We start from the raw sequence: 144,179 nt of genomic DNA, 5'->3' as shown, positions 1-144,179 counted from the left end.
AATCAGGTATCTCAGTCTCATCATCATCTTCCTCATTGTCTCCAACAACAGGAGTTACAGCTTGGGAACGAGGGTCTACATTATGCTCAGAACCTTCTTCATCTGGGCCTGGATCCGACTCACAAAGATTCTGGGCATCAGTGCAGATCATTTCCTCATCTGGATTCACAGAAGCTCTGGAGCAGACCTCTGATTCCCAGGCTATAATATGCGTAAACAGCTCTACAGACTCAACCATGTGTGTTAACCCATGCTCAGACGGGCAGCTGGAGACTTGGGAGCTGTGAGGAAGCAAGTGCAATTGAGATGACAACTCTGAGGACTGGAGTAGTTGTGATGTTGAAGTTGACATGGAGGAGAGCCCACTTGAACGAGCACTTGAAATCCGTTCAAGCACCTGCTGTTTTTGTGCCTCATCTGGAATTTTTGGCGATGCTTGCAGTGATGGTCGTAAGAAAGGGACCATATCAGATTGTCCACGAAAAGAAGTAGACCTCTTACTTTGGCTGGAAGATTGTCTTTCTTCTGCAGATGTTACTGTTCTTGACCACCTACCCCATGGACACAACCTTTTTTTCCCTTTCCAACACGCCTATTCTCCTTTCCACCAGCAGCAGGCCTTTTGCCACTCATTTTAGTGCTTAACTAATTGGCAACTCTGTATCTGTAGTTGTTGGCACAACAACCGATGGATGAAAACCGAGCAGAACTGAGTGGCCAAACTGTGGTACTAGGTTCAAAACTAATAACTGGATTAGATGCAGTGAAAATTGAGATACACATGCGGTGTAGCTAGTTTCACAGGCAGGCTACTCTGCTGACGTGCATACACTGCTCCTAGGACCTAAACTATCAACCGGATTAGATGGAGTGAAAATTGAGATACACAGGCGGTGTAGTTAGTTTCACAGGCAGGCTACTCTGCTGACATGCAGACACTGCTCCTAGGACCCAAACTATCAATTGGATTAGATGCAGTGAAAATTGAGATACACAAGCGGTATAGGTTGTTTCACAGGCAGGCTACTCTGCAGACGTGCAGACACTGCTCCTAGGCCCTAAACTATCAACTGGATTAGATGCAATGAAAATTGAGAAACACAGGCGGTATAGTTAGTTTCACAGGCAGGCTACTCTGCTGATGTGCAGACACTGCTCCTAGGCCATAAACTTTCAACTGGATTAGATGCAGTAAAAATTGAGATACACAGGCGATAGTTTGTTTCACATGCGGGCTACTCTGCTGACGTGCAGACACTGCTCCTAGGCCCTAAACTATCAACCGGATTAGATGCAGTGAAAATTGATATACACAGGTGGTGTAGTTAGTTTCACAGGCAGGCTACTCTGCTGACGTGCAGACACTGCTCCTAGGCCCTAAACTATCAACTGGATTAGATGCAGTGAAAATTGAGATACACAGGCGGTATAGTTTGTTTCACAGGCAGGCTACTCTGCTGACGTACATACACTGCTCCTAGGCCCTAAACTATCAACTGGATTAGATGCAGTGAAAATTTAGATACACAGGTGGTATAGTTAGTTTCACAGGCGGGCTACTCTGCTGATCTGCAGTGCAGACACTGCTCCTAGGCCCTAAACTATTAACTGGATTAGATGCAGTGAAAATAGAGATACACAGGCGGTGTAGTTAGTTTCACATGCGGGCTACTCTGCTGACGTGCAGACACTGCTCCTAGGCCCAAAACTATTAACTGGGTTAGATGCAGTAAAAATTGAGATACACAGGCGGTGTAGCTACAGTAGCTTCACAGGCGGGCTACTCAGATGACTATCAGACAATGCTACTAGCCCAAAAGGATTGGCTGAGCTAGATTACACCAAATGCTGTGACAAACACTTGCACAGCACTGGCACAGACCTGCCTGGCAAGCAGTGCTATGAACTGCTGTAACCTACCCTGAAAAGAGCTGACATTACAACTAGTCCTGACTCCTCCCGACTCCCTAAACCTATCTCTCTGAAAATTCGCTCCAAAAAACACTATTAGTCTGTATAGCGGCCACAGCAGCAGGGGTGCCATCTAACACTAAGCTGCAGCAGTGAGGAAATGGTGGCGACGGGGCAAATGGCTGGTTCTTATAGGGCAAGGACATGTGACATACACAGCCAATGACACATGCCCTTGCTTGTGTGCATCACATGCACATTGCTGTGTGTGTGTGTGTGTGCACTGCTGATAGGCTGAGAGACTTCACCGCCCCACTGTAAATGCGGGAAAGAAAAAAAAATGGAGATCGGCGTTATTTCATTACAGATCTATCACCCCCCCCACACTATACACTGAAACAGTCTATTAACAATGATAAACAGTTTTAATGTGCAAATCAAGCTAGGCTTTTGGTGAACGAACATTTATCGAACAGAAACTCGAACAGCCGAATTTTAAGCAAATTGTTCGGGTTCGTCGAACGACTCGAACACCGCCCAAAACAGCTTGAATTTGAAATTGGCGAACAGTTAGACTCGAACACCGCTCATCTCTAGTAACGAATACATCCGAGCAATGTGATACTCGAGTGATAACCGAGTATCACTGAGCACATTTGCTCATCCCTATTAACCATCAACCACTACACACACTCGATAAAACAAAATGTCCCGATGGTCCTTAATAACAAGCAATATCATCAGAAGTGGTTGATAAATGACCTTGGTCCTACCTGAAGGACTGTCACATCCTGGTGGCTCTCAAAAACAAAGCTAGCACTAGTTAACAGCCCAAATACAATGCTGCCAATGTATCATGCTGGATGAAAGTCATAGCTCTACAAATATATTATATGGAATAAATGGCGCTATAATAATAAATAATAATAATAATAATAATAGTTAATCTGCTCCTTCCTGATGGACATACACATTCTGGTGGCTTTCAAAAACAAACCTATCACACCCTGCTCTTTCCTGATAGACATACACATCCTGGTGGTTCTCAAAAACAATCTACCACAAAGAGGATAATAGCCCAATAGCCCATGCTGTCCATGGGTCATGCCATATGAAAGGTCATAATTCCACTAATATATCTTCCTTTCAGATATCATCAGAAGTGGTTGATGGTTGACCATTGTTCGTGTTTCCACCCGATGGACCCACAAATCCAAGCGATTTATAAAAAACAATTTAGCCCAAATACCATCAGAGGTGGCTGATGGGTGACCATCGTCCATTGTCCCTGATCCCATCTAAAGGAGCAGCACATCTTTGTGGTCCTTAAAAGAAGCTAAGGGTTAACACCCTATGCACAAAACCTTTAAATATATCATGAAATGTATACTATGGTTTGTTGCCAATAGAGTAATTTTTGTAAATAATAATAATAATGATTATAATGGATCTTTTTTGCGTTGAGTATCTCATTTCAGATAAGCGGAACTTTTTATGATTCTTTGACTAATTCAAAACTAATTCTCGGGAGAAATGATGCCAACTGGAAGTCCTCCAGTATCACAATATTAATTAACAGTAGATAAAAAGTAATCATATATTACATCAGTGTTGTTTTATAATGTTTAATTACAGGGCTTGATGAATAGGTTCCACACCTGTCCAGATAAGGTTCCATTTAGAATAATTTGATGCTTTTTGTATTTTTTTCTCTTCTGAAACAGACTAATGAGAAGAAATTCGGTTACATTAAGGACTTTTGTCTGAAGTCAGCTTTCCTCATTTACCTCCAGAGTAGACCGCAGGTGCAAAATTCTCAAAAAATAGTGGTATAAACGGCCCGGAGCTCTCCGTAGAAGGTGATTAAATGCTTCCTATGGAATGTTGGCTTGGCACTCAGGACGATGGACGTGATTGGATTTGCTCGCGCACCACTGTACAGCTGAAATGTTTTTGACCGAGCTCCTGACACAAACACCATTGTTCTCTACTCTTTAATTAACAAAGTTTGCTATTCTTTCCCCTAACACGAATATATCTAAAGCCACCCTCACAAATCATCCTTGGCTCACAGGTGGTCCGTCTCAGCCAGGTGTCTTGTAGTTTATTCAGAAAAGTTGACTTTTGTCAAAGGCAACAATAGTATTATGATTACATTTTATTTGAAGGGACTTTGTAGGATTAAAAATCCGTTTTTTGTTGTTGTTTGTTTTTCAGAAACAGCATCATCCTTGTTTATTGGCCGAGCTGGGAATTGCAGAGTCACATAATTTAGTTTATAAAAATATATATATATATATATATATATATATATATATATATATATATATATATATTGATAATACCTTTTTTTTCCCTTTCCATCCACCACTTCTCATCTAACACACTGCTTTGAATAGTGTGGAAGGGCAGACTCTAACAGGCGACGTTAGAAGCTAATGCTGCCAATGCCATTTAATTAACCTGTGCAGAGTGTTGGGAAAGAAAGAAGGAAAGAAAGAAAGAAAGAAAGAAAGAAAGAAAGAAAGATAGAAAGAAAGAAAGAAAGAAAGAAAGGAAGGAAGGAAGATTAATTTGTGCTCAAAAGTTTACATACCCTCGCAGAATTTTTGTTTTCTTGGCCTTTTTTCAGAGAATATGAATGATAACACAAAAACGTTTTCTTCACTCATGGTCAGTGGTTGGGTGAAGCCATTTATTGTCAAACTACTGTGTGTTCTCTTTTTAAATCATAAAGACAACCTAAAACATCCAAATGACCGTGATCAAAAGTTCACATACCCCATTTCTTCATACCGTATATTGCCTCCTCTAACATCACTGACAGCTTAAAGTCGTTTGTGGTAGTTGTGGATGAGGTTCTTTATTTTCTCAGATGGTAAAGCTGCCCACTCATCTTGGCAAAAAGCCTCCAGTTCCTGTAAATTCCTGGGCTGTCTAGCATGATCTGCGTGCTTGAGATCTCCCGAGTGGCTTTTCCCGTAGATCCTTTGACAATTCTTTTGCTTTCCATATGACTCATAATCCAGAAATGTCAGTGGTTGGATGAAAGATGCAAGAGTCTGTCTGGATCCCAGAAACTCAGCTTTTATGCACACACACTGATTATGTAATGCGTGCTGCAGGGCATTAGCACACAACCTCCACTCGGGAGGTGCGGGTGAAGGAAAAAAGGTACACTCACAGTGAAATCACAGAGCAACAGGCAGGATCCACTAGGTGGCAAAAGAGTAGTCAGGCAAAGCCAGGTCAGCAACAGAGAGGGAACAAAGTACCAGAGGTCACAGCAATACACGTGGTCAGAAACAAGCCAAAGAAGTCAGAGCCAATCGGGAGCAGACACAAGACAGGTCAGAGGACAAGCCAAATCAAATACCAAGGGGTCACAACACAGAGAGCGAGTACTACAACGGCAAAGTCACAGGGGAAGACAGGAATGGGACCTAGGTAAAAGCACAAATCAGGATATAACCGGGTCAGCTGCTCAATCCAGAGACAGGAACTATAACTGACACTGCTTGCAGGTAACAGCAGACTGAAATAGCCAGACAGATCCCAAAAGAGGCAGAGTAGATTAACCCCTGCATGACCATCCCGGGGATAGAATAATCAGAAACAAACCCCGGACTGGATCATGACAGATTACAAGCAAACAGGTCACGGGTGAGGACGTTACCTTGAGTAGACATTCAAACCCATTTGTGTCAACTTCTGTGCATGTTATCAGGCCAAAATCACCAGGGTATGTGACCTTTTAATTAGGGTTATTTGGATATTTCAAGTTGTCATTATGATTGAAAAAGAGAAAACACAGTAGTTTGACAATAAATGTCTTCACCCAACCACTAACCATGAGTGGAGAATAAGTTTTGGTGTTATCATTCATATTCTCTGGAAAAGCTCCAAGAAAACAAAAGTTCTGCAGGGGTATGTAAACTTTTGAGCACAGCTGTAGATAATAGATTTATGATAGATAGACGGATGGATAGATAGATAGATAGATAGATAGATAGATAGATAGATAGATAGATAGATGATAGATAGATAATAGAGAGTATAATATATAGATAGATAGATAATAGATAGATATAGATAGATAGATAGATAGATAGATAGATAGATAGATAGATAGATAGACAGATAGATAGATAGATAGATAATATAATATATAGATAGATAATAGATAGATAGATAATAGATAGATAGATAATATAATATATAGATAGATAATAGATAGATAGATAATATAATATATATATATAGATACATAGATAGATAGATAATAGATAGATAGATAATAGATAGGTAGATAATAGATAGATATATATAGAGAGACAGACAGACAGATAAATAGATAGATAGATAATATAATAGATAGATAGATAGATAGATAGATAGATAGATAGATAGATAATAGATAGATAGACACCCTGATCCTCTCTGTGACTTGTGCACAGATCGTTTCTAGGACCCCTTATTCTATTTCCTGCACTCTCTTTCAGAGTTTCCGACCTTCAAACAAAATGGAAAAAAAGGAAAACGGAAACCCCTGATTTTTAATCTGGGAGATGCCGGCATGTTTTATATGGGTTAGACATCCATAATTTACTATTATCAATCTGAACTCTTGTCTGAATGGAATTTTTACTCAACCTCCACGCTGCGGTTGAAGTGGAAGATTTAAAACTCTCAATAAACTTGCAGCAAACAGCAGACTTTATTATGACTTGTTTGTCCAAGAAGCCCATTTGAGCTCAGTATTTCACGCCATCCATTGCCCGAGCAGAGTTATTATTACCTTGTTCGGAAAGTGAAGTGCTTTTAACACTGATTTAATGCTTGTTGTTTCGTGACATCTTGTGCTCACAATCTCGCTTTTAGATTTGTGTCAATCGGTTCATATAAAGCTGTGTCCTTACATATGCATTTTATACATTCATGTCATGGGTTTGCAAAAATAAGCGTAACCCTGTTTAAGAGAAAAAAAATGAAGACAAATAGAAAAAAAAAATACATAAAGCAAAAAAATAATGAAAAAAAAAAGAAAAAGAAAATTGGGAGAAAAATAGCAGAAGATATTTTATAACAGGAAAATGAAATGCTCGCCATATTGCATTGTATGGCTGAGCAGTATGTTTGGGCCAGGGGGCAGGCAGTGAAGCTTAGCAGGTGATACAGTATAAAAGGAACGAAGATGATATAGTGCCGCGGATTGGGTGGAGAGTAAGTCAGGAAGCGCTAAATACAGATATATGGCAGACATTAAAACGAGGCATTCACAAAGTGCCCGGTGCATCAATGTGCATCGTATCATTCTGGAAAGAACAGACTGTTTGAGCTCCTGGTGCAATGAAGCTTTAATCCAAGGCAATCTATTTATCAGGTTTCTCAGATTCACACCTAAAGGCAACTTTTTTTTATTATTTTTTTTAAATTTTGCATTCCAAGAAAAAAAGAAAGAAAGAGAAGTTACTATTTTATGTGAAATTAAAGGGAAATGTTTATTTTTTGCAACAGATTTTTTGCTATTGTTCTGTGCATTTAATACTCTAGTATAATAAAGGATTGGCTTTCCATATCGATTCGATCCATAAAGAATCAAATTAACTACGATTTATTTCCAAAATGTCTGATTATGGCAAAACCAAAAAATGTTTTGGCTCCAGATCGATTGCTTTTTTTTTTTTTTTTTTATGGATTCTTTTGAGAGCTGGTTGGAACTAAAAATAAAATAAACAATAATAATGATAATAATACTATAAATAATGATGATAATAATTATGATAAAAATACTATAAACATTACAATTATAATAAAAATATGGGGGCTGCATTATACTAAATGGGGGCTGCATTTCACTATATAGGGGCTGCCTTTTTCCATATTGGGGCTGAATTATACTATATGGGGCCTGCATTATACTTTATGGGGCTGCATTATACTATATGGGGGCTGCATTTTTCCATATGGGGTCTGCATTATACTATATGGGGGCTGCATTATACCATATGGGGGCTGCATTATAATATTTTATGATTTTATGATTTACCTCTATGTCTATGCAGGGGATACAGAAAGGATATGTAATGACATTAGTATGGTTACAACATTAATTTTATGTAGATAAAAAATGATAAATATTTAGTAAAAATATATTTTCCTCTTTATACATTTATCACCTATTCACAGGACGAAACCATAGGGCCAGACCTCCAAAGTGATCCACAGAACAGGGGTCCTAAAGTCTACAATGTACATACAGCAATAATAAGAATTCTCCATCACTGTTGCATTCACTTCTATGGAACAGCCATCTGCCCCTCCATCCTAGAAAAGTGAATGAAGCACACAGGACCTATAACAGTAGTTGTAAACCTCAGAGATCCCAAGAACAGTGGCCGCAGATTCATATGTTAAAAAATTAACACCAATGCTCCATTCACACAAAGTTTTATTTGCTTCTATGGAACTGAAGGAACATCCATCTCCATTAAAGTGAATGAAGCATTGGTTGTGCATGCACACTACTAAAACCTTTGTCAGTGGTTGGACCCCATGGCAATTGGAATATTAGTGAGAATTCTCACTGTTTCACTTATTTTTCATGGAGCGCTCCATCAGTTTTATTGAAGTGAATGGAGCAGCGATCACACACGTGCACAGAACATGTACAAGTGGTTGGCTGCAAATCTGTGATCATGGGCTGCAAAGCCTCATTTGTAAATAGATTAATAGTGAGAATTCTCCAACACTTCTTCGTTCACTTCTATAGGACTTATAAAACTAGAACATCATCAAAAAGTTAATATATTTCAGTTCTTCAATACAAGTGAAACTCATATATTATATAGAGTCACTACAAACAGAGTGATCTATGTCAAGTGTTTATTTCCGTTAATGCTGATGATTATGGCTTACAGCCAATGAAAACCCAAATGTAATTATCTCAGTAATTTAGAATAATTAACAAAAAACACCTGCAAAGCCTTCCTAAGTGTTTAGAAATGTCCCTTAGTCTGTTTCAGTAGGCTCCACAATCATGGGGAAGACTCCTGACTTGACAGATGTCCAGAAGGCAGTCATTGATACACTCCACAAGGAGGGGAAGCCACAAAAGGTCATTGCTAAAGAAGCTGGCTGTTCACAGAGTGCTGTATCCAAGCATATTAATGGAAAGTTGAGTGGAAGGATGAAGTGTGGTAGAAAAAGGTGCACAAGCAACTGGGATAACTGCAACCTTGAAAGGATTGTTAAGAAAAGGCCATTCAAAAATTTGGGGGAGATTTACTAGAAGTGGACTGCTGCTGGAGTCATTGCTTCAAGAGCCACCACACACAGACGTTTCCAGAACATGGGCTACAAGTGTCGCATTCCTTGTGTCAAGCCACTCATGACCAATAGACAATGCCAGAAGCGTCTTATCTGGGCCAATGAGAAAAAGACCTGGACTGTTACTCAGTAGTCCAAGGTGTTGCTTTCAGATAAAAATAAATTTTGCATTTCATTTGGAAATCAAGGTCCCAGAGTCTGGAGGAAGAGTGGAGAGACCACAATCCAAGCTGCTTGTGGTCTAGTGTGAAGTTTCCACAATCAGTGATGGTTTGGGGAGCCATGTCATCTGCTGGTGTAGGTCCACTGTGTTTTATCTAGACCAAAGTCAGCGCAGCAGTCTACCAAGACATTTTAGAGCACTTCATGCTTCCCTCTGCCAACAAGCTTTTTGGAGAAGGAAATGTAATTCTTCAGCGGGACTTGGCACTCTCCACATTGCCAAAAGTACCAAGTACCGATATCTGGTTTACAAACAAGAGTATCACTGTGCTTGATTGGCCAGCTAACTTGTCTGACCTTAACCCCATAGAGAATCTATAGGGTATGGTAAAGATGAAGATGAGAGACACCAGATCCAACAATGCAGATGAGCTGAAGGTTGCTATCAAAGCAACCTGGGCTTCCATAACACCTCAGCAGTGCCACGGACTGTCTTCATGCCATGCTGCATTGATGCCGTAATTGATGCCAAAGGAACCCTGACCAAGTACTGAGTGCATTTGAGTCACCCGTCAGAGCAGTGGAGTACTTGGTAACGGGTCCGGTCGCAATTAAAAGGGTGGTCACGGTGGCAGTGACCCGGTCTGTTGCACTGGACGACCAAGTAAAGGGATCGTCTTTAAAGGGGTTGTGGAAATTATGAAAGTTTGTGACGCCACCTGTGGTTTTTGGTCAGAGGTGACCGACGCTGCTTAAAGGGGTCCTCGGGGCAATGGTGTTGCAGCAAAAATGGTGTCGCTTCCCACAGGTGAAGCGGTGTTCCCAGGGCTCCCGGTATGTTTGGCAGGGATGGTGAATGCCAGCAAATTAATGGAGGACACAGGGTTGCAGTCTTTACCTGGTTTACTGTTGTTTAGCCGCCTCAGTCCAGGGTACCGGCAACAGGTAAAGATGGAGTGCAGGCAGCCCGAAGACAGGTGGAAATCCCCTTGACAGGTCAGTTTGGGAGCATTCCAATATACGCTGGTCTGTAGTCCCTTGCTGTTTCTAGCTCTCTAACAAGGTCCTGTTTCTTCCCTGTCCAGGGACAGTACCTGCACAGTAGGCAACTTGAGCCGTCTCTTTGGGGTCTCTGTCCACGGTGACTCCGGACTCTGATTACTGCTGTACCTCAGGTATTATATGGGCAAGTCTCTTTTATTTTCCTGCCCTCCGATTCTGCCGTAGGACCTGTAGTTACTCACGACCTCGGGCTCCTGGTGCCCAGTTTCTGCACTCAGCTTTGAGAGGCCCAGTCGCAAGCCTCCTCTAGCTCCTAAGTCCTTCTGTGCTCCTTCACTGTCTGCTACCAACTGTCCACTGTCAACTCGTCTGCACCAGACTAACTGACTCCTCCTCCAGAACAGGATGTATATAGGAAAGTTCCCCTTAAACCGGGTTTAGAGCTTCTCCTTCTGGCCTGCAGTCAAAAAATGTTGCATGTAAGATTACCTGCCAAAGGGATCCCTCCTGTCTCCAGGTATGGCATTACCCTCCCCGAGAGGAAGGCAATACCACTGTGGTACCTGAACTCCTGGGGTGACACATTTACTGAACATACATTTCAGTAGGCCAACATTTCGGATTTTAAAATCATTTTTCAAGCTGGCGTTATAAAGTATTCTTATTTACTGAGACAATGATTTTTGGGTTTTCATTGGCTATAAGCCATAATCATCAACATTAACAGAAATTTTCACTTGAAATCGATCACTCTGTTTGTAATGACTCTATATAATATGAGTTTCACCTTTTGTATTGAAAAACTGAAATAAATTCACTTTTGGATGATATTCTAATTTTGTGAGAAGCACCTGCAGAAGTGAATGGTGCAGTACTGCTCACAGAACCTACCTCAGTAGTCGAAGTCTCAGCAATCAATGATAAGGGGGATCACAAAGGCCCCTATGTGAATGGAGCAATAATGAGAATTGTGGACCACTGCTCTGTTCTTTTTTATGGGACTAATGGAATAACTATCTCCGTCAGTTCTATTGAAGTGAATGGAGAGGCAAATGGGCATGCACTCTAGTGAACACAGAACCTATCCAAGTGGTCAGACCCCATTAATCCTGAGAAAGGGTGTTCCAAGGTCATGTGAATGGAGCAGTAGAGAGAATTTTGACCAATACTTCATTCTCTTCTTTGGGACTGATGGATGGGTGCTTTTCATCAGTCCCATAGAAGGAAATGGGATGGAGCTTATTATACAAAGGGAACTTCTTGGGACCTTTTTCTCAGAATTTCTGTACTTCCCACCAATTATATCCCCAGTGAGCATATCTTCATAAACATACAAGGTATACATATTGTAGGGATTCATGCTCTAAGGTAGGCATTAGGTAGCATTCACACAGACAATGTGGTTTGGTCCAAACAGATGCAGTTTTATTGCTTTCATAAAGCTCTAATGGATTCAAAACCAAAAACAGCCTCTTCTGTGCATAAAGGTATCACAGCAAATAAACAGTTCATTCAGCAAGAACATATACAGTACAGTGGGGAAAAAAGTATTTAGCCACCGACCAATTGTGCAAGCCTCTTAAAGAAGAAATTACAGGTCTGTGAGAGCCAAAAATCTTGCATGTTTTTAGGTGACCAAATACTTATTTTCCACCATAATTTGCAAAATAAATCTTGCCAAACCAGACAAGGTGATTTTCTGGATTTGTTTTCTCATTTTGACTCTCATAGTTGAGGTCTACCTATGATGTCAATTACAGGCCTCTCTCATCTTTTTAAGTGGGAGAACTTGCACAATTGGTCGCTGACTAAATACTTTTTTCCTGACTGTATGTCAGTGCGGGCTTACCGAACAGATTACAGTATCAAATATAGACAAACGAATGGCTCTCACCAGGGTAGTTTTTCAGACTTTATTGCAGCATCTTCTGTGGGAGAATGGGAACAGGGGTGCATGAATAACGACGATCGTTTCGCGCAAGTGTGCTTCAACGGGTGACCCGTTGAAGCGCTCTCGTACAAAAAGATTGTTGTCATTCACGCACCCCTGTTCCCATTCTCCTGCAGAAGATGCTGCAATAAAATCTAAAAAACTAACGTGGTGAGTGCCATTCTCTTGTCTATATTTGATATTGGAGGACTGCTGTGACTCTGGATGAGCACCCGAAGGCTTCAGGTCGTCTGCCGGCTGCGGCTCACATAGGGATATGGACGACAGCACTGCAGGTGTTTAAGTGGTGCGGACTCTTTTGGTTCTTTCATGAGAACAGACTACAGTCCTTTCTCCTGGAGCAAACTTCATACACAGAAGACGCACAATCCCATCAGTCTCGGTATCACCTTCAGCCCAAGCTCCAACAGCTTCCAGTGCCAAACAGAAGTGTTCATCTCCATACCCAGTTTACACTGAACAGTCTGCAGCTTCCACACAGTTCTCTGCAGCTTCAACACACAAACTTCTCAGCTTTTTTCCCAGCTGACCCATCCAGTCTCCATTCAGAGACAGACCCCAGCACATCTCTCTCCCAGCAATAGCTCACATTTTGGCTGGTCTCTCACCAGCAGCACACTCAACTCTATTCAGCATCCAGCAGACTGACACAAAGGTGAACCCATTTCCTGGTTCTTAGTCAAAGCAAGTCAGGTGCATCTAATCAAGACCTGCAGAGCTAGAACTTAAAATTGTCCTACTGGCTTTGCTACAAGATATAAAGGGCTATACATATATCTAGTAAGACAACCTTTTTAAGTTCATGGAGCTTTTTACACTAAGGTCTTCACCAGTATTTTTACAATATGCTCAGTATACAATAAATACCATATATTATATCATACTAGATTTTATTGGGGGGGGGGGGGGGGAGGCAAAAATTTACCCTGTGTTGAAAAAAAGCACGAAAAGCAAAAACATAACATAATAAATAAAATGAGTTCTTTACAGTATCGTCTTTCTCAACTTTCTGCCTTTTTTGCATTCCCCTTCCCCTCCCTCCTCGTTGTTACCATATAGGTGACTGATTATAGCCGTACAGTTTCATATATCTTTTCAGTTAGCCCCTGCTGAGCTTATTAAGTTGGTATATCAAGTCAGCATGTCCCTTAGTTATCGTACACAAACTGTAAGCGCGCGGCATAATTCCGTCTCTGTCCCTCTACCTGTCATTTCACTCCTCTTTACTGATGTTGAAAGAAATTCCTACTGTCAGTCATATAAGCAATTCACTTTGTTCCGAGGCAGTGACATCCTTGTTTTGTTTCCCCCCCTCCACCGCCACAGCCACCACAGAAGAGGCTCCTCGAATTAGCATTCTCGAAATTTAGACTACCTCATTAGACTGAATAAATTTAAAAGCTGATTTTTTTTTTTAAGACACGTCCTGACTTTCCATAGTCGTATTTTCGGCATGTTTGGGAGAAGTCGCTGAAAAGCTTGGCTCGCAGGTATCTATCTTATCTTTTTAAGGACCATGGGGTGTTTTAAGGCTTCAAAAAAAAAAGAAAAAGAAGAAAAAGATGAGGCTTTCCTAAAATAGTCTCTTAATTATGATGTTTCTGTCTCGCTCTATAGGCCTTTCTGGTTCTTCCACACAGGAGGAGAGGAGTCTGGGAATTGCGTCAAAAGGGGTTCAGTGACAGGAAGGTTTAATTGGGGATGAGCTGAGGAGAGATGTTGGTGCGAGTGGGGGGGTGAGGTAAGCAGTCACAATTTATTAGAAAATGCACATTGTGTACTGATAGACGGGGGGTTTATTAGGGATGATGGCTCACTTTCTGGCATTCATGTCCCCTGGGGTAAAGTAAGTTATTTACATGTAAATAATGGCACAATAATGATAGTGCCGCACCGAATAACCTGATTTGACCCGAAACAATACAAGACATTGTCTTTACTGACACCTCCTGACATTGTGTACATACCATATGAGGCATTTTATTTATACTGTAGTGCAGTGGTGTCCACGCTGTGCAGTGAGTAGGCAATGACCCAAGCAAGTTCAAAACGAAACGTGTTTAATGTCCAGAAAAAAAACCTTACACAGTGCACAGCACACTGTATCCTCCGGATCGCAGCCGGGAAAATAAAAAGACAGCCCGGGACCGGTTGCCGTGAGTGACCACACTGACATGTACGCAGGGGTGCCAGACCTTATGGCTCCCCTTGGCCCTCTGTTGCCTCACACAGGGAGTGCTCTGCAGACCAACTGCTCTGTCTGTCAAAAAGAGCAAAACTGTATACCGCATAGGAAATGTGGATTAGGTCCGCGCTGCCCCAGTAATGAAATTCCAGAGGAGTGATGAAGTTTAAGGCTAAGTGCACACGTTGCAGAATTGCCGCGGAAATTTCCACGGCAATTCTGCGCCTACTGCCGTGGGTATATCGCATGGGGAATTAGCATGCATATTCCCGCAGAAAACTAGCGTTTTGCAAGCATAATTAGCTTGCAGAATGCTAGCGTTTTCCAAGCGATCTGTAGCATCGCTTGGAAAACTGATTGACATGTTGGTCACACTTGTCAAACAGTGTTTGACAAGTGTGACCAACTTTTTACTATTGATGCAGCCTATGCCACATCAATAGTAAAACATAGAATGTTAAAAATAATTTAAAAAAATGTAAAAAAATAGTTATACTCACCTACCGCAAACAGCCGATCTCCTCAGCGGCTTCCGTTCCTATAGATGGTGTGGGTGCAGGACCTTCGATGACGTCGCGGTCACGTGACCGCGACGTCATCGCAGTCATGTGACCGCGACATCATCACAGGTCCTTCACACACCATCTACAGGAACGGAAGCAGCGCTGAGAGGCAGGAAGACTCCGGGGGCCATCGAAGGTGAGTACCATATATACTCGAGTATAAGCTGAGATTTTCAGCCCAAATTTGTGGGCTGAAAGTGCCCCTCTCGGCTTATACTCGAGTCAAGGTGGGTGGCAGGGTCGGCGGGTGAGGGGGAGAGGGCGCTGAGGCATACTTACCTAGTCCCAGCGATCCTGGCGCTCCCCCTGCCATCCCACGGTCTTTGGTGCTGCAGCTCTTCCCCTCTATCAGCGGTCACCGGCACCGCTCATTAGAGAAATGAATAAGCGGCTCCACCTCCCATAGGGGTGTAGCCGCCTATTCATTTCTCTAATCAGCGGTGCCGGTGACCGCTGATAGAGGAATAGGCTGCGGCACCGAAGACAGCCGGATGCCGGGACCAGGTGAGTATCGCATATTTACCTGTCCCCGTTCCAGCCGCCGGGCGCCGCTCCATCTTCCCGGCGCCGCTCTGTCTTCGCGTCCTCTTGCTCTGACTGTTCAGGTCAGAGGGAGCGATGACGCATATAGTGTGCTCGGCGCCCTCTGCCTGATCAGTTAGTGCGGAGAGACGCCGGGACCGGACGCCGAGAGCTGCAAGCAAGAGAGGTGAGTATGTGTTTTTTTTTTATTGCAGCAGCAGCAGCAATGGCACAGATATATGTGGAGCTCTATGGGGAAATATGAACGGTGCAGAGCACTATATGGGGCACAGGTATGGGACAATATGAATGGTGCAGAGCACTATATGGGGCACAGCTATGGGACAATATGAACGGTGCAGAGCACTATATGGCACTGATATATGTGGAGCTCTATGGGGAAATATGAACGGTGCAGAGCACTATATGGGGCACAGCTATGGGACAATATGAACGGTGCAGAGCACTATATGGCACTGATATATGTGGAGCTCTATGGGGAAATATGAACGGTGCAGAGCACTATATGGGGCACAGCTATGGGACAATATGAACGGTACAGAGCACTATATGGCACAGATATATGTGGAGCTCTATGGGGAAATATGAACGGTGCAGAGCACTATATGGGGCACAGCTATGGGGCAATAATGAACTGTGCAGAGCACTATATGGCACAGCTGTGGGGCAATATGAACGGTGCAGAGCACTATATGGCACAGCTATGGGGCAATAATGAACTGTGCAGAGCACTATATGGCACAGCTATGGGGCAATAATGAACGGTGCAGAGCACTATATGGCACAGCTATGGGGCAAGAATGATCTATTTTTATTTTTGAAATTCACCGGTAAATGCTGCATTTCCACCCTAGGCTTATACTCGAGTCAATAAGTTTTCCCAGTTTTTTGTGGCAAAATTAGGGGGGTCGGCTTATACTCGGGTCGGCTTATACTCGAGTATATACGGTATATGACGATTTTTTTATTTTAATTCTTTTTTTTTAACAATTATATGGTGCCCAGTCCGTGGAGTAGAGTCTCCTCTCCTCCACCCTGGGTACCAACCACACATGATCTGCTTACTTCCCGCTTGGTGGGCATAGCCCCTTGTGGGAAGTAAGCAGATCAATGCATTCCTAGGTGTGCGGAATCTGTTATGTTTGCTAATGACAGGTGTTATGAAGGCAATCCAGAAACACAGTGTGCTTAGCGATCAGAGCGCACACAGTGATCTGACAAATACCCAAAAATACAAGAACGAGCTCTGAGACGTGGAAACTCTGTAGACTGCACACCTGATCCTATCCTAAACACAACTAAAAGCGGCTGTGGATTGCGCCTAACAACTACCTAGGCAACTCGGCACAGCCTAAGAAACTAGCTAGCCTGAAGATAGAAAAATAGGCCTGACTTGCCCCAGAGAAATTCCCCAAAGGAAAAGGCAGCCCCCCACATATAATGACTCTGAGTAAGATGAAAAGACAAAACGTAGGGATGAAATAGATTCAGCAAAGTGGGGCCCGATATTCTAGGACAGAGCGAGGACAGTAAAGCGAATTTTGCAGTCTACAAAAAACCCTAAAGCAAAACCACGCAAAGGGGGGCAAAAAAAAACCCACCGTGCCGAACTAACGGCACGGCGGTACACCCTTTGCGTCTCAGAGCTTCCAGCAAAACAAAAGACAAGCTGGACAGAAAAAAAGCAACAAAAAAGCAAAAGGCACTTAGCTATACAGAGCAGCAGGTCACAGGAACAATCAGGAGAAGCTCAGATCCAACACTGAAACATTGACAAGGAGCAAGGATAGCAGCATCAGGCGGAGTTAAGTAATGAAGCAGTTAACGAGCTCACCAGAACACCTGAGGGAGGAAGCTCAGAAGCTGCAGTACCACTTGTGACCACAGGAGTGAATTCAGCCACAGAATTCACAACAGTACCCACCCCTTGAGGAGGGGTCACCGAACCCTCACCAGAGCCCCCAGGCCGACCAGGATGAGCCGCATGAAAGGCACGAACAAGATCGGAAGCATGAACATCAGAGGCAAAAACCCAGGAATTATCTTCCTGAGCATAACCCTTCCATTTAACCAGATACTGGAGTTTCCGTCTAGAAACACGAGAATCCAAAATCTTCTCCACAATATACTCCAATTCCCCCTCCACCAAAACCGGGGCAGGAGGCTCAACAGATGGAACCATAGGTGCCACGTATCTCCGCAACAACGACCTATGGAATACATTATGTATGGAAAAGGAGTCTGGGAGGGTCAAACGAAAAGACACAGGATTGAGAACCTCAGAAATCCTATACGGACCAATAAAACGAGGTTTAAATTTAGGAGAGGAAACCTTCATAGGAATATGACGAGAAGATAACCAAACCAGATCCCCAACACGAAGTCGGGGACCCACACGGCGTCTGCGATTAGCGAAAAGTTGAGCTTTCTCCTGGGACAAGATCAAATTGTCCACTACCTGAGTCCAGATCTGCTGCAACCTATCCACCACAGAATCCACACCAGGACAGTCCGAAGACTCAACCTGTCCTGAAGAGAAACGAGGATGGAACCCAGAATTGCAAAAAAATGGAGAAACCAAGGTAGCCGAGCTGGCCCGATTATTAAGGGTGAACTCAGCCAACGGCAAAAAGGACACCCAATCATCCTGGTCTGCAGAAACAAAACATCTCAGATATGTTTCCAAGGTCTGATTGGTTCGTTCGGTCTGGCCATTAGTCTGAGGATGGAAAGCCGAGGAAAAGGATAGGTCAATGCCCATCCTACCACAAAAGGCTCGCCAAAACCTTGAAACAAACTGGGAACCTCTGTCAGAAACAATATTCTCAGGAATGCCATGCAACCGAACCACATGCTGAAAGAACAAAGGTACCAAATCAGAGGAGGAAGGCAATTTAGCCAAGGGCACCAGATGGACCATTTTAGAAAAGCGATCACAGACCACCCAAATGACTGACATCTTTTGAGAAACGGGAAGGTCAGAAATGAAATCCATCGAAATATGTGTCCAAGGCCTCTTTGGGACCGGCAAGGGCAAAAGCAACCCACTGGCACGAGAACAGCAGGGCTTAGCCCTAGCACAAATCCCACAGGACTGCACAAAAGTACGTACATCCTGTGACAGAGATGGCCACCAGAAGGATCTAGCCACTAACTCTCTGGTACCAAAGATTCCAGGATGACCAGCCAACACCGAACAATGAAGTTCAGAGATAAGTTTATTAGTCCACCTATCAGGGACGAACAGTTTCTCTGCTGGACAACGATCAGGTTTATTCGCCTGAAATTTTTGCAGCACCCGCCGCAAATCAGGGGAGATGGCAGACACAATGACTCCTTCCTTGAGGATACCCGCTGGCTCAGATAAACCCGGAGAGTCGGGCACAAAACTCCTAGACAGAGCATCCGCCTTCACATTTTTAGAGCCCGGAAGGTACGAAATCACAAAGTCGAAGCGGGCAAAAAATAACGACCAACGGGCCTGTCTAGGATTCAAGCGCTTGGCAGACTCGAGATAAGTCAAGTTCTTATGATCAGTCAATACCACCACGCGATGCTTAGCTCCTTCAAGCCAATGACGCCACTCCTCGAATGCCCACTTCATGGCCAGCAACTCTCGATTGCCCACATCATAATTACGCTCAGCGGGCGAAAACTTCCTGGAAAAGAAAGCACATGGTTTCATCACTGAGCAATCAGAACCTCTCTGTGACAAAACCGCCCCAGCTCCAATCTCAGAAGCATCAACCTCGACCTGGAACGGAAGAGAAACATCTGGCTGACACAACACAGGGGCAGAACAAAAACGACGCTTCAACTCCTGAAAAGCTTCCACAGCAGCAGAAGACCAATTAACCAAATCAGCACCCTTCTTGGTCAAATCGGTCAATGGTTTGGCAATGCTAGAAAAATTACAGATGAAGCGACGATAAAAATTAGCAAAGCCCAGGAACTTTTGCAGACTTTTCAGAGATGTCGGCTGAATCCAATCCTGGATGGCTTGGACCTTAACTGGATCCATCTCGATAGTAGAAGGGGTAAAGATGAACCCTAAAAATGAAACTTTCTGCACACCGAAGAGACACTTTGATCCCTTCACAAACAAAGAGTTAGCACGCAGGACCTGAAAAACCATTCTGACCTGCTTCACATGAGACTCCCAATCATCTGAGAAGATCAAAATGTCATCCAAGTAAACAATCAGGAATTTATCCAGATACTCACGGAAGATGTCATGCATAAAAGACTGAAACACAGATGGAGCATTGGCAAGTCCGAACGGCATCACTAGATACTCAAAATGACCCTCGGGCGTATTGAATGCAGTTTTCCATTCATCTCCTTGCCTGATTCTCACCAGATTATACGCACCACGATGATCTATCTTAGTGAACCAACTAGCCCCCTTAATCCGAGCAAACAAGTCAGATAACAATGGCAAGGGATACTGAAATTTAACAGTGATCTTATTAAGAAGGCGGTAATCAATACACGGTCTCAGCGAACCATCCTTCTTGGCTACAAAGAAGAACCCTGCTCCCAGTGGTGATGACGATGGGCGAATATGTCCCTTCTCCAGGGATTCCTTCACATAACTGCGCATAGCGGCGTGTTCGGGCACGGATAAATTAAATAATCGACCTTTAGGGAATTTACTACCAGGAATCAAATTGATAGCACAATCACAATCCCTATGCGGAGGTAGAGCATCGGACTTGGGCTCTTCAAATACATCCTGATAATCAGACAAGAACTCTGGAACCTCAGAAGGGGTGGATGACGAAATCGACAAAAATGGAACATCACCATGTACCCCCTGACAACCCCAGCTGGATACCGACATGGAATTCCAATCCAATACTGGATTATGGGTTTGTAGCCATGGCAACCCCAACACGACCACATCATGCAGATTATGCAACACCAGAAAGCGAATAACTTCCTGATGTGCAGGAGCCATGCACATGGTCAGCTGGGCCCAGTATTGAGGTTTATTCTTGGCCAAAGGTGTAGCATCAATTCCTCTCAATGGAATAGGACACCGCAAAGGCTCCAAGAAAAACCCACAACGTTTAGCATAATCCAAATCCATCAGATTCAGGGCAGCGCCCGAATCCACAAACGCCATGACAGAAAACGACGACAAAGAGCATATCAAGGTAATGGACAAAAGGAATTTGGACTGTACAGTACCAATGACGGCAGACCTAGCGGACCGCTTAGTGCGCTTAGGACAATCAGAAATAGCATGAGTGGAATCACCACAGTAGAAACACAGACCATTCAGACGTCTGTATTCCTGCCGTTCAACTCTAGTCATAGTCCTATCGCACTGCATAGGCTCAGGTTTAACCTCAGGCAGTACCGCCAAATGGTGCACAGATTTACGCTCGCGCAAGCGTCGACCGATCTGAATGGCCAAAGACAAAGACTCATTCAAACCAGCAGGCATAGGAAATCCCACCATGACATCCTTAAGAGCCTCAGAGAGACCCTTTCTGAACAAAGCTGCCAGCGCAGATTCATTCCACTGAGTGAGTACTGACCATTTCCTAAATTTCTGACAATATACTTCTATATCATCCTGACCCTGGCACAAAGCCAGCAAATTTTTCTCAGCCTGATCCACTGAATTAGGCTCATCGTACAGCAATCCGAGCGCCAGGAAAAACGCATCGACACTACTCAATGCAGGGTCTCCTGGCGCAAGAGAAAATGCCCAGTCTTGAGGGTCGCCGCGCAAAAAAGAAATAATAATCAAAACCTGTTGAATAGGATTACCAGAAGAATGAGGTTTCAAGGCCAGAAATAGCTTACAATTATTTTTGAAACTTAGAAACTTAGTTCTATCTCCAAAAAACAAATCAGGAATAGGAATTCTTGGTTCTAACATAGATTTCTGATCAATAGTATCTTGAATTTTTTGTACATTTATAACGAGATTATCCATTGAAGAGCACAGACCCTGAATATCCATGTCCACACCTGTGTCCAGAATCACCCAAATGTCTAGGGGAAAAAAAAAAAAGTGAACACAGAGCAGAAAAAAAAAAAAAAATGATGTCAGAACTTTTTCTTTCCCTCTATTGAGAATCATTAGTTGGGCTCCTTGTACTGTTATGTTTGCTAATGACAGGTGTTATGAAGGCAATCCAGAAACACAGTGTGCTTAGCGATCAGAGCGCACACAGTGATCTGACAAATACCCAAAAATACAAGAACGAGCTCTGAGACGTGGAAACTCTGTAGACTGCACACCTGATCCTATCCTAAACACAACTAAAAGCGGCTGTGGATTGCGCCTAACAACTACCTAGGCAACTCGGCACAGCCTAAGAAACTAGCTAGCCTGAAGATAGAAAAATAGGCCTGACTTGCCCCAGAGAAATTCCCCAAAGGAAAAGGCAGCCCCCCACATATAATGACTCTGAGTAAGATGAAAAGACAAAACGTAGGGATGAAATAGATTCAGCAAAGTGGGGCCCGATATTCTAGGACAGAGCGAGGACAGTAAAGCGAACTTTGCAGTCTACAAAAAACCCTAAAGCAAAACCACGCAAAGGGGGGCAAAAAAAAACCCACCGTGCCGAACTAACGGCACGGCGGTACACCCTTTGCGTCTCAGAGCTTCCAGCAAAACAAAAGACAAGCTGGACAGAAAAAAAGCAACAAAAAAGCAAAAGGCACTTAGCTATACAGAGCAGCAGGTCACACGAACAATCAGGAGAAGCTCAGATCCAACACTGAAACATTGACAAGGAGCAAGGATAGCAGCATCAGGCGGAGTTAAGTAATGAAGCAGTTAACGAGCTCACCAGAACACCTGAGGGAGGAAGCTCAGAAGCTGCAGTACCACTTGTGACCACAGGAGTGAATTCAGCCACAGAATTCACAACAGGAATCTCCGCGATGCTGCAAATTTAATGAACATGCTGCGTTTTTTTCTGGAATTCGAATCCGCTCAGGAAAAAAATGCAGCATGTGCACAAAAAATGCAGATTGCATTCTATTAAATAGGATGCTTAATGTGAGCGTTTTTTTCGCGGTTTTATAGCGTTTTTATAGCGAAAAAACGTGAAAAAAACATGACAAATCTGTTATGTGTGCACACAGCCTAAAGGTGGTTTATTCAACGCATTTCAAGGTCATTAGGACCCCTTGAAACCTTGAAACGCATTGAAGAAACCACTGTTGAACTTCATCAGTCACTCCTCTGGAATTTCATTACTAAGGCAGCGCGGACGTAATCCACATTTCCTATGCAGTATACTGTATTATTTGGTCGTTGATCGACTCGTGGATCTGTAGCAGCCTATATCTACACACGCTCTGACTCTGTAATATCAGGTGAGCAGTTTTTAATTGGAAGCTCTCTGGCTTATTTGTGGGATAAGACCCTTTCTTGCGCTTTGTGTCTCCCTCTTTTTCAAATAAGAGCAAAACTGACACACCCAAAACCCTCTTGCAGGGTGTTTTTTTCTTTCCTCCAGACTCTATGGTCATGGGCTACTTATAAAATCTGGGCTAGAGGAAATGGACCGGCCCCACTACCTTCCTGCCGTCCGTTTCTAAAATAAAAGCCCATACCTGGTTTTCCTGAACAATTCCTTGGTCAAATAACTTGACCAAGTTCAGACTCACTTTTATTCTGCCTTGTGACTCACAGGCAAACCTGCTGTGAGCACAGGGCACTCCAGCAGATCTAATATGCTTCTGAGCACATCCTGGGGGACATATAGCAACCCTCACATATGACACCGGTCACTGCCACACAATACCTTCTGACATTGTGTAGATACGATACCCTGAGGAAGGTGTCTCTCCGAAACACGCGTTGGGGCGGAGGTTCGCTCCCTGGACATCCTGATTACTATAAGGTGAGTATGCTGATCTTATGTATTAACGTATCTATATGTGCCTCAGGTGTGATTGTCTCTGAGGGGTGAGTCTGGCGGATTGTACCTATTGTGATTAAGCAGTGCCCTTATTTACATTCCTGCCTCCACATACTTTGGTTTACTTATATCTATATATTGGAGAGGGTAAGGATTTTTACATGTGGATGCCCAGGGAAACGGGCCTCCTCTTTTCATTGCACAGTAATCCTTAGGATTATGTGTTTCTGATTTATTCCCTTTTCACCTATGTCTGTAATTTTAAATAATAAAGTTCTCATATCTTGGAATAATTTGGACCAAAGTATCATCTTTTTTCTTTGTGTGACTCCTGACATTGTGTAGATACTATGGGAGGCATTGCCTTTACAGACACCTAATAGCATTGTGTAGATACTATGCGAGGGATTGCCTTTACAGACACCTCCTGACATTGTGTAGATACCATATGAGGCATTTTATTTATATATACCTTCTGGCATTGTGTAGATACTATAGGAGACATGGCCTTTACCGATACCTCCTGACATTGTGTAGTGTGAGGAGGTGACCCCTGTTACAGCTAGGGGGTGCTGTTTGTGCTCTCAAGAATGCGCATGGAGGCATAGTGAGGCCATGAGGGAGTATTGCAGTCACAGGTGTACCTATGATTAGAATGGTGAAGCAGTGACTGATTAAAAGCCCTGTAGTATAGGGGAGGTGTGTACAGCGTTGGTCTGGGAAGCAGACAGAGCAGTTGTCTGCAGAGCACTCCCTGTGTGAGGTAACACAGGGGCAAGAGGAATGAAAAAGACTGACACCCTGCATCTCCGGCTGTCTTTTGTTTACTCGGCTGCGATCCGGAGTATACAGCATGTTGTGCACTGCGTGAGTAAAGAGACTTGGTCACGGCGTGTGGGACAAACTGGACAAAGGGAAGCCTGGCATGTTTAGGGACTGCAAACTAAAGCCATGTACTATGTACTCTAATAGGCTGTGTGAAGTAACACATTAAAGGAAGTTTTTGAACTTGCTTGGGTCAATGCTGTTTCACTGCGTACGGTGCTACCGCTTCATCACAGTAGATACTATGGGAGGCATTGCCTTTACAGATACCTCCTAGCATTGTGTAGATACTATGCGAGGCATTGCCTTTACAGACACCTCCTGGCATTGTGTAGATACTATGCAAGGCATGGCCTTTACAGACATCTCCTGGTATTGTGTAGATACTATGTGAGGCATGGCCTTTACAGACACCTCCTGGCATTGTATAGATACTATGCAAGGTATGGCATTTACAGACACCTCCTAGCATTGTGTAGATACCATTTGATACATTGCCTTTACAGACATCTCCTGACATTGTAAATGCAAAGTCTTGTATGGTATCTACAAAGACACTTCCTGGCAATTTGCAGATACCATACGAGACATTGCCTTTACAGACACCTCCTGACCTTGTGTTGATACTATGGGAGGCAAGGCCTTTAAAGACACCTCCTGGCATTGTATAGATACTATGCAATGCTTTACAGACACCTCCTGGCATTGTATAGATACCATATGAGACATTACCTTTACAGACATATCCTGACATTGTAAATGCAAAGTCTTGTAAGGTAGCTACACAGACACTTCCTGGCATTTTGTAGGTACCATACGAGACATTGCCTTTACCGACACTTCCTGACATTGTGTATATAACATACAATATATTACATTTACAGATACCACTTGAGATTCTACAGACACATATGAGACATTGCCTACCACTGCATGTAGATATCATACATGGCATTGTCTTTACAGACACCTCCTGGGATTGTGTAGACTAGACATCAATAAAGGCATGTCCTTTACCGACACGTCCTGACATTGTGTAGATACCACACATGATATTGCTTTTACAGACACCTCCTAGCACTGTGTAGTATAAATAAGGTTATTGCACATTTCTTAAACTTTATAAAGGTGCCTGTATATTCCAACGAATGAGTGTTCATCTGACAGATATTCCTTCTAAACTCCCAATACACATCACATACACATACACATGAGTATCTGGCTGCTGAGACTTCCTCCAATCTCAAGATTTGGATATTCACAGTTTCCTGTGTGCATGGATCAGTAATGAGCATGTGCAACCACCTATCCTATAGATGGTAAATGGAGCAGAGATTGCACATGCTCACTATTATTCTATTCACTTTGCACTCCCAAATGATGAAATCAGTGGTGGTCTCAGCAGCTCAGAGTGAGCACACATTTATCACTTATTTATAAGGCACATATTAGTTAAAGGGCAACCCCTTTAAAGAGGACCTGTGTTTGGCTATAAATATGTCATTTTTTACCTGAAGTAAATCCTGCTGTCCTTCTGAATCTGGCATAGGATTCTTTTTCTTCATTCCCCTCTTTATTCCTTATATGCCCCATTTAGACATTTGGGGAAGTGGGTGTGGTCTTCAACTAATCTCTGTAGGTGTCTTCTGAATGATCACATCCACTTGGCTAAAAATATATTTACTGGGAAGAGAAGGTCATATCTCAGGACGATGTGAATGCTCACCCTATAACATTATTTATCTTTAACTTAAACATATCCAAGATCTGTGTCGATTCACTTCTTAATTTAGCTTTTTTTAACATTTTCGTGATACTGAGTTCCAAATTCCCTACATAGACACTGAAAGATTACGTTTTGTTTGCATTGGGCCACCACTAGAGGGAGCTCCCTGAATACAGTTTATACATTGACCTTAATAATAACACAGTATGCAGTAAGCTCATAAGCTCCCTCTAGTGGTGGCTGCATATAGACAAAATTTCCTAACTAAACTCAGTCTATATAAGGGATTATGAAGGGTGTTTCTGGAAAATAAAGCCTCAAAAGTTACCAGGATATAATAGGAAATTAATCTGCCCAGAATATGGATGTTAACAGCTATTTTAAACTCATGGATATATACCTTTATTTGCTATTAAGATCGGGCTGGGCCATTAAAGGCTCTCATTTCCCAAAATCATATTATTAGTTTAGGACTGTGATTATTTTATACTTCACTTGCATATATTCATCTCTGCTACATTAAAGCCTCCCTCTACAAAACAGTTAAAGTGTTGAGGACGGTAAGCGCACATTGAGTCGGCGTTTCATCCCTTTGTGTACAAAACATCCACATTGTTGCCACGCTCCACATACGCGATTTGAGATTGAAGACAGTGTTAAAATCATTGTGTATCCGGCGGTGTGCAGACAAAGCTTAATGGAATGTGTGAGTATGAGCGCTAGGAATAAAAAAAATACTCTACATGTAAAGGCGGATATACACGCGAGAGGGAGAGAGGAAAAAAACACACGCATTGTTCTAAGGACGGCAGCAATGAATACGGCTGTAATTTTAATGTTTCTTGCTGAAAAAAAGGTCATCATTGGCGAGGTCGGGATTTTCTTAAGGTCATTTCACATTGAGATATCTGCCTGCTTTTGACATTTCATGCAGAAGAGGCACAACTATCCTGACACATGAAATGGGTTCTTTACAAACCCAATGGCTATTTCTATCAACATCTGTTATTTTTCCACAAAAGGGAAATATGCATTGATTGCAAACAAGGCTTCCGCGCTCTTAAATAGGAACACGGCGGAGATTTTTCATCCTTAGAGCCGAGCGATAGAAAAAAATAACTTGAATTGCGTCGTTAGGATGCACAGAAGAGCAGCAAACTAATACTGAGGGTCTGCATTCATATAGAGGAGGGGTAAAATATAGCGATGAACAAATTTGCCAAAATTTGAATTTGGCAGATTCGCTCTAATTTTGCCAGTAAATTGGATTTATTTGATGAGAATCGAATGTACATTATTATGATCTAAGGATTCTCCAGACGATGGAGCATAATTAACATAGGTAAAATATAAATGTGCAGTTTTGTTTTTTTTTAACGGCCTTCGACTTGATTTCAAGCGAGCCATGGCAACTTGATTAACAATTTGTAGGAAGATCAATTTTGTGCAAGCTTCGATAGGTCCCACCAGGGTCTTCTCCACCATTATCTTGATAGTATCAACCCATCAGGTTGCTGGTCTTCCTCTTCATATTGTTCCTTCAATTCTTCCGACTAAGATCTCCTTCTGCAGTGATTAGTCTCTTCCTACGACCATGATGTCCTTCTGCAGTGATTAGTCTCTTCCTACGACCATGATGTCCTTCTCCAGTGATTGCTTTCTTCATATGACCATGATGTCCTTCTCCAGTGATTGCTCTCTTCATATGACCATGATGTCCTTCCCCTGAGATTGCTCTTTTCTTATAATGTCTCCAAAGTAGGCAAGTTGTAGCTTGCTGATCCTTGCTTCCAGTGACATTTTTGGTTTGATTTGTTCCAAAGTTTATTTATTTGTTCTTCTTTCTATCCATGGTATTGATAACATCCTTCTCCATATTTCGAAGGTGTTTATTCTTCTTCTGTCTTGTTTATTGTCCAGGTTTGGTTTCCATCTGTTGCTACAGAAAAGGCCAATCTATAAATGAGCTGTGTCCTCATCGCCAGTGCAATGTTACTCGATTTGAAGACCTTGCCCAGATATTTAATTGTTGATTTGCCCATAGCAATTCTACTATTGATTTCTGATATCGATGCTGCATCTTGAGTGATGATTGATCCGAGTAGGTTGAAGTCCTTTACAACTTCCAGTTCATCGTTGACCATCTCAAAAGTCCATCTTAAATGTGTTCCAATCGTATCAGGCAGTAGTCAATATCTTTGTCTTCTTTGTGTTGCTTAACAGTCCTATGTTCATGTTGTCCATCTTGATAACACGTAATAAGTTCTTCATTCCATCTACGCTTGTTGCTATTAATGTTGTATCATCTGAACATACAGTACAGAACAAAAGTTGGACACACCTTCTCATTTAAAGATTTTTCTGTATTTTCATGACTATGAAAATTGTAAATTCACACTGAAGGCATCCAAGCTATGAATTAACATATGTGGAATTATATACTTAACAAAAAAGTGTGAAACAATTGAAATTATGTCTTATATTCTAGGTTCTTCAAAGTAGCCACCTTTTGCTTTGATGACTGCTTTGTACACTCTTGGCATTCTCTTGATGAGCTTCAAGTAGTAGTCAACAGGAACGGTCTTACAACAATCTTGAAGGAGTTCCCAGAGATGCTTAGCACTTGTTGGCCCTTTTGCCTTCACTCTGCGGTCCAGCTCACCCCAAACCATCTCGATTGGGTTCAGGTCTGGTGACTGTGGAGGTCAGGTCATCTGGCGTAGCACCCCAACACTTTCCTTCTTAGGTGTGCTGCTGCTGCTCGTCTCTCGGTAAAGGGAGATGCACCTTGGGACCCTGCACCTGGCACACACTCCTCCGCATGAACATAGTCCTCTGCCTAGCCTAGCCTAGCCGGGCACTCTGCACACTCACTGTCAGTCTGGAGCACTCGCTTAAACTCTGCTGCTGCTCGTTTCCATGCTGTCTGTCATCCTGCAGAGCGCACTGCACGCCTCTTCTGCTTGCGCTGCCGACGGGAGACTAACTGCTGCTTCGAACACTTTCAGCTCTGTTTCTGGCTTAAACACGCCCCCTCCTCCCAGGTCATGGGATCTATCCAGTCTCCTTTTCCTTTCCCTGGGCAACATGGGACGCAGCCTCGACAGTTCCGGACCCGTCTCGATGCAAGCCCCCGCAGCCCAGTCTTCCTCCTTACATTTACACAGTACACATGGAAAGTATTCATACCCCATTAAATTTTTCACTCTGTTTCATTACAGCCATTTGGTAAATTCAAAAAAGTTCATTTTTTTCTCATTAGTGTACACTCTGCACCCCATCTTGACTGAAAAAAAAACAGAAAGGTAGTTATTTTTGCAAATTTATTTTAAAAGAAAAACTGAAATATCACATGGTCATAAGTATTCAGACCCTTTGCTCAGTATTGAGTAGAAGCACCCTTTTGAGCTAGTACAGCCATGAGTCTACCTGGGAATGATGCAACAAGTTTTTCACACCTGGATTTGGGGATCATCTGCCATTCTTCCTTGCAGATCCTCTCCAGTTCCGTCAGGTTGGATGGTGAATGTTGGTGGACAGCCATTTTCCTGTCTCTCCAGAGATGCTCAACTGGGGTTAGGTCAGGGTTCTGGCTGGGCCAGTCAAGAATGGTCACAGAGTTGTTCTGAAGCCACTCCTTTGTTATTTTAGCTGTGTGCTTAGGGTCATTGTCTTGTTGGAAGGTGAACCTCCGGCAAAGTCTGAGGTCCAGAGCACTCTGGAAGAGGTTTTCATCCAGGATATCTCTATACTTTGCCGTGTTCATGTTTCCTTCAATGGCAACCAGTTGTCCTGTCCCTGCAGCTGAAAAACACCCCCACAGCATTATACTGCCACCACCAAGTTTCACTATTGGGATTGTTTTGGGCAGGTGATGAGCAGTGCCTGGTTTTCTCCACACATACCGCTTAGCATTATCACCAAAATTTCTATCTTTTTCTCATCAGACCAGAGAATCTTATTTCTCATAGTCTGGGAGTCCTTCATGTGTTTTTCAGCAACCTCTACACAGGCTTTCATATGTCCTGCACTGAGGAGAGGCTTCGGTCGGGCCACTCTGCCATAACGGCTTGACTGATGGAGGGCTGCAGTGATAGTTGACTTTGTGGAACTTTCTCCCATCTCCCTACTGCGTCTCTGGAGCTCAGCCACAGTGGTCTTGGGGTTCTTCTTTACCTCTCTCACCAAGGCTCTTCTCCCACGATTGCTCAGTTTGGCTGGACGGTCAGGTCAAGGAAGACTTCTGCTGGTCCCAAACGTCTTCCATTTAAGGATTATGGAGGTCACTGTGCTCTTAGGAACCTTGAGTACTGCAGAAATTCTGCTGTAACCTTGACCAGTTTGGTGCCTTGCCACAATTCTGTCTCTGAGCTCCTTGGCCAGTTCCTTTGAGCTCATGATTCTCATTTGGTCTGACATGCACTGTGAGCTGTGAGGTCTTATATAGACAGGTGTGTGCCTTTCTAAATCAAGTCCTATCAGTTTAATTAAACACAGCTTTACTCCGATGAAGGAGTAGAACCATCTAAAGGAGGATGACAAGGAAATGGACAGCATGTGACTATGTGAGTGTCTGAGCAAAGGGTCTGAATACTTATGACCATGTGACATTTCAGCTTTTCTTTTTTATTAAATTTGCATTCATGTGAAAAAATGAACTTTTTTTAATTTACCAAATGGCTGCAATGAAGCAAAGAGTGAAAAATTGAAAGGGGTCTGAATACTTTCCGTACCCACTGTATATTACCTCCACATGCAGTCATGTATCCCATTGTGCAGCCAGTTGTCTTTTTCAGTCCGGTCCCTGATGCCTTCATTACTCGGTCATCTTCCATGTATTACAGCATCTCCAGCCTCTTTAGTATCTTTTGACATCTCTCATCTTTGGTATATCCTGAGCTGACAAGGTTGTGATATCATGATGTCATATGATGCATGTCATGACATTGTGCAAAGTCATGACACCACACCTTAGTCAGCGCAGGAGATGTCAAAGAAGGAAAATGCCGAGGATGGCCAAGAGCAAACTGCACCAGTAATAAGACCAAAGAAGAAAGGTGAGAGCTGGGTTTTTATTTTATTCTCGCTGGCGGGATTTCCATTTTGCATGGTTCATGCAAATGGAAAAAAATTTTGATTTTGTGCAAAATTCAAGATGAATGACTTGCTTCAAAGCAAATCACTCATTTCTAGAATATATTAAAGAGAACTTGTCACCCCCAAAATCACGGGTGAGGTAAGCCCACTGGCATCAGGTTCTTATCTACAGCATTCTGGAATGCTGTAGATAAGCCCCCAATGCATCCTAAAGTACTGCAGTGCACAGATGCCGGGCCTCTCTGACCTTTCCCAGCACGTGCGCACTGTAGTACTTTGCTCTGCCCTCAACAGGGCAGACAAAGTACACCTGCGCTGGAGCCGCAGCGTGAAGACCAGTAGAGGACGTCATCTGATGAAGATGGGAGGTGCCGGACCCGGACCAACAGCGGGAGCGCCCTTGGGGGAGTATAATCTAACGTCTTTTTCTCATCATTTAGGATACATCAGGGGCTTATCTACAGCATTCCAGAATGCTGTAGATAAGCCCCTGATGCCGGTGGGCTTACCTCACCCGCGATTATGGGGGGGTGACAGGTTCCCTTTAAGGAATTATATCAATAATTGTTATAGACCTTTCGAAGTTATAATTGAGACTTTTGACTTCCATGTTTGTTTTGTTATTTGATGTATCAGTTAATAGCAAAAAATCACTGTAGACATCCAGACACCAGCACAGACCTAATACTGCTCACAGCTGAAGGATTGCTACAATTGTATCCAGTACGGACCACACTTTCTGAGTGAAATGCACCATCAGTGCAAATCAAAAATTCATTCATTTTTTCTTTCTTTCATTTTCTGAGACATTTCACTTGTATCTTTCTATCTATGATCTATCTATTATCTATCTATTATCTATTATCTATCTATGTATCTATCTATCTATGTATGTATCGACCTATTATCTATCTATCTATTATCTATTTATCTATCTATCTATCTATCTATCTATCTATCTATCTATCTATCTATCTATCTAGCTAACTACAGTTGTGCTCAAAAGTTTACATACCAAGGTATAATTTTTGCTTTCTTGGCCTTTTTTCAGAGAATATGAATGATAACACCAAAACTTTATCTCCACTCATGATGAGTGGTTGGATGAAGCCATTTATTGTCAAACTACTACTTTTCTCCTTTTAAATCATAATGACAACCCAAATCATCCAAATGACCCTGATCAAAAATTCACATACCCCATTTCTTAATACAGTGTATTGCCTTCTCTAACAGCTTAAAGTCTTTTGTGGTAGTTGTGGATGAGGTTCTTTATTTTTCCAGATGGTAAAGCTGTCCACTCTTATGGGCAAAGCATCCAGTTCCTGTAAATTCCTGGACTGTCTAGCATGAACTGCGCACTTGAGATCTACCCAGAGTGGCTCAATGATATTGAGGTCAGGAGACTGAGATGGTCACTCCAGGACTTTCACTTTGTTCTGCTGTAGTCAATGATAGGTTGACTTGGTCTTGTGTTTTGGATCGTTGTCATGTTGGAACGTCCAAGTACGTCCCATGCGCAGCTTCCAGGCTGATGAGTGCAATTTTGCCTCCAGTATTTGCTGATAACGTGTTTTTTTCATCTTTCCTTCAATTGTGACCAAATTTCCTGTACTTTTGTAGCTCACAGATCCCCAAAACATCAGTGATCCACCTGCGTGCTTTACAGTAGGAATGGTGTTCCTTTCATCATAGGCCTTATTGACCTCTCTCCAAATGTAACGTTTATGGTTGTGGCCAAAAAGATAAATTTTAGTCTCATCACTCCAAATTACTTGTTCTAGAAGTTTTGAAGCTTGTCTCTGTGCTGTTTTGTGTATTGTAGGTGAGATACTTTGTGGCATTTGCGCAGTAATGGCTTTCTACAGGTGACTCGACCATGCAGCCCATACTTCTAAAAGTGCCTCATTATTGTGCATCTTGAAATAGCCACACCGCTAATCTTCAGAGAGTCCTGTATTTCAGTTGATATTATTAGTGGGTTTTTCTTTGCGTCCTGAACAATTTTCCTGGCAGTTGTGGATGACATTTTTGATAGTCTACCTGACCGTGGTTTTGTTTTTACAGAACCCCTGATTTTCCATTTGTTAATCACAGTTTAAAAACTGCTGACTGGCATTATTAATTCCTTGGATATCCTTTTGTATCCCTTTCTGTTTTTTTACGGTTCAACTACCTTTTCCTGTAGATCCGTTGACAATTCTTTTGCTTTCCCAATGACTCACAATCAAGAAACATTAGTGGCTGGACGAAAGATGCAAGAGTCTGTCTGGATCTTTATTAATAAATTTGCAAAAATTACTACATTTCTGTTTTTTTTCCAGACAAGATGCAGAAGGTGTACATTAATGAGAAAAAAAAAGAACTTTTTTGAATTTACCAAACGGCTGTAATGAAACAAAAAGTGAAAAATGTAAAGGGGCCTGAATACTTTCCGTACACATTGTATCTATCTATCTATCTATCTATCTATCTATCTATCTATCTATCTATCTATCTATCATCCATGTATCTATATATCTATTCTCTAGACTACTTTTTTTGAGAGGTATAACTCTATCAACCTTTCTTTTATTCTTTCTTTCCATCTTTTTTCTCCTCTTTCCTTTCTAATTTTTATTCTTTTCTTTCTTCCTTCCTTTTTTATTTTCCTTCCTTCCTTTCTCTTTTCGCTTTCTTCCTCTCTTTTTCTTTCTTTACTTTCTTTTTTCTCTTGATTTTCTTGCTATCATACTTTCTTTCTTTTTTTCTTTCTTTCTTTCTTTCTTTTTTTCTTTCTTTCTTTCTTTCTCTCTTCCACTGTGCCATTTTTCTTTCTCTTTCATTCCTCTATTTCATACTTTCCCTCCCTCTTTCCTTAATTTACTTTCTCTCTTTCTTTACTACTTTCTTTTTCTCTCTATCTCCCTTCCTCCCTCCACTTTTCTTTTCTTTCTCCCCTTCTTCCAACCTTTCCTTATATTTATTTATTTATTTTACTCATTTATATAACGCCATTAATTCCACGGCGCTTTGCACACATTATCATCACTGTCCCCATTGGGGCTCACAATCTAGAATCCCTATCAGTATGTCTTTAGAACGTGGAAGGAAACCGTATATCTTTCCTTTTCTCTCTCTTATTCACCGCTGTTCTTTCTCTTTCTTTTTCTTTCTTTCTTTCTTTCTTTCTTTCTTTCTTTCTTTTTTTCGCTTTCTTTTATTCTGTTTCCTTTTTTTATGTTTCCTTTTTTCGCTTCTATCTATTTATCCATCCGTCCATCCATCAAATATTTTATACAGTCAGCATTGCGCAGTCTGTCATGTGTATGCACCATGCAATTTAATAAAATTTCAATCTTACCCCTGCTCTATCCTCCCTCCTCGCCTGTATGTGGGTCAGGACATTTGTCCCCTGCTTCCAGTATCACATGACGACCTTTCACTAAAGCCCAGCTCTAATTTTTTGCTTCAGTGATTAAAGATCAGAATTTGTCATACCAAGAAAAAAAAAAAAGTTTCCGTTACACATGCAAAGGAATTATATGAAAACAAGTTCTCAAAAAAATAATTGTACTGCTATGGAAAGCAATAAACAAATGGGAGATTATGAGGGGGGCATTTAATTTGAGTAGGAGAGCATACATTTGCACTAAGAATTAAATTTCATCCTAATACATCTGTTATACAAACACCGCAGCACACGTGATACTGGACGGCAAAAGCTAAAATTAATTTGGTCAATAAGACAACAGTAATGAATGATTTCGGAATTATTCTAATATAAATGTCCAAATAAACTTAGATTTTTTTTTTATTTGAAATTGCAAAAAAAATAGCAATTTTCTTCCTTTCCATGTCTTTGCTCCAGCTCTAAATCAAACATTATGCTAATAAGCCCTAGTATAAAATGTTAAAGAGACAGAACTTCCGTTTTATTACATCAGACTTGGATACTCTAAAATGACTACCAGAAACAGCCAGAAAATTATATTAGTTTTTTCTTTTCTTTTCAGTTATAATTTTTTGTCAATGTATATTTTATTAATAAAAGACTTTAGTGAAATATACCATTTTACATCACCAATTACAAATATCCACAAGTAAATAAATAAAAATAAAAAACCTTATAGTATGTGCTAAAATGAAAGATTTATCCTTTTTTATGCACTGTTTCTCTGTTATTCCTCCTGGGAATGTACAAATAAATTGATTCCAGGGTGTTAACAGCTATTGGTGCCTCCGCTCAGTCTGACACTATCCAATCAGTTCTGTCTAAATGTCTATTTAGCATTTAGCGACTTACCAAAATATATTATAGGTCCAGTTTACATGATCAATATGGCTTATAGTACTAAAGGTACCTTTACACTAAACGACTTACCAACGATCACGATCAGCGATACGACCTGGCCGTGATCGTTGGCAAGTCGTTGTGTGGTCGCTGGAGAGCTGTCACACAGACCGCTCTCTCCAGCGACCAACGATCAGAGGAACGACTTCGGCATCGTTGAAACTGTCTTCAACGATGCCGAAGTCCCCCTGCAGCACCTGGGTAACCAGGGTAAATAACACAGTCACAGTCAGTGCATCTCGGCAGCAGCGCGTGCCTTAGCAGCGCTCCTGCCGAAAGCAGTTTTAACCCTGTGTACGCCTGGGGACGTGACAGACATCAGAATGTGAGTATGTACTGTTTTTTTTTTTACTTTTACAATGGTAACCAGGGTAAATATCGGGTTACTAAGCACTTAGTAACCCGATATTTACCCTGGTTACAAGTGAACACATCGCTGGATCGGCGTCACACACGCCGATCCAGCGATGACAGCGGGTGATCTGCGACCAAAAAATGGTCCTGATCATTCCCCAATGACCAACGATCTCCCAGCAGGGGTCTGACCGTTGGTCACTGTCACACATAACGAGATCGTTAGTGGGATCGTTGCTACGTCACCAAAAGCGTGACGTTGCAACAATATCGTTAACGATATCGTTATGTGTGACTCCAGCTTAACTCTCAGCTTTAATTTGAGGGTAATCACATACTAACCGGAGAAAGGATTTAGAGATTACAGCTCTTTAATATGTAGCTCTTTAACCCCTTCCCGACCCATGACGCCACGTAGGCGTCATGAAAGTCGGTGCCAATCCGACCCATGACGCCTATGTGGCGTCATGGAAAGATCGCGTCCCTGCAGATTGGGTGAAAGGGTTAACTCCCATTTCACCCGATCTGCAGGGACAGGGGGAGTGGTAGTTTAGCCCAGGGGGGTGGCTTCACCCCCCCCCCCGTGGCTACGATCGCTCTGATTGGCTGTTGAAAGTGAAACTGCCAATCAGAGCGATTTGTAATATTTCACCTATTATAACTGGTGAAATATTACAATCCAGCCATGGCCGATGCTGCAATATCATCGGCCATGGCTGGAAACACTAATGTGCCCCCACCCCACCCCACCGATCGCCCCCCCAGCCCCCCGATCTGTCCGGTACACTGCTCCGGCTCCCCTCCGTCCTGTGCTCCGCTCCCCCCGTGCTCTTGTCCGCTCCCCCCGTGCTCCAATCACCCCCCCGTGCTCCAATCACCCCCCCTGCACTCCGAGGGTTAGGGGTAGGGTTAGGTGTAGGGTTAGGGCTAGGGTTAGGGCTAGGGTTAGGGTTAGGGGTAGGGTTAGGGCTAGGGTTAGGGGTAGGGTTAGGGGTAGGGTTAGGGGTAGGGTTAGGGCTAGGGGTAGGGTTAGGGGTAGGGGTAGGGCTAGGGTTAGGGCTAGGGCTAGGGTTAGGGCTAGGGTTAGGGTTTCGGTATGTGCACACGTATTCTGTTCCTCTGCGGATTTTTCCGCTGCGGATTTGATAAATCCGCAGTGCTAAACCGCTGCGGATTTATGGCGGATTTATCGCGTTTTTTCTGTGCATTTCACTGCGGTTTTACAACTGCGATTTTCTATTAGAGCAGTTGTAAAACCGCTGCGGAATCCGCACAAAGAAGTGACATGCTGCGGAATGTAAACAGCTGCGTTTCCGTGCAGTTTTTCCGCAGCATGTGTACAGCGATTTTTGTTTTCCATAGGTTTACATTGAACTGTAAACTCATGGGAAACTGCTGCGGATCCGCAGCATTTTACGCAGCGTGTGCACATACCTTTAGAATTAGGCTATGTGCACACGGTGCGGATTGGCCGCTGCGGATTCGCAGCAGTGTTCCATCAGGTTTACAGTACCATGTAAACATATGGAAAACCAAATCCGCTGTGCCCATGGTGCGGAAAATACCGCGCGGAAACGCTGCGTTGTATTTTCCGTAGCATGTCAATTCTTTGTGCGGATTCCGCACACCTGTTTACACCTGTTCCTCAATAGGAATCCGCAGGTGAAATCCGCACAAAAAACACTGGAGATCCGCGGAAAATCCGCAGGTAAAACGCAGTGCCTTTTATCCGCGGATTTTTCAAAAATGATGCTGAAAAATCTCACACGAATCCGAAACGTGGGCACATAGCCTTAGGGTTAGGGTTGGAATTAGGGTTGTGATTAGGGTTATGGCTACAGTTGGGATTAGAGTTAGGGGTTTGTTGGGGTTAGTGTTGGAGGTAGAATTGAGGGGTTACCACTGTTTAGGCACATCAGGGGTCTCCAAACGCAACATGGCGCCACCATTGATTCCAGCCAATCTCGTATTCAAAAAGTCAAATGGTGCTCCCTCAATTCCGAGCTCCGACGTGTGCCCAAACAGTGGTTTTCCCCCACATATGGGGTACCAGCATACTCAGGATAAACTGCGCAACAATTACTGTGGTCCAATTTCTCCTGTTACCCTTGTGAAAATAAAAAATTGCTTGCTAAAACATCATTTTTGAGGAAAGAAAAATGATTTTTTATTTTCACGGCTCTGCGTTGTAAACGTCTGTGAAGCACTTGGGGGTTCAAAGTGCTCACCACATATCTAGATAAGTTCCTTGGGGGGCCTAGTTTCTAAAATGGGGTCACTTGTGGGGGGTTTCTACTGTTTAGGCACACCAGGGGCTCTGCAAACGCAACGTGATGCCCGCAGACCATTCTATCAAAGTCTGCATTTCAAAAGTCACTACTTCCCTTCTGAGCCCCGACGTGTGCCCAAACAGTGGTTTACCTCCACACATGGGGTATCAGCATACTCAGGAGAAACTGGACAACAACTTTTGGGGTCCAATTTCTCCTGTAACCCTTGGGAAAATAAAAAATTCTGGGCTAAATAATTATTTTTGAGGAAAGAAAACGTATTTATTATTTTCACGGCTCTACATTATAAACTTCTATGAAGCACTTGGGGGTTCAAAGTGCTCACCGCACATCTAGATAAGTTCCTTTCGGGGTCTAGTTTCCAAAATAGGGTCACTTGTGGGGGGTTTCTACTGTTTAGCCACATCAGGGGCTCTACAAACGCAACGTGACGCCCGCAGAGCATTCCATCAAAGTCTGCATTTCAAAACGTCACTACTTCAATTCCGAGCCCCGGCATGTGCCCAAACAGTAGTTTACCCCCACATATGGGTTATAACCGTACTCAGGAGAAACTGGACAACAAATATTGGGGTCAAATTTCTCCTGTTACCCTTGGGAAAATTAAAAAATTCTGGGCTAAATAATTATTTTTGAGGAAAGAAAACGTATTTCTTATTTTCACGGCTCTGCATTATAAACTTCTGTGAAGCACTTGGGGGTTCAAAGTGCTCACCACACATCTAGATAAGTTCCTTTCGGGGTCTAGTTTCCAAAATGAGGTCACTTGTGGGAGGTTTCTACTGTTAAACCACATCAGGGGCTCTGCAAACGCAACGTGACGCCCACAGAGCATTCCATCAAAGTCTGCATTTCAAAACGTCACTACTTCACTTCCGAGCCCCGGCATGTGCCCAAACAGTGGTTTACCCCCACATATGGGGTATCAGCGTACTCAGGAGAAACTGGACAACAACTTTTGGGGTCCAATTTCTCCTGTAACCCTTGGCAAAATAGGAAATTCCAGGCTTTTGAGGAAAGAAAACGTATTTATTATTTTCACGGCTCTACATTATAAACTTCTATGAAGCACTTGGGGGTTCAAAGTCCTCACCACACATCTAGATTAGTTCCTTTGGGGGTCTAGTTTCCAAAATGGGGTCATTTCTGGGGGATCTCCAATGATTAGGCACACAGGGGCTCTCCAAACTTGACATGGTGTCCGCTAATGATTGGAGCTAATTTTCCATTTAAAAAGCCAAATGGCGTGCCTTCCCTTCCGAGCCCTGCCGTGCGCCCAAACAGTGGTTTACCCCCACATATGGGGTATCAGCGTACTCAGGACAAACTGGACAACAACATTTGGGGTCCAATTTCTCCTATTACCCTTGGCAAAATAGGAAATTCCAGGCTAAAAATCATTTTTGAGGAAAGAAAAATTATTTTTTATTTTCATGGCTCTGCGTTATAAACTTCTGTGGAGCACCTGGGGGTTTAAAGTGCTCAATATGCATCTAGATAAGTTCCTTGGGGGGGTCTAGTTTCCAAATTGGGGTCACTGGGGGAGCTCCAATGTTTAGGCACACAGGGGCTCTCCAAACGCGACATGGTGTCCGCTAACGATGGAGATAATTTTTCATTCAAAAAGTCAAATGGCGCTCCTTCCCTTCCGAGCCTTACCATGTGCCCAAACAGTGGTTTACCCCCACATGTGAGGTATTGGTGTACTCAGGAGAAATTGCCCAACAAATTTTAGGATCCATTTTATCCTGTTGCCCATGTGAAAATGAAAAAATTGAGGCTAAAAGAATTTTTTTGTGAAAAACAAGTACTTTTTCATTTTTACAGATCAATTTGTGAAGCACCTGGGGGTTCAAAGTGCTCACTATGCATCTAGATAAGTTCCTTGGGGCGTCTAGTTTCCAAAATGGGGTCACTTGTGGGGGAGCTCCAATTTTTAGGCACACGGGGGCTCTCCAAACGTGACATGGTGTCCGCTAAAGAGTGGAGCCAATTTTTCATTCAAAAAGTCAAATGGCGCTCCTTCCCTTCCAAGCCCTGCCGTGCGCCCAAACAGTGGTTTACCCCCACATCTGAGGTATCAGCGTACTCAGGACAAATTGGACAACAACTTTCGTGGTTCAGTTTCTCCTTTTACCATTGGGAAAATAAAAAAATTGTTGCTAAAAGATAATTTTTGTGACTAAAAAGTTAAATGCTCATTTTTTCCTTCCATGTTGCTTCTTCTGCTGTGAAGCACCTGAAGGGTTAATAAACTTCTTGAATGTGGTTTCGAGTACCTTGAGGGGTGCAGTTTTTTAGAATGGTGTCACTTTTGGGTATTTTCAGCCATATAGACCCCTCAAACTGACTTCAAATGTGAGGTGGTCCCTAAAAAAAATGGTTTTGTAAATTTCGTTGTAAAAATGAGAAATCGCTGGTCAAATTTTAACCCTTATAACTTCCTAGGAAAAAAAATTTTGTTTCCAAAATTGTGCTGATGTAAAGTATACATGTTACATGTTATTTATTAACTATTTTGTGTCACATAGCTCTCTGGTTTAACAGAATAAAAATTCAAAATGTGAAAATTGCAAAATTTTCAAAATTTTCGCCAAATTTCCGTTTTTATCACAAACAAACGCAGAATTTATTGACCTAAATTTACCACTAACATGAAGCCCAATATGTCACGAAAAAACAATCTCAGAACCGCTAGGATCCGTTGAAGCGTTCCTGAGTTATTACCTCATAAAGGGACACTGGTCAGAATTGCAAAAAACGGCAAGGTCTTTAAGGTCAAAATAGGCTAGGTCATGAAGGGGTTAAAGGGACCAAAAGTAATCGGACAATTATCTCAAAAGCTCCTTAATTGGCTGCATGGGCTCTTCCCTTGTTAAACCATCATCAATTAAGCAGGTTAAAAGGAGCTGATTCTAGGTGTGGCATTTTCATTTGGAAGCTGTTGTTGCTTACCCACAAAATGAGGTCAAAGGAGATCGCAATGGAAGAGAAACAGACCATCATTAGGCTGAAAAAATGAAGAAATCCATCAGAGAGATAGCAGACATGTTAGGAGGAGCCAAATAAATAGTTTGGTACATTCTGTAAAATAAGAGTGGGGTGCTTGGCAATGAAAAAGGACAACAGTGGTGGATGATCACAGAATCCTTTCCAGAGCCGGACACAGACAGCTTGGGGCCCGTGGAAAGCTTCTTATCTAAAGGAGGAGCTGATGGACTGGTAGTCTGGTCACCGGCTCTTCCGTCAGTAGTCATTTTATATCTAACAAGAGAGGGGACTATGTAATAAAAGAGGTCGCAGTGAATAACAAAAATAACAAGAATACACTATGTAAGAGACAACACAGTACATAACAGCAGAGGAAGCTATATAATAAGGGAGGGCATCATATATAACTAGAGAGGATGGTACGTAATAAGAGATGGTGTTATACATAACAAAAGAGGAAACTATGTAACTAAGGATGGTGTTATACATAATAAGTGAGTACATTGTACACTAAGGGAATGTGTTATAAATAAGTGAGTACACTATATACTAATGGACTGTGCTATAAATCCACCACCATCATTGTCTTTTCCCCCACCACCCCATCATTAACAATTCCACCACCTCCATCATTGTCTCCTCCCCACCACCCTATCATTGTCCTTTCCACTGCCATCATCATTGTCTTCTCCCCACCACCCTTATCATTACCCATTCCACGACTTCCATCATTTCCTCCTCCCCACCATCCCCATCATTACCCTTTCCACCACCACCATCATTGTCTTTTCCCCCTCCACCCCATCATTGCCCATTACACCACCTCTGTCATTTCCTCCTCCCCACCACCCCTATCATTGCCCTCTCCATCAACTCAATCATTGCCTTCTGCCCCATCACCCCCATCATTGCTCTCTCTGTCAACCCAATCATTGCCTCCGCCCCATCATCACCATCATTGCCCTCTCCTCCACCTACACACACACAGGCACACACAGCAACATTCCCCTCTCTGCATATACATACACACACACACACAAACACCTCACCTCACCTCTGCGCACGGTATCCTGAAGTCACACCATCACCGGCAGCTTCCTGTCTCGCACAGCCACGGCGCTGAATGATGATGTCAATGAGCCACTGCTGTGTGAGACAGGAAGCGCGGGCAGGAAGCAAGATGGATCCATTCACTGCAGCTCCGCTGTCATTTTCTCTTGCAGGCAGCAGAGCTGTATGGATTGCTCCCTGCCCGCCGCACATGAGGGCAATCTGGCCAGGGGCCCCCCCGGGGCCTAGGGGCCGGATAAACTGGCCAAATTGCCCTCATTATTAGCCACCCTGCAGGGGCCCCCGGAGCCTCCAGGACCTAGTGCAGCCACACCGGTTGAACAGGCGGTATGTCCGCCCATGATCCTTTCCATGGTGAAGAAAAACCCATTAACAGCATCCACTTAAGTGAAGAACACTCTCCAGGAAGTCAATGTCTCAGTTTCTAAGTCTACCATACAGAGAACACATCATGACAGCAAATATTGAGGGTTCTCCACAAGGTATAAACCATTAATGAGCCTTAAAAATAGAATGGACAGATTTCACTTGGCCAAAAAAACATCCAAAGATGCTACCCAGTCCTCGAAAAGCAAAACCAAGATAAACCTGTACCAGAATGATGGGAAGAAGACAGTCTGGAGAAGGCTTGGAGCGGCTCCTGATTCTCATGACAAAGGAGAATACCCAGCGTTTGGGGATGTCCATGGCTTCCAGACTCCAAGCCGTCATTGCTGCAAAGGATTTTCTACAAAGGATTAAAAATGAACATTTCAATTATGGTCAAGTTAATTTGTTCAATTACTTTTGAGCCCCTGAAATCAGGAGACTTTGCAAGAAAATTACAGCAATTCCTAAATGTTTCACAAGATTTTTCTGTTCAACCGCTTTAAATAAACCTGAAAGTCTCCACTTCAATTGCATCTCAGTTGTTTCATTTTAATTCCAAAATAGTGGCCTTCAGAGCTGAAATCACGAAGATTCGCTCACTTTCTAAATATTTCTGGACATTACTGAATCACCAAGCTTATCCCTGTAAGTTAGTTATCTCATAGGAATTAACATTTTTCTTAAAGGGAACCCATCATATTGTATATTCAATCTGATCTGCTAATGGCTAGTTACAGAGCTGAAGAAGCTGAGTGGATTGATCTATAGGATTGCAGGAAAAGAGCTGGTATATCTTGTATTTTATTCAATCTTCTTATGCTTTGGAGTCCAGGGGGTGGTCTTACCTAGTGGTTAACAACTTTCAAAATGAATAAATTACAAGTTGTATTGTATCTTTTCCCCACAAACCTATATATCAATCTGTTCAGCCTCTCCTGCTCTATAACATGCTGCCCGCAAAAACAATTTCATGCTGAATTCCCTTTAATTAGCTTTGCGTTATTGGGAGACCATATAGTAGATGTCATTATCTTCCTGTTACCAGGGCCGCTAATTGATTTACTAATTTAAATAGATACATGAGATGTAAACGGAAAATTTTATATAAAAAAGGAATAAAGGTAGGAAACCTCGGCATTGACAACACGTGTATAATGAGCCAAACGCTCTATAGGCTTCTTTAATATAAACTGCTATTAGTATAATAAGGAGGTTCCTGTTCGGCAGTTATAACTTACTATTTCGGTAATAAAACACACAGATTAATCCAATGACTCTATGTGATCATTGTTTCGGGGTTCCTCGCTTAATGTTTTCTCAATCCTCGCTAATGATGATCAAGAGACGATCAATTGACTCAATAATTGAAACGTCAAAATCCATATGGAAGGATTTTATGAGCCTGATCAGGACAGGGGCAGACACACTATTTGTGAGTACTTTTTTTATAGGGTTTTTCTCAACACAAACAGCCCGTGTAATATGGCTTTGACAGACAGACTTTGCACAAACCTCTTCCTTCAGCAGATTGTAGCTGAATCCTGGCCTTTAACCCTTAACCTCTGTACAGGGTTCTGCCCTTACACATTGCCCCCTGAGTTAACTCTACATGTCTGCTGGGGGCAGAAAGAAGGTTCATCAAGTTGAGTCTCATCCAGAAAGTCAAAGAAAGGAACCATATCAGAGGACAGGGACATGTCGAGAAGGAACAGAATAGAAGGAGTAAACCAGGGTAAGTATAATTTACAACTGGCAGCAAGTGACATATTTCTTTCTTCCATGGGAAGACATATCATTGGTGCAACCTGTGTGGCCGCACAGGGGCCCAAGATGTAAAGAGACCAATTTCTACTGACAAAGTAGGTGGAGTTGTGTATTATGATGAGTTTTTGGGCTGCAAAGGGCCCATATATTGTTCTTGCACAGGAGCTCTATTTAGTCTGTGTCCATTGCTCTCTGCAGAGAGCTAATAACATCAGGTAACTATCTCACTGCATCAAAACACAGGTGAACTGGAGAGGGATAACTAGTCTCAGTAACAATAAAGTTTAACTGCCACATGCTGCCATCACCCAGCGGCATCTGCAGTATTAGTGTAGTGTGGTAGAAGCAGGTTGTTCAGACACAGGTGTGACAAAAGCAGCCGATCATGCATATAATAAATGGACCACTGACCTTCCACAGTAAGAACCATTGTTAGTAGCTCTTTGCTCTACGACACCTACACGCCTTATAAGACATCACGGATATGAGTACACTATTAAATATTACATTCCAGGCAAAAAAAAAAAAGAAACACAAGATATATATGCGCCTCTAATTAATTTTAGTTACCAAATCAACTGTGTTATGACCAAAGATGTAAATTACAATTCGTGAGCTATGATGCCCAGGGGTCCAGATATCTTTTATTTTTAGGTATTACCATTGTACAATTATTCAAGTCATAATAGAGACAGCCACCAAAAAGCCCATTGTACCCCCTTTGGCCTTCAGAGCCACAGCAATTCATTGTGGCATTATTCCATCTGTTGTAAAAATCATTCTCCATGAACAGTGTGAGGAGCTTTCCTTGTTCTAAAGACTATTGGACCAATGAACATAGATATGTATCTTCTGGATGTAAGGAATAGGGTTGAGCGACCTTTACTTTTATAGGATCGGGTCGGGTTTCACGAAACCCGACTTTTTCAAAAGTCGGGTCGAGTGAAATCGGCCGATCTTATAAAAAAGTCGGGGTCGGGGTCGGCCGAAACACGAAACCCAATGCAGTGCATTGGGTTTCCAATGGTTCCCAGGGTCTGAAGGAGCGGAAACTCTCCTTCAGGCCCTGGGATCCATATTTAAGTGTAAAATAAAGAATTAAAATAAAAAATATCGCTATACTTACCCTCTGACGCGCCCTGGTACTAACCGGGAACCTTCCTTCCTTCGAATCAGCGCTTCCAGGACCTTGCGGTGACGTCGCGGTGACGTCGCGGCTTGTGATTGGTCGCGCCCATGTGACCGCTCGCGCGACCAATCACAAGCCGCGACGTCACCGCGACGTCACGCAAGGTCCTGCAAGCGCTGATTCTTAGGAAGGAAGGCTGCCGGAAAGAAGCAGGGCGCGTCCGAGGGTGAGTATATTCCTATTAGGTATATACTCACCCTCGGACGCGCCCTGCTTCTTTCCGGCAGCCTTCCTTCCTAAGAATCAGCGCTTGCAGGACCTTGCGTGACGTCGCGGTGACGTCGCGGCTTGTGATTGGTCGCACGAGCGGTCACATGGGCGGCCGCGCGACCAATCACAAGCCGCGACATCACCGCGACGTCACCGCAAGGTCCTGGAAGCGCTGATTCGAAGGAAGGAAGGTTCCCGGTTGGTACCAGGGCGCGTCAGAGGGTAAGTATACCGATATTTTTTATTTTAATTCTTTATTTTACATTAAATATGGATTCCGATACCGATTTCCGATATTGCAAACATATTGGAAATCGGGATCCGAATTCCGATACCACATTCAGAAGATCGCCGACTTCATAGCCGACCCCACACAGGGGTCGGGTCGGGTTTCATGAAACCCGACTTTGCCAAAAATCGGCGACTTCTGAAAGTGGCCGACCCGTTTCGCTCAACCCTAGTAAGAAACTATCTTAAGGACTGTTGTTGCAATCTGGAGCGAGAGACATGTGCTAGAGTCGTGTGACTAATAACTATACTGGCGGGAGTTACGAAATCTGTGAGCCAACCAAGAGTTGGGAGACAGTGAGTATCTCCTGGTACGGAGGCAGTAGAACTATCAGACCCAGGGAGGGGATCTTATGGACTGGGGGCAATGTATTTTGGCCATCTATGCAGTGTTGTTGTAAATCCATGGAAGTAAGGAATAAAAAATAGTTGAATCGTTAACCTGCCTAGGTGATTATTACAACCCACAACCCCAGATCTTCATATACTTCTATGATCTTTTAAACAGAACAATTACTCACATCCTCCTATGACCTATGTACAGTTCTTTACTTCCTCCTTCTTATTTTTTTAACGAATTATACACTGATCCTCTCACAGCATAGCTGTGAGTTGACCCGGGACCAGGGACTTCTTCCTTGTTCCTAACACTAGGGGGTGCCCTAGCTCGCCCTATTCACTGAGATACTTCTGAAGGTGAAGATGCCGGGGCCTGCACCCTTGCCTTATCTCCTGAATCAGCCCTCAGTCTGTTCTCTTCCCCCACTCAGAGAAGAGGGGCACTGCCATGCACAAAGGTATCTGAAAATACCAGGCATACAAATATTCACTCACATATAACAGAGGAATGCACCTGGGAGTAGAGGATGGGGGAAAACCAAAGTAAGAGGAGGAAAGGGAATTATCACACTTACAAACCCATGCAACAGTCACAGATAATTCCTCCAAACTCCTCATGCAACCACACACCTCTCCTCCAAGCCATGCAGCATAAACTAGCTCTGATGTGTTTCAGTCAGGGCCCAGATTATAAAGGGGATAGGAGTGGCTAACCGGGCTCAGCTGATAGCTCAGACTCCCAGAGCTCCAACATGGCTCATTAACCCCTGTTCTGCCAAAAGAAATTAACATCATTTAAAAAGAAGGTGAAGTGCTTCTTTTCAGCCCAGGAGTAGAAGCAATCAGACGCTGTGATCTTCTTGCTCTTCCCTGTTGCGGTAATCCCTTGACAAATTATTTCCTCAGAATTATTCTGTATATTCTCCTGTCATCATTCCTGCATAACAATTCTTCATATCTTCTTCTGATCCTTTCATCAAAATGATTCTCCACATTCTCATCTCACCTGCTTTGTCAGAAAAGTTATTCACATCCTCCTCTGACCCTCTTTATCTGACCGATTCTTCACACTTTTTCTCTAACCCCCTTCATCAAAACTATTCTTCATATCCTCATCTGATCCTTTTATCGAAAAATTTGTTCACAATCTCTTCCCTTTTCGTCTGAACAATTCTTTGCATTCTCCTCTGACCTCCTTTATCAGAACGATTCCTCACATCCCCATCTTAATCTTTTGTCAGAATCATTCTTCACATCCTTCGGATTCCTCTCCTTGGCAAGTTTTTTCTGTCCACAGGATTCCTTTCGCTGGATGTTTTTCCCGCAAGTGCATCATACTCAGAAAAATCTAAATACCATTGTGGTTTTGGAAATGTTCATCAAGTATCGATGAGCAGGCATTGTTGGAAGTCACTACAATTGTTCAATTTTCCCATTCTAATATGAATTCACATTGAAACCGATTCATAGAAAACTGATCATATAATTGTTTTTGCTCATCTAATGTGCAGAGAGGAAAACGCCAAATGAAAAAAGAGCAGGTGACTCTAATAAACTGACCATTCAGTAGGCTCAACAGTATTAATTATAACATCACCTTCCAAAAGCTGGATACCCAAAAACATATGAATTCCATTTGAGAGATGCGAAGGGTTCAAAGATCTTCATATAATGGGGTTTCATTTGTTTTAGGGGGGCTATAATGTAGAGCGTACTGTATATGTGGCTGAGTGATTTAAGCTTTAGTTCAAGACGTAAGACTATCAGTCTGCTGCAGCGATTCCTTACTGTACAAAACGCTTTCATCTCTTTAAAATGTTGAATCCCTTGGGGTGGTATTCATTCACTGCAAAATAACTGTGATTGTGGGAGATGAAGTGGAACAAGTGTGGCCTCCCTCACAGCCATGTCCTGTCAAAGTGCCCTCTGCCTACCACATCGGGCTGTGCAGCGGGACGGAAGCGAGCGCAGGGTCCACTTCTCTCTCCCGAAAGGCTGCCTGACCAAGAAGAAGACTAGGGGCTGCAGAGCTCAGCCCTGGAACCATGCTACGTTGTCACAAACAGCCATCCGTGACCCTTGCTGGCAGAATCAAAGTGGCAACATGTAACCTGTAGATGTAAAACTCTTTCTCTTCATGCTACGCAAATCCAACGAGGGTCAACTTCTCCTGTCACACCGGCTCTGTGCCTCCTGCAGGCAACGTGTTAATCACATCGGATACACGTGTGTGTCTTAACTTATCGCCACTCACTTGCTAAGTCGGAGCTGAACATCTATTGTTTCCTCGAGTAGAAGGAGAACCTGAATTTCAGTTTTTTTTCTTTGTCTTTGGTCAGAGAACAGGTTAAGCTAACTATTAACAATATCTGTCAGGTATTAATGCTCTTTGGTTAGACCAAACAGGAACACCACCAATCCGATCTATATGTTCTGATCTGAATGCTTCCCTTAAATGAGATCTAAACCTTCCATCTGTACAGATCAATTTTATGCCAGGTTCGCATCATGTTTGTGTCCCTGTTTTTAACTCCATCGAAATCCCGTCAAAAAACAGGATTCAGTTGTGCCTCCAACAGGGCCAATGAGTTCAATTAGGCAAACAGATTCCAAGCTAAATATCCAAGATTGGACCTTCTTTTCCTGTGATGATCTTCTTTTTAGTCAGATCCAATAGCCTATAGGCAAAATGGAAGACGACACTTGTCTGCGCTCCAGCTGAAAAGACAGAGAAGCTGCTGGAACCAAGTGTTACGCTCACGCCCTGACTGGGTGGTGTGAGCGAGGGGATTGTGGCCCCACTTTGCCACAAACCAGAGTACCCTGGAAGGGGCGTGACTAAGCAGCTACCTTGGTGTTCCCTGGAGCCTCTGATGGTGAGGTTAGGCTTGTGCGTCAAGTAGCTGCCAGGTACCACTCCAGGGCAGTGTCTGGCTGTGGCTGCTGATCCCACTGAGGGACAAAACACAAGTGACAGGTGCAAGCAAGCACAGCTAGGCATGACTGGTACTCTGGTGGGCACAGGTGGCACTCTGGCAGGCAGGCAGGCATGGCTAGCGGGACTGGGACTGGTTCAGGTAGGACAGGAACATAGGCAGGTACGATGTTATGACCTGGTAGTCAGGACAATAATGGACCTGGTGGTTAAGAGCACACGGAATGACCTGATAGTTACTGATAATAAAGGACGAGCTCTGGGACGTGGGAACTCTGCTGACCGCAATCCCTAATCCTATCAAACACACTAGAAATAGCCGTGGATTGCGCCTAACACTCCCTATGCAACTCGGCACAGCCTAAGGAACTAGCTAGCCCTAAAGATAGAAAAATAAAGCCTACCTTGCCTCAGAGAAATTCCCCAAAGGAAAAGGCAGCCCCCCACATATAATGACTGTGAGTAAAGATGAAAATACAAACGCAGAGATGAAATAGATTTAGCAAAGTGAGGCCCGACTTACTGAACAGACCGAGGATAGGAAAGGTTACTTTGCGGTCAGCACAAAAACCTACAAAAAGACCACGCAGAGGGCGCAAAAAGACCCTCCGCACCGACTCACGGCGCGGAGGCGCTCCCTCTGCATCCCAGAGCTTCCAGCAAGCAAGACAACAATAAAAATAGCAAGCTGGACAGAAAAATAGCAAACCAAAGAAATACAAGCTGGAACTTAGCTTCTGCTGGGAAGACAGGTCACAAGAACGATCCAGGAGTGAACTAGACCAATACTGGAACATTGACAGGTGGCATGGAGCAAAGATCTAAGTGGAGTTAAATAGAGCAGCCAGCTAACGAATTAACCTTGTCACCTGTGGAAGGAAACTCAGAAACACCCACCAGAGGAAGTCCATGGACAGAACCAGCCGAAGTACCATTCATGACCACAGGAGGGAGCCCGACAACATAATTCACAACAGTACGAGTAGGGAACAGATAGGAACAAGTTCAGACTGGTGGGACAGGAACTGCTTCAGGAGACATGGGAACACAGGCTGGAATGAGTAGGATAAGCGAGCAGGTATGAACCAGTACAGACTGGAGGGACAAGGACACACAGGGCACGGAATGGGAGCAGAGCAAAGCCACACAATGCGGAGAGATGGACAGAGCCACAGGAGATGATACGGGTGTAGGGCAGAACTGCAGGAGGCGGAGCAAAGAGCAGAACCGCAGGAGGTGGAGCAAAGAGTAGAACTGCAGGAGGCGGAGCAAAGAGTAGAACTGCAGGAGGTGTGGCAAAGAGCCGTCATACGGATGCGTCCTAGCCAAAACATACTGGGGGATGAGAAACTAGCAACATCTGGAACTAAAGAGAGAGAGAGCTGTAGAGAACGACGAACGAGAACAGCAGTTGTGAGGACTATTCCGAATGCTCAGCAGGGTAGGACTACAACACACAGGCGCTAGTGGTATGCAACGATTTCCATCTACGAAGGAAACTCTGGAAGTGCCCATCGGACCGGCCGGTCTCTGATAGCCCTGTTAAACGTACTCTGGATTGAGGATCCTGAAGTCTGCAGTAAAGAGGTAAAGAGACTGCAACCCTGTGTCCTCGTTATTGACTGCACCTCACACCATCACCATCCACCGTACTGGGAAGTCCTGGGGACATACTTCACCTGTGGGAAGGTATACCATCCAGCTGCCATTCCATCACCCCAGCGGACCCCACAGCAGCATCGGTCACCCTGACCGAACACCACAGGTGGCATCACGAACCCCTGACAGACTGCACCACCTTTATTGGATGCCCCTTAGCAGGGTTGCGGACCAGGTCTAGCCACCGTGACAGCCTCAGAACCGAGCCAGAGAGACCCGGTACCGAGAACTCGTGGCCCTGTGTCTGGGGGCGCTCCACTCAGGCATCCTCCTAGGGCTGGGAATGCCTTAAGTACCTGATGCCTCTTGGCAATTGGCAGGGGACACCTTAGGAAGGTGCACACAGACTCAATAAGAATCAGGAAGTGCCGGGGCCACCACCCTAAGCATACAGCCAGGAAGTATGCAAAGAGCAGGTAGGAGACATGAGGTTCACAACATGGAGCAGACAGAGAGCAGAACTCACAGCATGAACTGGAGGGGTAAGTGAGATGGTGTATCTGCCTGATGGGAGATGGAAAGCCATGCAATTATGCCAGCAGGGTTGTTTCACCAAGCCTAGACTGAATCCAAAGTTTCAAATTTTGCCGATTTGGTTGGAGTCTGACCACTTGAACTTGTACGAAATTGGCCGAACAGTAAACTTTTATTCCCATTGGAATGGATGAACGCTAGATGGAAAAGGTCACTCAGTGACCCAATAGAGAATTATTTGAGCGGCGGTTGGGCATCCTACCTGATCCTATAAAGACCATAAAAGTTTCCCACTGGGGATAATAATTTGCCAATCTTTCTGTAGCTTACAGAATATGGATAGCTGATAACTTATTTTTACCTGTGACAACCCCTTTAATTTTTGAGCAGAACTTTTATGCCAAGCGTTTATGATATTTATTAAAAATCTCATCCCCTTAGCTTCTAATGTAATTGACTGGAGATTGGAAATCCACAGCACCTCCAGTACTTGTGAATAGGGTTGAGCGACTTTTAGTTTTTCAGGGTCGAGTCGGGTTTCACGAAACCCGACTTTCTCAAAAGTCGGGTCGAGTGAAATCGGCCGATCCTATTGAAAAGTCGGGGTCGGGGATCGGCCGAAACTCGAAACCCAATGTAAGTCTATGGTTTTTTTTTTTTTTTAACATTTCCTTCAGGGCGATATAGCAGAAAAGCCGGTAATTCAATTACCGGCTTTTCATTTCTCCTGCCAAAACCCGACATGATATGAGACATGGTTTACATACAGTAAACCATGTCATATCCCCCTTTTTTTTGCATATTCCACACTACTAATGTTAGTAGTGTGTATATGCAAAATTTCGGCGCTCTAGCTATTAAATTAAAGGGTTAAATGGCGGAAAAAAATGGCGTGGGCTCCCACGGAATTTTCTCCGCCAAAGTAGTAAAGCCAGTGACTGAGGGCAGATATTAATAGCCCGGAGAGGGTCCACGGTTATTGCCCCCCCCCCTGGCTAAAAACACCTGCCCCCAGCCACCACAGAAACGGCACATTTGTAAGATGTGCCTATACTGGCACTTGGCCACTCTCTTCCCATTCCCGTGTAGTGGTGGGATATGGGGTAATGAAGGGTTAATGCCACCTTGCTATTGTAAGGTGACATTAAGCCAGATTAATAATGGAGAGGCGTCAATTATGACACCTATCCATTATTAATCCAATTGTATGAAAGAGTTAAAAAAAACACACACACATTATTAAAAAGTATTTTAATGAAATAAACACACCGTTTGTTGTAATATTTTATTGTACGCTCAATCCACTCACTGAAGACCCTCGCTCTGTAACAAATAAAAAATAATAAACCAACAATATACATATCTTCCGTAGATCTGTAACGTCCCACGTTATAAATCCATCTGAAGGGGTTAAAATATTTTGCAGCCAGGAGCTCTGCCAATGCAGCACTGCTCGTGGCTGTAAGCCCCAGTGAATGAAGGTAATGTAGGTCAATGACCTGTAGTTACCTTCATTCGCGGTGATGCGCCCCCTGCTGGCGTGGGCTCCCGCGCAATTTTCTCCGCCAGAGTAGTAAAGCCAAGGACTGAGGGCAGATATTAATAGCCTAGAGAGGGTCCACGGTTTTTGGCCCCCCCTGGCTAAAAACATCTGCCCCCAGCCACCCCAGAAAAGGCACATCTGGAAGATGCGCCTATTCTGGCACTTGGCCACTCTCTTCCCATTCCCGTGTAGCGGTGGAATATGGGGTAATGAAGGGTTAATGTCACCTTGCTATTGTAAGGTGACATTAAGCCAGATTAATAATGGAGAGGCGTCAATTCTGACACCTAACTATTATTAATCCATTTGCATTAAATGGTTAAAAAAAAACACACACATTATTAAAAAGTATTTTAATGAAATAAAAACAGGTTGTTTTAATATTTTATTGTACGCTCAATCCACTCGCTTAACCCTTCATTACCCCATATCCCACCGCTACACGGGAATGGGAAGAGAGTGGCCAAGTGCCAGAATAGGCACATCTTACAGATGTGCCTTTTCTGGGGTGGCTGGGGGCAGGTGTTTTTAGCCAGGGGGGGCCAATAACCGTGGACCCTCTCCAGGCTATTAATATCTGCCCTCAGTCACTGGCTTTACTACTCTGGCGGAGAAAATTGCGCGGGAGCCCACGCCAATTTTTTCCGCGCTTTAACCCTTAAATTTAAGAGCTAGAGCGCTGAAATTTTGCACATACACACTACTAACATTAGTAGTGTGGAATATGCAAAAAAAAGGGGGGATATGACATGGTTTACTGTATGTAAACCATGTCTCAAATCATGTCGGGTTTTGGCAGGAGAAATGAAAAGCCGGTAATTGAATTACCGGCTTTTCTGTTATATCACGCTGAAGTTAATATAAATATATATATATATATATATATATATGTGTGTGTGTCTGAATAACATATATATATATATAAATATATATATATATATATAACGAAACCCGACTTTTCAGTAGAGATCGCCGATCGCCGACCCGATCCCAGAGTGGGATCGGGTCGGGTTTCACGAAACCCGACTTTGCTAAAAGTCGGTGACTTTTGAAAAGTGCCGATCTGTTTCGCTCAACCATACTTGTGAACGTACCCTCAGGAACTTAGGGTAATTATGGCACAGTCCTTTATTTGTGACTAATGCAGCTAGCAGTGCATCTCTCCCGATTGCAACTTTTCCAATTGTTTTAGTCCAGTTTGTTAACACTGTGATGAATTGGCCCCAAAGACCATTTATGACTTTGCGCAAAAATTCAAGAAGTGATTGAACCATTTTGATGAACTTGGCGTAACAAGTGTCAATGAATGTCAAAGGTTAAAAAAGGGAAAGTAACTTAAAAAAAAAGAAAAATGTTGCAAATTATTAATTGGACCCAATGAAACCTGTAATTCTTTATTCCACCTGTGGGGGTACCACAGAGGAATTAGGCATTTGCTGCCAAAATCCTTCACTGATCACTGCTTATTGCTGAGGGTCCTTGCAGCAGGACTTCCTGCCATCAATCTAGTTTTGGTGGACCCTTCTAACAAATAGACATTTTTTGAAGTGGACAGCTCCTTGTTTGTCTTTTACAATGTTATTACATCCTCCAGCCAACTCTACAATGTTATAGATTAAACAAAATCACTCCAGCATGCGGCGTTGGTAAATTCTGACTTAAATGGAGGTAGCTCTTCACATGTTTGTACATGCCAACTCCCAAGATGAAAACACCAACAATAACCTGGTCCACACAAGGTCTTCAGATCACTTCAGGCCATATCTATGAGAAATCCACCAATCAATGGTGATCTCCAGTGATTTTGAGAAGTCTCCAGTGTTTGTGGGCATTCTCCAGTGATCGTCAGCAGTCTCCATCTGTTGGTGATTGACAACATTTAGCTTGTTCAGAAAGCCATCGACCGTATAAATATGCTGGGTTTTGTAGTATCATGACAACTGTAGGGTCACAAGTTGAAAACCACCGAACCCGACCACTCATTAATGCTGTAGTTTGTATTGTTAATAGATCACCACTGTGCACATCAACGAAAACGCGAGTCACACAAAGTATATTTATTTTTGGGAATGTTTCATTTAATATGTAAATGAGCATTTTCTCTGCCAAGTTAAATTCTGTAGAAGATTGCTTTGTAGATGATACGGTTGAGCAGATTTCCTCAGGTTACCTGCAATGATGCAGCCCTCAAAGCTTTTTCAACTCTCAGCCAAATGAAGTCAGTTTTCCAAATGTTACAGGAGAGTGGTGTAGGATCTTGTAGATATATCACTAAGATATTTGCACTAGGAAAGTAAATAATACAATGTGGACTAACCAGGGAAGATAATTGGCATGGTAATGGGTATTATTTCATATCATTGCCTGAAAGGTGATTCATCCAGGAAGGTAGGAGTGAAGAGGTTTGAAGAATACAACACTAAAGATGAGCGGATTATTGGAAATTTGAATTTGCCAATTTCACCGAATTAAAAAAAAAATCAATTTGCGGCTACTACATTTACATGGATTTCAATGTTGAAAATATTGTAATTGTTCGAAAAATACATGTGGGGAAGAGTTGAGAGAAAGAGGGAAAAAAGACTCTGACGATCATAAGAGCTTACATTCTACATGAAAGAGAGAGCAACGACCCTGCTGACCATAAGAACTTACTCTCTACAGCTCTACAGGAGAGGGAGGACTCCTAAGATTATAAGAATTTACAATCTTCAGGAGAGAGAGAGGACCCTGCTGACCATAAGAACTTACACTCTACAGGAGAGAGAGCACCTCTCTGACCATAAGAGCTTACACTATACAGGAGAGAGAGAGAACCCTGCTGACCATAAGAGCTTACACTCTACAGAAGAGAGAGTGAGGAGCCTGCTGACCTTAAGAGCTTACACTATACAGAAGAGAGAGAGGACCCTGCTGACCAGAAGAGCATGCACTCTACAGGAGAGAGAGAGGACCCTGCTGACCATATGAACTTACACTCTACAGAGGAGAGAGAGAACCCCACTGACCATAAGAGCTTACACTCTACAGGGGAGAGAGAACCCCATTGACCATAAGAGCTTACACTCTACAGGAGAGAGAAGACCCCACTGACCATAAGAGCTTACACTCTACAGGGGAGAGAGAACCCCATTGACCATAAGAGCTTACACTCTACAGGAGAGAGAGGACCCTGCTGATCATACGAGCATGCACTCTACAGGAGAGAGGACCCCGCTGACCATAAGAGCTTACACTCTACAGAAGAGAGAGAGAACCCCACTGACCATAAGAGCTTACACTCTACAGGAGAGTGAGGACCCGGTTGGTTGTAAGAGCTTACACTCTACAGGAGAGAGAGAGAGAGAGAGAGAGAGGACCCTGCTGATCATAAGAACTTACAATCTACAGGAGAGAGAGAGAGAGGGCCTCGCTAACCATAAGAGCTTACACTCTACAGGAGAGAGAGGACCTCACTGACCATAAGAGCTTACACTCTACAGGAGAGAGATGACCATGCTGATCATAAGAGCTTACACTCTACAGAAGAGAGAGGACCCCACTGACCATAAGAGCTTACTCTCTACAGGAAAGAGAGAGGACCCTGCTGATGATAACAGCTTACACTCTACAGGAGAGAGAGGACCCTGCTGATCATAAGAGCTTACACTCTGCAGGAGAGAGAGAGGTCCCCACTGACCATAAGAGCTTACACTCTACAGGAGAGAAGATCCCACTGACCATAAGAGCTTACATTCTACAGGAGAGAGATGACCCAGCTAATCATAAGAGCTTACACTCTACAGGAGAGAGAAGACCCCACTGACCATAAGAGCTTACATTCTACAATAGAGAGAGAGGACCTCGCTGACCATAAGAGCTTACACTCTACAGGAGAGAGAGAGGACCCTGCTGATCATAACAGCTTATACTCTACAGGAGAGAGAGGACCCACTGACCATAAGAGCTTACACTCTACAAGAGAGAGAGAGGACCTTGCTGACCATAAGAGCTTACACTCTACAGGAGAGAGAGAGGACCCCACTGATCATAAGAGCTTACACTCTACAGGAGAGAGAGGACCCCGCTGATCATAAGAGCTTACACTCTACAGGAGATAAAGAGGACCCTGCTGATCATAAGACCTTACACTCTACAGGAGAGAGAGAGAACCCAACTGATAATAAGAGCTTACACTCTACAGAAGAGAGAACCCAACTAATCATACGAGATTACACTCTAAGGAGAGAGAGGACCCTGCTAACCATAAGAGCTTACCCTGTACAAGAGAGAGGACCTCGCGGACCATAAGAGCTCTTCAGGAGAGAGAGGACACCCCGCTGATCATAAGAGCCTACACTCTACAGGAGAGAGAGGACCCTGCTGATAGTAGGGGTTTACACTCTACAAAAGAGAGGGGACCCTACTGACCATAAGAGCTTACACTCTACAACTCTACAGAAGAGAGGGGACCTCACTCACCACAAGCGCTTACGCTCTTCAGAAGAGACTTAGTCGTTAATGAGAATAAAAATGAATGTAGAGGTAGCCAGATATACTGTATTTCATTGTTATCAAAATTTCTTTCAATTCTTTTGAGAACAATCAATCATCTAACTTGTGTTAGGTGTTCATTCAATTTTTATTTGGCAGAGATCAAGGGAAAAAAAGATTGAGCATGTAAACTTGTACATGCCTGATCCTTTTTGTTCTCAAGGAAGAGGAGCTGTCGCTAGGGTTTTCTGGCAGTGATCTTTTCTCTTATTCTCTTCTAAACCACAACTTTGCTTGGCCAAACCAAAGTTTGACATTTATGGCTGATATAATGACATTTATGACTGTTGGCCGAAAGAATATTTGGCTGGCAACTAGGATTGAGTGAAGGTCTGAATTAGGAGTTAGGCAGATTCTTTAAATTTCCTTGTGATTCGATTTGCATCTCATAAATTCTGCATGAATTAAATCTGCCAGGAAGATGATAGCAAAAAAAAACAATAAATTCTTATACTCTCTCTCCAGGACTGTCTAGCACTACTTGACCACATGGGGTTTCTTCAGCAAGAGATGACTGCTGGAAGGTCCAGAAGGAATACAAGGCTGAAAAGGAGACGATTTGAAGACCAGAGGTGATGGAATAGGTATGGGGAATGTATAAAAGTTTATTGTTTTTTTAAACCCTTCCTGGCCTTCAAAATTCAGCAAAATTTCACTGGCTGGATGATTCATTAATTTTCATGAATAGGAAAATGTATTAGATAGATTTAATTTGCTCATTTCTACCAATACCTGTTAGAGACCACAGGTTGATGCTAATGTGTTGAGGGAAAAAAGTCAAATTACAAGCCACTTAGTCGTCTGAGATAGAGCAAGGTTTGAAGAGTGGATTCTCTTTCCATGGGTCATGCCCTTCTTTGGCCTCCGTTGGCTTGACTCTAAATTTTTTCATGAGAGGCCTGTACCTTTGACTTTCACAGGAACATGGTCTCCATGAGACAACTAGAGTCTGATGCAAAATTTGGAAATGGAGTGTTAGTCATATTTATAGTCCCTTTTAGCCTTCTAGAACCTATAAAGACATATGTGTTTGCGCCGCCCCCATATAATGATGTCTCTTATCCTGGCACCTTCCTGTTATAACATCTTCCATTCTGAGTCCCTTCCTGGCATAATGTCCTCCATGCTGGCCCTTTACTATAAAAATGATTGGTAAGGAAGGAGGAAGTGAAAGCATTTCAAACCAGCAATAAAATTTTTTTTGTTTTTTTTATCCCTGGGTTGGAGTGCTTTCACTTCCTCCTTCCTTTCAAATTTTTGCTGTGCTCACCAGCGGATAGAGCACCCACCCAGTTTTTGAATTGGACTCTACGTACTCAATCATTGTCTGGATAGCTTCTGCAGCTCCGTACCTCTCTCTACTATAAATATGATCCTCCATCATAGGCCCCTTCCTGGAATAATGCCCCCCATCCTGGCCCTTTACTATTATGATGTCTTCAATCATGAGCTTCTTTCAGTAATAGCGTCCCCCATCCTTGAACCCTTCCTGGTATAATGTCCATCATACTGGGCCCCCTCCAGTAAACATACATGTTGCCAATTCCATTGCAACACAATTACAAAAATAAAGGATTCTTCTTACCTTCCTCCACTCCCACGACGCGCAGGAGCTGACAGCTGATGTTAGCTTGCCCTACATGGCTCACGATGTCACTGCCATGATGGACATGCTGGCGTCAGCTGTTGGCTTCTGGCTAGTGGGGTGCATTTCAGTGCAGGGAGTCGGTTGCTCTCCCTGCCTCAAAACATATGCATCTTCGGATGCACATCTAGCCCCGCTACCACAAGGACCCTGTTACGATCGCACCCACAGGTTAGTATCATCAAGTGAAGTCATCTGAAGCTGATGGAGCTAGACTTTCAACCAAAGAACCATTGTTTCTTCACCATAGAAATCTGTGGAGATCTTAGCTCAATGATACTTTAGAAGGTGAACTGCAATTAATCAATTGAGCTCTGATACCAGTCTGGCTTGCCAGTCAGAACTTTTCATTTTTTTCTGGACAACTTATCCAAAAACATACAACCAACTTCATTTATGAACACAGTGGAAGACCATGGTAACATTGAGGCTCTCTGTGCCCTGTCTGCACGCCTGCACCTGGTGGCCACGATGTCTCAAGGTATTTACATCTAAGGCTCACTTATTTATTATATCTTGATTTATGCTTTATCTGGCATACCTTGTCTCATATGACACAGCCTTGCGACCCAGCATTCTGGGCGTGCGGGGCTGGTATCATATGGCTCACATCCTCGCATGCTCTCTCTTATGAGATGTCATATTGACTTTAGTGGGCGCTACTATTTGTTCGGCATCTAGGCTTTAGGTGTTGTAGGTATTTGCAGCAGGGACTTTTTCTGTGCAGTCTTTAGTGCATCCCCTATATGGTATTACATCTGATGCACCGTTCCTTTTTAGCTGTTCTTTTGCTTTATCATTGTTGTCCTGTTTGTACCGGCGCCACTATATTTAACGTTTGTACCGGTACTAGTGTATTTAATATTTTCAATAAAATTTATATCTTTATGTACCCCTGTCTGGTCTGGATTTTATAGGGGCATATTCTATGGTGTAATCGTTGAGCCATACTGTATATCTGGCACCGTACTTTACGGCTGCTAAGCTTCTTTCTCTTTTTGGTTTATATATATTAGCTGACGGGGGTTGCCCTTTGGTAGCTCTTAGGGTTCTCTTTTAGGTGTACATGGTAACATTTCGGTAACAACCTCAAAACAATCATGGTCAAAACTATTTTACTTCCGGGCATTGGAAAGATTCCCTATTTTCATGGATCTAGCCAATAAATTACAGACAGTTGGCAACCGTGGTACCAATGTACCTTGCAGCTGTTCCATTGCATCATGTCTGTAGACTGAATGAAGACAGTTATTGTAACATAAGACCATGAAAGTGTCTTCTGTTATCAGGTCTCATGAAATAATCTCTCTTCTTTGCACCTTCTGCCTTTCCTTCATGCCTCCTAATTCCATGCTCCCTTGAAAATTGACTTTAGTCTACGAGGACGATCAAAACAAAGGTCCATTGACAACAACTTGGTTTGCGGAGATCCACACCCATCCGGCAAGTCAGGACACTGGCTTGGGCTTAGCACACCTTAAAACAAATATTAAAAAGTCAGTTAATCAGTGGATCAAAGTAACATCATGGCTTGGCCTCCTGACAGCAACATTAAATATTTTCACAGTGAGCCCACTGAATAATAATAACGCCGAAGAATGTGTCTACACTGCCGGGCATTAACACGGTAATTGGCTGTGAAGACTTTCTAGGTGTCTCTTTGAAGGCGGGGAAGGGTTGTTATTCCATACAGTTAATTTAAGAAAAAAATATGATAAAAGTGCTGCGGAGAGTGACCCAATGTATGTTCTGTAGGAGGTTACAGAATGGCAAAATATATCCATCTGCATTGGATGTGGTTTGAAGGGGAGTGTTGGTTTTAGCTACTGTAGAGACTCTCTTGACACAATGCAAACATGGTAATCCCATAGGACTATGTTATATCAGAATTGCACAGAGTAATCTGACAGTAACCTGGAAGAGCATCCAGTGCCTATCCAAGCAGTTTGCAGCTCTTCTAATGATAATACTACAAATGTTGCCTTAGTCGGTCAAAAAAAGCAAGAAAATAGATTTCTTTACGGCTCTGAAGGAAGAAAACACAATGCAATGGAGTAGATGTGTCAGGATTATTCCTATGTGCATAGACAATTCCTGGCATGGGAAATGTTTGCTAAATGGCAGGTTGAATAGTGGTTACAGATTTTGGAATTGATGTTTTTTGCACCTGATCAGTACAGATGGCTCTACACATTTAAGCCCCACGGACTTGGTAATCCCTGGGGATGGTATGATGTAGCCATAGGCAAGGGTAGATATATCATTGGTGCAACTGCACAGGGGCCCAAAAGGTAAGGGGGCCAACTTTCACCTTCAAATTAGCAAGTAGGCCCTGTTACAGACACAAAAATGGGCTAATAAATTGTTCTTCCACAGAGGCCCTCCTCTGGATCCACTACGGACCATAGGCACTCTGTGTACCAACAATATGGTGCCTTTGTTATGTGCCATATTCTCCCCTACAAGCAATGCTTATAAAATGATACCTCCACAATATTCTTACTTGTCACATACCCCCAAATGTCAACAAGGCCCCTGGAGATTAACGTAAAAATCAACAATGTTTCCTGCTGAAAAGCTCATTCAAAACAGCTATTACGCGAAGATCCTTGTACCCGACATCTTGGGGAATAGGGTCCAAGGAACACAAGGGAATCAGAAACTGGAATAGCTTGGAAAAGGGTGCAGTCTATTAGAAAAAAGTCTCCACAGTGTGTGCTGCACACTGGTCAGCTACCTATCTCCTGAATATCAGCCATCCAAAGTTAGCAAGTATTATATATTCCATGTATTGGAACGTGACAATTGCCTTCATCCTAAAATCAAACATTCTGAATGCCCCCTGGTATGAGATCCCTTTTATGGATAGAAGTTTTATAATGAGAGGGCACAAAAATTCAAAAAAAAATTCAGATACTTATATGAAGAAGAATGGAAAATAACAATCAGATGAGCTGATCATCCAAGCCAGCTTCTGTTCCCTACTACCATCCTCCAGGCAATCACAGTGATGCATTATCCAGATACCGAATGGAAACAGACGTAAAAATCCAAAACCTCTGCAATCCTTGCATGTAAGGACGTCCGGGGGTCCACTCCGGTTGTGCAATACTGCGAATTGTAGCTAATGCTTTTGTATTGTCAAATACAACCCTCTCCTCATTACTGAATCACATATGATGGCAGCTTCAAGCTCCTAATCCCTCTCCTGCAATCCATTGCCCTTCATAATAGGTCTCCACTAAACATATTGTACTTAGAGATTATATAATTCCAACGCCCTATAAAAGATACAGTAGCAGAACAGATACTTCATGGTGGCCTTGCTACTTAATGTGCCCACTCTTACCTTGTCTCAAATTTCCTTGAGAACTCCTTCCATCAACATTTTTATCCTCTTAATTTATAGCCGTCATCATATTATACAGCACCGTGTACTTACAATTGCTCACTTTGCCTTTCTACCCAGCTAATTCTTCTCTTTTCTCTGCTCTTTATAGAAACAGGAAGTCTCTTTTCCCTGCATTTATCATTCCTCTATTCAACTCCTGACCAGCTGCTCTTCTCCCTACCGCCAGGGACTTTTGCAGTAACTTATGACTCATATAGGGAAAATTTACCTCTTGTTTCAAAATAGAGCTTAGAACGATTTTTAATCACACAATGTCAAAGAACTAACGGTAAAGAGAATAATTAACTGGGTAGAAAGGCAAAATGAGCAATTGTAAGTACACAGTGCTATGTAATATGACTGCAATATATTTAGAGGATAAAAATGTTGATGGGAGGAGGAGGAGGGCTTATTTAAGGACAAAATTACTCACAACACAAAAATAAATATATTATTGCAACATCCTTGCAAAAACTATTGACGGTCTGCAGTCGAGTTTCCTCTGCTGCACTGGGGGAATCTCGATCCGTCTCCGCTGCGGTCTCCCATTCTTCTCCAGCTGCGGTGGAGTCTGCTCAGCAGGGACGTCGATCCCAGCGTCTCGCTCAGTCTGACTCTGTGCGAAGAGTTACTGCTGCTTTTCCTGCTTCTGCCATTGAAGCCAGTGCTGGGCAGCGGCGAGTGGACGTTTCTGGATCTAAGTCCTGCTTTTCTCTGTCTGAGCATGCCCAAGGCAGGATCTCCCGTTGGAGATCGAGGGTCACATGCTCAGGTATTGCAGCACATCCCATTGGTCCTCTTGGCAGGTCCTGGAAGGGCAAAACTTCTGGAGCTGCTTCCTGTGCTGCTACTATATAAACTGTGCATGACCGCACGGCCATGCGCTAGTATTGTCTTGTAAATATGTGTGTGTGTTGTGAGTGAAAGTCGCTCTTTAAATAACCCTCCCTATTGAATGTCTGTTCGCGGAAGGTGTATGTTTGCTATCTAGCGCCCGACTTATCCAACAGCATGAAACACACATTTCAGCTACCAGTTGCTGTGTCCGCCAGTACGGCGCCGTGCGCTTGCTCTGCGCTTTCCTGACCCAAGCTTGGGTGGTTAGTGGCATCCGTCAGTGCGGCACCGCAGGCACTCTTGTGCCTTTATATTATTATTTATATTCCTCTGACACACCCAGTTGCGGTGTTGTGCCAGCAAGTGTCTAATCGGACTTCAATCCTGTGTAGGGGTTGAGTCCGCTGATTTCTTGCTTGCGCTTTATGTGCGGTACTGCGGTCCTGTGACGCAACAGGATCGCTTCCTTCACGCAGGGTGAAGTTAACCCATGTGTGTATACTTAGTACCACTATATAGTCCGTCTTACTAGCAGCAGGGTCTTTTACCTGCACGGTGGACCTCGGACTGCGAACGCACCTAGTTTCTTATTATCTATACTTGGTGCATTCCGCCGGTCCGTAACATGCAGTTCACATCATAACCATCGGGTGGAAACATGTAGGCAGTAGACACATATATCATAAACATCTCCCGACAGAGTTTCCCAAATTCTATTTTATTCATTTTAATTAAGCCATGTTGAGCTAAGAGGAAAGGTGAGAAAAAACAAGTCTGCATTCTGTATTCCAATGGCTTCCCTTCATTTATGATGCAGTATAGGTGATAACTAGTGATGAGCGAGTATACTCATTGCTCGGGTTTTCCCAAGCACGCTCGGGTGGTCTCCGAGTATTTGTTAGTGTTCGGAAATTTAGTTTTCATCGCCTCAGCTGAATGATTTACATCTGTTAGCCAGCTTAAATACATGTGGGGATTCCCTAGCAACCAGGCAACCCCCACATAAAATAAAAAATAACAGGTGCAGGTCAGGAGCAGGCATATCATTGGTCAAATTACAAGGGGCAAGGGGGCCACTTTCACGTACAAATCAGCAAGCAGATGCTGTCACAAACACAATGAGGAGCCCATATACTATCCTTGCACATGGACCATCTTCCGTCTTTGTCTGCTGCTGCTGCTGCTGCAGGTCCCAGAGGAGCATATCAATGTTATCACCTATCCTTTGCTTTTGTTGGACAACCCCTTTAAAAAGTCAAATTCAAATTAGGTGTTCAGTTAAGTGATGTCACTAAGGTAGGGGGCAACTGATGCATTTGCTCTGAGAGTTGGGTGTTGAGGAAATTCCAAGAAGCCACTTTTCTTGGGTTGGGATATTTGGATACAGAGGGAGGGCAGTACATTGAGCCTTTTGGAACACGCAAGTGTAGCTACAGCTTTGGTTTGGCAAAATTCTAATGTCTGGAACAATTACCTTCTTTGATCGAATCCCATGCGCATGCACACATCCCAATATTATTGGTGAGTGCACGGAACCAACACAAGGCCGACACTATAAAAAGCTGTTTTGTGCGTGCGCCAATATTGTGAGGTTGCGGGTATGCATGATGTCTGGAGCAAGTAACTTCCTTGATTGACAGAGCTAGCTCCACTAACCCAAATCTGTGCGCATGCACATATCCCAAGATTATTGACGCATGCGCGGAACCAGCAGAAAGAAAACACTAAAAAAACTGTGCATGTGCCATACTGTGGGGTTGCGAGTATCCACGATGTCTGGAGCAACTAACTTCTTTAATTGACAGAGTTAGCTCCACTGTCCCAAGTCTGTGCGCATGCACATATCCCAAGATTATTGGCGCATGTGCGGAACCAGCAGAAAAAAGACACTAAAAAAACAGCACCAATACTATTGGGTTGCCGGCATGCACAAGAATTCAGCCAAGACAGCATTGTCTCAAGTGACCACAGCGCAGTCAATGAAGGCGGCAGGGGTTTGAGCTGTGTGCAGACCCACACACGTGATACACAAAGCATCAAATTTGAATATGACCTTAAAGCTTTTTTTTCTTTTGGAGATACAAGATAATATTATTTTTAGGGCAGAAGTGCTAAATTTAGGAAGAGCTTTTGCCCCATAGTCACAAGTAATACACAGCAATCATGGCACAATCTGCTTTTACATACGTATATATATATATATATATATATATATATATATATATATATATATATAGATATCTGTCTATCTATCTATATGTATATATATATATATATATATATATATATATATATATATACATATATATATATATATGTATATATATATATATATATATATATATATATACAGTTGTGGCCAAAAGTATTGATACCCCTGCAATTATGTCAGATAATACGCAGTTTCTTCCTGAAAATGATTGCAAACACAAATTCTATGTTATTATTATCTTCATTTAATTTGTCTTAAATGAAAAAACACAAAAAGAATTGTCCTAAAGCCTAATTGGATATAATTCCACACCAAACATAAAAAGGGGTGGACAAAAGTATTGGCACTGTTCGAAAAATCACGTGATGCTTCTCTAATTTGTGTAATTAAGAGCACCTGTATCTTACCTGTGGCAACTAACAGGTGTTGGCAATAACTAAATCACACTTGCAGCCAGTTGACATGGATTAAAGTTGACTTAACCTCTGTCCTGTGTCCTTGTGTACCACATTGAGCATCGAGAAAAGAAAGAAGACCAAAGAACTGTCTGAGGACTTGAGAAACCAAATTGTGAGGAAGCGTGAGCAATCACAAGGCTAGAAGTCCATCTCCAAAGACCTGAATGTTCCTGTGTCCACCGTGCGCAGTGTCATCAAGAATTTTAAAGCCCACGGCACTGTGGCTAACCTCCCTAGATGTGGACGGAAAAGAAAAATTGACAAGAGATTTCAACGCAAGATTGTGCGGATGTTGGAAAAAGAACCTCGACTAACATCCAAACAAGTTCAAGCTGCCCTGCACTCCGAGGGTACAACAGTGTCAACCTGTACTATCCGTCGGAGTCTGAATGAAAAGGGACTGTATGGTAGGAGACCCAGGAAGACCCCACTTCTTACCCCGAGACATAAAAAAGCCAGGCTGGAGTTTGCCAAAACTTACCTGAAAAAGCCTAAAAGAATGAATGTTCTGTGGTCAGATGAGACAAAAGTAGAGCTTTTTGGGCAAAGGCACCAACATAGAGTTTACAGGAGAAAAAAAGAGGCATTCAAAGAAAAGAACACGGTCCCTACAGTCAAACATGGCGGAGATTCCCTGATGTTTTGGGGTTGCTTTGCTGTCTCTGGCACTGGACTGCTTGACCGTGTGCATGGCATTATGAAGTCTGAAGACTACCAACAAATTTTGCAGCATAATGTAGGGCCCAGTGTGAGAAAGCTGGGTCTTCCTCAGAGGTCATGGGTCTTCCAGCGGGACAATGACCCAAAACACACTTCAAAAAGCACTAGAAAATGGTTTGAGAGAAAGCACTGGAGACTTCTAAGGTGGCCAGCAATGAGTCCAGACCTTAATCCCATAGAACACCTGTGGAGAGATCTAAAAATGGCAGTTTGGAGAAGGCACCCTTCAAATATCAGGGACCTGGAGCAGTTTGCCAAAGAAGAATGGTCTAAAATTCCAGCAGAGCATTGTAAGAAACTCATTAATGGTTACCGGAAGCTGTTGGTCGCAGTTATTTTGGCTAAAGGTTGTGTAACCAAGTATTAGGCTGAGGGTGCCAATACTTTTGTCTGGCCCATTTTTGGAGTTTTGTGTGAAATGATCAATGTTTTGCTTTTTGCTTCATTCTCTTTTGTGTTTTTTCATTTAAGACAAATTAAATGAAGATAACAATACCAAAGAATTTGTGATTGCAATCATTTTCAGGAAGAAACTGAGTATTATCCGACAGAATTGCAGGGGTGTCAATACTTTTGGCCACAACTGTATATATATATATATATATATATATATATATATATATATATGTATGTATGTTATTTTTTTGTCTCACACATAAGACAGTACGTGTCGAGGGACAAAAAAATGTAACACAGCTTCCTTAATATACAAAAACTTGAGGTTCTTTACATATTATGTGAAATGGCTTAAAACAGGAGGCAGCTGCCAAGATGCATCAGTTCTCCCTCACTCCGGAGAGACGGAGAAAGAATAAGGATGAAAAAAAAAATTCCCTCGATGGATGCCACAATAGAATGTCTTTCATTATCACCCTGTGTCAAGGCATCGCGTAATGTTCATTGTGCATGCATAGTAAATTACTATTTACCTGCCAGAGCCTTTGATAAGCCGGTATCTGCCCCCTCTTTCCAGCCAGGCAGCATACTACTGTGAAGCCCCTCTGCATATAATTCTTATTAAGGTGATACCTTTTCTGAATAAGAAAGTCTATTCGTCTTCCTCTAGGGTTTTAAGGGCCATTGTTTTTCAGCGAATCACTTTTATTTTCCTCACCTGCTGGGTTTTAATGTTCAAGTGACTTCTGTGTATACAAGTCTCATATTGAAATGTCTTCTGCAGACGTATGCAATATTAAAGAGTGCTTATGAATTTTTGACATCTAATTAGTTGCTAGCCAGTTAACATGTCAAGACTCCGAGGGAAATGGGGAGCCGGTCCTTTCTGAATAAGTTAAATCCATGGCCTGTCCTTTTCATGTTTTATTCTTTAATGTAGGTGCTGATTATTTTGCTCTGATTAATTGATGAACTTCATTGGTCTAGCAAATGCTAACGGATTTCATAGCTGCTCCCTTAAAGCCGTTGCTCCGCCGCTCCACTCTCCTTTTTTATTTTTTTCTCGTCAATTTGAGTTCTATGTGTCGATGACGAGATTTGCACTTGGCTAATATTTATTGGGTAATTGAATAGGAAATAAAGCATGGCGGTCGTAAGGTTGATTTAGGTGGTGGGGGGGGTTGAGATGACGAGATGTTATAATATTATAGAATCAGAAGAATGATGGGTGTTAAAAAAAGATTTTAATTACATCAGAGGAGAGGTAGAAGAAGAACTCGGGAGAAAAAAAGAGAAAGGAAACAATGGATGGAAAACAAAGGAGGCATCTGTTGTTCGGGCTTAATGCACTCGATTCTGATCTCCGCACTTCTTGTATTAGGTTGACGTCGAGTAGATAAAAAAAATCTAATTACACTTCACAATGGTTTATGTTGGCCAGAGGAATAAAAGGAATTAAGAGTTTATTTTGATTCCAAAAGATATAGAAGTAAAGGCAATATATAGCAATGGTGAGCTTGGGTAAGAGAAGTGGTGTAGACCACTTTAGTTCCCTTCCAGATATAGTTATGAATGGCATGTCAATAGGAACTGACCGGTAATCATGAGAATAGAAGGAAGCCTTCAGAATGTTCTTTTATCCAGCATCAATGCAGAAAAAAACCTTCCCGGACTGGTCACCACTCTCAGGTCCTGAAAACAGTGTTGACGGAGGTGCTGCACCGTCCAGCCAACATGACTGACATATTTTAAGACATCATTCTTAACATTTTTGAGTGGCCAACCACAAAGGTCATATGGCATGTATAAAGGCCCCAAATCCCAAGAAACTCTTTTGGATTGCACTACCTGTCCTCTCTCCCTGAATCCTACAACCTACCCATGGAGTGAAAATCCTGAAAAGAGTATGCAAAATATATCATATTTTATTATCAGAATATAAACATATAATAATGTACAAGCCATAACAACAAGGTACATTCAGAGCTCATGCATGAAGGACAAACTACACTGGAATAACAGAAGGGGTTGATTTGCATTCCTATACAAAAAATTGCACCCGACCCCTCGAGGAAGCCCACGTGAAACACGCGTCGGGGTTGCACCTGGACACACACTGGTGGATATTTATGGGTAAGATGAGTGTTCCTTAATGGGTGATCTCTTCTAGCTTTAAAACACACTTGTGCTCTATATACTCTACATTGCTTTGAGGACCCCACTGATTATTTATTGCACTTTGTCTTGCACTAGGCACTTTTTTGTAACATAAGTTACATAGTTAGCTTTGCTGGGTGCATTTTTTGTAAAGTGTTACATACTGTATGGGAACCTTTACTGAATTCCACCCAACCTTCACAACCTCATTTACAACCTTTATTGCACCCAACCTAGGCTACATTGTGTCCATCCTTGGCCTAAAGTATTCATACCCTCTACCTCTTGGGAATGAGCACACAGTCTTTTGAAGTGGAAATTGTATGTAGAGGATTTAGAACCCTCAAGTTTTTCGGGAGTTTTTGAAGATGATTTGGAGAGTTTCAGCTCAGTTTCTGTTCCAAAAATTCCTATGAAAATTTCTGCATGCACATACCCTTAGGGTATGTACACTGGTGGTGTTTTTGCTTAATTTTTCATGCATTTTTATATGCGTTTTTTAACCATTCATTAGAATTAGCTTTCTATTGCTACATATGCAGCCATTGTTGAGATATTAGCACTTTTCTTTTGTGTAAAGCTCGTTGCCTAGGACATCGGCCACCACTGCTGTCAATTTTGTAAGTGCTTTGCAGAAGCAAGTCGGTATTAGGAGATAAAACATGTACAGCACCATGGAATCAATGGTGCTATATGATTACATAATAATAATAATTAGGGTTGAGCGAAACGGATCGGACAAATTCAAAAATCGCCGACTTTCGGCAAAGTTGGGTTTCATGAAACCCGACCCGATCCTAGTGTGGGATCGGCCATGAAGTCACCGATCTGTGCGCAAAAGTCGCGTTTCATATGACGCTTTCAGCGCTATTTTTCAGCCAATGAAGAAGGACGCAGAGTGTGGGCAGAGTGTGATGACATAGGTCTCGGTCCCCACCATCTTAGAGAAGGGCATGACAGTGATTGGCTTGCTTTCTGCGGCGTCACAGGGGCTATAAAGGGGCATGCACGCCGGCCACCATCTTACTTCTGCCGATCTTAGCATAGGGAGAGGTTGCTGCAGCTTCATCAGAAGAAGGGATTTAGTTAACCCCCAAAGGGAAGATTAACCCCCAAACTGCTTGTGCTGTAGCAATTTCCACTGTCCAACACCACCATTTTTTTGCAGGGACAGCGGAGGCTATATTTTTGTGCAGCATCCCCTACCTACTGTATCCTCACCCATCCCTTGTAGATTGTGAGCCCTCGCGGGCAGGGTCCTCTCTCCTCCTGTACCAGTTGTGACTTGTATTGTTCAAGATTATTGTACTTTTTTTATTATGTATACCCCTCCTCCCATGTAAAGCGCCATGGAATAAATGGCGCTATAATAATAATTAATAATAATAATAATCAGCTCTGTAGCTTATTAGGCTGCCTTATAAGGCTCCCTGATAGCTGCATTGCTGTTTGCACGCTGCTGTGCAAACCAACTGCTTTTTTAAAAGCAAAAATCGTGTTGCTCCTTTCTGCACAGTTATCTTGTTTATTTGTCCACGCTTTTGTGTGCAGCAGTCCTTTTTATTGCTGCCGTACTTGTCCTGAGATCATTGTAGGGAGATTGAAATTATACTACAGTCCTTGTATTTTTTCGTATATCTTCCAGCCACTTTCTGCCACTTACATTGTGTTGTTTTATACACTGGGCCTGAGTTTTGGTTCAGTCTCCCCCCAAAAAAGGGAGGTTCAAACTCTCACAAAGTGGATATACTTCAGTCCTGTTAGTTTGTCGTATATCAGCGAGCCACTTCCTGCCACTTACATTGTGTTGTTTTATGCACAGGGCCTGAGTTTTGGTTCAGTCTCCCCCCAAAAAAGGGAGATTCAAATTCTCACAAAGTGGATATACTTCAGTCCTGTTAGTTTGGTGTATGTCAGCGAGCCACTTTCTGCCACTTAGATTGCGTTGTTATATACACTGGGCCTGAGTTTTGGATCAGTCTCCCCAAAAAAACGGGAGGTTCAAATTCTCACAAAGTGGATATACTTCAGTCCTGTTATAGTTTGTCGTATATCAGCCAGCCACTTTCTGCCACTTACATTGTGCTGTTTTATGCACAGGGCCTGAGTTTTGGTTCAGTCTCCCAAAAAAAAGGGGGATTTAAATTCTCAACAAGTTTATATACACCTTCTACCTTGTTTTACAGTACCATATAACGGTTGTTATTTTGGTTAGATTTTCCAAAAAATGAGGAAGTCTGGTGGAAGAGCCCGTGGGCAGTGGTTGCCAGCTGGTACTGATGGTGGTGGTGGTGGTGGTGCATCTGGTGGTAGTGGCAAAAGCAAAATAGCACCTAAGGCGGGAGGTGTTGAGCCAGCGTTATTGTCTGGCTACACAAGGCCTCGAAGGCTCCCTTATCTGGGAGTAGAAAAACAGCTTTTAAAGCCGGAGCAGCAGGAAAAAGTTTTGGCTTTCCTTGCTGACTCAGCCTCTAGCTCTTTCGCCTCCTCTTCAGAATGTTGATGATCTAACCTTCATTAAAATGAACCAATCATGGATTTCAAATTATTTTGCCCCATCTTCCCCTGCTGACACGTAGCTTGCCTGGAAAATGTCTTGCTTTTGGCCTCCTCTTACTGACTTCTCCAATTCCTCCATTTGCAGCTGCTGAATGTCCACCATAGGCCATTTTTATACCTCCCTAAATGGGCTGACTCCCCCCACAGGGCCGTGGTCACCACCTGGCGCAAGCACCCGTGCAAGTGCCATTTGCCTGGACAGGTGGGTGGGCCCACTCTTGGGCGACGGCACTGGCACAAGGTCCCTCATAGTACAATGAAGTGTCTCTGACGGTGGTGGTGCACAACTAATGTCAGACACACCGTCGTAATATGAGGTGCCCTGTGCCAGTACCGCCGCCAACGAGATAGTGTTCCCCCCAGCTCAAACAGTGCTCTACCACTTGCAATACTTACCTCTCCCTGCTCCACCACTGTGTAGTCTGTGCTGTTAAATCCTTCAATGGCACTGCCAATACAAATTTGTTGAAATGATAGATGATAGTTAAAATATACAGGGGCCCTGGCCTCCATTTAGACCAGTTAATACTTTGCGCCTACTACCACTGTCTGCTACTCAGCAGAGGAGCCCACCTGTTGTGAATTCTGTTATCGGACTCCCTCCTGTGGTCATGAATGGTACTTCGGCGAGTTCTGTCCATGGACTCCCTCTGGTGGCTGTGAGTGGAGCTGCTGGTTCTGAGGTTCCTTCCACAGGTGACTTAGTTTATTCTTTGGCTGGCTGCTCTATTTAACTCCACTCAGATCGTTACTCCATGCCAGCTGTCAATGTTCTTGTACTGGTTTCAGTTCGCTCTTGGATCTTTCTGGTGACCTGTCTACTTCAGCAGAAGCTAAGTTCCTGCTTGTTAATTATTTGTTCATTGTTTTCTTGTCCAGCTTGCTATCATGATTTTGCCTTGCTAGCTGGAAGCTCTGGGATGCAGAGTGGCACCTCTGCACCGTGAGTCGGTGCGGGGGTCTTTTTGCACACTCTGCGTGGTCTTTTTGTAGTTTTTGTGCTGACCGCTAAGATACCTTTCCTATCCTCCGTCTGTTTAGTAAGTCTGGCCTCCTTTGCTGAAACCTGTTTTCATTTCTGTGTTTGTGACTTTCATCTTAACTCACAGTCAATATATGTGGGGGGCTGCCTTTTCCTTTGGGGAATTTCTCTGAGGCAAGGTAGGCTTTATTTTCTCTCTCTAGGGCTAGTTAGCTCTTACGCTGTGAAGAGGCGTCTAGGCAGAGTTAGGTACGCTCCACGGCTATTTCTAGTGTGTTTGATAGGTTTAGGGATTGCGGTCAGCAGAGTTCCCACTTCCCAGAGCTTGTCCTGTGTTAGTTTAACCATCAGGTCGTTCTGGGTGCTCCTAACCACCAGGTCCTTAACACCCATCCCTGTACCTAGCTATGCCACCTGTTTATTTATGAACAATTTTTTGGCAGACATTTAGCCTACTTTATTATTTGAGCCTAGTAACTTAGTCTGCTACTGATTACAATTTTCCTCCACTGAACAAAGCAATGCCGCCTGTTTAGTCCTGTTACCAATTTTGAACTACATTTAGCCTACTTTTTTTTTATTTGGGCCTACTAACTGTGTCTGCCACTCATTACAGTTTTCCTCCACTGAACAAAGCAATGCCGCCTGTTTATTCCTGTTACCAATTTTGAACTGCATTTAGCCTACTTTATTATTTTGGCCTACTAACTGTGTCTGCCACTCATTACAGTTTTCCTCCACTGAACAAAGCAATGCCGCCTGTTTAGTCCTGTTACCAATTTTGAACTGCATTTAGCCTACTTTATTATTTGGGCCTACTAACTGTGTCTGCCACTCATTACAGTTTTCCTCCACTGAACAAAGCAATGCCGCCTGTTTAGTCCTGTTACTAATTTTGAACTGCATTTAGCCTACTTTATTATTTGGACCTATATCTGTGTTTCCTCCTCATCCTGCCCATTGCCCAGCCACTGCTAGATGAGTCTGCTGGTACATTGACCCAGACCACTACATTCCCCTTGCACTCTACACAGCCAGAATCTGACCCTGCTGAAAGTCAGGTTCCCCTTCCCGCATAATATACCACCTAACACGGGGACAAAGAGGAAGGTGCAGATGAAAGTGCAGGTTCCTTCATCAGGTGGGGGGCATACTCGTTGGTGATGTCACTGGCACAGGGCCCCTCATAGTACGCAAAAGTGTCTCTGCCAGTGGGAGGCACCACCCGCCATCAAACACACCGCTGTACTATGAGGGGCCCTGTGTCAGTGCCCATGAATGGGCCCCCTCCCCCCTGCTTGCTCAGGATCACAGCACTTGCAAAGCTGAAACACTTACCTCTCCCTGCTCCACCGCCGTGACGTATTCCGCATTTCCTGGGCCCACGAAAATCTTGAGCCAGCCCTACCCCCCCCCCACAACTTTAGCCAAATGACCCCCAGTTTTCAATGCCTATTATTATAAAGTAAATTAAGATTGACAAGCTTAAGTAATAAGAATTGATGTTTTTGGCATTAAAATGGGCACTGTAGGTGTTTTCCTGTCCTCCACTCACTGCCGACTTTGATTCCACATTGACTTGCATTGGGTTTCGTGTTTCAGTCGGCCCCCGACTTTTCGCAATAATCGGCCGATTTAACCTGACCCGACTTTTTACAAAGTCGAGTTTCGCGAAACCCGACTCGATCCGAAAAAAGTAAAAGTCGCTCAACTCTAATAATAATTTCCAGTGATCCTGTACACAGCTTCAGTGGAAGCTTAATACAAGCTCAAGAGAAAAGAGCTCGTAAGCACTGCACATGTTCTGCTGTCCAGCAGCGGTAGTCAGTCTCCAAGCCAACCAATGTGTAAACAAAAGAAAAGTGTTAATATCTAAAGAACAAAATTGCTTGTATTTCAAAGCCTTATCTGACCATATCCATTTATAAAAATAGGAAATTAAACCTTAATATCTTCAAACCTTCACCGTATCGTATTCAACACTAATTTCTTTACCCCTAACCAAGACTGAATCACATCCAAAAACAAGGACATCAAATCCCACCATGGCAGAATCCTCCCCAACCTTGAGCCTTCATTGTCATCTTCAACCCAACGATTTTTGTGTTGTCCCCAAACTTTTCTGTTTCCTCCCCAACTTGACTGTTTTATACCCAATTTTGACAACGTACGATCCTGTAATTGATCAGATTGTTTTCTAAGGCAACTTTTCTTTTATTCTGCCTTGAGCTTTGAAAGTGAGTGCAGTCATAATAGTAATCCCATTTCTTCACTGCATATTTTTATTTATTCTATCTAAAGATAGTTAATAAGTGGCTGTAATTAACATATCATAAGAATGGAAACAACAGAACAGTTGAATCTACAACGATTTATTCTAATGAAACATAAATCTACGAACTCTTAGGATAAAAGAATCAATATTCAATAATATTCAAGAGAAGAAATTAACAAAAAGACTCATCATTATCATTTTCTCGACAAAGACGATACAAGGACTTTGTAGATCATTATCGTGTCATCGTGATTTAGCTCATTCAATGGGAAATTGAGTCTTTTAAGTATTATTAGTTTGCCCTAAGACTAATATAATTATAATAATTACAGAAAATTGGGATGGATTCCTGGTGACCCAGTGAAGCTCTGGTTCAGCTTTCAGTCTTCTCAATGGAGTCATCATGATTTCTTTGGTTGTATCTTTCCATCCTTATGCCAATTGTCCTCTTTCTTCCTTTCTCCTAAATTCCTCTGAGATGAACTATCTTCTAATAATATTCTCATAAGGAACAGTAGACATCTATCATCATCATAGTTTTGTTAGGAAGTTTGTATGGTTCCATAACTGGAGTAACAAGTCTAGAGTCACCAAATCCAATATTTAGATCCTTTCTTTCATTTCTTAGCCTATGAACATTTCTTGTGGTTACAATGCAAAATTTTTATGTGCTCAATGTAAGCACTAATGGAGATCTGCCTTGAGATGTATGCATTTAAGGCCACACCATGGGTTGTCCTTGTGAACTCTTCTGACTGTTGAAGATGTATCCATTCACTCAAGAATGTTTTGTTTTCTGGTAGTTCTTAATGATATATATCTTTCGAGACTTACTCCAAGTTTAGAACTGATCATCTACTTCTGTTTTTACTGTTACTTTACGGACATCTTGAAGGGTTTCTCTATTCTTTAGTCTATTTGGTGTCCTATGCACTGAGATGGAATAACGATTAAGCATCAAATCATTTTCCATTTAGTACTTGACCTGCAAGCCATATAAAGTCAACTTCAAAAGGAATCATAGAGACTAGAAATGTTTCTAGTAGTCCTAATATTGTTACATTTTTCCTTTGCACTCACCTTCTATTTCCATGTCCAGTTTCCATGGTCCCATTTTATCAACACCAGGCTCAGACCAGACTACCGATGAGAGCTTAGGAAACCAGGGATGGTTAAGCTGCATCCTAAAATCTAGCATTTCCTCGTGGACTTGAGATTGACCGTGCATTCATTACCCAACTTCTAACCCATAGTTGTATCAGCTATGATTAAAAAATTAGAATTTCTGATTTTATATTTTTTCCCAACACTGGTCATTGACTCATCTCAAAAAATCATTTTAATGGTCAAGGTATTGCATAAAAAAATAAATCAGTAGAAAATATCTGCTTAAGCTTCAATTACCATGACAGACATAATATGATATATTCCACCCGTTGAGTGTTGGAACCACAATAATACACTAAAAATGGAGGAGGGGAGGAAACCGAGGTTTAAATATAACAAAACAAGCAATTCAATCACATTCAGTGTCTCTTTTGCCGTATATTTTAGCAAAGGAAAACACAGAAGTTTGTAGTGTTGCAGCAGCTGAAATGTAGAATTATTGTTTCCTTCTAACACAAGACTCATTTTCCATGGCCACATTTGCAGCATAATAAGCTTTTTGTTATTTTTTCAATTAGAGTCAATTGACCTAACAAAATGGTTGCCAATTAAGTGATTTTTGTAATGGTCCGGGGGTAATTTAGTCGAGCTTGTCAGCTGTGTTTCATGAAGCCGAGATGTCTTTTTTTCCTCCGACTCCCTCTTCTTCTTTTTTTTTCCCTCTTTCTCTCTCTCGAGCATAATGGTTCATAATTTTCAAATCTTTTTCCCTCTGTTTCACTCACAATAATTCACAATTACAGGAAGTTGTTGGAGGTGAGGGTTTTCTATTTTTTTCCTTTTTATTTTACCTTGCCTTTGAGTTAGTAATTTTAAATAAAATGTACGTACTTGTAAAAAAACGACTATTACAGGAATCACTTTTTGTGTAAACTCAATTATTTCATGAATAGTGACACCAAAGTCTAACGACTAAAGCCTGATATATTATGTACGGGCTAAAAGGTTTAAGATATGCAGAACAGCCCTCAAATCAAACCACTATTCAGGAAAGTAAATAAAATGTAAGCGATTAGCCGCTGCTTAGTAAACCCCAGATGCCTTCAAAAAAATGTTAAATGGATTCAGTAAAAACATCCCTAAGAACAATGAATAATTCCAGCGCGATGTTTTGCACATTGTTACAACAAAATAATTGCTAGATGTTGAAAGTAGAGATTGAAAAAGGAATTTTTGGGGGCAATCAGATCCATTTACATGGGTCAATCCATGTCGAGACCTTACATTGACCATTGAATATTTATTGAAGAAAGCTCAATGAGAACTATCAACATTTTTGGGAAAATGATGATCTTGCGTGGAATAAAGACTGGTCAAGTTGGATTTGTACTTTACTTTTGTATTATATCTACTGCATCATACCAAAATTGGCAACAACGTATCCAACCATATCTTCTCCATCTTTGAGTTTTCATAGTCATCTTTAACTGAGGTCATCTTCAACCCAACATTTTTGTGTTGTCCAAAATCTTGTCTCTTTCAGTTTTACACCCAAACTTGACTATTTAAGATCCCATGACCCATGAGGGCACTTTCTATGTAGAAGAGATACTGTAGGACCTTATAGTTTTTATACTACATGTAGATATCAAAATGAACCAGTCTTTGCCTCATAGGCCTGAAGGGAATGCATTTTGAGGCTATCCGATCCACATATATGGGCCAATCCGTGTCCAGACCTTACGATGACCATAACCATTGAATATTTGTTGGAGAAATCTTAATAAATACCATCAAACTTATTTGTAAAATGACTTGTTCTTGGGTGAAATAAAGATTGACCAATATGGATTTCTACTTCATGTTTGTATTGTATCTACCTTATCATACCCAAATTGGCAACATCATATCCAACCATGACAGTGTCTTCTCCAACTATAAGTCTTCATAATCATATTCAACCTTGAGTAAGTAAGATCCCAAGACACATGAGGGTGTTATCTACATAGAAGAGAGGGGACCTTATAGATCTAATGGTATCTATAGAGGTCAAAATCAGACAGTCTTTGCCATATAGGACCAAATTGCATGATGTTGGATTCTCCCATTATGGGCCAATTTACTTTTAGTTGGGACTTCTGCACTAGTTTCAACACATAACACTAAAACGATGGGACCAACTAGCGTTGGATATCGTAACTTCAAGGTCATTACACACAAGGTCTGCATCTATGGTATGTAATCTTGTCATCTGATCTGTCAGCCTGACCTTGAATGTACTATTACTCTTAGCAATAGCAAACCAATTTTTCTTTTACCTTTTATTCAAGTATCAGTATTGACGCTTGGTATGAAAAAATAATATTTTAAGCTGAATATTTCCAAGTCGAAAAAAATTACTTTTTTATATAATGGGAATTTGTTAGTAATATTATCCCCCCACTCCACACCAACTATATGGGCATTCATCAAAACCTTTATATATTGTACCTGTTGCTGCTTTTCTAAGAAATCATCATTTTTTTCAACAATTCACTGACTGAGATAGGCTACCATAGTGGCCAGTGATTAAAGGGGTTGTCTGGTCCAAATCAATAGGTCTGCAGTCACTATGCAGTCTGTGATTGCAGACTTATGAACCACTCCAGCGCATGCACTGTGAGCTGCGGAAATTCGCTGTTTTTTGAGCTGGGACCAGAGGGCATGAATGCGTTATACATTCGCCCAGCCAGAGCCCGTCCAGGGGCACAGCCTCAGTTTATACACTTTTAAAGAGTGAGGCTGTGTCCTCTAGTTGGCCACACCCACTGGATGTCCGCGTCTCTAGTTGGGGCACGACCTCACTCTATACTAGTGTATGGAGCAAGACCATGCCCACTAATCAGGCTCTGGCCAGGAGTATGTATAATGCATACATACCATCCGGTCCTGGCTCAGAAACTGATGTACAGTGCATGCGCTGGGGGATTCATAAGTCTTCAATCACACTTTAGACCGGACATAACCTCCCAAATTAAATGTATAGGCATGCAGGACTTTGCCATGTAAATCCATAGATATCTTGATATATTTTATCTGTTGCTGCTTTACCAAGAAACCAGCATTTTTAGCTCACATGTAAATGAGGCATTAAGTGCTCTGGATATGACATAGCACTTCCCAACCAGTTACCTCTCAAGGTTGTTTCTTTACTCATCACCAGCCTCTTTCGCTTGATTGATAGCTTACTGTCTGTGTGATGCTAGGTACCAGATAAGAGGCTGGTCTAAAAGGGGAAAACCACCTCGGGAGGCACAGATTTGGAAACTGCTGCTAAGGTCAGAGCACTTAACACCTCATTTGCATATTAATTAAAACATCGATTTCTCAGGAATGCAGCAACAGATACAAGATATAAAAGGTGATGATTGATTTACATTTCAAATTTAAGAATGCCCATATTTGCTACTTGGGGAGTTAATGTTACTCACAAATTCCCTTTAAAGGACTTCTCAGCCAATAACTGGCCACTATGGTAGCCCACCTCAGTCAGGAAACATTGTGACTTTAGTGGAAAAAGAGACGGGGAAAGGATGATGCAGTTTTGGATTTGGGGTGGTCAGAGATCAGTGAAATGATTATTGCTTTATTTTGTTAACCCATTTTGAATTTTTAATTTTCTTTAAATTTCCAAAATGGACAACTCTAAACTCTATTGCAAGGTGAAATGACAAAAAATCCTGAAATAATAAATTTTGCTTACCCAACTTTTTTTTCTTAAGTTCACTCATCTTGGATCCTCACTTGTACCTAACGTCCTTTAAACTTGCTGCATTCACCAAACATTTAAATGTATGTGACCCTGTATTATGAAATTCAATTAACTAATGTATCTTGGATAACATCTGGTATGGCGATCTTTTTTTTTTTTAAGGAGAAAACTGCTCATGCTGTCACTTTGAGTCAGTGTCTTTTTATTCTTTTCTGCATTATTTCAGCATCGGGATGACAAGGGAGCACAAAATAGACTCCTTGTAATGTGAATCCAGCCCGAAATAGCAAAACACAATGACAGCATGGAATTCTAGATTAGGTCTTTAACAGAACATGTAAAGATGATTTTTAGTGGTCTGTTCCAAAATTTGATGTGTTAGAGTCAGACACTTTTGCTAGAGACCTACTCTGAAAAATGTATTTTTTCAGCCAGATTAAAGGGAAATATAATTTAATGCCAGAAGCTGGCTACATAGAGTGTTCTGATGACAGGTCTATGCATTGAAATATTTTGGTCCATGTATGGGGACATCTTTTCGGGCTTAAATTCATTGATGTGGTGCATTTTGGAACCAAAGTTCCCAGTACTTGCCTCTAGACTGTCACCCTAAATATGACAGATGAGGGTTATACTTTGGCATAGTAAAAATTTACCAGCCTTGGAGCCATATTGGTTATCAACCAGTATTCAAAAGATAAGATTCTGAACTAGCTAAATAAAAAAAATGGAAATATCCTAGTATTGGGTATTTATTGTAGAGCTATGTATCCTTCAAACATTATCGAACAATGATCGCCAGCCTAGAGCTCTCAAGCTGTTGTAAATACAACTCAAGAACGTGCGCATGTTGGAATAGTTTTTACTGAAGATCAAAAGACTGGAGATCACTGCTCTATAATATTAATCTAACAGCCATTGTAAAATATACTCGTCTGCTTTGTCTACTTTTAGTCCTTTTTCCTTTTTTCTCTCCCTCTTTTCTTCCTCTTCCTACTACTCTTCATTTTCTTCTCCTACTTCATCCACTTCTTTCTCCTTCTTCTACTATTTCCATTTCCTCCTCCTCTTCTTACGCTACCTTCTACTTACTCGACTCCTTCCTCTTCTCACTCAACCTCCATTTTTCTTCTTAATTTTCTTCTTCTGCCGCTGCTTTTTTCCCCTCAACACTTGTTTTCCTTCTTTCTTTTTTCTATTCCTTACCTTCTTCCTTCTTTTTTCTTATTCTTCCTTTTCTTCTTATTCTTCTACTTCCTCTACTTATGCATATTTTTCTCTTCCTTTACTTCTTTTCTTCCTCTTCTTCTTACTCCTTTTCCTCCTCCCAATTTTTTCCTCTTCTTCTGCCTTTGCTTTTTCTTTCTTTAACTCTATTTCTTTTGCTTCCTTGTCTTCTCCTTTCTTTTTCTCCTTTTCATTCCTTCTTATTCTTCCTTTCCTTTTGCTCTTATTCTTCTGTTTCTTCTTGTTACTTTTCTTTTTCTTCTTCTATGCCCTCTACTTATTCCTTTTTTAATCTTCCTTTACATATTCCTCTTCCTACTTTTCTTCTTCCTAATTTTCTTCTTCTTTTTCTTCATCTTTTTCCATTTCTTCTTCCTAATTTTGTCTTACTCTTTTTCTTCTACTTCATCTTATTCTGCTTCTTTCACCTCCTCAAATTATTCATTTTTTTTCCTTTTTCTTTGCATCTTCTTCTTCTTCCTTTTCGGCTTCCTAATTTTTTCCTCTTTTTCATCCTGTTTTTCCTAATTTTTTTCTTTCTCTTCTTCTTCAGCTTCTGCCACTTTCTCTACTTTTTCCTTTCTTTCTTGTTTCTTTACATCTTCTTCCTATTCCTCCTCTTCATCTTCCTCCACCTCATCTTCTCCCACCACTTCCTCCATATTTCTTTTTTCACTTCTTCTACTTTTATTTCCCTATGCTTCTTCCTCTTTTTCATCTTCTTTTTCCAGTACTTTGACCTAAATCTTGACAACTTTGACTGAATAAAATAATTTATAGAGGTTATCTTTGCGTAATTTAAATTTTTTTCCCTCCATTCTGGCGAACTAATGACTCATGGAAACCTTGTTCTTATAGTATTTGTTGATATTCTCGGGAATGCTTAGGTGAAAGGAGAGCTGCTAAAGCGCTATGAAAAAGTAAACATTTTTGATTTATAGTGTTGGTAATTTTTTTATATGCTCCATGTGCGCTTGATGTCTTGCTGTGACGGAAAACCTCAAAGAAAATCATCTCGAAGTGCTCTAAAAATAATCCTCTCTGCGATGAAACATCTGAATATTAGAGTTATGACCAGACCTTTCAAGAAGTTTCATATTGGTTTTGCCAAAGGTTCCACATCTATGTTCTAAAGCTAAGACCTAAAGGGATTAGCCCAGCTTCTTGCGGCTTGCTCTGTCCCAGCTGCTTCATATGTGCATTTTGCACGGTGAATCTTACTTATACCTCTGGGTGCTCACTTATTTCATTAGTGACCGCAGTCAGCAGCGTATACGACACTATGCAGTCTCACCTGGCCTGCATAAATGAACTCTTCTTCGGGAGACCGATTGCCAAGTCCTCATTCCTATAAAAAGGAACAATTATTCTGACAAGACGAAGTAGGGAGATATGGATAATATCAAATAATTTTTTTCTATTATTGTGATATTGGGCAGCTCATTATATTTGCAAAAAAAGCCCATTTTTTATATTATTAAAGTTACCTAATATTAAAATGACAGAATAACAAGAGTCCTCTGAACGTGGCCATACCATACAAATTACACTAAATTCATCTGACCTGGCTTGCTGACCATCTAAAATGTATTAGCTGTTTAGCCATTGCTCTAAGAAAAAAAGGTTCAGGTATATTTAGTTTCAACATGCCCAATCTTTTAAACTCAATGAAGATAACTTGCCACCAGGGGCGTCTTTGCAGCACCTGCTAGGGCCATGGGACACTCGGAAATGGGTCGGACGGTTCTTAAAGGGGTGGTCACAGCAGCGGTGACCCGGTCCGTGGCCCTGGGCGCGCAATAAAAGGGAATGAGGAAATGATGCTGATAAAGTTTGTAGGTTTAAAGGAAAAATGTTTGTGATGCCACCTGTGGTATTCAGCCAGGGATGGCTGACGCTGTTTGAAGGGACCACTTGGGCTGATAGTGTTGCAGCAGAGTTGGTATAGCTCCCTACAGGTAGAGCTTAGATCCCAGGCAGTTAAAGACATGTATGATAAACTTCTGATGGTGGTAGTGGTGCCGGGCAGGTGTCACAGGAAAGAACTGAGAGGACACAGCAAGATGCAGTTCTCACGCTTTACTTACAGTTCAGATGTTACTCCCCAGTCGGGGTGCTGTGTCCTCCAGGTTAGTGGTCCAGGAAACTCTCCAGTAACTTGGGGCTCCTGTCCAGAACCCCCTTTTGATATGCCTTTCCTGGCCCTCTCACTGTGCTGGCTGCCTCTTCTCCTGCCCTGCGCTTCACACCCAGTGTCTCGAGCTGGTAGACATGGGTCCTGTCAGGCGATGTCTTCACTGTCCCTTTGACCCTCAGTGTCCACCTTTTCAGCGAAGTAGGTGTGAGATTGGCTGCCGATCTCCAGACAAGACAGCCTCCGAGTTCCTAGTTGAGGCCTGTAGTTCTTCCACTAGTTCAGGGGCCGGTTCCCCTTACTGCGACCTGGTCCCTCCACCTGACGCTGGTCAGCATGGATGCAGGCCCCACTGGTGGCTTCTGCAATTCCCGTGCCCCTAGGGCCCTTTCTTCTTCTTCCTGGGAGCGTCTCTCCCTTCTTTTCTCTCCTTGCTGCTGGGACAAGCTTCTACCAGCTCCAGTTCCCAGCTTCAGCTCTCTCTCACATTTCTGCTCTCCTCTCTTGCCTCCCACAGACTGCTCCACTCCTCACTCCTATCTCCCCTGACAACTCCTCACTCTCCACACCTTCTACCTAATCCCTCCCTGGCCTCCGGAGGTCTAGTGTTGGGTGTAAGTATTAGGGTCCTGTACAGTGTGCCCTCCATACCAGAGAGTTGGGGTACCACACCTCTGGCTGAGATGCAGTACCTCTGTGGTGACTAGACCTTCAGGGGTGCCACATCTTGCTTCAGTGTACTCCCATTGTCCCATTGAGAACACATGTACACTCCTTCAAACCTGGGGAAATAGCTGACACCTATTGAACATGCATAACCACATCAAATCAATGTCTTGGGGTTGTCTTCTGCTGGAATTTTGGGTCGAATAATCTTCTGATGGGCAAGTCCATCTCTTGAAAGGATTGCAATCCATTAGTCACAACTAGCGTTTAAAAAAGATTTTAATGAGTTTGTCTCTTAAGGTTGGAAAATACTAATTTTAGAACTTAGTTGACACCTACTTTTACAATCAAACCATATAAAAGTCATGGATGATTTCAGTTAACCTCCATAATTTGCCTATCTATGTTTAGGTATAGCAATCAAAGCTATATTATATTGGTCAAGAATCAATGTATTACAGAAGGTCAATTAATTGGTCATGGTATACAGGCTAGGGATATCTACAAAACTTAAGAAGGCCAGATTTTCTCAAATTTGGCCAAGAAATTCTATTTGATTGGAAAAAAATTAGTCTAAATCAAAATTGTCCCAATTGCCATAAGGACGGGGTTACAATAAAAGAAAAAGCATTATACTCAAATGTCCTCACCTGTTCATACGTCGCCTCAGCCACATCTTCTTGATCGTCCGCTACTTGCGCTGGTTTTCTAGTCTTTTGATCTTTCTCTATTTTGGCACTTGAGGACAATCTGAAAATTCCGATTGGCTTAATGCTGTCCCATGTTGAGGCAATGCATGTCATGGATGGAGTTACCCTCTCATGTAGCCAATCTCATGCCTCATTTTGACCTCACATACCAGAATGGATGAAAAACAGAAAACTGTAAGAATAGGCAGCTGGATGAACATAAGACCAGTGTGGAGCACCGGAGAGCTGCTACTGGAGATGGCACAAGAAAAGAAGAGGAAAGGTGAGTTATTACTAGTGTTGAGCGATACCGTCCGATACTTGAAAGTATCGGTATCGGATAGTATCGGCCGATACCCGAAAAGTATCGAATATCGCCGATACCGATATCCGATACCAATACAAGTCAATGGGACACCAAGTATCGGAAGGTATCCTGATGGTTCCCAGGGTCTGAAGGAGAGGAAACTCTCCTTCAGGCCCTGGGATCCATATTAATGTGTAAAATAAAGAATTAAAATAAAAAATATTGATATATTCACCTCTCCAGCGGCCCCTGGACATCACCGCGGGTAACCGGCAGGCTTCTTTGTTTAAAATGAGCGCGTTTAGGACCTGAGAATGATGTCGCGGCTTCTGATTGGTCGCGTTCCGCTCATGTGACCGCCACGCGACCAATCAGAAGCCGCGACGTCATTCGCAGGTCCTAAATTCCTAGAATGAGGAGTTTAGTGCCTGAGAATGACGTCGCGGCTTGTGATTGGTCGCGTGGCGGTCACATGAGCGGCACGCGACCAATCAGAAGCCGCGACGTCATTCTCAGGTCCTAAACGCGCTCACTTTAAACAAAGAAGCCTGCCGGTTACCAGCGGTGATGTCCAGGGGCTGCCGGAGAGGTGAATATATCAATATTTTTTATTTTAATTCTTTATTTTACACATCACTATGGATCCGATACCGATTCCCGATACCACAAAAGTATCGGAACTCGGTATCGGAATTCCGATACCGCAAGTATCGGCCGATACCCGATACTTGCGGTATCGGAATGCTCAACACTAGTTATTACATTTTTGGGGGATTTGGATGTTTCGCCCCAGCAGTTCGCCCCGGGTACATTTCGCCCCCAGCAGTTCGCCCCCGTTTGTCCTTGTGGTTCTTGAATTCCCATCCGTCATCAATCCAAATGTCACAAAAGTACTGTACAAAGTGCTGCACTTTTGTGACATGTTAAATCAACAGTTTCCATCTGACGTCACAGAGAACCATTAGACTGCACTCTGTGACCCAAGGAGCTGCAGCTGCGACAGGTAAGTATCATCCTGGGGGCCAAATGCTGGGGATGAAATGTGCAGGGGCTAAATGTACCCGGGGTGAACTGCTGGGGCGAACTGCTTGGGGCAAAACATCCTATAACCCATTTTTTTTTTATTGTACCCTTTTTCCTGCCCCAAATCATAGAGTATAAGGTGTTTTTCTCACATATTATTTTGATCAAACGCTGATCAGAGTTAGAAAAAAGAGCCTTCTGAGTGTCATCTCTCTTTCACATACAGTACAGACCAAAAGCTTGGACAAACCTCTTCATTTCAAGATTTTTCTGTATTTTCATGACTATGAAAATTGTACATTCACACTGAAGGAATTAAAACTATGAATTAACATATGTGAAATTATATACTAAACAAAAAAGTGTGAAACAACTGAAATTATGTCTTATATTCAAGGTTCTTCAAAGTAGCCACCTTTTGCATTGAAGACTGCTTTGCACACTCTTGGCATTCTCTTGATGAGCTTCAAGAGGTAATCACCGGGAATGGTCTTCCAACAATCTTGAAGGAGTTCCCAGAGATGCTTAGCACTTGTTGGCCCTTTTGCCTTTACTCTATGGTCCAGCTCACCCCAAACCATCTCGATTGGGTTTAGGTCTGGTGACTGTGGAGGCCAAGTCATCTGTCGTGGCACCCCATAACTCTCCTTCTTGGTCAAATAGCCCTTACACAGCTTGGAGGTGTGTTTAGGGTCATTGTTCTGTTGAAAAATAAATAATGGTCCCACTAAACGCAAACCGGATTGAATAGCATGCCGCTGCAAGATGCTGTGGTAGCCATGCTGGTTCAGTATGCCTTCAATTTTGAATAAATCCCCAACAGTGTCACCAGCAAAGCACCCCCACACCATCACACCTCCTCCTCCATGCTTCATGGTGGGAGCCAGGCATGCAGAGTCCATCCGTTCACCTTTTCTGCGTCGCACTAAGACAAGGTGGTTGAAACAAAAGATCTCAAATTTGGACTCATCAGACCAAAGCACAGATTTCCACTGGTCTAATGTCCATTCCTTGTGTTCTTTAGCCCAAACAAGTCTCTTAGGCTTGTTGCCTGTCCTTAGCAGTGGTTTCCAAGCAGCTATTTTACCATGAAGGCCTGCTGCACAAAGTCTACTCTTAAGAGTTGTTGTAGAGATGTGTCTGCTGCTAGAACTCTGTGTGGCATTGACCTGGTTGCTAATCTGAGCTGCTGTTAACCTGCAATTTCTGAGGCTGGTGACTTGGGTAAACTTATCCTCAGAAGCAGAGGTGACTCTTGGTCTTCCTTTCCTGGGGCGGTCCTCATGCGAGCCAGTTTCTTTGTAGCATTTGATGGTTTTTGCTATTGCACTTGGGGACACTTTCAAAGTTTTCCCAATTTTTCGGACTGACTGACCTTCGTTTCTTAAAGTAATGATGGCCACTCATTTTTCTTTACTTAGAATTTGTATTATGGCAAAAAAAAACAGCTAACAGTCTATTCAGTAGGACTATCAGCTGTGTATCTGCCAGACTTCTGCACAACACAACTGATGGTCCCAACCCCATTTATAAGGCAAGAAATTCCACTTATTAAACCTGACAGGGCACACCTGTGAATTGAAAACCATTCCCGGTGACTACCTCTTGAAGGTCATCAAGAGAATGCCAGGAGTGTGCAAAGCAGTCATCAAAGCAAAAGGTGGCTACTTTGAAGAACCTAGAATATAAGACATAATTTCATTTGTTTCACACTTTTTTGTTAAGTATATAATTCCACATGTGTTCATTCATAGTTTTGAATCCTTCAGTGTGAATGTACAGTTTTCATAGTCATGGAGATACAGAAAAATCTTTAAATGAGAAGGTGTGTCCAAACTTTTGGTCTGTACTGGACATGGAAAAAAAAGTTTTTCTGCCTTCTTCTTTGTGACAATTCGCAAAACTTGGACTGTGCTCAGATACGTTCCAAGTGCTGTCCATTTTTATGTCCATAGGCTTTCATTACTGATTCTGAGCTGATGGATCACAATTGGACATCTCTGTGATTTTGCATGGGCTACTCAGTTCCCAAAAAATCACACTCATGGGAATTGCCCCTTACTCTATCACAGGTACGAGTGCTATCTGTGAAAAATACAGATAGCACTTGTACACAAAAATCGAACGTCTGAACGAGGTCTAATGTTGACAAGTTGCCCATTTGCTGCATGTTAGAGAATCAAATCAGAAAAATTTCAGATTTGTCAGAATGCAAATTTCGTGGGAGAAATTGTTGCAAAATTTATTAATTTAAAAAAAGATTCTCCCATCTGTAACATTGTACTACTTTTATGGAGCAATTAGACCTAAGGCCATGGTGATTCAAGATGACAACTGTATACGAGTGACCAAAAGTAGACTTTTGTCTGATGAAGAGACCTGTGTAGTCTCGAAAGCTTGCAACTTGTTACCATCTTTTCAGTTAGCCATTAAAAGGTATCAACCACTGAGGACTCTCAATTCTAAATATTTTTCAAAAGTAGACAGTCTTGGTTGTCTTCAAGGCTAGAGTATGCGGACAACAGTGCATGTGTGGGGCAACAAGACATTTGGTTCACGCATATTTTCTGCACATTCACACCATGTAGTGATACATGGCTAAATAATGGAGAATGGTATATACATTAGGACACCGGCCAATTTTACGTCAATGCCAAGGACTTTCTGGTCATCCTCAGCTGTGTGCTTGAGTCTGATGGCTCGTAGCATCAGATAAAACAATCCCATAAAATAATTTTTTTTTTTTTAATAAAAGCTCAACAACACTACAATAAAGTTGACACATGATGGACAACCCAACCAAATGGCTGCAAAACTGTGCAAAAGAAAGACCGAAAGAGAACTTGCAGCCCGCAGTGAGAAGAGAATGAGAATTTCACAACAGCTTAATGAAGACATTATAATAACCAGCTATATTATTATGCGGTGATGGCATACATAAAGAAATACAGGCTGGGTACTGAACTGAACATATAAAACGGAATTTGTTATACGAGATACTTGAAGTGTTATATGCAAAATCATATTGTTGCTTTATGAGTTTTGTCTAATTACTTGAGGGTTAAGAAAGAGTTTCTGGCTGAGATTAATCTCACGTTGGAAATGTTCACGTTATGAAAATACAGTTATTCCGTCTCCCGAGTTTATATACTTTGCTTTCACCACTAACTGATTTTTTTATAGGGTTCCCTACTTAATTTTACTCTGTATTTTCGTCTACATAGACGGGATTTTTTATGATGTCGGCAGAGAAATCATTTGGAGTGAAATAAATATAGAAATTCAGGCGTCATTGTGGAAGGAAATGGATTTTTTAAATTTATTTACCAGAATGGATATGAAACAAGATCGTGCGCGGAGTTATGTATTCTGAGCAGATTATAATTAAAAAATATAAAAATGTAAAAAAAAACTAAAAAAAACAGCAACTTGCAATGCTTGTGATTTTTTAAGGTGATCCCAAATGTAAAAGAATATAGTTGGATTAAATTGTCCTTAGTAGAGATGATGAAATTGATACGTAACAAATTGAAATCAGTTCGTGAATCTGACAATTTTGGGGTTCGATTCATTTGAATCCAACAGAATGGTGACCAGATGGAAGACATATTTTTGGGATCTAAAAAGAGCCAGAAAAATGTTAAAATAAAAAAACCTCTTATACTCACCTTTCCTTGTTGTCCTTATGCTGCCTCCATGGCTATCCGATCCCAGTGACCACGTAGATTGTCCCCAGTGCCGGGATGGAGCAACAAAAGAACAGAAACTGTGGTTTAATAAGAAGAACAGTGTTTTTAACCCCTTTCTACCATTAATAGGAATTGGGGTACTTTTGACCAATCTCTAACATGTCACCCCAAGGGTCTTTTGGTCCCTACATGTGAAATGTATGACCGAGTCATCAGAAGTGATTGTTAGTGGTTCCCATAGTCAGACCTGCAGGGATCGGCTGACCTATGGGTAGATTGTTTTTAGGATAGCTATTATATTGAACCCCTTAGAGAGGTTGTCAAGTTATATCTTATCCAGAGGTTAGATGATAACTAGAGCTGGTGAGAATTGATCCACAGAACTCTGTCCAACAGCCTCATCAATACTCCATGGCCATCGGACGGGAGCCTTGTGAACCGACTCCTACCAGCAAGCATCTGCAGTTCTTATTTCGATTATCCAGCTTGGTACAACGTCACATGAGTATCACACTGTAACTATGAAGTTGCGCCAGGCTGTTATATCAAAAAAGGAGCTGGAGATGCCACCAGGTAAGAGGTGGTTCACTGGGCTCACGTCTAGACACTACAGATTACCAAAGTGGCCACTGGACCAGGTAATGCAAATCGACAAGATCTCTAGTAATAAGTAATTTATCAGTGGGGTCTGACCACTGCCGAAGGATTGAACAGAGGACTTTTATCCCCATTAGAATGGAGCAGCAAATCACTGGCTCAGTCGGCGCTCCATTCATTCCCTATGGGTGGGGCTGCATAGAGCTGCCACTCTATTCTCAAGTGGATAAAAGTGACCCATGGGGATAACAATTCCCATTCTGCCCATGTGTTAGGTTCCAGAGGTCAGACCCCCACCAATCTATAAATTGTTACCAATCCAGGCGACAGATGAGAGCTTGTTTTCACTGGACTACTCATCAATTTTTAAGAATGGAGTTTTTTTTTTATTCTTTAGCTTGCTGCTAGCTGCCAAGGCTACTGGCCACCTCTGCACTTCATCTGTGGTGGGCGGTTACCTACTCAAGGAGCACAGCGCTAACAAGCTCTTTGCATTAGAGCCTGTAAGCGCTGTTCTAAAGCAGACTGGATCTCTGGATCAGTGCCAGTGCACTCCCCCCCCCCAATATTGTAGGGTCTATGCTGTCTATGCTTGCAGCATCGGAGACCAGCAGTGAGGGAACTGTCAGTCATCAGGAGCACACTGCACCTGGCAGGCAGGAAACTGGAAGGAAGAGTAGCGGTGCACTTCCAAAAAAATAAGAATAGTTAGCCCATTTAAAGCCAACATCTCTCTGCAGTTTTATGCTGAAAAAAAGAAAAAATCTACATAAAACAGAGCACAAAAACATAGCATTTTTACAAATAGTGCAGAATAACCTCCCACAGCGGAAATTATGCAATTGAATCTATAGAAGTAAATACCGATGTCGATTATGTTGCAAACTGGTACCGTCAGTCCCTGTGCATCGGGGTAACTTCCGCAGCCTAAATTGACCTACTGCAGATTTAAAAACAAACTACTTCTTTATATGAATCTGATTATCCAGAATATTTGATAATCCAGAATATTTGGTCAAAATGTATTCTCTTCTCAATTTATTTTTATTTTATTTTCTTCCAGCTGACCAATCCCTTAATCGTTCGGACCATCTATACTCCACCCTATTCGATAAGTAATTTTACCATCATACCTAAAAGAAAAAATCAGAATATCAAAAGAAAAAAATCTAGAATTTTCTATAAATCCGTATAAGTTGTGTGTTGGCGTCTGCACGGCACATGATAACTCCTGCCCGCGATATACAGCCGAGTGGCAGTGTATAGATCTGTGGGTATATACTCGGTCCCTCACCGATCCTCAGTCGGAGTTAACACTCCAGCACACACAATGCTACTGAAGGTGATTATCTCTGCTAGCATAATTTCTCCGTAACATCTGCTTTCGCCCATAACACTCCACTAATTTTCCCCTCATTTCATTACACATAATTTTCTTTCAACACAATCTACATGTATTAAGTGGTAATGACTTTCCAGTTAAGAGCAAATCGACGCCAAGGGACCCCCCTCCCGGTTGCCTGCCGAGCCTGTCTCCGGCTATTAAAGATAAATTTGGTGCTTCGGAAAGCTGCAGTAAGCCAATCAATCAATTAAGCGGTTAGGACATATATTATCAAAATTTCACAGTGTGGAGGTGCATAAGTGCAGCCTGATTTTCTTGCTATGATTTTAAGATTTCAGACCCATCAAGCGTGAATTCCAGGCGATCTCCAGCATCGGCGGGAACCGTCTTACAAAGAACAGAGGATTGGGTTGCAACCCGGTAAATAGGCGTGTGAACTATGCAAATTTACAGACTGAACGCCAGGGGAAGCCCATTACACGTAGACCGAATGCAGCGAAATCAGTATTGGAATGCAGAGGTAGCAGAGCTGGGAGGGCTCCACATAGCAGAGCTGCACGGCCCACCGAGTGTTAACATGGATGCAATGCAACATCAGAATGTAAAAGAATGAAAAAAACAGATATTCCTCTTAAAAGGCTTTTTAATTAAAAAAAAGGTCTAGATTTTTCTTTTTTTCATATGCCTGGGCAATGTTAGTCTCCTCTGAGAGAACACAGGAGGTTACGGCAGCTGTGAGTATTCGGCCATTTATAATTGTGCCTTAGACCGCAGCAAATCGTCTCCGTAGACACATTTTAATCATCCATTACAGTCATCTGCATAGTCACAAGGTCCGGTACCATAGAGAAAACCTGACGAGAGAGGTCTTTAAAAAAAAACACAAAAGAAAAATCTAAATAACCGTATTATTACCAATCCTGTTACTTGGGGTGTATAGTCTTATTTTTGTGCCAAAATTTATTTTTGCTCCAACAGAAAAGGAAATTATGTTATGAGAACTATCCAATGGGAATTATTTTAGATTTAATCATTAGATTTTTTTATGTCCTTTTAGCAATTGATAATACAGAGATTGAATAGATTGTGCTGGCCAATTTTCAAGGTTGTCAATATGGGTGGTGGCTCTTTTTAGGTCACGTCTCCGGCTCACCCCTTCCATGCCCCCTAAAAGTTTGTGATGCCTGGAAGCTTCTAGTTTCCAAGAGTTTTTGGTGGCAACTAGATTTGCCGATTCTTTCATAGTCTGGGTGGTCTCTCCTTTTTAGGAGTCTAGCATGAGTAGAGAATATAGGTTTTGGGGATATCTAATTTCTTGTGCTTGCTTATAGTGCCACCGTCAGCATGGAGAATATGTATGCTGCAGTCAAGAACTCATATCTACATGTATAGATTATGGAACAATGAAAGGTGTAGATATGGCATAGTCCAGGTTATCTGCAGGCAGTGTGGACTTAGACAAGGCTCCACTAATCCATAGGTCCTACAAGACTGGATAAAAAACAAAGAATGGGGGAAAACTCTAAAAGTGGGTAACAGACATGAGATATTTATTAGCAGATCAATTTTTTTTATCATTGGCTATTGATCTTATGTATGTGCCCAAGACAGACATCAGATTCAGCAAATTTTACCAAATGTGGTGCTGAAGAAGGATATTATCAATACCAGGGATGGCAAGGAGAACAAATAAATCAATTTTGGAACAAATCAAGCCAGATATGTCACTCACAGTATGGATAATCAAGCTATGACTTACCTACTTCGAACACATCATACGAAGAAAGCAGTCTCTGATGGGCAAACCCAAACAGTAAAGTTTGGGGTCCACACCAAACACCTACTTTTCAGACACAGACCCCAAACACGGACATCTCTAGAAAGTCTGTGTTACTGTTCGGGTTAATCACCCCGAACATTGGGTGTTTCCCATGCTGTCATCTGTATGACAGCGTGAGAAACATCGGTGGCTCTGATCAGCAGTAAGATTATTACCACCGGTCAGAGAGGCTGCGGATCCCAGTACTACTCCCATCAGCCTGCTCCTGCTGAATCATTGTTCATGGTGATCTTATTGAGGTCACCAGAGTTCATCATCCTAGCTCATAGTAAAGTGTGGGAACGCAGCCTCAGTGACTTACGGTAACCTCAATGACATCATCACTAGTCACTAAGCCTGTGCTTGCAGCACCTCATTCTCCCATGGTTTTCAGCCTGGATGGTCGCATCATGGCACCATCCAAGTAGTAAACCACATACAGTACAGACCAAAAGTTTGGACACACCTTCTCATTTAAAGATTTTACTGTATTTTCATGAATATGAAAATTGTACATGCACACTGAAGGCATCAAAACTATGAATTAATACATGGGGAATTATATACTTAACAAAAAAGTGTGAAACAACTGAAATTATGTCTTATATTCTAGGTTCTTCAAAGTAGCCACCTTTTGCTTTGATGACTGCTTTGCACACTCTTGGCATTCTCTTGATGAGCTTCAAGAGGTAGTCAGCGGGAATGGTTTTCACTTCACAGGTGTGCCCTTTCAGGTTTAATGTGTGGGATTTCTTGCCTTATAAATGGGGTTGGGACTATCAGTTGTGTTGTGCGGAAGTCTGGTCGATACACAGCTGATAGTCCTACTGAATAGACTGTTAGAATTTGTATTATGGCAAGAAAAAAAGCAGCTAAGTAAAGAAAAACGAGTGGCCATCATTACTTTAAGAAATGAAGGTCAGTCAGTCCGAAAAATTGGGCAAACTTTGAAAATGTCCCCAAGTACAGTGGCAAAAACCATCAAGCGCTACAAAGAAACTGGCTCACATGAGGACCGCCCCAGGAAAGGAAGACCAAGAGTCACCTCTGCTTCTGAGGATAAGTTTATCCGAGTCACCAGCCTCAGAAATCGCAGGTTAACAGCAGCTCAGATTAGAGACCAGGTCAATGCCATACAGAGTTCTAGCAGCAGACACATCTCTACAACAACTGTTAAGAGGAGACTTTGTGCAGCAGGCCTTCATGGTAAAATAGCTGCTAGGAAACCACTGCTAAGGACAGGCAACAAGCAGAAGAGACTTGTTTGGGCTAAAGAACACAAGGAATGGACATTGGACCAGTGGAAATCTGTGCTTTGGTCTTATGAGTCCAAATTTGAGATCTTTAGTTCCAACCACCGTGTCTTTGTGCGATGCAGAAAAGGTGAACGGATGGACTCTACATGCCTGGTTCCCACAGTGAAGCATGGAGGAGGAGGTGTGATGGTGTGGGGGTGCTTTGCTGGTGACACTGTTGGGGATTTATTCAAAATTGAAGGTATACTGAACCAGCATGGCTACCACAGCATCTTGCAGCGGCATGCTATTCCATCCGGTTTGCATTTAGTTGGACCATCATTTATTTTTCAACAGGACAATGACCCCCAACACACCCCCAGGCTGTGTAAGGGCTATTTGACCAAGAAGGAGAGTGATGAGGTGCTACGCCAGATAAACTGGCCTCCACAGTCACCAGACCTGAACCCAATCGAGATGGTTTGGGGTGAGCTGGACCGCAGAGTGAAGGCAAAAGGGCCAATAAGTGCTAAGCATCTCTGGGAACTCCTTCAAGATTGTTGGAAGACCATTCCCGGTGACTGCCTCTTGAAGCTCATCAAGAGAATGCCAAGAGTGTGCAAAGCAGTCATCATAGCAATGGTGGCTACTTTGAAGAACTTAGAATATAAGACATAATTTCAGTTGATTCACACTTTTTTGTTAAGTATATAATTCCACATGTATTAATTCATAGTTTTGATGCCTTCAGTGTGAATGTACCATTTTTATATTCATGAAAATATAGTAAAATCTTTAAATGAGAAGATGTTTCCAAACTTTTGGTCTGTACTGTATCGCAGACATGAATTATGGCATGGGACATCTTCATTTCCGACAGGTGAGGGATATGGTTGTTTATTATTTTTCTTTTTTACAGGGAACATGGGCTTCAATGGAATGGGCATAAATTGAGTATACGTTTGTTATTTTTAAATAAATTTATAAAACGGTGTGGATTTTTATTTCAAATAAAGGACTTTATTCTGGGTGCTTTTTTATTTACAATATGACTATTGGGTTAGTAATGGATAGGTGTTTTATAGCTGCTTCTCCATTTCTAACCTGTGGGTTTGAGGTCACCTGTCAATACAAAGGTGAAATTAACAAATGTTACCCCAATTGGCACTGCACCAGGGAAAGTGGGAAGAGCTGGGCAAAGCACCAGAATTGGCTCATAAAATAGATGTGCCTTTTCTGGGGTGGCTGGGGTCTGCTATTGTTAGGCTGGGGGGTCAATATACATGGCACCTTACCAGTCTGAGAATAAAAGTTCCAGCTTTTTGCTTTAGCTTAGCTGGTTGTCAAAAATGGGGTGACCGCATGCCTTTTTAATTATTTATTTAAATAATTTAAAAAAATGTCATAGGGAGCCCTGTATTCATGATAAACAGCCATGATAAAGCTGACAGCTGAGGGTTGCAGCCCGCAGCTATCAGCTTTGCCATTCTAGTTATCAAAAATATAATAATACTCCAATCAATGGTGCCGCCACTCGCTGATATCAGTGACAACAGGTGCAGGCTGATGGGAGTAGTACTCTCTTACCATCCGATGCCTGTAAACTTTTTACTGCTGGTCTCAGCTGCTGGCTCACACTGTCATCTGACAGCGTGGTAACAGCAGCTCTCTCACCGTGTTAATGATCTTGTATTTGCTGCACTGTCATGCAGGTGATAGAGTGGCAAACAATGGATGCTCAGGCCCCCCATTCATCTGACTGGGGTCCGGGTTGGGATTCAGGTATTGTTCTGGTACCTGAACTGAACTTTGTTTTAAATGTTCAGCCGAACCCACCATACCTGAACATCCATGGGTACGCCCATCATTAATCATCATACCAGGGGGCTAAAATTGTAGATGAAGAGACGTTTGCACATGCGCACTGCCGCCTTTATACATTCTCTATAGGTCTCTCATAGATCATGAGCGCCCTACTTCAAAAAATTCAAGGGAAATGAATGAATCAAAGGGGACCAAGTTTGATTACCACTCCATACACATGAACAACAGGAGTTCCCCATTCTGGTAAGCCTCATGGACCCTTTGGATAGGTGATGATTTGTTCTTTCCAGAATACCCCTTTTAAGTGTCACATCATCCTCCAAAAACTACTAAATTCCATTTCTTGATGCTGGGGTGTCATGTTGTGAACATCAAGCTTTATGAAATGGCCTTGAAAAGATGGGAATTGCACCCTAAATGGTGCACAGATTGGCGGCTGCTCTCCCAACCCAAGCATCGCAGAATCTTAGACATATATAAGCTGTGATGTTCGGGTCATGACCAGTCTTTGCATTGTGGTCTATGCTGACACCGATTTGCATGGATGTTTGCATGAGCCCTTATAAAAAGCACATAGCAGACACGGGACCTACTACATATTTTGGACAGCAAGATCTTCGAGTCATGCCTGAAACTGTTGGCGATCTGCTAATGAGCCTTAAAATAAAGGGATGGACAAGCCTTTTGAAGTTGAAAACCGCCCAAGCATGATGTGATGATAAAATATATAGCCTACTCCAGTTAGAAATCCACGGCCGTTACCCGTTGGTGGGGGGAGGTTGACTCATTGGCTATGGCCAGTGATTGCCTGCGGTGACAACTCAACAGTATTTTATTCTGGTCATATTAACATGCAGCCAATCACTAGCAGTAGCGGTCACATGCTGTCCTCTATAAAAAAAAAAAAGTAAGCGAGAATACCAGCAGGAGGGAAATGGTAGAGAATTGTTGGGTGAGTGTGTAGCAATTGATTTTTAGGTAGTCCTGTAAAAAACAAAAAAAAAGCATCCAAACAATCCGTTTAACAGCGTCTTATTCTGGGGCAGTAAATAATTGATCGCTGCAGCTGCAATTTCCCTCTATTATATATATATATATATATATATATACATATATAAAAATTTCAAGTAATACTTCCATATTAGAGAAATTCAGTAAATGTAAATTTTCATTCTGGCCATATTGGACTTTATAAACTTTTGAAAAGCATGAAAACTTTTTTTTTTTCCGTGTTTCTTTTCTTTATCTATAAATTATGCATCCGATTCTTAGACTAAATAATATAGAGTGATCCTATTTGGATTCCCTCTGTTTTCTTCTACCCTGAGCTGTCCCCCTCGCCAGTGCTGAGCCCCCCGTCCTCCGTTAAGTCGCTTGCATTCCATCTGGTCCACGTTTGTTCAGAAGTCATTTCTCTGTCAATCTCTCTTGCCACATTAAAATCTGTCATTACTATTGCATTGCAGACCGGCTCCTGAGATTTCCCTCACTGTTTTATTGCTCTGTTCCCTCTTTTATTCCCCGCTACAGCAGACAAGTAAAAATAAAGGTTTGTTGTTGAAACATGGCCGGAAGGAAGGTAGAAGGCATACATCTGTCAAGGTATTGCCTTTCTCCAACCAGGGATTAAGGTGTTTTACTGCGCTCACTACACAGGAGTCACACTGAATACATTTCTCAGTAAAACAGAAAAAAAAATCAGGGCATAGATTTGTTTTGGGTTTTTTTTCTGCACGATTTTATTGGAGTTTTTTTTAAGCGTTCAAGATAATATAAGAAAAGGCAGTGTGGGGGGTTGGGAGGGGTTGATTAATAATAAAAATGAAATTAAATGAAAACATAATGCTAAATAAATATATATATGTAAGTATATATATTAAATTAACTACATATAAAATATATATGTAATATACTGTATATATAATAATCTAGTCTTTAATATTTTTTTACCCTTTTTTTCTTTTTCCACCAAACATTTTCCCGATACGTTCGTCTTAGCTCGCAGAAGAGAAGGAGAATTCTGTGTCTTGTCTTAACACCTAGCAACAGTTCAACTAAAATATGCTCCAGAGATGCTGTAAACTGCAATTTGTGTTCTAAAGGTGATTCAAGGCTCTCAGGAGAGGTAGCTTCTTGAGTTTTCTCGCAAAGGGATGTTCTTAGCTTCCAATAGTAGAAGTGTTGCTAATGTTTATGCAAGGTTTTCATGCTTGTCCAAGTGAAACTTTTTTTTGTGGTCAAAAATAATCTGGAGGCTCCAGGGATATGTGTAGGTGAAGTACTGCAGGCAGGGATAATTGGAGGATGAGTTAATATACTTGATTAATCAGTCCATCAATTGCATTAAAAAGTCAGTCCGTCAATTGCATTAAAAAGTCATAATTTTGGTAACCATTGGATCCATGATCACTAGGAACACATTTTTTATGGTCCCAAAATGTTCTGCATGAAATATCAAACGCACCAATATTAAAGAAAAAAAATGAGAATTCTAAACTGTATTATGGGGTCACACTGGCGCTCACCCTAAAAGACACTAATCCTCAGCTGCTGGAGCCGGACAGAGTAGTGCCAACCTGTGTCTATATATGTAACTTATAATACCAAATCGATGCCGTGCTTGAGGATAAATAGGGAGGAATTACTGCGGGGTAGCCAAAGAACAAATAACCTAAATATCCTGATTAATGAAGTGACCATGACCGCAGGCCCGGTCATCTGCACCAAGCAAGTGAGCCGTCATCCAGCATTGCACCGCAAGCTGCAGCACCCAATATATACATAGGTAAGCTGGCAGCTACATGTTTGTTGACAGGTGTACAAGTACACCACACGGGCACCTTAGTGGTTCTGGTCAGTAGAAGGACTACCCTACTTTTTAACTTTTTAACTATTTACATGGTCACTTCATTAATCTGAGTGGAATCGGGGTCTTTTAGGTTATTTGTTCTTTGGCTACCCCGCAGTAATTCTTCCCTATTTATCCTCAAGCGCGGCATCAATTTGGTATTATGTGAATTCTAAACTACATAGAAGCGTACAGCTCTAATTTTCCTAACTTTTTTTGTAAGGTCATTGCCTGCTACAAGATCAGTGTACTCCTCTGCTGTTGTCATATGTCTTGTGAGCTTATTGGATACAAAGTTTCCTATCTTTGCCCAAATTTAGTCCTCAAGTATATGATCATGGTCATCACGTGAAACTCAGTCCTCATTAACAGTACACTAGTCACTGCTTGCTACAAAATCAGCACAGTCCTTTGCTGCTGTTATTCTTCTTATGATCTGATTGGGCACAATTTGTCCTATTATTGCCCACATTCAGTCCTCAAAATATAATAAAAGTCATCATGTCCTCACTAACAGTAGACAGGTCACTGCTTGTTACAAAATCAGAACACTCCTTTGCTGTTGGCATTTGTTTTATGTTCTGACCTGGTACAATGTATCTTCTCCTTGCCCACATTCAGTTCCTACAACATACTAAAGATCATCATGTGAAGCTCTGTCTAAAATTACAATAGACAGGTCACTGTCTGCTACAAAATCAGCACACTCCTCTGCTACTGTCATTTGTCTTGTGATCTGACTGGAGACTATTTTTTCTATCCTTGCCCACTTTCAGCCTTCAAACCATGTTAATAGCCATATCTAATGATATCTGATTCGATACAGTTTACCTTATCCTTGGCCTCATTGAATCCTCAAATTCAGTACTCTAGAACATGGTCTGGTCCTCATGTGAGGCTCTGTCCTAACCAACAGTAGACAGGTCACTACCTGCTACAAAACCAGATCCATCTCCTGTTCATTAATATAAGTGAAAATAACCAACCTTACCAACCTTGCTAAATATAGCAACTATTTTTGCTTATTTGTAATAATATATCAGCTTCACCTGCAACTCCTCCCCATCGACTGTAGATTCTGGTAAGTTACGTTATTGAAGGGTACACCGCCGGATATGCCAATATAGATCATGATTTAGATCAAGGGTTTACTTTCTCTAACAGTATAGCAATGACTTGTCTACTTTGGACACATCACACGTCACTGGAGAAGTACATCATGGTCAAAAAAAATAGAAGGAACAAGGAAAAGAGGAAGACCAGCAACCTGGTGGCTTGATACTATCAAGATAACAGTGGAGAAGACCCTAATGGACCTATCTAGGCTTGTACAAGATCAAGCTTCCTACAGAGTGATCATTTGTCAAGTCGTCATGGCTCAAATTGGAGCCGAAGGCTGTTAAATAAAAAAAATGAAATCGCTGAGAGCATGGTACCATGACTTGACCTGAAGGCTCTTAGTTCAGAACAGCATGGCCAGTGTTATATAGGTTCCATATATACAATGGTAAATGCGGAGCCCAATGGGAACCACATTTTTCTTCTTTGACATTAGTCCCAGAGAGGCGCAAACAAATTACTAGACCCCATGACTTCATGATGTAGGGGCTTAGTGATCACATGTGGTGCTTAAGGTACTGGCATTCAAAGGATTACTTTGGTCCGGCAACCAACGTGGACCCCTGACCAGAGTAGTGTAAATCTTTTTTCTCAATCTCAGAATGTTTTCGTTTTCCTTATAAATCTTACAATTTGCAATTCAAAAAAAATCTCAATTTGATGGCCGCTATTAAATATCCTAATTAAAGGGAAAAAAAGGACAGGTGTTATTTAACTGAAGTCCTCTTGAGATGAACCACACTAATGTATGTAAATGAGGAAAAGACGCCTACATTCAACCTGTCACATGAAACTTTTGCTGATTGCTCCTCACCACTGTTCCACAACACGTCAAAGCTGATCATTTATTTTTATTCCCTGCCAGCCGCTATGTATTTGCACACACGTCATGATTTGCCCCCCCGTCATCTCGAACATCCAGCTTAAAAACTGAACCCGTACAATATAAATGGTTGTTTTATGATCAGAAAAGAATGTGTACCTAATTGCCTTGTGTGTATTTTATCCTTTTGCAACCAACAGGTTAACGAAATGCCCAAAGCTTATTTTATACTTTTTCCATTTTTTTATTTTTGCTTTTTTTTTTTTAATCCCATTTCATATTCAGTCTTGGGTGTAAATAAAACTTTGCAATGTGAATATCAGGAGGTCAATGCTGCCAGGGTGTAATTACTTATGCAGATTGGGTTCTGTCTTCTAAAGGTGTTTTTTCGAAGCCTCTCGAGGCTGTTGTGAGCAGTGGTTGTTTATCTGTGAGCTGCGATGGTGTCCTGTAGGGCATATTAAAGCCCATGAAATAATGATGAAGTAGAGGGTAATTAAAAGCCACAATGACATTGATCTGCTGAATTTTCAGAGGGAACTCAGGTCACACTGGGAAACTATCCATTTTAGCTCACGTAGGGCCAGGCTGATTGGCCTACAGAGTATTGAAGATGGCTACAATCCTCACCTGTGGCCAAGAGGACTCCCAGAGCTGCTACTCTACTGGATTAAGATCTTAGCAAAACAGGAGGCATGGAGGGGGAGGACGGTCACAGCTGTTGACGGTTTACCTTAAAAAAAAAACATGTGAACTCGGAATAATAATTCAGCCCATCAGATGTCCTTGTGTGTCTCTGTATGTTTTTCTCACTCTTCATATGACTATGGGCTACAATTATTATGACCTACGAAATATACGCTGTGCAAATGGCTCCTGGGTCGTCAATATTTGTCATGTTCTCATCTTATGACTCTTTTAGAGCACTGACCAAAGAGTGCAAACACAAGTGGGCAAATAAAAAAAAGTATCTAATTTACAGATGTGGCTGTTTATTATAATATCCTGCTGATTTTTTGGTGGTTTTATGTAAAGATATAGGTAAAACTTCTACTATGTCTTAAGGCAGTATTCCCCAACTCCAGTCATTAAGAGCCACCAACAAGTCAAGTTGTCAGGCTATTGCTAGTATTGCACAGGTGATAATTGTATCACAGACAATAAGTTCATCTCCTGCGCAGTAATAAGGAAATCCTGAAAACATGACCTGTTGGTGGCTCTTGAGTCTTAAGTCAATTTTGCACTTTTGGAAGTTGGCATCTTCAGTGTTTCCCAACTCCAGTCCTGAAGAGTCACCTCAACAGGTCATGTTTTCAGGATTTCCTTAGAACTGGAAAGGTGATGAAATTATTGTCTGTGCAACTGATACAATTATCACCTGGGCAATATTAAGGAAATCCTGAAAACGTGTCCTGTTGGTGGCTCTTGAGGACTGGAGTTGGGGAACACTGTCGTAAGGCATATGGTACTTGCCAACTTTTTTCAAATGTGTTTACTTTGGCTGGTAGGCTACCAATGTGTGATTGGTAGAGGGCCAACAGAAGAGCAAAGGAGCCTCAGCACAGCTTTGTTCTAATGGCTTTAGTACGAGATGCAGCTAGACTTGTGATGAAACTGGATCAGCAATGAAGGATTATTCTGTGTACAGACCCCAACCAGTCATACGCCTATGATAAAGAAAGTTCATCATTCGAAAATTCTGAAAAGAGTATGTCCCAAATAGACAACTTCAACCAATAAGGAGCAATATACAGTAGGACATAGATGGAAAAGTGTGGAATCTTGCATCTTGGATCCCCCTCACTGAGCTGCTGCAAAGTGGGGAAGTGTTAGGAGTCGAGTTCCCGCCGCTGCTCAGGGGGAATCTCGAACCATGTCTGCTGCGGTCTCTCATTCTGCATCAGCCGCAGTGGAGCCTGCTCAGTGGAGACGTTTGTCCCAGCATCTTGCTCAGTCTCACTCTGTGCAAAGGGTTACTGCTGCTTTTCCTGCTTCTGCCATTGAAGCCTTTTGGGACTTAGGCTACGTTCACATTTCCATTCAGCCGGAATGGATGCATGGACATGGGGGCACATGGACATGCGTTTTGCGATGCATGCGTCTTTTTTGCCACAAGCGTTAGGGCGCAGAGGACGCAGCAAGATGCATTTTTTTGCGTACAAAATCCGGCAAAAAAAGGATGCATGCGTCGCAAAACTATGCGTTTTGCATGCGTTCTTGTTTGCGTTTTGCGTTGCGTGCAGCAGCGCACAATGCAAATGTGAACGTAGCCCATTGGTCCTCCAGGAAGGTCCTGAAGGTGCTCAACTTCTGTGGCAGCCTCCCATTTGTCCTTCTGGGAAGGTCCTGTACATGCTGCAGCTATAAAAGGTTTGCATGGACGCATGTGTATGGCTGCCATCTAGCGCCCGGCTGAACTCACAGCGTTAACACACGAAACAGCGTCTACTGCTGTGACCGCCTGTACGGCACCATACGCCATTAGAGCGCTTCTTTAGCCCAAGTCTGGGTGGTTAGTGGCGTCCGCCAGTACGGCACAGTTCGCACTCTCGTGCTATTTAATTATTAGTTTTGTTACGTGCGGTACTGCGGCCCTGTGACGCAACAGGGTTCACTTCTTTCACACAGGGTGAAGCTAACACGTGTGTATCCTCATTGTACTGCCATATAGTTCATCATTGCTTAGCAGCAGGTACCATCTCTGCACGGTGGACCCCGTGCTGTGAACGCACCTTATTCCTTTTCTCTAATTATTTGGTGCGTTCTGTAAGCCCTAACTGGGAAGTCCCACCCTGGTGGAATCAATTATCGATTGATGTCCTAGTCTACCGTCTTTACGTTGCTACATAGATGATTCTGACCATGAAAAAGTATTTAGATCCTGGTTACAGGATCTTCCAACAGGACACAGGTGTTTACCTGAAGGAAATCACCTTCCATTCCAGGTAATTATGTGGATGACTAGAGTGACCTCTGCAGCCTCTATTCTCCACAATTCCCTAAAGCCTCCCCAGTTAATGACTGGAGAATCCTCAGAGGTCACTCTCAGATCCAGGCCGGCTGAAAGTGGCATCATTAATGCCATTAATGTTTTGTCCAGTAAGTAAACATTGTCACCAGGAGGACAACCTTTAAAGTGGCCAGTGGGGAGTACTAGTTTTAATGTAGCAGTAATAAGGGCTAATCCAACAAATTAACCAATAATATAGGAACTTTTTACATTTTTTATTTTTATTTTAGTTTCAAAAATCACCGTTGGTTACAATAGTCATCTACATGAAGTATTATAAAAGTCCGACCATGACACTCTTCTCCTAGATTCTCGGTACCTAAGCAGACCTTCAAAGTTATTAGAACTTCAACTCAGTATGCACAGTGTAAAGGCTATCAAAATCATTGGCCATTGAAATTTAAAAAATCTGATCCTTCTTTCCTGCAGAATCATATGTCTTTGAACAGTCGGAAGGCTCCTACACAAATTCTATATAGTTGGGTTGTCCAACTTGAGTCTAATATGTATGGGAGCTTTTAGAATGGACACAATACTTTGTGCACTATAAGGATAGGCAGAAAACCCAGAGCACTAATAAAAATACAATACAGAGAGCAGTCTAATGATGGAAACAACTATGCATGGATACAATACACAGAGTACTAAGAATTGAAACATCTATACTGTATATGAATACAATACTCAAAGCAATAAGGATGGAAACATCTAGGCTTGGATACAATACACAGAGCACTCTAAGGCTGAGTACAGAGTAGGAGCGCTCTATGAAAGGATAGATACTCAGAGCATTCTAAGAATAGATAAAATACGCAGAGCACTCTACAAATAGATAAAATACTCATAACTCTCTAAGTATATATAAAATACTCAGAGCACAAAAAGGATGGTGTGGAAACACAGGGGGTCGGCGAGCGCACCGGTCCACTAGCCGAATTCGCATGGACCAGGGATTGTCCCACCGAATGCCTGCTCTCCTTTTAACATGGACATAACTCTACTCAGACAACACATGGTGAGGGTAAAACAGTTTCAATGCTTCATTAAACCACAAAACAGGCAGAAAACACGTAGAATAGTCCCAGCTATATACCCCAAGATGGTGCACATTGCAGAGTCTCACCCTTCCGCTGACTCACTGGGATAATGGCAACTGTTACTTTAGGGCTTCCAGGGTCGACTACCCAACCTGTAGCATGCACACAGAGAGCAGGTAACGACAGGCATAGGAAGATGACAGTCTATTCAGATACCAGGGCAAGTTGACCAGAGGGTCACAACCTGGCTTCTCCTAACATCTCCATGAAGCCAGGCGCCCAGCGTGTCCCAATTCTGTCTTTCTCCAAATGTATCCATGGATTTTTGATGGTCAATGGGGCAGATCTTGATTCTTCCAACCGGGGCCGATGTCCCATGTGGCATTCTGTAGAATGATAAATCTGTGTTCCTCCTGATGGAGCCATGTTTTATTGGCTGCAGTCCTGCAGAGTCTCTGGATGTTTGGATGTCTTAGCTGAATCTCTATCCGTCTCTCTATGTCTATAGAGGCATGTAACCTCTTTTTATAATTAACAAGTGTCCTTTAACCCCTTCAAGACGCAGCCCTTTTTCATTTTTCGCTCCCCTCCTTCCCAGAGCCATAACTTTTTTATTTTTCCATTAGTATGGCCATGTCAAGGATTGTTTTTTGTGGGACGAGTTGTACTTTTTAACGTCACCATTGGTTTTACCATATCTTGTACTAGAAAGCGGGAAAAAATTCCAAGTGTGGTGAAATTGCAAAAAAGTGCAATCCCACACTTGTTTTTTGTTTGGCTTTTTTGCTAGGTTGCCATTTGCCATTATGATTCTCCAGGTCATTATGAGTTTGTAGACACCAAACATGTCTAGGTTATTTTTTATCTAAGTGGTGAAAAAAATTCCAAACTTTGCTAAAATAAAACTGGCGTTTTTAATGATGCCACTTTTGTGCAGATACGTTCTTTTGATCGCCTGTTATTGCATTTTAATGCAATGTCGCGGCGACCCAAAAAAATTAAATTCTGGCGTTTTTAATTTTTTTCTTGCTTTGCCATTTAGGTTATTCATTTTATTTATTGATAGATCAGCCGATTCTGAACGCGGTGATACCAAATATGTGTGGGTTTGATTTTTCTTTATTGTTTTATTTTGAATGGGGCGAAAGGGGGGTGATTTAAATTTTTATATTTTTTTATTTTTTTCATGTTTTTAAAACATTTTTTTTACTTTTGCCATGCTTCAATAGCCTCCTTGGGAGGCTAGAACCTGGCATAGCCTGATCGGCTCTGCTACATAGAAGCGATGCTCACATAGCTCCTATGTAGCTGAATTGCAGCATTGCTATGAGCGCCGACCACAGGGTGACACCCATAGCAATCTCAAGGAGACCTCTGGTTGTTATGCTGATGCATCGCTGACCCCCGATCATGTGGCTATGCGAGCATTTCCGGCCCGATGGCCGGAAGCGTAGTTAAATGCAGCTGTCAGAGTTTCACAGTGGCATTTAACTAGTTAATAGCGGCAGGTGGATCGCGATTTCACCAGCCAATATTGCGCGCGCATGTCAGCTGTACAAAACAGCTGACAAGTCGCGACTTTGATGTGGGCTCACAGCCGGAGCCCACATAAAAGGGGGAGACACGACATACGCCGTACTAGTACGGCGCATGTCGTGAAGGGGTTAATCCAGCATCACGGATAATGGGGAAAATGGTGACCACCAAGTCTCATTGTGAGATTATGTAATCTATTTGCAGTGAATTTCCTTCTCTGTTAGGAATGCCAACAAATTGGCTGGCATGGGCAATGTTTAATTAGCATATTCGTAAATATCACTAGTTATCAAGGATAAGAGCACAATATGTTATATCAAATGTCAACTTACAAGTCAATATTACAGGCTTACACAAGCAAAAGTCTGTTTTCTTGACCATCCAGAAAGAAACACATAAATTGAAAAGTCAACATATAGCTAACAGTCTATTCTTTCTGGCTTGCTAGAAATAGTCATCTGGTTAATTAAGATACAATGCTGTGTCTCCACAGATGGGTACAATACACAGAGCAAACTAAGAGTAAATACATTACTTAAAGCACTTTAAGAGTGGATACATTACTCAGGGCACTACTGAGATCACTCTAAAGATGTATGCAATATGCAGAGCACTCTATGACTGAATACAATACAAAGTGCATTCTGATAAAAAATCAGATTGCACTGGGTCAAATGTTATTAAATGAAGTAGTGCAGATCCACGTATTATTCCTCAGCTGTTTTCATCATGCTACAATTTCACTCCAAAATCGGTACAGTATGAGAAAAAAATTGCGTTCCATACAGACCATCAGTCTGACATTCGACATCTACAGATTGATTACAATTCTGTAGCATAGCAAACTCTAAATGGTCCTGTAAAAGATTAATGACTGGTAAGCAAAAAAATGTATTGTATGCGGACAGCACATGGATGACAAGTTTGTTATATGTTAATGAAAGCGCACCCTGAGGATGGATATTATACACAGAGCACTCTATGAATAGATACAAAACTCAGAGCATTCTGAGGTTGGGTACCATACACAGAATACTGTGAATAGATGCAATACAATACTAATAGCACTCTAAGGACTGATGCAATACTCATAGCACTGTATGAATAAAATGCTCAGATCTCTCTATGAACGGGTACAATGCACAGAACACTGTATTAATAGATGCAATCCTCAGAGCAATCTAAGAATGGGTGCAAGGCATAGAGCTCTCTATTAATAGATGCAATACTCAGTGCACTCTATTAATAGATGCATTATTCAGGGTACTCTAAGGATGGGTACAATACAGAGAGCACTATAAGGATGGGTACAATAAAGAGAGCATTCTATTAATAGATGCAATATTCAGAGCACTCTAAGGATGGGTACAATACAGAGAGCATTCTATTAAAAGGTGCAATACTTAGAGCACTCTAAGGATGGGTAAAATGAGCAGAGCACTCTATTAATAGATGCAATACTTAGCACTCTAAGGATGGGTACAATGCACAGAGCACTATTAATAGATGCAATACTCAGAGCACTCTAAGGATGAAGCTCATGACACACTAAGAGTAGTGATGAGCGAATATACTCGTTACTCGAGATTTCACGAGCACACTCAGGTGTCCTCAGAGTATTTTTTAGTGCTCGTAGATTTAGTTTTCATCACCGCACCTGAATGATTTACATCTGTTAGCCAGCTTGATTACATGTGGGGATTCCCTAGCAACCAGGCGACCCCCACATGTACTTATGCTGGCTAGCGTGCTCGGGAAATCTCGAGCAACAAGTATACTCAAGAGGACTTAGAATTCCCCCAAAAATTTTTTTCAAAAAACAACAGAAAAAAGGCAGAGATGCTTACCTGCCCATGCCTCAAAACAAATGCACTACCAGAGTGCAGTGGACCCAAGAATGCAGTAACGCAGGTGCACCAATACTGATGAAACAACCACTTTCAATCTAGTGTGTGGCTATTTGGTATATTATTGAGCAAAAAATGATAAAAATCTGTATGCGGCATTGTTTACATCAGCTGATGCAGAGCATCTGGCTTACAGCCTATGAGTCATGCCCATACTCATGGATCAGGTGGGCCACCCAGTGCTAACCAAAAGCATCCTGTGTGAACAGTGGCCACAGTTTACAGAGCCATCCGGGCCCAACTGCACCCTGAAGGATAAAAAAGTGCAAAAAATACATATCAATATACAGTTTGTCCATAAAGTCATGGTGCACTTTTGACCAGTCACTGGAAAGCAACAAAAAAATGATAGAAATGTGAAATCTGCTCCAAATAAAAGAAAAACTCTCCCAGTTTCATACCTATTCAGTGCAGTTCGATGTGGGCTCCATTTGTTGCCCTACACACTTCCAAACGGTAGAATAAGCTTGTGGTTGCATGATGTCACAGACCTGGCAGTGTATTAATCAGAGTTCAGTTTATCAGGAGTTAATCTGACTGGGAGCTCAGCAACAGCTTAAATGAGTTTGTGTTGTTTGATTGGTTCTTATTATCTCTCCTCATGAACAGGTCTGATATGATTCGGCCAGAGAAAGGGCACCAAAATGTAAACTATAAAAGTGCACCATGACTTTACAGATACACTATATGTGAGGTAATAGTTGATATTATGGCCAAAATATGGAAGTTCACAACCCACATCAATGGTCCCCACATTTGCCATATCACTAAACAACAAAAAAGCAGAGCTCACCGACACACTAAGAGGACTTAGAAATCCTCTAAAAAAAATTTCAAAAAAACACTAGAAAAAAGGCAGAGATGCTTACCTGCCCAGGAAAAAACACTCTAAAGATGGGTAGAATACATAGAGCATTCTGTTAGTAGAGGCAATACTCAGAGCATTCTAAGGATGGGTACAATACACAGAGCATTCTATTAACAGATGCAATACTCAGAGCACTCTATGTATGGATCATTTTTAGAGTGCTTTCTAGGAATAAATATAAGAAAAGATGTGTTGCCAAATATAAAAACAAATGCAGAACATTTATGATCTTATGAATAATATGTTCAGTGGTGCATAATATGGAAAATAAATCCAGAGGTAGATAATATTGTCATGCTTGATGTGTGAGCTGATTAGCATATTATTTTTGAGTGAATGTTCATATTTTTGCATCGTTCTTTTGAACAACTGAATACAAAATCTCTAATATTAGAATTTGCCTATAATAGATTTCTGGTTAATTCATTATAGTATTAAGTAGTGCTCAACAGGTCATTGAATCAAACACCAAATTCCTGAGAGATTATCACACGATACTTTACACTTATGTGATAGGATATACAGCACATTATATATTTTTACCTGTAATACACAGAGCAATCAACACCTCTCATACACTAGCACCTAGAACAAGCCAGATTACCCAACCCCAGAACATTGCTTATTCCTGTCCAAACACTGTCAAGGCTCCTTCTTCCGAGATATAAATAAGTGCGCTATGCTAATGAACACTTTTGCACTTAGTGGTGTTTCTGAAGATCTGCATGGAAACCTGCAGCTAAATATATGTTAAGTTCAGTCGTACTGGGGGTCACGTATCAATATCGTGACTTTGTGCCTATGTTGTTACGCATTGCAATTAATTTGCTGTATTGCTTCCCAATTATTCTTCCAAGTTGGACCGCTCTTTGCTAATGGAAACACCTGATGATGAAATTGTTCCTCTGTGGCTCTTCTGTTAGGTTCTTCTGAGGTTCTTTTGGATTTTCTCTGGTTCTAAATAAATCTTAATACTTGGCTTCCACTTCTTCTGACTTCAGTTCCTCGATGTGTTCTTTTTTTAGGCTATGGTTTTCAGCTCAACTCAATCCCATTGCTCTAGTGTTACTTTAAAGGCTCAGCCTCATACCCATCACCATAAAGAAAATGGTCGGTTATCAGTCTAGAAAAGTGGGACAAGTGTCAATCAATTTTCAAGCTAGTACAATGCAATTTCTATCACCTAGCATCCGAATGACATCCAATTTACATGAGAATGTAATCCGATTGCAATGAGATGTTAACATGAGCTCTTACATAGAGCATTTATCTATTTCATTTACACATCGTTTTCCAAGGAAATATTTTTATATATATATATATATATATATATATATATATATATATATATATATATATATATATATATATATGTACACTCTGCTCTAAAAGATAAAGGGAACACTAAAATACCACATGCTAGATATCACTGAATGAAATATTCCAGTTGCAAATCTATATTTATTCCATAGTGGATGGTGTTGAGAACAATAAAACATAAAAATGATCAATGTAAATCCAAAATTAATATCCCATGGGGATCTGGATTTGAAATGATGCTCAAAATCAAAGTGGAAAATCAAATTACAGGCTGATCCAACTTCAGTGGAAATGCCTCAAGACAATGGAATGATGCTCAGTAGTGTGTGTGGCCTCCATGTTCCTGCATGACCTCCCTATAACGCCTAGGCATAGTTCTGATGATGCGGCGGATGTTCTCCTGAGGAATTTCCTCTCAAATCTGGATTAAAGCATCAGTCAACTCCTGAACAGTCTCTGGTGCAACGGGGCATTTGTGGATGGAATGAGACATGATGTTCCAGATGTGCTCCATTGGATTCAGGATTGGGGAATGAGCAGGTCAGTCCGGAGCATCAAAGACTTTATCATGCAGGAACTGCTGACACACTTCAGCCACATAAGGCCTAGCACTGTGAAAGTGAACGTCAAACAGTGTTGCTTCCTAAGTGGACAGTTTGATTTCACAGAAGTTTGATTTACTTGGAGTTATATTCTGTTGTTTTAGTGTTCCCTTTATTTTTTTGAGCAGTGTATATATATATATATATATATATATATATATATATATATATACACTGCTCAAAAAAATAAAGGGAACGCTCAAATAACACATTCTAGATCTGAATAAATGAAATATTCTCATCGAATACTTTGCTCTGTACAAGGTTGAATATGCTGACAAAAAAAAAATCATCAATGGAAATCAAAATTAATATCCCATGGAGGTCTGAATTTGGAATGATACTCAAAATCAAAGTGGAAAATCAAATTACAGACTGATTCAACTTCAGTGGAAATGCCTTAAGACAAGGAAATGATGCTCATTAGTGTGTGTGTGTGGTCACCAAGTGCCTGTATGACCTCTCTACAATATATGGGCATGCTCCTGATGAGGCGGCAGATGTTCTCCTGAAGGATCTCCTCCCAGACCTGGCATCCGCCAAGTTCTGGACAGTCTGTGGTGCAATGTGACACTGGTGGATTGTGCAAGATATAATGCTCCAGATGTGTTCAATCGGATTCAGGTCTGGGGAACGGGTGGGCCAGTCCATAGCTTCAATGCCTTCATCTTGCACGAACTGCTAACACACTCCAGCCACATGAGGTCTGGCATTGTCCTGCATTAGGAGGAACTCAGGGCCAACCGCACCAGCATATGGTCTCACAAAGGGTTTGATGATCTCATCTCGGTACCTAATGGCAGTCAGGCTACCTCTGGCAAGCACATGGAGGGCTGTGCAGCCCTCCAAAGAAATGCTACCCCACACCATTACTGACCCACTGCCAAACCGGTCATGCTGAAGGATGTTGCAGGCAGCAGATCCTTTGCACGGCATCTACATGCTCTGTCACATCTCTCTCATGTGCTCAATGTGAACCTGTTTTCATCTGTGAAGAGCACAGGTCACCAGTGGCAAATTTGCCAATCTTTCTGCTCTGTCGCAAATGCCAAGCATCCTGCATGGTGTTGGGCTGTGAGCACAACCCCATCTGTTTGACGTCGGGCACTCAAACCATCCTCATGGAGTCGGTTTCTAACTGTTTGTGCAGACACATGCACATTTGTGGCCTGCTGGAGGTCATTTTGCAGGGCTCTGGCAGTGCTCCTCCTGTTTCTCCTTGCACAAAGGCTGAGGTAGCGTTCCTACTGCTGGGTTGTTGCCCTCCTATGGCCCCCTCCACAGCTACCAAGGAAGCTACCAAAGTTGAGAAGTGGGGAATGAACTGGCGATAGTAATTAATGAACCCCATAAAGCGCTGCACCGCTTTAAGAGAATGGGGTTCTTGCCAGTCCATCACAGCCTGTAGTTTGGCAGGATCCATAGCCAATCCATGGGCAGAGATGTTATAGCCCAGGAAAGGTAAAGACTCCTGCTCAAACATACATTTCTCCAACTTTGCATGGAGGGAATTTGCCCGTAAGAGGTCAAAGACCCTGCAAACATCTCTCTGGTGGGAGTCAATATCTGGAGAGAAGATGAGAATATCATTCAGATAGACTATGACCGAGGTGGAGAGCATATCCCGGAAGATATCATTAACAAAGTCTTGAAAAATGGCTGGGGCATTACAGAGCCCAAAGGGCATCACCAGATATTCATAGTGCCCATCCCTGGTATTAAAACCCGTTTTCCATTCCTCCCCCTCACGGATGCAAATCAGGTTAAAAGCACCCGGCAGATCTAATTTGGAAAATACCTTTGCTCCCCGTAGCCTATCAAAGAGCTCAGAAATCAGGGGCAACGGGTACTTATTCTTAACGAGTAATCTATGCAAGGATGTAATTCTCCATTCCTCTTCTGCACAAAGAAGAACCCCACCCCTGCTGGTGACACTGACTTCCTAATGTACCCTCTTGCCAAATTCTCCTGGATGTATTGGGACATAACCTCTGTTTCCGGGAGAGAGAGGGGATAGACCCATCCCCTAGGAGGTTCTGCTCCAGGCATGAGATCAATAGGACAGTCATAGGGGCGGTGAGGCGGAATGGTCTCCACAGCCTTTTTGGAGAACACGTCTGCATAGGACCAATAGCACTTGGGAAGGGAAGTAAGATCTGTGAGTATCTCTGTAGTGGTAACCTGAACGCACTCCTTCAGACATCTGCCCTTACATGATTCACTCCAACCCAATATCCTCCCAGAGGTCCACTCAATATGTGGGGAGTGGGTATTCCCAGCAGAATCTCGTCCATTCCCTCGGGAATGACAAGAAAGGAAATAATCTCCTGATGGGAAGCGGACATGGATAATGTGAAAGGGATAGTGTGATGTGTGATTTGTGAGGGCATTGTCGACCCATTCACTACTTGAAGAGTCACCGGTTTGGTGAGCATCACCAGAGGTATTGCATGGCACTGAGCAAAGGCAGAGGACATGAAATTCCCCTTTGCTTCAGAGTCCACACAAAGCTCGACTGTTAGAGTGGATGAGCCTAACGTGAATGTCCCTTTAAAGGACAGCTTGGAGGAAAATGCCGCTGTGTCTAGTGAACCTCCTCCAATGGTTACTGTGGATATTTATTGGCATAATGTCCTAACTGTTGGCAAATATTACAAACCATGGGTACTCGAGTTATCCGGGACTCAGGTCCCACTCGAGAAATCTCCATGGCCTCCTGGGAGTCGGACGCCTGAACAGGAGATTCTAGAGGACTGGTGAAGGTAGGAGCCAGCCCAAACCTCTGCCTACACTGGGTCCGCTCTAACCTTCGCTCGTTAAAACGGAGGTTGATGTGGGTAGATATTGAAATGAGCTCCTCCACTGTGGAGGGAATCTCCCTGGTGGCCAAGGCATCCTTCACATGGTCTGTCAGTTCTTTCCAGAACACCGGAATAAGGACTTTATCCGGCCACTCCAGCTCTGAAGCCAGAGTCCGGAATTGGACGGTGAACTGGCTGACCATGGACGAACCCTGTGTTATTGCCAACAGTTGGATCGCCATATCGTGGGTGACACAAGGTCCTAAAAAGACCAGTTTCAGAGAGTCCTGGAAGAGAGGAGCACTCTGCACCACACGATCATCACGCTCCCATAGCGGCGTTGCCCACTCCAACGCCCTGCCCTACAAAAAGGATAAGATAAAACCCACTTTCCCCCGTTCCGTAGGAAAACGTGCAGCCAGGAGCTCTAGTTGTATTGAGCACTGACTCACGAATCCCCGACATTGCTTACTGTCACCAGCAAACTTGTCAGGAAACAGGAGATGGGATAAAGTCAGAGCAGGAGTGGCAGAGGACCCTGGCACTAGTATTCTGTTAGGGCTAGCGGAACGCACTGAGTAAATATAGATGATGTTATTGGTGCGTTCGCAGCCCGGGGTCCACCGTGCAGGAAGAACCTGTTGCTAGTAAATGGCACTATATGGTGGTACAAGCGAGCTCTGTTACCTCGCAGAGTCGCTGATATAGAAAAGGACTGTGTCCTGTTAATCTCACAAGCGCACACGGATAACTGCTGAGCAGATAGCAGTCAGTGGTCACGCAGTCAGGAAAACACACAACCAATTCCTCACCAGAGGAGCCGGTATTCTAGTGGCTTATTTCAGCCACGCCCTGAATACATGCAACCAAACTCCTGACCGGAGGTGCCGGTATTCTAATGGCTTTTACAGCTTTCCCTGACCACAGGCATACATGACCAGACTGGCGCAAAGCACATAACAAGGATTAATACTAGCACATCTCCTTGCGGTCATGTGAACTTTTTATAGCTGCAGCAACTACAGGACCTTCCCAGAAGGACCAATGGGAGGCTGCCACAGAACTTGAGCAACTTCAGGGCCTTCCTAGAGGACCAATTGGAATTGTTGCAGTACCTGAGGATGAGACCCTTGATCTCCAATGAGAGATCTTACCCTGGGCATGCTCAGAAAGTGAAAAGTAGGACTTAGTCCCAAAGACGTCTGCTCTCCGCTGACCAGTACTGGCTACAATGGCAGAAGCTGGAAAGGCAGCAGAAACCCTTTGCACAGTGTCAGACTGAGCAAGACGCCGGGACCGACGTCTCAACTGCGGCAGGAGAAGAATGGGAGACCGCAGCGGAGATGGCTCGAGATTCCCTTTGTGCAGAGGCGGGAACTCGACCCCTAACATATTTATACTGTATATCACTCACGTCTTTATATCTATCTATTCTTTGTGTATAAATTGATTCTATCTATTCTATTTTTTCGGGTGATTTTACTGTACATGGCTGCAGAAATGTTGGGTTGTCGAGAACATGGCTGTGTAAAAATCGGATGAAACTTGCATGAACTCATAGATTAACATTGGTCAGTGTGCAATCTGATTTTTTATCAGATTGCACTTGTCCATTTTCCTCGCAGATGAGTTTGAGCCCTGAAGCTGCTATTCACTGAGACAACTTGGATGACCACATTTTGGGAATCTTTCCATTGCAAAGTTCATACGTCCTTTAACCCCTTTCTGACCTTAGACGTACTATCCTGTCGAGGTGCCCTGGGCCTATCTGACACTCTACGGGATAGTACATCATAGCGATCGGCCGCGCTCATGGGGGGAGCGCGGCCGATCGCGGCCAGGTGTCAGCTGCCTATTGCAGCTGACATCCGGCACTATGTGCCAGGAGCGATCACAGACTGCTCCCGGCACATTAACCCCCAGCACACCGCGATCAAACATGATCGCGGTGTGCCGGCGGTATAGGGAAGCGTCGCGCAGGCTTCCCTGAGACCCCCGGAGCAACGCGATTGCTGCGAGGGTCTCCTTACCTCCCTCCCTGTAGCAGGCCCGGATCCAAGATGGCCACGGCATCCGGGTCCTGCAGGGAGGGAGGTGGCTTACCAAGGGCCTGCTCAGAGCAGGCGCTTGGTAAGCCTGCAGTGCTCTAAGTCAGATCACTGATCTGACAGAGTGCTGTGCAAACTGTCAGATCAGTGAACTGTGATGTCCACCCTGGGACAAAGTAAAAAAGTTAAAAAAAAATGTTCCACATGTGTAAAAAAAAAAAAAAAAAAATCCTAAATAATGAAAAAAAAAAATATTATTCCCATAAATACCTTTCTTTATCTAAATAAAAAAACAAACAATAAAAGTACACATATTTAGTATCGTCGCGTCCGTAACGACCCAACCTATAAAACTGTCCCACTAGTTAACCCCTTCAGTAAACACCGTAAGGAAAAAAAAAAAACGAGGCAAAAAACAACGCTTTATTATCATACCGCCGAACAAAAAGTGGAATAACACGCGATTAAAAAAACAGATATAAATAGCCATGGTACCACTGAAAACGTCATCTTGTCCTGAAAAAACTAGCTGCCATACAGCATCATCAGCGAAAAAATAAAGTTATAGTCCTCAGAATAAAGCGATGCAAAAATATTTTTTTTTTCTATAAGATAGTTTTTATCGTATAAAAGCGCCAAAACATAAAAAAATAATATAAATGAGGTATCGCTTGTCATGATCCCAATGGCAGGGGATCACAAAAGGACAAGCACAAAAACAAAACGAGCTCTAGGGTGATGGAACCTGAGCTGACCGCGATCCTGAACCTAAACACACAACTAGCAGTAGCCGGGGAACGTGCCTACGATGATTCCTAGACGTCTCGCGCCAGCCGAAGGATTAACTTCCCCTATAAGAAGAAACACAGACCTCACTTGCCTCCAGAGAAACACCCCACAGAAATAGCAGCCCCCCACATGTAATAACGGTGAAATGAGAGGAAAGCACATACGTAGTTATGAAAATAGGATCAGCAAAAATGAGGCCCGCTAAAGCTAGATAGCAGAGGATACAAAAGTGAACTGCGCGGTCAGCGAAAAACCCTTCAAAAAACCATCCTGAAATTACTTGAACTCATGTGCCAACTCATGGAACATGAGGAGTAATTTCAGCCCACTAGAGCAACCAGCAGCAAGGAATCACATCTCTGCAAGCTGGACTAAGACAAAAATTAAGCAAAACGTGGAACAGGAAAAACAAAACTTAGCTTGTCCTGAAGATAACAGACGCAGGGAGCAGAGGTAAAAAGACACGCTGATTACATTGATAGCCGGCGAGGAAATGACAAAAAAGCCAGGTTAAATAGGAAACTCCCATAACCTGATGGAACAGGTGGACACCAGAGACCGCAGAGAACACAAGTCACCCAGTACCATCAGTAACCACCAGAGGGAGCCCAAAAACAGAACTCACAACAATCGCTGTAATCGTACTGACCCGAAGAATAAAACTGCTTTATCAATTTTACCAAACGCAGAACGGTATAAACGCCTCCCTCAAAAGAAGTTCATGAACAACTGGTTTTCGGTCATTCTGCCTCACAAAAATCAGAATAAAAAGCGATCAAAAAATGTCATGTGCCCAAAAATGTTTACAATAAAAACGTTAACTCGTCCCGCAAAAAACAAGACCTCACATGACTCTGTGGACTCAAATATGGAAAAATTATAGCTCTCAAAATGTGGTAACGCAAAAAATATTATTTTAAATAAAAAACGTCTTTCAGTGTGTGACGGCTGCCAATCCTAAAAATCAGCTAAAAAAACACTGTAAAAGTAAATCAAACCCCCCTTCATCACCTCCTTAGTTAGGGAAAGAAAATTAAAAAAATTTATTTATTTCCATTTTCCCATTAGGGTTAGGGCTAGGGTTAGGGTTAGGGCTAGGGTTAGGGTTAGGGTTAGGACTAGGGTTAGGGTTAGGGTTAGGGCTAGGGTTAGGGTTAGGGCTAGGGTTAGGGTTAGGGCTAGTGTTAGGGCTAGGGTTAGGGTTAGGGCTAGGGTTAGGGTTAGGGCTAGGGTTAGGGTTAGGGTTAGGGCTAGGGTTAGGGTTAGGGCTAGGGTTAGGGCTAGGGTTAAGGCTACAGTTAGGGTTGGGGCTAAAGTTAGAGTTGGGGCTAAAGTTAGGGTTAGGGTTTGGATTACATTTACGGTTGGGAATAGGGTTGGGATTAGGGTTAGGGGTGTGTCAGGGTTAGGGGTGTGGTTAGGGTTACTGTTGGGATTAGGGTTAGGGATGTGTTTGCATTAGGGTTTCAGTTATAATTGGGGGGTTTCCACTGTTTATCAGGGTCTCTCCAAACGCAACATGGCGTCCGATCTCAATTCCAGCCAATTCTGCATTGAAAAAGTAAAACAGTGCTCCTTCCCTTCCGAGCTCTCCCATGTGCCCAAACAGGGCTTTACCCCAACATATGGGGTATCAGCCTACTTAGGACAAATTGGATAAAAACTTTTGGGGTCCAATTTCTCCTGTTACCCTTGGTAAAATACAAAACTGGGGGCTAAAAAATAATTTTTGTGGGAAAAAAAGGATTTTTTTATTTTCACGGCTCTACGTTATAAACTGTAGTAAAACACTTGGGGGCTCAAAGTTCTCACAACACATCTAGATAAGTTCCTAGAGGGGTCTAGTTTCCAATACAGGGTCACTTGTGGGGGGTTTCTACTGTTTAGGTACATTAGGGGCTCTGCAAACGCAATGTGACGCCTGCAGACCAATCCATCTAAGTCTGCATTCCAAATGATGCTCCTTCTCTTCCGAGCTCTGCCATGCGCTCAAACGGTGGTTCCCCCCACATATCGGGTATCAGCGTACTCAGGACAAATTGGCCAACAACATTTAGGGTCCAATTTCTCCTGTTACCCTTGGAAAAATACAAAACTGCGGGCTAATAAATAATTTTGGGGGGGAATTTTTTTTTAAATTATTTTCATGGCTCTGCGTTATAAACTGTAGTGAAACACTTGGGGGTTCAAAGCTCTCACAACACATCTAGATGAGTTCACTAGGGGGTCTACTTTCCAAAATGGTGTCACTTGTGGGGGGTTTCTACTGTTTAGGTACATTAGGGGCTCTGCAAACGCAATGTGACCATTCTATCTAAGTCTGCATTCCAAATGGCACTCCTTCTGTTCTGAGCCCTCCCATGCGCCCAAACGGTGGTTCCCCCCCACATATGGGGTATCAGCGTACTCAGGACAAATTGGACAACAATTTTTGGGGTCCAATTTCTCCTGTTACCCTCGGGGAAAAAAACAAAACTGGGGGCTAAAAAATAATTTTTGTGGGAAAAAAAATTGTTTTATTTTTATGGCTCTGCATTATAAACTTCTGTGAAGCACTTAGTGGGTCAAAGTGGTCACCACACATCCAGATAAATTCCTTAGGGGGTCTACTTTCCAAAATGGTGTCACTTGGGGGTTTCAATGTTTAGGCACATCAGTGGCTCTCCAAATGCAACATGGCGTCCCATCTCAATTCCTGTCAATTTTGCATTGAAAAGTCAAACAGCGCTCCTTCCCTTCCCAAGCGCCCAATCAGTGGTTTACCGCCACATATGGGGTATCAGCGTACTCAGGACAAATTGTACAACTTTTGGGGTCCAATTTCTTCTCTTACCCTTGGGAAAATAAAAAATTGGGGGCGAAAATATAATTTTGGTGAAAAAAAGTTAAATGTTCATTTTTATTTAAACATTCCAAAAATTCCTGTGAAACACCTGAAGGGTTAATACACTTCTTGAATGTGGTTTTGAGCACCTTGAGGGGTGCAGTTTTTAGAATGGTGTCACACTTGGGTATTTTCTATGATATAGACCCCTAAAAATGACTTCAAATGAGATGTGGTCCCTAAAAAAAATGGTGTTGTAAAAATGAGAAATTGCTGGTCAACTTTTAACCCTTATAACTCCCTAACAAAAAAAATTTTGGTTCCAAAATTGTGCTGATGGAAAGTAGACATGTGGGAAATGTTACTTATTAAGTACTTTGTGTGACATATCTCTGTGATTTCATTGCATAAAAATTCAAATTTGGAAAATTGCGAAATTTTCTAAATTTTCGCCAAATTTCCATTTTTTTCACAAATAAATGCAAGTAATATCAAAGAAATTTTACCCCTATCATGAAGTACAATATGTCAGGAGAAAACAATGTCAGAATCACCAGGACCCGTTGAAGCGTTCCAGAGTTATAACCTCATAAAGGGACAGTGGTCAGAATTGTAAAAATTGGCCTGGTCATTGACGTGCAAACCACCCTTGGGGGTAAAGGGGTTAAGACTTGTTTTATGTGTCTTACGTTTACAGTGCAAGTATGGACTGAGCACAAGACTCCTGAACTGAACTCATCATCTTCATATATACTTATTTGCCTGTTGGGTTTGAGTCAAGAGACCCAAGTTACAGTGGGGCAAAAAAGTATTTAGTCAGTCAGCAATAGTGCAAGTTCCACCACTTAAAAAGATGAGAGGTGTCTGTAACTTACATCATAGGTAGACCTCAACTATGGGAGACAAACTGAGAAAAAAAAATCCAGAAAATCACATTGTCTGTTTTTTTAACATTTTATTTGCATATTATGGTGGAAAATAAGTATTTGGTCAGAAACAAAATTTCATCTCAATACTTTGTAATATATCCTTTGTTGGCAATGACAGAGGTCAAACGTTTTCTGTAAGTCTTCACAAGGTTGCCACACACTGTTGGTGGTATGTTGGCCCATTCCTCCATGCAGATCTCCTCTAGAGCAGTGATGTTTTTGGCTTTTCGCTTGGCAACACGGACTTTCAACTCCCTCCAAAGGTTTTCTATAGGGTTGAGATCTGGAGACTGGCTAGGCTACTCCAGGACCTTGAAATGCTTCTTACGAAGCCACTCCTTCGTTGCCCTGGCGGTGTGCTTTGGATCATTGTCATGTTGAAAGACCCAGCCACGTTTCATCTTCAATGCCCTTGCTGATGGAAGGAGGTTTGCACTCAAAATCTCACGATACATGGCCCCATTCATTCTTTCATGTACCCGGATCAGTTGTCCTGGCCCCTTTGCAGAGAAACAGCCCCAAAGCATGATGTTTCCACCACCATGCTTTACAGTAGGTATGGTGTTTGATGGATGCAACTCAGTATTCTTTTTCCTCCAAACACGACAAGTTGTTTCTACCAAACAGTTCCAGTTTGGTTTCATCAGACCATAGGACATTCTCCCAAAACTCCTCTGGATCATCCAAATGCTCTCTAGCAAACTTCAGACGGGCCCGGACATGTACTGGCTTAAGCAGTGGGACACGTCTGGCACTGCAGGATCTGAGTCCATGGTGGCGTAGTGTGTTACTTATGGTAGGCCTTGTGTGAAGGATTACCCCTTCCTCCCACGTCACCAATCCGTGACGTCACTACACAGGTCCAGCTCTCCGGCGCCCCCTTTGTCTCTCAGGTCAGTAAAGGGACTGCACCTAGAGCAAATGGCCGCCGGGGAGACTGCCCTGTTACCCACCCTGGGTATTCTAAGATTCGCAATCAGAGTAAAAGGATCAGCCCAAAATTAATTTATGATTTAATTGCCTTAAGGGCGCACTAGATAATTACAAGAAATATACAATCACAATATATCAAGAGTTACAGTCAGAGTACAATATAACAACAATAATACAAGGCTTAAAGGTATAAAGCTGGAGGTCAATTTACCAGGTCGAAGGTCGCTTGTGGAAGCCGGGGGGCATAGCATTCCGCAGGTCCAAAAACTTAGTTGCCGGGCAGCCCCCAGAAAGCATGTGCTTGCTCCCCTCTGGCTGGCATACCCTGTTCCTTAAGATGTCATCATCATCATCTTCTTCTGTGGAGTGAGACCCTCCCAGTGACCTCAGCTTCTTCTTATACCTGGCTGAGCCCCCCCTGCCTGCAGCTGGGTGGGCTTAGCAATCTCCACCCCCTCTGTCTCCCTGCAAGATTTATTCCAATATCTAATAAATGGGATAACTTCTCTCAGGATGATCGGATCAGCACACGGGCAGTACCAGCGCCTGTGGTTTGATCTGCCGGTCGTACTGGGATCAAACCTGGACCCATTCGGTCCCTGTGGGAGGCTGATCCCTATATCTCGGGTTTCAGACCTTCCACCGTCACGGGAGTCACACTGTTGGATGCACAATTTCTTTAGGGTAAGGAGAATATTTTTTATGAGCCTGTACCTCGGACGATGCGTCCATACTTCACAATTCCATGTTGGAGACGGTTTGGCTGGGCTGCCATAATAGATGTGTATCCAGTGGCCACTTGGCATGCGTGTTTTAATTAAGCCCCCAAGCATTTCCAAGCCCCCTGGTGGCGTGGTTTCCTCATGGGGCTTTGAACTACCGTCTACAGTTTACACTGAGCTCAGCCCGTTAGCATACTAATAGGAACTCTATTCATTAGCAAAGGTGGGGGCCAGGAGCACTCTTGTGTCCAGGAGACAAAATGGAGTCACGCCAATCTGATAGCATGCCTGTTCCAAGATGGCGGCTGTTCCCTCATCACACCTCCCTGCTTTAGAGGGCGCTAGGGGGCATCACATTCCTGTGTTCCCCCATGCGCCCTTCCACACCTTCTCCGTGCCGGGGCAACCCATCAGCATTACTAGGGTCTCGGCCTCTCTCTCCCTGAGCCTGTCCCTGCCTCCTCCTCTCTGAGGCTGACTCTGTCCCTCCTCTCTCTCTCTCTGAGGCTGTCTCTGCCTCTCCCCTCTTTCTGAGGCTGTCTCTGCCTCCTTCCCTGTCTCTCTCTGAGGCTGTCTCTGCCCCCTCCTCTCTCTGAGGCTGACTCTGTCTCCCCCCCTGTCTCTCTCTGAGGCTGTCTCGGCCTCCTCTCTCTCTCTGAGGCTGTCCCTGCCTCCCCCTCTGTCTCTCTCCGAGGCTGTCTCCGCCCCCTCCTCTCTCTCTCTGAGGCTGTCTCTGCCCCTTCCTCCTTCTTTCTCTGAGGCTGTCTCTGCCCCCTCCTCTCTCTCTCTGAGGCTGTCTCTGCCCCCTCCTCCTTCTCTCTCTGAGGCTGTCCCTGCCTCCTCCTTTCTCTCTCTGAGGCTGTCTCTGCCCCCTCCTCCGTCTTTCTCTGAGGCTGTCTCTGCCCCCTCCTCTCTCTCTCTGAGGCTGCCTCCGCCTCCTCCGCTGTCTCTCTCTGAGGCTGTCTCGGCCTCCTCCTCTCTCTTCCTCCGGGAGGTTGCACACTGGGTGGGCACAAGCCTCCCGCTCATGATGTGCTTTCATCATGTTCACGTGGAAGGCCTTCCTCCTTCCACGTGCGTGGTCCAGGGTGACCAGATAGGTGACGGCGTTGAGCTGCTGGTGCACGAGGTATGGACCCTCCCAGGCTGCCTGAAGCTTGTTTTGTGGGACGGGGACCAGTACCCACACCTTTTGACCCACCTGGTAGGTCCTCTCACAAGCATTCTGGTCGTACCACCGCTTCTGGTCAGCTTGGGCCTGGGCCATATTGTCATGCACCAGCTGCGTCAAGGCCGTCATTCTGTCCCGGAAGCGCACAACATACTCAATGGCCGACACTCCAGGGGTGGCCAAATCTCCTTCCCACGCTTCCTTCACTAGAGCAAGGGGCCCCCGTACACGTCGCCCATACAGGAGCTCAAAGGGGGAGAACCCCGTTGAGGCCTGTGGAACCTCCCGGTAGGCAAATAGAAGGTGTGGGAGATACCGCTCCCAATCTCTCCCGTGGGAGTCGACCAACATCTTAAGCATCTGCTTTAAGGTGCCGTTGAACCGCTCACACAGGCCATTGGTCTGTGGGTGATACGGGCTGGCTACCAGATGTTGCACCTGGATCTGCTTACAGAGAGACTCCATCAGCTGGGACATGAACTGGGTCCCTCGGTCGGTGAGCATTTCCTGGGGAAACCCCACTCTGGAGAAGATCTCCAGTAAGGCAGTGGCCACTTTGTCAGCCCGAATGGATGACAAAGCGACCGCCTCCGGGTACCGAGTGGCATAGTCCACTACCGTTAATATGAAGCATTTCCCGGAGCGACTGGGAGTGGACAGAGGTCCAATGAGATCCACAGCCACCCTCGAGAAAGGCTCTTCAATGATGGGCAGAGTTACCAGTGGGGCTTTGGGGCGCCGCCCCGCCTTCCCCACCCTCTGGCAGGTGTCACACGAACGGCAGTAGGCAATTACCTCGGTCCTCATTCCAGGCCAGTAGAAATGCTGCGCTAGCCTGGCCCTGGTCTTAGCGATCCCTAGGTGTCCGGCCATGGGAATCTCGTGGGCTATCCGCAACAATTCCGTCCTGAACGGATAGGGTACCAGTAACTGTCGGTCCCTGGGCCACGCCTCCGGTGAACCCTGCTGGACCGATACCCGGTACAGCCGTCCCTGGTCCCAGACCACCCGCTCGCGGTCTGACTCCCCAGGAGGCTGTGCCGCCTGCTCCTTGAGAGCTTTCAGGCTAGCGTCGGCTTCCAACGCTGCCTGAAATCCCTGACTCGATGTGGCGAGAATGGACGACACCGCCACATCCGCTGTCAGCTCCCCGGGATCTGTCTCCTGGCCGCTGTCTGACTCGGCAGCCACTTGGTCAGAGAGGGGGAAGCCGTCGGACCTCTGCAAGGCTCCTTGGGCTCCGGCGCTCCCACTCCGGGTGACAGCGGCCACGACCGCTGTGCCCATGGGTAGCACCTGCTTCCCCCCGGCCCCTGACCAAGTCGCCGGGTCAGGCAGACTTTCCTGCCCTCCTGACATCCCGGGGGTGGGGAACTCCTGCCCTGGGGTCTTACCTGGTGGCTCCTCTCCCGGGACGCCTCCTCCCCCCATGGCCTGTTCCTCTTCCTGCAGGGGCCCTAGACTCAGCAGGCGGGATTCTCTTAGGGGCCCTACACTGCCCGTAGCAGCCCCTCCCTCCACCTCTGAGCTCTCCCCTACAGTCTCCTCACCTGTCCTCCCCGTGAGCCCCGTGTGTGTGGTGTCAGTGCATGGAGTACCCTCAGGTTTCACTCCCTCCCCCACTGTTGGAGGCACATTCAACACATCAACATTCACAGTAGAGACATGACATTCTTGGGGAGCCGAACTTGGGGGTTCAGTGGCCACATACTGAGACACTAGCCGCCCCAAATCGGTCCCAAGTAATACATTAGCAGGAATATTCGACGTTACTCCCACCTCCCGCATTCCCCTCCCGGCACCCCAGTCCAAAACCACCTTTGCGACAGGCAGCGCCGGTTCCACGCCTCCAATTCCGGAGACGGAAAGGGTTTTCCCCGGTACCAAGTCTTGAGGGGACACCACCTCAGGACGTACCAGGGTTCGTTCAGCACCTGTGTCCCGCAGTCCCATGACCGTGGAGCGGCCGATAGTGACGGGTTGGTAATTGTCCAGGGACCTCCCACCACCCCCTCCCACACATAAAACAGTGGACGGTTTCGGGGACATGGATGGGGCCTTAAGACGCTGGGGACATGCTGTCTTGAAGTGCCCCAGCTGGTTGCAGTGATGACAACGTCTGGGTTCTGCGCCTGGCCTGGAGAGGGCAGCAGGGGGGTACACCCCTTGCACTCTGGGGGCTGGGGGAACAGGGGCAGGATTGGGCTTACCCCCTCTCCAGGTGCTGCTGGCAGGCTTCTTCGGCTCAGGTGCCCTGTTATTGGCATACTCGTCTGCCAGGGCGGCTGTAGCAGAAGCCCCCTTCGGTTTCCGGTCACGGAGGAACTGCTGGAGGTCCTCTGGGCAGTTCCACAAGAACTGCTCCGTGACGAACAGTTCCTGGACCTCCTGGTCCAGTGCTCTGCAGCTCTCAGCAACGCCCGCATGTGGTCGGTCCAGGTGTCCTTTGGGCCCCGCTGCAGGCTCCGGAACTTCTTGCGGTAGGACTCTGGGGTGAGGTTGTAGTGCTGGATCAGCGCCCGCTTGATGCTGCTGTAGTCCTGCTCCGCCCCGGCAGGTAAGTCCCCCAAAACTTCCAGGGACTTACCCCTCAAACGGGGGGTCAGGTATCTTGCTCACTGATCCGGGGCCAGATGGTGTTGAAGGCAGGTCCTTTCAAAGGCCAGCAAGAAGGAATCCAGGTCTCCATCCTTCTCAAGCAGAGGGAAGTCCTCGGCCCGGACTTTGGAAACCCTGGACTCTGGCGGTGCTGGGGCGTCCAGCGGGAGCCCGCGTTGAGCCATCTCCAGTCGGTGCTGGCGCTCCGCTGCTCTCTCTGCCGCTGCTTGCTCCACTGCCCGCTCAGCAGCTCTCTCTGCCCGCTCCGCTGCTTCATGGCGTTCTGCACGCTCAGCCTCCGCTGCTTTCTCTGCAGCTGCCATGAGTCTCATATAGGCGTCTTCATTACCCGCCTCGAGACGTGCTACTGCCGCTGCAACAAGGGCCTCTGAGGTGGACAGGCTGGGGCGGGTAGGTGGTGGGTAGTCCCTTGCCGGACTAAGCACGGGTGGCTGGCTCCTTGGGGAGTCTGGGCTGAGCTCCCCCTCGCCTGGAACAGTACCGTCCACCACCACCTCCTCATAGGCCATAGCACTGGCCTGCGCCCTCACTGCACTCCTGGTGCCCTCCGCCATCTTTGGAACCTCTGGTTACTGACACAGCTGTACCCCTGACCTTGCACACAACTTATTATATCTACACTCTGACCGTCTAGTGCTGGGCTGACCTTAAGACCCCAGCAGTGAAAGTTACCACTGGTAGTCTTTAGTGTCTGGGAGTAGGGGTCCCACGCACACTATTACTCTGATCCCACGTACGCTGCCACCACTGTGAAGGATTACCCCTTCCTCCCACGTCACCAATCCGTGACGTCACTACACAGGTCCAGCTCTCCGGCGCCCCCTTTGTCTCTCAGGTCAGTAAAGGGACTGCACCTAGAGCAAATGGCCGCCGGGGAGACTGCCCTGTTACCCACCCTGGGTATTCTAAGATTCGCAATCAGAGTAAAAGGATCCGCCCAAAATTAATTTATGATTTAATTGCCTTAAGGGCGCACTAGATAATTACAAGAAATATACAATCACAATATATCAAGAGTTACAGTCAGAGTACAATATAACAACAATAATACAAGGCTTAAAGGTATAAAGCTGGAGGTCAATTTACCAGGTCGAAGGTCGCTTGTGGAAGCCGGGGGGCATAGCATTCCGCAGGTCCAAAAACTTAGTTGCCGGGCAGCCCCCAGAAAGCATGTGCTTGCTCCCCTCTGGCTGGCATACCCTGTTCCTTAAGATGTCATCATCATCATCTTCTTCTGTGGAGTGAGACCCTCCCAGTGACCTCAGCTTCTTCTTATACCTGGCTGAGCCCCCCCTGCCTGCAGCTGGGTGGGCTTAGCAATCTCCACCCCCTCTGTCTCCCTGCAAGATTTATTCCAATATCTAATAAATGGGATAACTTCTCTCAGGATGATCGGATCAGCACACGGGCAGTACCAGCGCCTGTGGTTTGATCTGCCAGTCGTACTGGGATCAAACCTGGACCCATTCGGTCCCTGTGGGAGGCTGATCCCTATATCTCGGGTTTCAGACCTTCCACCGTCACGGGAGTCACACTGTTGGATGCACAATTTCTTTAGGGTAAGGAGAATATTTTTTATGAGCCTGTACCTCGGACGATGCGTCCATACTTCACAATTCCATGTTGGAGACGGTTTGGCTGGGCTGCCATAATAGATGTGTATCCAGTGGCCACTTGGCATGCGTGTTTTAATTAAGCCCCCAAGCATTTCCAAGCCCCCTGGTGGCGTGGTTTCCTCATGGGGCTTTGAACTACCGTCTACAGTTTACACTGAGCTCAGCCCGTTAGCATACTAATAGGAACTCTATTCATTAGCAAAGGTGGGGGCCAGGAGCACTCCTGTGTCCAGGAGACAAAATGGAGTCACGCCAATCTGATAGCATGCCTGTTCCAAGATGGCGGCTGTTCCCTCATCACACCTTGTTACATTGGTCCCAGCTCTCTGCAGTTCATTCACTAGGTCCCCCCGCGTGGTTCTGGGATTTTTGCTCACCGTTCTTGTGATCATTCTGACCCCACGGGGTGGGATTTTGCGTGGAGCCCCAGATCGAGGGAGATTATCAGTGGTCTTGTATGTCTTCCATTTTCTAATTATTGCTCCCACTGTTGATTTCTTCACTCAAAGCTGGTTGGCTATTGCAGATTCAGTCTTCCCAGCCTGGTGCAGGGCTACAATTTTGTTTCTGGTGTCCTTTGACAGCTCTTTGGTCTTCACCATAGTGGAGTTTGGAGTCAGACTGTTTGAGGGTGTGCACAGGTGTCTTTTTATACTGATAACAAGTTTAAACAGGTGCCATTACTACAGGTAATGAGTGGAGGAAAGAGGAGACTCTTAAAGAAGAAGTTACAGGTCTGTGAGAGCCAGAAATCTTGATTGTTTGTTTCTGACCAAATACTTATTTTCCACCATAATATGCAAAAAAAATGATAAAAAAACAGACAATGTGATTTTCTGGATTTTTTTTTCTCAGTTTGTCTCCCATAGTTGAGGTCTACCTATGATGTAAATTACAGACGCCTCTCATCTTTTTAAGTGGTGGAACTTGCACTATTGCTGACTGACTAAATACTTTTTTGCCCCACTGTACCTTTAGACTTGGCTGTGATGTATGTATGTAATCATGTATGTATGTAAGATGTATGTGTGAAATCAGCCTTAAGAGTTGTGAAAAGTCTCATTCTAATGGTAGTTAAGATAAATGGGCATCTACTACAAACCACAAAGACTAAGTGGGACCCTCAGATTTAGAAATGCTTTTGTTCTTTCATTATGTGTCATTTAAATGTTGGCTCTTCTACAAAGGATCCAACATAGACACTACTATTTTTCCCTTGATGACTATATAACTTTGCTCTGGGGGACTAATCCCTTACCAACATTGACATAGGGGACCAATTTTTATCTAACTTGGACCTGGGGGAACCAATTCATATCCAACTTGGCCCCGGGGGAACAAATCCCTATCCGACTTGGATATATGGGACCAATCGTTATCCAACTTGGACATGGGGGACCAATCCATATCTGAATTTGACTAGGGGGGGCTAATCCATATTCAACTTGGACCTGGGGAACCAATTTTTATCCAACTTTGACCCGAGGGACCATGCATTATCCAACTTGGTCCTGGGAGGCCAATCCACATCTAACTTGGCCCCGTTAGACCATTCCCTATCTAACTTGTACCTGTGGGATTAATCTGTATCCAACTTGGATTTCGGAGACAAATCACTATACAACTTAACTAGTCCTTATCCAAATTGGTCCTGGGGATCAATCTCTAATTTTTTTCTAAAGCCTCTTAAATTATATTTAGTACATCACAGTCCACAGCCAAGATAAATAATAATATAATGAAGACTCCAATGGAGGCATGCTAAGACATAAAGAGTTTGCCACAAGGAGACATGGTCAACAGGCATATGATTATGTACAAAGCCTATTTCGCCTGTAGATAGGAGAAAAGCAGAAAGAAAACTATAAAAGAACTTGAGGAAGTAGAAGAATCAACACTAAACCTTGGACACGTGGTGCAGTGAGGAACCCATGTATTACTACCAGTTGGTCTTCTAAAGATCGAGACGACCATTCATATGTCTGTCTTTGCAACTTTAATTTGGCCTATCATGTTGATACTGTAGATATATCACATTATATACTCAGTAACAAAAAAAAACAAAGCAGCTTTTTTGGTGGCATACTTATGCCATTTTCTTGAGGGTGATACACTATCTTTTACAAGGTCGCAAAAAAACCTAAAATCTTCTGAAGATTTGATCTCCTTCTGTTGTTGACTCAGCTGTGGGAACAAGACAAAGTTTGAGGTTGAATCCATGAGTAACATTTATTTTACTATTGTTGGTGGGTAAATCTAGGGTTAAAGCATTTTGCAGGTTACCACAAATCCCGCTTAACCATTCAACCATAAATAGTTTCGGAACCTCAGGAAATTGAGAAACAATCCTCATGTACTAGTAGGTTTTATGCGGCTTGACAATGTCACATCCTAATTACTTGTTGCTTAGTTGCTTGCTCTATAGTTAGCTATTAATTGTATGCTTAACATATTTATTGTCATTAAAGAGGTTATTTATGTAATAAAAACGTGTCCATCTTCTTCTTAATAAAGCGCCACCCCTGTCTACAGGTTATATCTGGTATTGCAGCTCAGCTCTATAAAATGGAAAGGTATGGAGCTTAAATACTACAGCCTATAGAATTGGATGGCGCTGTTTATATAAAAAGGCAGCCATGTTTTCTAATCTTGAGCAACCATTTTAACTCTTTTCCCAACAAAGTTTCGGGTGAAAATAGATGGCTAGCAATACAGACTGTTTTCAATAGTGTCTTGGCTCACCTGGTTAGGTGGATTTGCTAAGCCATAGGCCTGGATGAACAGCTCAGACCTGAGGCTTTGGTATAGTGAGATATTGAGGGGTTGGATAAGCTGGATAGAATATTGGACAGTGTGGAACACTAGATCTGTGAACCAGGGGATGGCATATAGTACAGCAAGGAACAGTGAAACTGGATTTAAAGTCACGTACCTTGGTACATCCGAGCCAGGTGTGTAGATGGCACTTTGGAACAACAGATCTGAGTATGCAGACAGTCACCTTCATAAAGCATAGTTGAGTGTGCGGTTAGCACATTTAAAGATGGGCACCTTGATATTCTGTAGCTTAGCAAAGTATGCCCGCAGTTCATTGAAGCAGCACAGCCAGTAAGCAGACAGGCTCCTTGATACAGCATAGTCGAGTGTGCGTGTAGCACATTCAAAGATAGGTACATAGACAGACACCTTAATATAGCTTAGATAAGTATGCCAGCAGTACATTGAAACAGCAGAGCTAGTTATAAAGACAGTCACCTTCATACAGAATAGTTGAGAATGAGGGCATCACATTAGAACAGAAGAGCCAAATATGCTCACAGACGCCTTGCTACAGCCTAGCTGAGTATGAGGCAGCACAGTGATACAGCAGAGCTGAGTATGTGGACGGGCACCTTAATACAGTAGAGCTGAGTATGTAGGCATCACATTGGAACAGCAGGGCCGGGTATGCAAACATGCACCTATATTCAGCATATCTGAATGTGCAGATAGCACACTGGAACAGCATAGCAGAGTGTGCATACAGGAACCTAGGTGCAGCAAAGCTGAGACAGAACCTTGGAAGAGTGGAGATGTGTTTGTCAAGTCACAATGGGTGTAGAGTAATATTAGTGGTGTTTATGGCATAAAAAGTCCCAAGAAAGTGAAATAAGAGCTGTGCACTACATTACCATGGAAAACCGATGCACATAAGAGCCTAGAGTGTCCGAGCTAGGTTCTGGGTCACTTATCTTCAATGGGTGTCCCTTATATATTAGGGCTAAACGTAACACTTATTTAACAGTTACATAGTTAATAGCGTTGAAAAAGTACATACGTCCATCATGTTTAACAGGGTTTAAATGTTCCCCCAGTGTGCTCAGACTCTATAATAAGTAAATCTTGGTCAACTAGCAAGTGGAAAAAGGTAATTTTCAGAATCAGTATGTAACAGTGCATTATAACATTATATTTTTTAGCTTTGTCCCAATTAATTTGCACAGCACTGTACCAAGACCTGGCCATCCCTCTAAACTTTCATCTCAAACAAGGAGAAGACTGATCAGAGATGCAGCCAAGAGGCCCATGATCACTCTGGATGAACTGCAGAGATCTACAGCTGAGGTGGGACAGTCTGTCCATAGGACAACAATCAGTTGTACACTGCACAAATCTGGTCTTTATGGAAGAGTGGCAAGAAGAAAGCCATTTCTCAAAGATATCCATAAAAAGTGTTGTTTAAAGTTTGCAACAAGCCACCTGGAAGACACAACAAACATGTGGAAGAAGGTGTTCTGGTCAGATGAAACCAAAATCGAACTTTTTGGCAACAATGCCAAACGATATGTTTGGCATCAAGGCAACACAGCTCATCACCCTGAACACACCATCCCCACTGTCAGACATGGTAGTGGCAGCATCATGGTTTGGGCCTGCTTTTCTTCAGCAGGGACAGGGAAGATGGTTAAAAGACTGGGACGGAGATTTGTCTTCCAACAAGACAATGATCCCAAACATAAAGCAAAATCTACAGTGGAATTGTTCACAAATAAACGTATCCAGGTGTTAGAATGGCCAAGTCAAAGTCCAGACCTCAATCCAAATGAGAATCTGTGGAAAGTGCTGAAAACTGCTGTTCACAAACGATCTCCATCAAACCTCACTGAGCTCGAGCTGTTTGCCAACGAAGAATGGGCAAGAATTTCAGTCTCTCGATGTACAAAACTGATAAAGACATACCCCAAGTGACTTGCAGCTGTAATCGCAGTAAAAGGTGGTGATACAAAGTATTAAGTTAAAGGGGCCGAATAATATTGCACACCCCTCTTTTCAGTTTTTTATTTTCCACAAAAATATAAAATAACCAATAAATTTCATTCAACTTCACAATTGTGTTCCACTTGTTGTTGATTCTTCACCAAAAATTTACATTTGGTATCTTTATGTTTGAAGCATGATATGTGGGAAAAGGTTGAAAAGTTCCAGGGAGCCAAATACTTTCACAAGGCACTGTGGATGGTATAGTGTTTTTTTACTTTCGAATGTCTTAGATGTTGTTTAATGTAGTTTTTGCAGATATATTGCCCATAAAGGGGTTGACTAATTAGCAGAATTTATCGCCTATCTACAGGAAAGATGATAAATCTCTGATTGCTAATGTCCATCTGCTGAGCCCCCTAGAGCGCGAGTCCCTCATGTGAATGTAGTGGTAGGGAGCCTGGGCCACCACCACTCTTATAGACTGTGAAAGAAGCAAAGGTTGCTCATGCTCAGATCACTATTGCTCCTTTCCCATGGCGAGCTTTTGTACTGCCATTCACGTAATTTGTGGGTGTCTCATTGGTCAGACCAACACTGATCATACATTTATCACCTGAACAGTGGTTTGGAAATGCATAATGTTTAAAGAACATCCCCTATAAGACAAGAAATGAGGATATAAGTCAAGCAAGTTGGAGCTAATTTATAACGACCTGAAGCGAGTGAGATGAAAAAACCTGGTTGAAATCACCAAAAGTTCTCATAGAATAAAATAATGAATTGATATTCGATCGTGTAACTCAGACGCTACTGATTCCAAAGAAGTTAGTAACATATTGATACAGACAGATGGGGTGAATGACTCATACACCATTAAGACATAGTAAAGCGAGCGGGATGTTCTGGAAAGCATCAACTTGTACTCCATAATCATCTTCCAATTCCTCCCCTCCACCCACCAGAGTAAAAAATCTCAAGCTGGCGATTTATGGTCCTGAGCATCACAGTCCAAACCCTGAAGCTTTGCTTTAGTGCCCAAGACCCTCTTATACAGAAAGAACGATGTGGTCACTGCTTATTGGATGAGTCCAAATCTGAAAACACAGGGACAACCAGAGCACCACAGGTGATAACTGAATGAATCTTTGCCAGTTTGACCGAGCCATCAATTTTGAAAATTAGTTTTCTTTTAGACTTTTCAAGAATATGTAATGCCTTGGCAATTGATCCATATTTTTTCCAAGGAAGCACTCTCAGTAAGACTTCCTATGGTGCCAGACCTCTGCATGGAGAGTCAGCACCCTTCAAGAACCAATTTTCGAGGTGATGGAATTGGTCTCACTCCAGTTGCAGGCATTAGGAGATCCAAGAGTCAGTCATTTTAGCTTTCAACATGCCTGATTGTTTCTTACCGAAGGAGATAACCATGACCAGGCAGCTTCTTCTACGAAGTCAATATTGAACTAAACATATACTGTTTGCATGGCAAAGTTGTCCACCAAGGAGTATTGGTATTATTATAGGAGGAATAAAGAAGAATAGCTGTCAGTTAAAAAGGGGACATAGGGCCCCATATGGCACCTTGACCCAGGAACTACAAAAATCACTGAACTTCATACAACTAAGCAACAGCGACCAGTCATAAAAGCTGTAATAACTTTCTAGCCTTGGTTATTTAGAGTTCTAAAGGACTGTCTATGTTTCATTGACATTACAATTACTGCTTTGGTTTACAGCAGAATCATCAACTTGTCCCAACCTGCATCTATTCGTGACATAAACCCATAAACTTTTGCTTCCCTGGTCTGTGAAATAGTGGAGTCCGGCAAAGTCTAGCCCTTCCTATAAAACTATGGGTTTTTGTTTGGCTTAGACTATTCATGGAATAAGGTGTGGTGTCAGGGGGCCCCATGGATGAGCAGTGCCCTCAACACAGCCTTTATAGTACAGAAACCACAAATGGATATTCAGCTTAAGAATGAGACTCAAGAAGCAACTTGTTAAACTTTCTCGTCTGAATCACCAGTCTTAGAAACTTTGTAATATCATCTCTAAAGACTGTTTAGAGTCTCCAGGAAATATGTGACTCTCTGCATTCAGACAGTTATCGTATTTTTCTAATATGGGTTTTGACATGTTTCTTAGTTATTCCGAAATCATTAATTTATATTCTGGTCATGGTTGTAATTTGGCCTCAATTAGACAAATAGTTTTCTTTTTGTGGGCTGCTCGAACCCTTGGTGGTCTGCTCAATCCAATCACATATTTAAATAAACTAGTAAAGAAAATACCGGTAATACCGTTTTGGGCAAACATTCCTCTCCATCCACTAACATGCTCAGTACATCCGAGATTGGATGTGTTTTCAACGGAAAGAGGAGAGTATGTCACTGCAAGACACTCTCTGGAAATTCAACATTCCAAATAATTTTTGTTCCTTGTATCTACCAAAGTACACATTAGATATTTGCCCAGTTCTGCAAGCAATAGTCAAGTTAGGTTAACTTTACTGCATTCATGGCCCAAGCGTGAGCAACTCTTTGCCATAATTCTCTGCCATGTGTTATGCTAGGAAATCAAGAGCAGAAGACCCTTCTTGATTACATCCCTTACTTAGACCTTTTCAACCTATTACAGAAAGATTGTTGATGACCTATTTTATGACCTTTGGATTTTCAAAAAATACAAATACACTCTTCTATTATGGATCTCCAATATGGTCACACTCAAGTTTCATGTCTACAGAAACTTTTGTTACTGGGATGATCAGTGACCCAACATTTTTTGATTGTATAAAAATCCCATTTTTTCTGACCCTAGTGGTGTCGTGTTATATTCGAAGAGAACGATGGGTGGGCGAGATTTGTGTGGTAGAGCTGGCTGCGTTCTTTGTGATTCTCAATATTTTCCCTTTTTGATACAGCAATTACAGTCCAGGAGGTGATTTGGAGAGCAATTTCCTTGTTCTCCAGAGGTCATGGCACTATGTAGTTTTTAATTAGTCCTTCGGGAATTTTAAGGACAGAAACATAAATTTGTTTGACTTGTTTTTGTGTTACCTGTAATTGTTCTATTTTTTTCTTAAGTAGGGACCATTAGAAATCATTTGAGCCCCAGGGAAATCCTCCTTCGCTGAAAAATACAAAATGAAGGACTTAAAATGTGATTTACCAGGTAATCCAAAATCCATCCGATGACCACTTAAACTATCCATGACTAACCAATCAAGTATAGAGTAATTGAAACTTTTTTTCCAATACTTGCTTATCCTATTTCTTGGAAACATGTCAGAAGATTAGATAGTTGAAGGTCCATGAACGGACACCCCAGCCGATTCCTAAAAAAGAAGGGAGTGACTAGATTTTTTCACCATTTTCTGGCATATCTAGGAAGGCTAGAATTGATATAATTTTCTTATCACAGAATTCTTGGTATAGTTAACAGGAAAAAGCAACTGCTAAACATATATACCGAACATTTCAAATTCCAAAACAGTTCAACACATCATAGGCACCACCATATGATGAGGATATTTTATAAAAATTATTTTCCCCTGTATTTGCCCCCTGAGAAATCCACAGTTACTTGTTACTAGAGCGTGGACTGTTTTTTAACCACTTTCCAACCTTAGACATATCCATACATCCCTGTGACCTGGTACTTATTGACCTGCGACGATGTATACATCCCGGTGATTTTGCATGCTTCTATGCGTGCGAGATCGCCGCCGGTTGTCAGCTGATTCTGACAGCTGACACCCAGAACTCAGTGCTAGAGGTGGTCCCGCACCGCTACTGGCACTTCAATCCCACAAAATACATTTTGGGTGCAGGCAGAGGGAAGAAAACCCCTCTGCCCTTGCATTGCAGACGCCGTGATGTCATGTCGGGGTCCTGATCGTTGCCATAGTGCCATGACAAAATCAGGTCACCAGAGCTAGCAAAGTTGTTTGATCATGCTCAGAACATGACCAGAAACATACCTTGTCAGTGCAGAGTTGACAGTTTGCATAGTATAGGGATGCTGCTGCATCCCCATGCTATAAAAGCAATCAGCCTGCAAAAAATTATAGTCCCATAGTGGGACAAAGTAAAAAAGTTAAAAAAAAAGTTTAAAAAAAATTGGAAAAATATATATAAAAAAAATAATGAAAATAATTAAAAAAAATCCAAATATATTGTACCCAGGAATAAATATTTTTATGAAAAAATAAATAAATAAATAAAGATGAGCGGACCCTTGGGTGTTCAGGTCCAGTGGGTTCGGCCGAACAGTTGCAAAAAGTTCAGGTTTGGGTACCAAACAGTACCTGGACTGAACACATTCCCTAATCAGTACTGCTGGTCAGACAGCCGCAGTTCCCACGCTGTCAAATGACAGCGTGAGCCCGCAAATGTGATCGAAGGTAAAAATGTTTACCTCCAGTCACTGGTGTCAGGGGGCATGGAGTATTCATCAGCCAGCGTCTGCGCTGTAAATACACTGCTCAAAAAAATAAAGGGAACACTTAAACAACAGAATATAACTCCAAGTAAATCAAACTGCTGTGAAATCAAACTGTCCACTTAGGAAGCAACTCTGTTTGACAAATTCAATTTCAAAAGCTGTTGTGCAAATGGTATAGACAACAGATGGAAATTATAGCCAATTATCAAGACACACTCAATAAAGGAGTGGTTCTGCAGGTGGGGACCACAGACCACATCTCAGTACCAATGCTTTCTGGCTGATGTTTTGGTCACTTTTGAATGTTGGCTGTGCTTTCACACTCGTGGTAGCATGAGATGGACTCTACAACCCCCACAAATGGCTCAAGTAGTGCAGCTCATCCAGGATGGCACATCATTGCAAGCTGTGGCTAAAAAGTTTGCTGTGTGTCAGCATAGTGTGCAGAGGCTGGAGGTGCTACCAGGAGACAGGTCAGTACACCAAAAGATGTGGAGAGGGCCGTAGGTGGGCAATAACCCAGCAGCAGGACCGCTACCTCAGCCTTTGTGCTAGGAGGAACAGGAGGCGCACTGCCAGAGCCCTGCAAAATGATTTCCAGCAGGCCACAAATGTGCCTCTGTCTGCACAAACGGTAAGAAACCGACTCCATGAGGATGGTCTGAGTGCCCGATGTCCACAGATGGGGGTTGTCCTCACAGCCCAACATCGTGCAGGATGATTGGCATTTGCCACAGACCACCAGGATTGGCAAATTCGCCACTGGCACCCTGTACTCTTTACAAATGAAAGGAGGTTCACACTGAGCATATGTGACATACATGAAAGAGTCTGGAGACACCATGGAGAGCAATCTGCTGCCTGCATGCCTTCAACATGACCGGTTTGGCAGTGGGTCAGTAATAATGTGGGGTGGTATTTCTTTGGAAGGCCGCACGGCCCTCCATGTGCTCGCCAGAGGTAGCCTGACTGCTATTAGGTACCGAGATGAGATCCTCAGACCCCTTGTGAGACCATATGCTGGTGCAGTTGGCCCTGGGTTCCTCTTAATGCTGGACAATGCCAGACCTCATGTGTCTGGAGTGTGTCAGCAGTTCCTGCAAGATGAAGGCATTGAAGCTATGGACTGGCCCTCCCGTTCCCCAGACCTGAACACATCTGGGACATCATGTCTCGCACCATCCACCAAAGTCATGTTGCACTACAGACTGTCCAGGAGTTGGCGGATGCTTTAGTCCAGGTCTGGGAGGAGATCCTTCAGGAGACCATCCGCCACCTCATCAGTAGCATGCCCAGGCATTGTAGGTAGGTCATACAGGCACGTGGAGGCCACACGGACTAATAAGCATCATTTCCTTGTCTTGAGGCATTTCCACTGAATTTGGATCAGCCTGTAATTAGATTTTCCACTTTGATTTTGAGTATCATTCCAAATCCAGACCTCTTTGGGATATTCATTTTGATTTACATTGATCATTTTTATGTTTTATTGTTCCCAATACATTCCACTATGTAATGAATAAAGATTTGCAAATGAAATATTTCATTCAGTGATATCTAGGATGTGGTATTTTAGTGTTCCCTTTATTTTTTTGAGCAGGGTATATATATTTTTTTTAACGGTATGGATTCCCGTGTATTTTTGATAACCAGCCAGGCAAAATACCACAGCGTCAGTGTTAGCAAGGTTGGTTATCAAGAATAGAGGGGTCCCCATGCCGGTTTTTTAAATTATTTTAGTGGGGTTCATATTTGTGGGATTGATGTCACCTTTGGTATAGTCTGGTGACATCAAGTCAAAGCATTAGTAATAGAGACATCTATAAGACACCTATCATTACTAATCCTATAGTTAAATTGTAAAGAAAGACACATCCAAGATAAAGTCTTTTATTTGAAATAAAACAAAACACACTTTTCCATTTTTATTTAAAAATAAACACAGTTATACTCACCTAACGCTTAATCCCTCGTCTCCTCTAATAAAACAAAAATAAAAAATAACCATATCACTCACCAATCCATCGTTCTGTCTCATGCCATAATCCATGTCTGGGGATACATAGATTTCAACCTGGATGGTGCCAAGATGCCACCGTCCAGGCTGAGAACTAATGAGGAATGAGCTGCTCGTGACTAGCCGTGATGTCATCGAGGTTACAGTTGAGGTTACAGTCGGTCACTGAGGCTGCATTCGCAGCCGGGCAAATACAACTATAGGATTAATAATGTCTTACAGCCACCTCTCCATTATTAATCCCTGGGCTACATGTCACATGACAATACAAAGGTGACATCACCCTCACAAATATGAACCCCACTTGCCACCACTACAGGGCATGTGGAAAGAGCTGGACAAAGCTCCAGAATTGGTGCATCTAATTGACGCATATTTTCTGGGTGGCTGAGGGCTGCTATTTTTAGGCTATGAGGGGCCAATATCCATGGTCCCTTACCAGCCTTAGAATACCAGCCCCCAGCTCTCTGATTTAGCTTATGCCATTTTTTTTAATTATTTATTTAAATAGTTAAAAACATCAGAGTGGGGACCCCTATATTCTTGATAACTCCCCTTGCTGAAGGTGACAGCTGAAGGTTGCAGGCCACAGCTCTCAGTTTTGCTTGGCTGGTTATCAAAAATACAGGGGAATGTTTTTTTAAATTATTTATTTACAGTGCAGGCTCCGGCTGATGAATACTTCCATCAGCTGCCGCCAACACTCACTGTTATTAGCTGCAGCAGGCATAGGCTGATGGGTGCAGTAGTCCCATCAGCCAACATCAATGATTGGAGGTAAACTTTTTACCTCTGATCAAAGCTGCGGGCTCACGCTGTCATTTGATGACTTTTGATAATTTTATCGCTGATCAGAAGCAGTGCTTGTCGTGCTGTCATGCACATGACAGCACAATAAAACCCGGTGTTTGTGTGGCCGAACGCGAATAGTAACACGGATTTCCTGGTAATGTTGATGATCATTGTCTGTGCCCGAACAGTAGGTGTTCAGCATATTCGCCGAACTTTACTGCTCGGGTTCACCATCTCTATATATAAACAATAAAAGTGCACATATTTGGTATTGACGCATCTGGAATGACCCAACCTATAAAACTGTCCCAGTAGTTAACCCCTATAGTGAGCACCATAAAAAAAAAAAAAAAACAAGGCAAAAAACAATGCTTTATCATCATACTGATGAACAAAAAGTGGAATAAAATGCGATCAATAAGACTAATGTAAATAAACATGGTACCACTGAAAATATCATCTTGCCTGGCAAAAAAATAAGCCATCATACAGCTCCATCAGCAGAAAAATAAAAAAGTTATAGCTCTCTGAATAAAGCGATGCAAAAATGATAATTTTTCTGTAAAAATTTTTACTGTGTAAAAGCGCCAAAACATAAAAACCTAAGAATAAAACTGCCTAATCAGTTTTAACACTCGCAGAGCGACATAAAAATTAAAAAAAAATCCTGAATTTCTGTTTTTTGTTCATTCTGGCTCACAAAAATTGGAATGGAAAGTGATAAAAAAAGTAATGTGCCTGAAGAAGGTACCAATAAAACCGTCAACCTGTCACGCAAAAAATAAGCAACAACATGACTGTGTGGGCCGAAATATGGAAAAAGTATAGATCTCAAAATATGGTGATGCAAAAACTTTTTGCAATAAAAAGCGTTTTCAGTGTGTGACAGCTGCCAAGCATAAAAACTCAATCTGGGTATCCCTGTATCGCTGTAATCGCACCAACCCAAAGAATAAAGTCGCCTAATCACTTATACTGCATGAGGAACGGCGTAAAAAATAAATTATTATTATTATTCATTTTTATAGCGCCATTTATTCCTTGGCGCTTTACATGTGAATGGGGTAAATATAGACAAGTACAATAAACATGAGTAAAACAAGGCACATACAAGTAAAGGAGGAGAGAGGACCCTGCCCGCGAGGGCTCACAGGCTACAGGGGATATGTGAGGATACACTAGGGGAGGGTAGAGCTGGTCATGTGGCGGTTCAGTAGACTGGGGATCACTGCAGGTTGTAGGCTTGTCGGAAGAGGTGGGTCTTCAGGTTCCTTTTGAAGGTTTCCGTCGTAGGCGAAAGCCTGATATGTTGGGGTAGAGAGTTCCAGAGTATAGGGGAAGCACGGGAGAAGTCTTGGATGCGGCTGTGGGAGGAAGAGATGAGAGAAGAGTAGAGAAGGAGATCATGAGACGATCGAAGGTTGCGTGTAGGTAGGTAACGGGAGACCATGTCACAGATGTATGGAGGAGTCAGGTTGTGAATGGCTTTGTATGTCATTGTTAGTGTTTTGAACTGTAGCCCCTGGGCAATAGGAAGCCAGTGAAGGGCTTGATATAGGAAAGAGGCTGAGGAGTAACGGGGAGACAGGTGGATTAGTCGGGCAGCAGAGATTAGGATGGATTGGAGTGGTGCCAGACTGATAGAGGGGAGGCCAGAGAGTAGGAGGTTGCAATAGTCGAGGCAGGAGATGATCAGGGCATGTACTAGTGTTTTTGTTGTTTCCTGGTCAAGGAATGCACGGATCCAGAAAATGTTTTTGAGTTGGAATAGGCAAGAGGAGGCAAGGGCTTGGATATGTGGCTTGAAAGAGAGGGTAGAGTCAAGGATCACCCCGAGGCACCGAGCGTGCGGGACCGGGGAAAGTGAGCAGCCATTGACATTGATGGATAGGTCGGGTGGAGGGGTAGAGTGAGGTGGGGGAAAGATGATGAATTCTGTTTTGTCCATGTTCAGTTTTAGAAAACGAGCAGAAAAGAAGGATGAAATAGCAGACAGACATTGCAGGATTTTGGTCAGTAAGGAAGTGAGGTCGGGTCCAGATAGGTAGATCTGCGTGTCATCAGCGTAGAGATGATACTGTAAATGTGGGATTCTATTAGCTGTCCCAGGCCGAAGGTGTAAATGGAGAAGAGTAGGGGTCCTAGAACTGAGCCTTGGGGAACACCGACAGACAGGGGGCGAGATGAGGAGGTGGTGTGGGAGAAGTAGACACTGAATGTCTGGTCTGTTAGATATGATGAGATCCAGGATAGGGCCAAGTCTGTGATGCCAAGGGATGAGAGAATCTGTAACAGGAGGGAATGGTCCACAGTGTCGAAGGCAGAAGAGAGGTCCAGAAGGAGGAGGACAGAGTAAAACCAATTCTTCACCTGAAGTTGATTTGTTCATTCTGCCTTCTGAAGATTTTGGTAAGGCTCGTAGCACAGTTATCCTGCACTCTGCACTAAGCGCCTACACCTGAGTTTCCATGTAAATTTCTGGAATACATGATTCAGATGGAACCCCCTTCGGTAGATATCCTTTTATGAGGCAGATGGAAGAACTGTGGATGCCATAGTACCTATGATTTGGTGGTGTCCCACTTTGTAGGATTGCATAAAAGTACCGTCAGCCACTGTATTGCGCACTTCTGAAAAGAAGGACACAACTGAACAGAGGCCAGATGGAGTCCATAGTAACTCTGCTGCCTCATTATAGTGAATGGATCCCTCGGGGGTTTCATGTGAATCACATCATTCAGAGATTTAGGTGGAAACCCCAAAGTAAGTGATTAGCCAGAGTGCTGGATAAATGTATTCCCAAACTTTATGTAAAATTTTCCTAACAATAACTTCAACTCAATCAACAAAAAAAAGCAAGTCCCCACTCAGGTCCTTCATGTGCTAACAGAAATATAGGGGCTTCCACGTTACTGGTAGCATAAAGGCTCTGGAAAACCGAAATGGCTCCTTGCCCCTTAAAAGAAATTCAGCAAATTCTGCTCTCTCAAATACAAATGCCCCTCCCTCCTTTCTGAACCACACAGTGTACCTAAACCATGTATAGCATCCACATGTTTGGCACTTCTGAAGCGATGAGAGGTCGTCTAACAAAGGCTACTTTCACACTAGCGTCGTTTGGGATACGTCGCAATGCGTCGTTTTGGGGAAAAATGCATCCAGCAAAGTTGTCTGCAGGATGCGTTTTTTCCCCATAGACTAACATTAGCGATGCATTGCGGCGCATTGCCACACATCGCAACCGTCGTGCGACGGTTGCGTCGTGTTGTGGCGGACCGTCCGAACAAAAAAACCTTGCTTGCAACGTTTTTTTAAGCGTCGTGTCTGCCATTTCTAACCGCGCATGCGCGGTCGGAACTCCGCCCCCACCTCCCCGCAACTCACAATGGGGCAGCGGATGCATTGGAAAAATGCATCCGCTGCCCACGTTGTGCGGCGCTACCACGGTATGCGTCGGTATGTCGGCCCGACGCACTTCGACTGGCCGAGTACGACGCTTGTGTGAAAGTAGCCTTACACGTGCATATCTCCAGAGGCACGGGCTGGGCATAACGTACTGGTCACTATAAGGTACTAGTTACAACAACATACTGGTCACTGGGGTTGAGCAAAACGGGTCGGCCATTTTCAGAAGTCGCCGACTTTTGGCAAAGTCGGGTTTCATGAAACCCGACCCGACCCCTGTATGGGGTCGGCCATGAAGTCGGCGATCTTCTGAATCTGGTATTGGAATTCCGATACCGATTCCCGATATGTTTAAGATATCGGGAATTGGTATCGGAATTCAGATTTAAGTGTAAAATAAAGAATTAAAATAAAAAATATTGCTATACTCACCCTCTGACTCGCCCTGGTACTAACCGGCAGCCTTTCTTTCTTCGAATCAGCGCTTGCAGGACCTTGCGGAGACGTCTCGGCTTGTGATTGGTCGCGCGACCGCCCATGTGACCGCTCGCGCGACCAATCACAAGCTGCGACGTCACCGCAAGGTCCTGCAAGTTCTGATTCTTAGGAAGGAAGGCTGCCGGAAAGAAGCAGGGCGCGTCCGAGAGTGAGTATATACCTAATAGGAATATACTCACCCT

Source organism: Ranitomeya imitator, chromosome 1 (assembly GCF_032444005.1).
Source record: "Ranitomeya imitator isolate aRanImi1 chromosome 1, aRanImi1.pri, whole genome shotgun sequence".
Lineage (NCBI taxonomy): Eukaryota > Metazoa > Chordata > Amphibia > Anura > Dendrobatidae > Ranitomeya > Ranitomeya imitator.
Note: the sequence above shows the minus strand (reverse complement) of the source record.